This window comes from Cygnus olor, chromosome 4 (genome assembly GCF_009769625.2).
Source record: "Cygnus olor isolate bCygOlo1 chromosome 4, bCygOlo1.pri.v2, whole genome shotgun sequence".
Taxonomy (NCBI): Eukaryota; Metazoa; Chordata; class Aves; order Anseriformes; family Anatidae; genus Cygnus; species Cygnus olor.
This window is the reverse complement of record NC_049172.1, coordinates 75,911,962-76,028,952: the sequence shown is the minus strand read 5'-3', so window position 1 is coordinate 76,028,952 and position 116,991 is coordinate 75,911,962. Positions and strand designations below refer to the sequence as shown.

At 59.6% G+C, this 116,991-nt stretch overlaps 8 protein-coding genes across 14 annotated transcripts; 4 read left to right on the top strand and 4 right to left on the bottom strand.

Annotated features, from left to right (window-relative positions):
- Nucleotides 1–4,126: 4,126 nt before the first annotated feature.
- RAB11FIP5 (RAB11 family interacting protein 5) lies at nt 4,127–36,223 on the bottom strand. Of its 4 annotated transcripts, XM_040555311.1 has the most exons (7): nt 30,384–30,774; nt 26,841–27,277; nt 24,899–25,610; nt 14,834–16,627; nt 9,228–9,305; nt 8,879–9,068; nt 4,127–7,888 (listed from the first exon to the last, which is right to left on the bottom strand). In XM_040555311.1, exons 2-7 carry the CDS (start codon nt 27,178–27,180, stop codon nt 7,679–7,681), a joined length of 3,324 nt encoding a protein of 1,107 aa, XP_040411245.1. In that variant the 5' UTR covers nt 27,181–27,277; nt 30,384–30,774; the 3' UTR covers nt 4,127–7,678. The 4 variants fall into 4 exon arrangements, with proteins under 4 accessions (XP_040411245.1, XP_040411247.1, XP_040411244.1 ...); XM_040555313.1 differs by lacking the exons at nt 9,228–9,305; nt 14,834–16,627; nt 30,384–30,774 and adding exons at nt 34,519–34,554; nt 35,847–36,223; XM_040555310.1 differs by lacking the exon at nt 9,228–9,305 and having other exon boundaries at nt 14,174–16,627; nt 30,384–30,905.
- Nucleotides 36,224–46,303: 10,080 nt separating this feature from the next.
- Nucleotides 46,304–48,220, top strand: LOC121069897 (homeobox protein not2-like). Its single transcript, XM_040556417.1, is given in 4 exon segments — nt 46,304–46,541; nt 46,948–47,132; nt 47,790–47,873; nt 47,876–48,220. Coding segments are annotated over 4 exon segments (774 nt in total). The 3' UTR covers nt 48,143–48,220.
- A 9,198-nt stretch (nt 48,221–57,418) lies between these two features.
- Nucleotides 57,419–62,659, top strand: LOC121070006 (homeobox protein not2-like). Its single transcript, XM_040556606.1, has 3 exons — nt 57,419–57,438; nt 60,312–60,520; nt 60,773–62,659. The coding sequence occupies exons 2-3, from the start codon at nt 60,389–60,391 to the stop codon at nt 60,929–60,931; spliced, it is 291 nt and encodes a 96-aa protein (XP_040412540.1). The 5' UTR covers nt 57,419–57,438; nt 60,312–60,388; the 3' UTR covers nt 60,932–62,659.
- Nucleotides 62,660–63,738: 1,079 nt separating this feature from the next.
- SMYD5 (SMYD family member 5) lies at nt 63,739–70,546 on the top strand. The gene is made up of 13 exons (XM_040554717.1): nt 63,739–63,897; nt 64,184–64,292; nt 64,957–65,096; nt 65,325–65,446; nt 66,159–66,228; nt 66,673–66,777; nt 67,260–67,322; nt 67,527–67,597; nt 67,889–67,995; nt 69,008–69,064; nt 69,449–69,543; nt 69,820–69,890; nt 70,037–70,546. Exons 1-13 carry the CDS (start codon nt 63,808–63,810, stop codon nt 70,173–70,175), a joined length of 1,239 nt encoding a protein of 412 aa, XP_040410651.1. The 5' UTR covers nt 63,739–63,807; the 3' UTR covers nt 70,176–70,546.
- Nucleotides 70,547–71,587: 1,041 nt separating this feature from the next.
- PRADC1 (protease associated domain containing 1) lies at nt 71,588–74,253 on the bottom strand. 2 transcript variants are annotated; one of them, XM_040554718.1, is made up of 5 exons: nt 74,117–74,253; nt 73,516–73,619; nt 73,046–73,155; nt 72,339–72,506; nt 71,588–72,114 (listed from the first exon to the last, which is right to left on the bottom strand). In XM_040554718.1, exons 1-5 carry the CDS (start codon nt 74,244–74,246, stop codon nt 71,994–71,996), a joined length of 633 nt encoding a protein of 210 aa, XP_040410652.1. In that variant the 5' UTR covers nt 74,247–74,253; the 3' UTR covers nt 71,588–71,993. The 2 variants fall into 2 exon arrangements, with proteins under 2 accessions (XP_040410652.1, XP_040410653.1); XM_040554719.1 differs by having other exon boundaries at nt 73,516–73,616.
- A 161-nt stretch (nt 74,254–74,414) lies between these two features.
- CCT7 (chaperonin containing TCP1 subunit 7) lies at nt 74,415–86,919 on the top strand. Its single transcript, XM_040554716.1, has 12 exons — nt 74,415–74,576; nt 76,169–76,322; nt 77,626–77,732; nt 78,177–78,302; nt 79,175–79,227; nt 80,163–80,334; nt 81,375–81,539; nt 82,575–82,763; nt 83,375–83,472; nt 84,097–84,229; nt 85,323–85,529; nt 86,316–86,919. Exons 1-12 carry the CDS (start codon nt 74,415–74,417, stop codon nt 86,538–86,540), a joined length of 1,791 nt encoding a protein of 596 aa, XP_040410650.1. The 3' UTR covers nt 86,541–86,919.
- A 1,844-nt stretch (nt 86,920–88,763) lies between these two features.
- On the bottom strand, nt 88,764–106,717 carry FBXO41 (F-box protein 41). Of its 3 annotated transcripts, none has more exons than XM_040554713.1 (13): nt 106,474–106,715; nt 102,647–103,575; nt 99,411–99,639; nt 98,998–99,077; nt 98,567–98,877; nt 98,145–98,386; nt 97,808–97,923; nt 97,431–97,583; nt 95,806–95,901; nt 94,667–94,785; nt 94,289–94,447; nt 93,859–93,974; nt 88,764–92,884 (listed from the first exon to the last, which is right to left on the bottom strand). In XM_040554713.1, exons 2-13 carry the CDS (start codon nt 103,366–103,368, stop codon nt 92,822–92,824), a joined length of 2,406 nt encoding a protein of 801 aa, XP_040410647.1. In that variant the 5' UTR covers nt 103,369–103,575; nt 106,474–106,715; the 3' UTR covers nt 88,764–92,821. The 3 variants fall into 3 exon arrangements, 2 of the variants coding, with proteins under 2 accessions (XP_040410647.1, XP_040410648.1); XM_040554714.1 differs by having other exon boundaries at nt 99,429–99,639; XR_005819212.1 differs by lacking the exons at nt 88,764–92,884; nt 93,859–93,974 and having other exon boundaries at nt 94,667–94,781; nt 106,474–106,717.
- A 2,624-nt stretch (nt 106,718–109,341) lies between these two features.
- Nucleotides 109,342–112,100, bottom strand: EGR4 (early growth response 4). The gene is made up of 2 exons (XM_040555901.1): nt 111,508–112,100; nt 109,342–111,192 (listed from the first exon to the last, which is right to left on the bottom strand). Exons 1-2 carry the CDS (start codon nt 111,644–111,646, stop codon nt 109,862–109,864), a joined length of 1,470 nt encoding a protein of 489 aa, XP_040411835.1. The 5' UTR covers nt 111,647–112,100; the 3' UTR covers nt 109,342–109,861.
- Between the last annotated feature and the right edge of the window lie 4,891 nt (nt 112,101–116,991).

Here is a 116,991-nt window from a genome sequence, read left to right as displayed (position 1 = left end):
TTCTCATTTCCGAGGAAGAACTGTTGAATTTAGCAACCACCAAAAACCAGTCTGAGGCAACACACCACGCCCGGGTGACAGAATTACATTCTTCCTTCCCCAAAAGCACGTACACCTCACAGCGCACATCTCAGCCCAGTTCTGAAGGAACACACTCCAAAGTGTTATTTACATTCGAATGCCAGGGACACGGCAGCCACAATATGCACAATATGATAGAGGATGCACAGGAACGTGACATGGATAGCAGACACCTGCCTTAACTCCAAAATTGAGAAAATAATTGCACATAGCAAGGTGAAAGCTCAAAAGCCTCTGAAAAAGAAAAAAAAAAAAACCCTCAGGTTTCATCGTATCCTTGTGAAAATAATATTCTTGCTTTGATGGGAGCCTAACAATTGCTATTGACCTCTAAAATATATGATTAAAAATAAAGAATGGGAAACCTGGGAGTAATAAGTTTACTTTGATGCAGGCTTACTTATCGGCTTCATCAGTATTATGATTTGTGGAGATAAAGGCAAGGTTCGTGTGGGGCTGGGAGCAGAAGGGGTGCGTATGAAGCAATCTCTGGAATCCTCTTCTCTAGATTAGTGGAATAAGAAATGCCCGGCCCTTCAAATGCCGCTGAAATTGTTTAGAGGATTAGAATCAATTCTCCGAGGAAGAGCAGAGAGCCGGTGACGACCCTGAAGATGCAGATGAAGCAGGGAATGCGGTCGGGGTATAAGAGGAAGGCTTGGTGCAGCAGCAGATTATAGAGCAGGTCAGAACCAGAATTTCCAGCTAAAGAGAAATTAAACCATATACCTGATTTTATTTATTTATTTATTTGCTGTACAGGGAAAAAAACAGCAGAACATTTTGCTCTGGGGATGCTGCTGCTCTGCTTCATGGTTGTGGCTGCTGATGTTTGGTGCTCTCTTCTCACGTGCAAAACCAGTTTCATTCTTCATTTTTTAGGCTAATTCGGCACTGATCCCTTTCACTGAATCTCAAATCTCTCTTGCAGCTCCAGGCAGAAAAGGGACCCAGCACCATGCCTGTCACAAGGGCGATACTTCACGGCATTACCACAGCATACAAACCATCAGAGCTGGTCGTACAGTGGGTCAGAGGCTCTGCTGAAGCTCGTGCTGGCCCTGAGGCCCCGTGCTGTCTCATCACCACTCTGTCTGGTCTCACTTTGTGCCCACAGCCCCTTGGCCATGTTTGTTTGAGGGAGTCCCGTGGTGTCACGCAGGTTATGTGGGAAGGGAAGGGGTGAACCTGGCTTTACGTGAGCCTTAATCCACAGTGGGAGCAGAAACTGGGATACACAGCCCAAAACAGCACGCCAAAGTGCACGTACCCTTTGTACCAGCACGAGAAAGGATCAGACTGGAACAGAGAAAGGGCATTTTCTCATTTCTTGTTCCTTTTCCATTAGAGATACTGTCGAACCCATTCCTTCACAGAACCCCAGACTGGCTGAGGTTGGAAGGGACCTCTGGAGGTCATTGGGTCCAACCCGTTGCTCACGCAGGGTCCCCTAGAGCAGTACCCAGGACTGTGTCCAAGTAGCTTTTGAATATCTCCAGGGAAGGAGACTCCACAACCTCTTTGGGCACCCTGCTCTGCACCAACCTGCCCCCACAACAAGCCTGATGCAGTTGCAGGCTGCCGGCCTCCCACATCGCTTCCCTTTTAGCCCTTTCTCTGCATAGCTGTGTGAAAGCACAAAAACGTGACCCCCCCCCCCCCCCCCCCCCCAGGAATGGACAGATGATGAGCAAAGACCTGGTCCCACAACAAATTCTGCTTACTGCTGCGTGCCCAGTGCTGCCCTTGTACCTTGTCCTCAGAGTTAATGGTTTGCTTCCTCTAATTAAACCCCGCTGCAGTGAGCACTCGCTGCCTGCTGGCCCAGCTGTGCGACCGGGACAGGGTTTTGCGTGGCTTAAACCTCATTTTGACCCCACAGGCCCCTACTGCCCTTCTTACCCACTCCTCGTGGTGCGGTATCAGTCCTAATCCCAAAGAATGGTGTGTAATTAGGGTTTGCTTTCTTCTAGGCAGGGTCTAACACTGCTTGGAGCCCTAATGCTGTCTTAAAAGGGAAAAAAAAAAATCCTGTTGCTATGACTGATATTTTATAACACAAGTCTTCTTTTTCTAAAGGTTTTATTCTGTATTTCACAGAAGTTAACCGAGGAAAATCATTAGGGCTCTGCAATAAATATGGATTATAACCCAAATCTCTCAGCCTCTATACCAGGGAAATCCCCCTCCCTCCTATCGCAGGGAGAGCCAGATAATTGATACAATCCCTAATGTTGACACACTAAATGTTTTATAACAACAGAGGGGAGAGAATCTGTTTATCTAAAACCACATTTGGAGTGACATAAGACTATCACTTTTTTGGTTAAATACCAGAAAGAATATCAATTCTTTGGCTGATATCAATCTAACCAGATCCATTTAGACTGACAACTCGCGTTTCACTGGTTTGGGGAAGGAGGCGGGGGGGAGGATTTGCTTCCCTAGATCAGGGACTGTTAAGTCAACATTGACATTGCTTCCCGTTTTGGCGGGGGGACACGCACACACGACAAAGCCCCCAGCCACTGAGCAAACTTGTCTGGAAAGCAAAAAGAGAGATTTGGGGGGCTCAGACAGCCACCCCGCCCGTGACAGCTGGGTGCAGAGCCGGGCTGCCTGCTGGCTCTGGGAGAAAGTCGCAGGAACATTTCTTGTCGGCTTCCATCTGTAAAGCCAGATTTTGAAGAAAACTTGCGGCGGGCTGCAAAACTCAGGCTTCGAACAACAAACGCCGCCAGCTCTTCCTGCAGGGACAGGAACCATTTGCCTTAGTCCCGAGTCAGTGTGTGGAAGCTTCCAAGCCGCCAGAGCGGTTCAGAGCCATCCTGTCAGCTTTAGCAGGACTAACGTCTTAAAATCCTTCCTTTCTTTTCTTCCTCGACAGACGCCCAGCGATCCTGCCTTCTAATTACTGCCGCTCTGCTCCACCCCGTGCGCCCCTGCCACCGGCGGACAGCCCGACCAGCCCCGTCATTTCGGGCTGCCTTTATTTAGGATAGGCTTTCAGAGGGTCACGGGTCAGCAGCGCCCTGATCCCGCTCGGCGGCGTGCTGAACAGTTCCCCCAGCCGATCCCGGCTCTCGGGGCTAACATGATCCCCCCCGGGCAGGTGCCGGGCCCGCGGTCCAGCTGGGTGAAAAACAAACCGGGATTAGAGCTAACGAAACTCTTCTGCCTCTTATAGCAAAGTCATTTACTGAAGCTTAATGGAGGCTTTTTTTTTTTTTTTTTTAAAGGAAAGGGCATGAATGAAGGAAAAAAGCAGGCCTTGGAGAAGGAAAACAGCTGAGAGGTAAAACAGGTGTGTGGGATTAGGGCACAGAAGCTGAAGGCAAAGGTCTGGGCTGCAGATCAGCCCTCTGCCGAGCCAATGTCTGCTGCACAGAGGGGAGAAACAAGCACTTCGTGCCCAGGAGGAGCAGGTAAAAACCGTGTGCTCCCGTGAGCAGTGGCACAAACAGAGCCGGGTGTCCTCACCAAGCGCCCCGAGGCTGAACTCTGGTGTCTGTGCTGCAACACGAGCTCTTTCTGAGCTCTTTCTCCCTCCAGCACCGTGCTGTTAGGGTCTCCCTCCCCTCCTCAGCTGCCGTTTTTCCACAAACCCTCAGGAATGCAGCAACCGCCTCTACGCTCCCGCAGCATTTTGGCCAAGTCAGCAGCCAGGGAGCCGCAGATCCGAGCCCCCAGGGCAGCGTGGCCGCCCGAGCCGAGCTCCTGCAGTCTCTCAGCACAAGACACAGCAGCAAAGCACACGGAAGAAAGGTAACGGGGGGCTTACACCCCTCTGGGTGCAGCCATCAAGCCACGCAGGGGCAATATTTGGAGAGGAACTCAAGGTAACCCTGCAGCAACAACACCCCCTCCCAGCCACACGGCAGCGGGTGCTTTGGGACTGCTAATGATGCTCATCGGAGTGGAAAAGCTGCCGGAGAAGTTGGGCACCAGCCTCCTCCTTCAGAAAATAAACAGATAAATGTCACTCACTGTCCAAGTGCTATCAGCACAGACGCTGTTGTCAATAAATCAGAAGTATCTAGGAACAGCTTGAACAACTTTTATTTATTTTTTTTTTTAAAGTGCTTAAAACGTAAATAACAAGCTCTTTATAAACATTAGTTGCAACTATTAAAACATGAAACACACAGAACCCACTTCCCACGTACGCGAAGTACAGGGAAATCAACAACTCCCCGAACCCCAACACTTCTCTCTCCCGTTTTGGGGATGTTTCTCCACCCCACGTTTACAACACACGACACGCGCGGCTCTTTCTTCACAGACAAGTCGTAAGGCTGGGTCTACGTCACACTTCGGTACCCACGTCCCTTCAGGTTTCTTCCAGTTTAAGGATATACCTCGGCTGGTCTTCCGTCCCGTAACTCCGGGCCGGAAGGGGCAGCAAACACAAAAATTAATCACTCGGCCAGAGTTCTTTAAAAGCAAGAAGCCCAGTTGTGGGCTGACAACAGAACAGAGCAGACGAGAGCAAACCCTGCGGAAAACCTGTGAAACAGCTTGAATGTGGGAAAAAAGAAGGACAGACCAGGATGCAAAAGGCAAAATACGGAGTTATTGCTACGGCTGTGGTTGAAACCAAACCAGTGAAACGCTGCAGCTGGCCCAGGCGACTGCGTTAAAATCCTTTTGTCTGCTCCTTTCAGCAACGGGCGACAGAGCCCCGGGTGTCATCCTGCACGCCGCGCAGCACTGCTCGCCTCCCTGTCTTCAGATAACCACTGAATATGGATCTGGGACGTGAGCAACCTGAGAACATCTCCGCCAGTTATTTCTCTCACCCCCCGCATCTAAGAGAAAACATCGAGGTCCCCACAACCGGTCCCTCGGGTGGCTTGGAGGTTTTACTTCGAGGTTTTAGCGACAAAGTCACACAGACTCTGCCTTTAGCGTTGGCGCGCGGTGTAGTCAAGCTTGCTTGCTCTTATGCAGAGAAGAAAAACTGCGGGGAGGGAACGTTCTCGGGGTGGTGGGGTGGAGAAACAGAAGACGAGCACCTGTCAGATGCCTCCTAAACACAAGCATGCGGCGCGCAGCGGGCAGGTGGCAGAAGGAAGCACGTGTTGCTGCAGAGGCCGCGCACCTGAGACGGCGCTCCGTAGCTCTGAGATCGACTTGAAGATCTAAAGTGCAAAACAGCGGAGCTTCGGAAGAAAAGGCAGAGCTGACTAAGGCAGAGCGGGGCGTACGGAGGCGGTTAGACGCGGCGAAGAGGAGGAGAGAGGCAGGGAGGAGGCGCAGCAAGCTCCTTAAAAACATCGGCACTTGTGTGTGGGGAGCGCCTGTGGCGGGGAGAAGTCCAAGGAAGCAGCGGAGCCAGCGTGGACACTGCAGGACTTCCGCCCTGTGTAATTTTCTGTCCCCTAGTAACGTCCCTTTGACGTGAGCTTTTACTGCTCGACATCCCTGCCCCCTCTCCCTGCCCTCCTCCCCACGCTGCGCAGCTCTCCTGACGCCGTTCCAGCTGTCCACAACTCCCTGCCCGGTTCCAGGTGAAAGGGAAGGCTTTTCTACAGGACACGGGCACCCAGAAAGGGAACCCTGCTCGCAGGCCATGGGAGATTTTGATTATATAGGCAAAGAGAAGTTTCTTTTTTCTCTCTCTCTATATAAAGAGTGAAACATCTTCCCTCAGACCCTCACACCTTACACCAGAAATGCAAGTCCCCGCATCTGAGACACACGGAGGGAGGAGGAACAGAAAGACGCAGGTAGAGAGGTGCAAAACCCCAGATTACCTCCCTGTTAGGGACAAGGGCAGGTCCAGGCTCACAAATCCTCCTTTTATTACGGTGGCGTGCAAGCTAGATATGACCAAATACCGTCGCCGCCATCAATGCCAGATCCCCTTTTAAGCTGATACCTCCTACTTCCTACAGCCTCAGGCTGCGAGCGCGACCCACTCCTGTCTTCACGCAGCTGAATTTTGTCTTGTAATATCTGCCATGCCCTACGCTCAGCATCATCCCGTAGTATCTGCATCGCCCCTGTCACAGAGCTGTCCACGCAGCCTGCCTGCCGAAGACCAAAGCAAACAGCCCGCAGGGACGGGAAGGCTCTGCTGATTGCTTTTAGAAATAAACTCACCTAGTTCGAATTAGCAGGCAAAAGCTGGCCAAGCCACGTTACACTGCGCTGGAAATTGGATTTCAGAGCCTTTTTTTGGTAGGAAACTGCCACTGTTCTTTTGCGAAAGGCACAATTTTTCAGTCACGGTATACACGGAAACAAGTAAGGAAAAAAAAAAAAAAAGAGTATGAAGTTTAAAAAAATCCAGGAACTTTTTAAGATCTACAGAAAAGATGCCCTGCACGTTGAGACAGCTCATGTCCCACACGCACTGATCCTCCGCCTGCACGGGCACCTTGTAGCCAAAACACCGGCACAAGAAGAGAGGGAGCAACACCTCTTACGTGCCCTTCCCCAGCATCTCCAAACCAAAAGCTGCGCCGTACTCCAGGGGCCAGGAGCGTTGCTCACCAGCCTCAGACTGTCACCACCTACAGCTACTCCACCAAGCGTTCAGGGAGCCTTTACACGCTCACTCCAAGTTAGCAAGAAGCATTCACAACTCCCGAGAGAGCTCGCCTAGGACGTCTAAGGGTGGGCCCAAGCTGCCCGAGACCCGACACGGGCGCGTAGATGTGATAGAACTCTAGCTGCTTTGGGACTAATACTGGCTCGAAGGGGATCTGCGTTGATTGCCGGGTCGCTAGCCGTCACAGCATGTGCTTGCGTGTGTCGGGCGGCTGCCTGACCTGCGGGGATGTCATGCATAGAGGTGGCAGGGCAGCCAGGCAGCCTTTGCACACTAGCTTCGGTCCCTATGGCATCTTCCTGTTGCGTTGAGAACGACAACACGAAGTCGGTGGTGGGGGGGGGGCAGCCGGTGGAAAGCAATTCCTGCAGACGCAAGGCCGGGGGGGGGTTAATACTGATCCGAAATTTCACCTGTGGTTTGTACGCACGGGTGGAGGGCCGGGCGGCGTGCGAGGAGCTCTCCCCCAGCACCGACGGTGCACAACAGCATCCGACAGCGGCCCCTTGCCCTAGCTGCCCTGCTGAGCACACTCAGGGGACAGTGACGGGCTGGTAGACCCTCACCCAGTTCAAGCATCCCCAATTTCTTCACCCAATTTAGCCCTGCCCATCGGCCAGGGCACAGCAGTTCAGAGAAGAGACCGCGGAAGACTGTAGGCAGGAGAGCAGCAGCAGCATGACGAAGACGAGGGCGAGGTGGCCGCTTTCCAGCTCTCAGAATGTCCACGGACCACTTGAAGCATCGGCAGGATGAGTGCCTGAGAAGGTGCCACTTGCACAGGAACCTCAGGAGGCATCTGCCTCCCGCGGAGGGCTCTGCTCCTCCCCATAGGGCGGAGGAGGACAGCCTCCCACCCTATAGTTCCCAGGAGCTGGGTGAAGCTGGGGCTGGGGAGGAGCAGACCACCTTTCCTGCTAAACTCTGCGAACAGAAGCCACTGGAGCCCTCTTGCAAGAGGAGGGGGGGAGTGCAGGGATGTTTGCAGCGCGGTTATTGGAGAAGTGCTCTAGGCAAGTGCTGCTGGGCTCCGCGAGGAGGTTACTTGGTCTTGGCTTCCCCCCGTGGGATCTGGAGGAGCGTGGGGGACTGCTCCATGATGCGCACCAGCAGCTGGTCGATGTAATTCTCCAGTTCCTGGATGTGCTCCTCCTTCTTGCTCAGCTCCTTCTCCCTCTGCAGCAGGAGCTGGATGAGTTCGTCGTGGGTCAGGTGGTAATACTTGGCGGACTGGTCCAGCACGGTGGGATCCTGCGGCAGAAACCAAGAGGAACATTCAGCGAGTCAAAACCACCGCCCCCTTTAGCGTTTGCAAGGTCTAGCAGCACCCAAAGCAGTTAGTTTTTCCTGCGTCTGTCTCGTTTCCAAATCCGACCTGATGAGCATGGGACGTCCTGCAGCTACCACGTCTCACCTTCCCAGAGCAGCTCGCCCACATGCCATCGGTTGTGCAAAAACACAGGAGGTGGAACAACCGCCTGGACATCCAGGCCCGTACAGCCTGGATGCACCTCCCAAACGGCTAAAAGCTAAAGGCATGGGCACAACGGAGCCCATTAGCCTGGCAAAATGAGACACGGCATTAGCTGCTCTGGGGCTTCCTCCTCTTTCCCCAGTCCCCCAGCAGCAGGGCTGGGTGATGGCCCGAGAAGAGAATTAAGGGCTGAAAGAGCCCCCAGGAGCTCCCATGGGATGAAAGCCCCCGGGCGGTCGGATCTCTCAGCAGAAGCAGCGCAGGGCAGCAGGACCCAGCCAGAGCTCATCCCAGAGGAGCTGAGACGCTCCTAACTCACAGCGTGCACTCCCCACAGCACCACGAAGGGCTTTCTGGGTACAGCAGGGATGCACTTCTCTTTCCACCCACGTGAACCCCAGCAGCAGCATTTTACTCGTTGAGCTGGGGAGGCAAACGGAGCAGCAGCAGACAAAGGGAAAGGGAAGGCACCCCCGTGAGATACAGATTTTGCTTGCCTCAACACACCACCATCTGAAACACAGCCAGGCAAGCAGCATCTGAACGAGGCTCCAGGAAGCATCCTCCCTCTGCCGGGAGAAAAAAACCTTCATGCCCTCAGTCAGGCAGCTGCCGGGACATCCTCCACCTTCCACGGCTTGCAGATGACCAGGATTTGCTCACGTATGGTACAATAAAAACCCAGACCAAAGCCGACGGGAGAACTACGCAACACCACGAGCAAAGCAGGTGGCAACGCAGCTCGGACCTTCACAATCGGTTCCTACCTTCAACTTCTTGGAGTCCGCTTTCTCCGGGTGAGACGACGGGGCCACGGGCTGGACGCTGCCCGTGGTGACCGTCTTCAGCTTCTCCAGGCCGTTGCTCAGAGCCGCCGTCAGGCTGGACTTGTGCTGCTGCTTCTTCTCGCCGGGGGCCTCCTGCACCGCAGCGCTGATGGGCTTCACCGGGTGAGGGCTGAGGGGAACAAGGAGGTCGGGAATTTAGCATCCTGACAAGCTGGGGAGCGACGCCGCTGGCTGTCCCTAGGGGTTTTAAGGAGGACGGGACCCACTTAGCAGATTTGGTCACCTCCACGCAGCTAAATCATCTGCGTACGTGTTGCTCAAAGCTCACCTGCTCCAAGGAGAGAAGAGCCAGCGCCCTGCAGAGCCCACAGCACTCTCCAGCGCTGCTTCCACCCCGAGATGGGACCTGCACAGACAAGGAGCCCCAGGGTGAAACTCCTGGCGGCCAGGTGTTGGCCCGGCCGCGGGAAGCTTAACCCAGGTCCCACGTAACCAGGGGCTGCTACACTGCCCGGGGATGGGCCTTTGGTCACCCAGGAGCCCCCAGACGAGTGCCTGGAGTCACTACTAACGTGTCAGCATGATCCTGAACCACGGTGCGTCAGTTCCTGCCCTGTCCCAGCCCAACAGCCAGGCTCCACCACAAAGTTTGCCCCCTTCCACTGGCCACAAGGGAGGGCAAGGAGAGTGGGTCTGAACGCACCTTCTATGTCAGCTCTAGACAAACTACATTTTCTTTCATTTTTCCTTCACCCTTTACCCAGAAGATTGAACGAAGTGCGTTGCTTTTCAGCACGATGGAAAGAGAAGTGACCTGACAGCACCTTCCTGCAAGGAACGGACAGACCTGTGCGATGTACTTGGGATGAAAAGATCTTAAAAAGATCTTAAAACCTACCCAGGACCTCCAGGAAGCCTCTGCACTCCTCAGGAGCAGCAGGCACCCTACAAAGGGTTATAATCCGAACAATTCTGCAGGGGAAGGGGGATGTTGCGTTCACAGGGCCTCAGCTCTCGAGCGAGGCAGGCAAAGCACAGCCTGTCTTCACAAACAGGGACCTCAGGCGTCGGTGGGACGAGGTGTGGGAGGCAGAAGAACACCCACAGTTACCGTGCGAGCTGCCAGCCAGGCTGACAGACGCCTCTCTTGTGCTGTCAGTGCCTGGCTGTGCTTGATTTCAGCTTCCAAAGCAGAGCAGGCGGCTTTCAGCCCCGCTGCGGGTCAGAGCTGGCAGGCGAGGCTGTGACGGAGGTGGCATCACATCAGGCGTCTGCCCCAAGTCCCCAGGGCTGGTGTCCTTGTGCCTTGTCAGCAGTGGCGGATCAGGACGTGCCACGCAACGTCCCCATCGTGCTGACAGGGAGAAGTTCTCTTCGTATCTAACGTGCTCTCCAACCACGCCGCCGCCTCCTGTCTCCCATTTTCTAGGAGAGGACAGCGGCGGTAACACCGCCCGGCTCCGACAAGCCATTAACACCCCTTGTCAGAGCTGTCCAGCTGCACGGACAGGTCCCACGCAGCTTGGAAAGACAGAGAGGGATCCTACAAACCTGGGTGGGAGCCCACTGAAACGTCAGGGCTGGGGAAATCACCGTTCTGCACGCCGGCCTCGAGCACTCAGTGCCCTGCCTTAACTCCTTTCACCCGTAACGGTAAGCAGCACGATGCCTCCCAGCAGCTGGCTGCATCCTTTTGTTGCTACATAAGATGTGTGAGGATGAACCAGAGCGGACCAGAGGCCACGAACAAATCCTGAAAGATGTTCCTTCCCAGTCCTTTTAAAAAAAAAAAAAAAAACAGAAGTAACGATTTTGCTTGCCCGAACCACGGAGCAGGGCTGCAGAAGCAGGAGACACACGTGTAACAAAAAGCCTGCCGGCAGTCAGACACTTGAACCATTTCAAACACCTAAAGGCATTTTTTTCCTGCGCCAAACTCAAAGGCCGCTCGGCAAAAAGGAAACCAGCACCAGCCCTGGGATGGCAGTGGGATAACCGGGATGTGCTTCGGTAGCAGGGGGACGTTTCCCACTGCAGGGCTGATCTCGAGCAGCTCTCGCTCCTGTTGCCAGTGGGAACACACGAACTTCTGCAGAGCTGGAAAACACTAAAAAAAAAAAAAAAAAAAAAATCGTTATCCCATTCTTTGCCATTGCTTCCTGGCAGCAGGAGAAGCCTGATCCACAGGGTCGGGTAGCAGGGCACTGCCAGCAGCACCCAGGTCGTTTCACGGCCCCATCCGAAGTCCCGCTGGGTCTGCTGAGATGTGGGACCCGTTTCCATCTGCGAATCCACCGCTGTGTCTCCAGGTGACCGTAAATAAGATGAGAACTAACGCCTTTGAGGTGAAACATCTCAAGATGAAGGCAGCACGACCCTGGCCCCTCTCCCTGCTCTTGAGCAAGCCTCGCTGGGTCGCGGCACAGCTTCCAGCGCTGCTCCCAAGGTCGCTGCTGAGTGCAGTCGAAGTCTGGGGGGATTTCCCCGCAGCAGCTTAGGAATTAAGTCCTTTATCTTCCCATTAAAATGCTCCTCACAGAGAACAAGGCAACAAAGGACAAATCCGAGGAAACCGGCCTGACTCTCCTTGCTGTGCCTGCAGCACACCGCACCCGAGGGCCAGACCTCCCTGCAGAGAGGGGTTACAGAAGGAAAGGGGTAGAAAAAAAAACTCGGGAGAAGCAACTCTTCTCCTGAATCTACATGTGGATGTGGCAAACCACTCTCCGAGCACCAAGCGCTCCACGGGAATTGCATTCAGATCACCAAGGCTGGGACGTGAGTGGACCTGAAGCCTCATTTTGAAACAACAACAATTCTGCTGCGCCCTCAGCACGGGTGGCAGAACAACCTCAGCACCCGTGACACTCCCAGTCCTGCCACCTGCAAGAGCCGTCACTTGCCACCGTCACACATCCCCTGATCAGTGAGGAGCTGCCGGGCTCCTCCGAGGCAGGGGAACCCCCCCGTCACCACGGGCTGGCCTTCAGGTCCCACCTGCACCAGGGGACGTGACCGCAGCCACCTTCCCGGCAGCGAAGGCGCCCTCCTGCCCTTCCCCAAAGGGCCAAGAGGGGAAGCCCCTGCACACCCCAGTGCTGCCGCTGATGTTCCAAGCACCTGCCTTACCTCAGCTGCTCTGGATTTGCGGCAAGAGCCCTCCCGTGCTGCAGAAGGGCTGGGGAAGAGCACGTGCTCCTCTGGACTCCCCGTTCCCCAGCTGTGTCTTCAAGGCTGGCCCCCAAGAAGCCGTTGAGAGGAGGCAGAACCGCAATGGGACCAGGCAGGACGCTGTCACTCGCAGACACACACGTCTACCCGCTGCCTTCACGAGACGACCAGCAGAGAGCTGCGCCGGCCACCAGGAGGGGGACGTCACCCCATCACACCAGACTCAATCGTCCACACCACGCACCGCTGCGTCCTCTCGCCGGTGGAAGAAGAGGCTGTGTCCCAGCTGAGCCCTTCTGCCTGCGCTAGGTTTGAAGCCTTTCCTTTGTCCTTCCACCTCTTTTGTACCATACCTTTTTTCTGCACGCCTCGACTGTGCTCATAGATGCTTCTGGGAAAGGCAGGTGCCACCACGGGGACCTCACCTCTCCCCCACAAGAGTTAGTCACGTCTCCCCAGCCCTGTAACGCACTCAGAGCCTCCCCCAGAGACCCTGGTAACTCTTCCAAGGTCCTTGAACCATAACACCAAAGATCCAAGCCATCCCTGCCTTCACAGGCAGAGGAACCGGATCTGAGATGCCCAAGGACTTCTGAGACACGTAAGGTGACAGAAGCCAGCACCGACACGATGAGATCCAAGCCCCCTTCCTTCCCACGAGCCAGTCAGGCCTCGAGCGGCTGCACAGGGTGTCCAAAGGTGTCTGTGAGCACACGCTATTGGCAAAGAGGTCCTGGCCCTGCGCTTCTCTCCCTGCCCGAGTTCAGCCTTTGGGATGGCAGGACACTTCTCTTTCCATGAAACATTAACACGACTCTGGACACCTGCTGCCTGCACGTTTTGAACAAGGTGATCTGATAGAGAATGAGTAATCCAGTTAAGAAGTATTTAAGGAACTGGCCTCGATAAAGAAAAAAAATCACTTAACAGACCCACCTCTTGCTGGTCTGTGCTCCCAGCACCATTCTGCACACCAGCCTCATGCCAAGGAGGGATCCTTGTGCAGGAGGACTGGAGCTCAGGTAATTGCTACCATCCCCATCCTCCTGTCCTCTCTCTCCCCAGGAACATTACCCACGTTATTCTTGGGCCGGAAGGGATTTTATCATTTCAGCACCCCCACAAAGCTCCATTTGCCTTCTGTTGCAGGCTGTTCAAATCACTGCTAGGAGAACCAGGTCCCCGTGTAAACCGTGAGAGTTTCCAAACACAGGAACCTGACCCTTGGTGCTCTGGGAAGCCGGAGCCTGGGACAACCTTCTCCTGCCCAGAAGGACCCGAGGAAGGGCTACCACCACAGGAAGGGCTACCAGGGAAGCCAGAAGAAATATAGAAGGACACAGAGCAAAGACTCCATGCCCTAAACTCAGCACCTTTCTCCACTTCACAGCATTTCCACCAGCACGAGACCTGGGAGGAGGAAGAGAGCTTTCTTTCCTCCACCACGGTACCCCCCTCCCAGTAGCCCCATGGCTAAGCCCTGCTTGGTTCCTTACCGATGGACACCTTGGCAGAAGGGAGTGGGAGATGGCATTTTGCCACCACCCCGGTGAAGCTAATTTTTATTTTGGCTATGGAGAGAAGTTTTTAGTACCTGGAGGTTGCTTTAAAAGGAAAGAAACCAAAGCTGAATTAATGGAAGGGGCAATAGCTGTGCACATGCCATGAAGGAGCTCACGAGAGCTCTAACAGCTGGAAGCTCTCCTGGCAGCCACGGGAAAGGCACCCGGTTTGCAAGCAGGGGGAAGATGATGGAGCCAAAATCAGCACCGAGCGAAATGCGGATGCAATTTGTGGCTGCATTTTCAGCTGGGGCAGATCTCGGGCGTGTCAAACCTTTCGCCCCGGATTAGAGCAAAGAGGGGACACCAGTGGCCGTTCCCCACCGAGATCCAAGAGAGCTGAGGGCTTGGGCTGCCCAGGCAGGGCTCTCGAGGACCACCGGTACTGATCAGGAGGGGAAGGAGACGGAGGGCACCTCCGTGGCGTCAGCACGGCCGGGAGCTGCCGACACCGAGCCGGGGGGTCCCCGATAGGAGCAGAAGGGAGACGGGGTTACGCCTCTACCAGATACACACCCTTCGCCTTCCCCGGAGTGCTCACCTGGTCGTCTGCTGGCAAAAGGGCTTCTCAGCTGGCTGTGTCTCCCTGGGCAAAACCACGAGCGCTGAAGCTTGTGTGTCACCGGACTGCAGCAAAGGGCAGGGCTGGGCTGCTGCTGCGCGGCTGGTGGCGGCAGGGACCCCGCCGCTGGCGGGGCACGCGACAGGGGAGGGGAAATCAAACTGCTCGGGGTTAGTCGCAGCCACGAGGAAAGGGGTGGAGAAGGCCAAGGGCTGGCTGGCATGCAGGGAAGGAGGCTTGCCTAGCGGCTCCCTGGGGAGGTTAGTGGGCTGGAAGCCTTGCTGAAGGGCTTCCTCGGGGAGCTGGGGGAACCTGAAGCCCCGACCGAGCCTTTCGGGCAGCACGGCTTGCGCGGGGAGGCTGTCTGGTGGCTTCTCCACAAAGGGGTTGCTCGGGGCAATGGGGCTGACTGCCGGAACAAAGGGATTGCCCGGCACCGAAGCATCCTGCTCGCTCCTCTCCTCCGCTTCTGGCTTCCAGAAGTCAGCCTTCTTGAAGTCTATCTTGCCGTCGGCCGAGCACCGGCGCCGCGGCCCCTCGGGCTCGCCAGCGGATGGCCGGCCCTGAGCCTGCCCGCGCCGCCCCGCACCGTGCCCCCACGCCGGCTCCGGCCGGGGTGGGCTGTGCCCACGCGCTAACCTTTGGGGACAGCCCGCCGCCTCCTGCTCTTCCAGAGCCGTCCAGAAGGCTTCAGGCTGGCCCGAGTCTAGCCTGGAAGACGGGGTTAGTCCTGAAACACTCAGCTCCTCGGGGAACTGCTCCTGCTCCGCGGCCGTCTCCAACTCAGCACCGCCTGCCGGCCCCGGGGATAGAGGGGGTAAAGCTGGCTGGCTCCAGCTCTCCGGGGAGAGCTTCGACAGGCAAGTCTCAAACTGCTCGGCCACATCCTCCCCACTCATCTCCGACGGGTCTGTCCCCAGAGAGGTGTCCCCTTTGGCCAGCTCCGCAGCTTTTGCCCCCACGTCAGGCTCTGAGTCTGTGGCAGCACCCTCGGCATCCCCAGAGGCCGGGATCTCAGGCGCAGCTTCGGCGGTGGCGGCCCCGGGTGCAGTTGGGCTGGGAGGAGCTGGGACGGCCGTCTCGCCGCGCAGGTGTCTCCTCGGCAGCTCCACGTCCCCCTTCGGACCCTCCACACCTTCCCGCCGCTCCTCGCCGCCCTGCTGCCTCACCTTCGGGTCGCACACCTCCTCCTCGCCGTCCCCTCCGCCACCCGCGGCCGCGAACCACCTCGGAGGTTTGGGGGGCGGCGCAGACGCCGACGCATCCGAGCCGGGCGCCGCGTCCTCCTCCTGCTCCCCTCGCACACCCGTCCACGGGGAGAGGACGACGTGCCTCTCGCGAACGTCGGAGCTGAGCCTCACGCGGCCCTCGCCAGCCTCCAGCCGCATGCTCGCCTGCAGCCGGTACACCGAGGTCCTGATGTCGAACGTCTCCTCCTGGCCACCGGCGCCCTGGGGGTCCCGTCCCGGCTCGGGGGCCGCGGGGAACCGTCTCACCGCCGCCTCCGGGAGCACCCGCGGGGGCACGGCGGCGACGTTGCCCCCCGGCAGCGTTTCGGAGGCGGTCTCGGGGGGGAATTTGCTTCTGGGCAGGACGCAAGCGGCGGCGCGAGGACCGCTTTTCGCTTCGAAGGTGCCTTCGCTGAGGAACGGCCGCTGCCCGAACGCGCTCTCCTGGCCTATGCTTTGGGTGCTCTCCGACGGATCAGGAGCGGTTTCGGTGGCGATGGTCATCCACCCGTTCTCCCCCGCACTAGAGGTTTCCTCCTCGTTACTGTCCCTGTCCTCCCCGCCGCGTTTTTCAGCAGTTCGTGCCGCCGAAGCCTCCTTTTCCCCCGGGTTTCCCGACGAGAACGCAGGCGCCCAAACCATCGGCGTGCTGCTTTTCCTCCTCCTCCCCCCCGACCCCGCGGACACGGGGCTCAGCACGTCCTCTATCACGGTCGCTTCCTGCGTTGTGCTCACCAAGTTCGCCCCCACGTCCAAACCGGAGAAATTCGTCCAAGACCGTAGAGCCGGGGGCATTTCGCTGCCGGTCTGCGGCTCGGCCTTTTCGAAAGCCTTCGCCCCCTTCTCGGCCGCTCCGTCCGTGGGGCTCGCCGCGTCGGGATCGTCGATGAAGGCCATGCCCTCCGCCGCCACCGAAGCCAACAAGTTTTCCTTCTTCGGCTCCGGGTTGAGCCTGCTGGTGGCAAAGGCGTCGAAGGTGGCGTCCCACTCCGAGAGGGGAGGAGGACCGGCGGCGGCTTGCTCGTCCGGAGGAGGAAGGTCTCCGTGCGACGGGGGAGTGGTTTCTGGGACGGGGACGCCAACGTTTTGGGCTGGAGGATCCCTCTCCGGGTCCGTGAGCCTGAGGGAGGCAGAGGGACTGCAATCCGCAGAGGAACACAAGCTCCCAGCGACCTCTGTTGAAGCATGCGGCCCAGGCGGGAAACTAGAGAAAAAGTGAGTAGGTGAAGGAGAATTTAGTACCTGGTCAGCGAGGAGGTCCTCAAAGAAGGGATTGCTCTGCAGGGAGCTGAGGAAGGGGTTGGTAGGGGACAAGCAGCCAGGCTGGCTGGCTCCAGCAGCGGGAGGGAGGTTAGCGTTCAGCATGCTAGCGGCGGCGGGAGGAAACCGGGCAGGGGAGCGGGGAGGAAAAGGAGCAGGAGCAGCCGAGCTGGTTTCTACCTGAGGAGACACTTCCAGGCTGTGGAGGGAAGACAAAAGAGTCCTCCTGGTTAATGCCGTGACAGGGCTGCAAGCACACACACCACACACACGACAGACGCTCCGGCTCAAAGCAACGCAACGCTCGGACACACGCTCGTCTCTCTGGTTAGGCAGAGCGATGGCGATGGAGTCAGTGCGTGGACAGGGCATGCACTACGACAAGGAAAGGGCGGCCCTTCTCGAACAGTCCTCCAAGCTTCCCCCTCCTGCCTCAGCGAGCCCTACGACTCGGGAGCCGGGGAGGTTTCCCCACCTCCTGCGGCCCAAGAACTCGTTTCGTTTTCTGTCCCCTGCCGGTGCACACGGGGAGCCGGGCTGGGGTAAGAGCACACGAGCAAGTCTCTCCCAGCCTACCCAGAGCGTTGTCCGAATGCTCCTTCAACGGCAGGCTCGGTGCCGTGACCGCGTCCCTGGGGAGCCCGTCCCAGTGCCCGACCACCTCTGGGTGCAGAACCTCTCCCTAACACCCAGCCTGACCCTCCCCTGTCCCAGCCCCGCGCCGTTCCCTCGGGTCCTGAAGGTTTTCACGTTGTGCTGGGCACGGCGCGGACACCCCGCGACCGCAGCGCTCCCTGCCCCTCGACTTACCCGTGCTGGGACGGGGCCGGGCACTACGTGGGGCTGCGCCGACCCGTAACCGAGCGGTGCCACCTCGGGCCGCATCGGCCACGGCACAGCCAGGCCTGGCTGGGAGGTGAGGGGAGTCCTCACGGGAGGATCGTTGGAGGGGGATAAACACAATTTTCTTCTCTACTTTTCAGCCACCAGTCCTCGTGGAAAGGGGGAGCGCAGTCCGGGGGCTCTAGAAAGGTTCCTCTGGCCAAAAGCCCACGGGCAGGTGGAAGTGACCCTAACCCCAGCCCTCCCAAGGCTCTGCTGCAACGACCCAGCCAGCGAGGGACAGCGCAGGGACGAGACAACAGGACGCGGGCACCGGCTGCTCGTGCAGACGGGACGGGCGGGCACCAGCCCTGTGATGCTCAGCACCACGAGCTGGGGGAGCTGGTGCAGGTCTTGGTCTGCCCCCTCGGAACCAGCTCCTTTTCCCCGTGGAGCTTCAGCGACCCTGCTCTCGGCTTGGGAGAAACGCGGACATCGATCAGCCAGCACCGGGCGCATCAAATTTTAATCGAGGATGAATAAAGAAGTTTTATAAAGGAATTGTTCTGCCAATACGCACGGGGCACGTGCAGCCCGGACCCATCGCGGCATCAGCCCGCCTCACTGTCAGCGCCCTGCTCAACGGCAAGGTGGCTTGGACAAGTATTTTCACCTGTTATTACGGATGGTTTTGACACGAAAAAAACTAGGAATATTTAAAAGCACCAAAATGCCACCTTGAGGCAAACGCTAACGATTCGTGAAGGTGTCCTGGAAGCAGAGGGCTACGTGCCGGCAGCACGCCTCTGCCCGCAAGCGGTGCACGGTGCATCAGGACCTGCTCCCACTGCAGCAGGGCGAGGGACCCCCTGCTCCTCTTCTGGCAGCTTCAAAGCCCCGCTGCAAGCCCAAAAATACCCCACCAACTCCTCCTTCCTGCCCTCGTTTAAGGTAGGTCGCGCACACAGCGAGCGGCCAGGCTCTCTTAGAGCAGTTCCTGCGCCTCCTGCTCCTCCTTCCCACCACGGGCAGGTTTTACCCGGAATTTTCATCCTGCCTCAGCTCCCTCGTTGCCCAGCTGGGAAGCGTTGGGCACGCGAGGTGCCATCCCTCACCACCCACCGAAATTGGTGTCAGTTCTGAGCTCGGAGATGGCATTTGAAGGGCATCTGCCCGCATGCACGCAACCAAACCAACTCCGGCACGCACCAGACACTCTGCCAGCTGCTGCTTAGCAGAACTAATCATTCAGGCACCAAAAAGCCCCCCCAAAAACCCTTCTTTTCCGCTCAAATCAGCATCTCCCTCAGCGCTGCGGGCACAGACAGCTCGTGGGTGCCCTCTCCTGCTGTCACAGCAGCAGTGGTGGTCGTGGCACGGGTGCCCATCCCCGTCCATCCATCGTGTCTCCGCGTCTCCCCCCGGCACGTAACGGGGAGGACAACCCACCGGGGGCAGCCAGGCGTGCACCACTGCAGAGGACAAGTCTCTGAGCCGCCCAGCTCCTCCTGGGTGCTTTAAGCTCACGGGGAACACAGCAAACCTCCAGGAGAAGCGATGGGAGAAGGGGATGCAGCCTTGGATGCAGACCGGCAGCCCCTCCGCTGGCGCTGCACGCAGCGTCCTCGCCGCTCTGTGCTCTTCCAAAAAAACAAAAACAAACAAACAAAAAAAAAAAAACAAACCAAAAACCCACAACAATGGCCACGAGGCAGCAGAAGGCAGCGTGTCAGGGGCTGCACGGGGAGACGGGGCCACCGAGCTGTCCCAAACTCTCTCTGTTTGTTGCTTGCCGTCCCAAAGACCGCCAGGCTGCTGCTGGCGCTGAGCGGTGCCTCCACTCTCACGCCTTCCCGAACGCCGGAGGTGTGCCGGGCACAGAAACGTCCCCGGGCAGGAAGCAAACCCGTGCAAACGCTGCGTGGCTCCCAGCCCCTCGGCTGGGCGCACGTTAGCCGCGGGCTCTCCTTCACCACTTGCTGCAGGCTGACCTTTTCCTCCGATCTCCCTCGAACTGAGGCTCTCCAGAGGAGCGCGGTACCCGCGAACAGCCTTCATCTGCGGCAGGAGCCCGGGTGGAACCGAAGGAAACGCAGCGAAGTTCCCCTTCCGCACCCAGGGACGGGGCACAGCACCACAACACCCGCTTGCAGCTTCCCTGGGATGCTCACAGCGATTTTGGCAGCCCAGGGGCTTAACTCGAGCAGAGACCCCCCCAGGGGGCTGCGAACGGAGGCAGCAAGGGCTAAGCCAAGAGACGAGACCTCGGAGAGACTCCGCACGCCACCGGCCCACCTCTGCTCCTTGTTCACACTCGTACCCTTCAGTGATGTGCTCCAGACCAAGCTCCCTCATCCACGATTCTGCCCAAGCAGCGTTTGGTGCGCAGGAAGAGCGACCAAAGCCCGACCCAGCCAGCTCCGCCAGGCCCCAGCATTAAACGGCTTCAGGGCATTGACCAGGCCACGCCAAGCTGAATGTGTAAAACCAGAGCTCAAGCCCATCTTTTATTTATTTTTTTTTTTCCTGGTGAACATCCCTCCTCCAAAACCCCCTGCCAAAGGGGGATTTTCACCGCCCGTCCCCGTTCCTGCTGGTGCCCGCCGGGGCTCGCTCAGGGGCTGCACGAGCTGCTCTCGGGTACAACCTCCCAGCAGCATCCACCCCCTGGCTCTCCAACGCACCACTTACACCAGTAACCAGCATTAACCTCCCTGCTCCGGTTACCGGCCCGGTGCTGGCAGCAGACCCGCGCTCCCCGGGAGCAGAAATCCTGCAGAAACCCTGCTTCTCTCGGAGGAAGGACGCTGGAAGCGCGGCGCTGAGGACGGCACGCTCCTCTAGAGGGAAACCTCCGCTTGCAGCAGCCCGACGGAAGATCTCTGCTGACTCACCCACCTCCTCCCATCCCCAGCACGCCGCTCCGCCAGCCAAAATAAATAGCGGGTACCTTTCTGCCCTCGTTTATTTGTTTGGCAGCGCTTCCCAGGCGCATTTTAGCCTCCCAGCAGAAAAAAAAAAATAAAAAGAGAAAAAGAAAATATTGCTGAGCAACCGCCGGATGGAAAGTCTATTGGAAACAGCTCGTTCGGTGCAGGATCTGCCCCCCCCGGCTCGCAGCCTGGGTTTGAGGCTCGGTGCAGCCACCCCAGCCCTGCGGTTGCAGAGCTCCGGCCCAGCCCATGGGCAGGAGGGGGTGGGGGGGGGGTAACTGCGCTCTGCAGATAAAGAAAACCACACTTGGGCTGAAAAAAGCAGGGTTTTGGAGAGGGCAGGGCTCGAATCCAGCTGTAATGCACCGAGGTTAAGAGCTGTGCTGAAGGGGGGATGGAAAATCCCTCTGTGGGCCCTAGGAGAGCCGTGCCCCCATCACCTGGGGCCAGGATTTCCATGGACAGCCTGGGAACCCAATGCATGCCCCTGCCCGGGGAGGGGGCGGAAGCCCCTGAGGCACACAGGTCCCCCCCAGCACCTGCAGACGGGGTTTTGGTGGCTGGGCACCGCTCCCAGCGCCACGAACCTCCCATCCTTGCCCCAGGACGGACGGACGTGCTCTCGGGAACGCGGCACCGCGCTGCCCCTCGTCCCGACGAAAACAGAGACACAACCTCGAGATTTGCCCCCCCCCCCCCTCCCAAAACCACAGGCATAAAATAGCAGCAAAAAGCAGAAGTAGCGTCGGAGTGCAAGCAGATGCGAGCTGCTAACGGCTCGCGGGGGGGGGGGGCAGCGGGGCTGTGCCTTGCCCGGACGGCTCCAAGGCAGATGGGTCTCACCAGGGCTGAGCTGGCGCAGGCTTAGGGCCTGATTCACCATCCTGCCTCACGTCCGTTCCCGGAAAACACACACCCAGCAGGGAACGGGCAGGCACAGGCGTTTAAGAGTCACTCTTCACCCTTGAAGGCTCCTGGCAAGGGAGCAGCGCCAGCGTGTCGCACGTGGACTCGGGAGATACGGCGATGGGGTGAGGCGAGGGAGCAGCAGCACCCCCAGGGGCGCACCCAAAGCACCCTTGGGCCAGAAGGGAAGACATCCAGCTCTTTCCCTGGTCCTTTTTACCCCGTGCTTGATCCAAGGCAGATGCGAAGTTTTGCAGCTTGTGCGGACGCAGAACAGCGGAGGTGCAACCCTGGTGGCTCCTGCGATGGACTCGCCTGCAGCGCCGCCGTGATCCGCGGTGCCCTGGTTCTGGGGGCACGGAGCTCCCCCGAAACCTTCTTCCGATTTCCAGCATTTCAGAAATGAAGCTTTTTATGAGCGCGTGATGAAGAGCGAAGAAGTCGGGTCAATATTTGGCCTCTGCTGACTACGGAAAGAGGAGTGACAACCCAGGTGGGGAAAGGTTTTACGTTTTCCTCCCATGAAAGCAGAAGGAAAGGGCTTTAATCCACAAACGGTGACGATTTGCAAAAAAAGAGGGCGCAACTTCTCTTTTTGCCTGTCGCCAGGCACAAGATGCAGCCCCGTTTTATCATCCCGATTCACGCCGCAGGAAGCAGGACCTGCGGAGCTCTGATAACGTTGTGGGAAAGGCTGAAAATACTCAAACCGATTGTTTTAGCCCCAGGCCTTGCCTCAAATAAACCTGCTGAGCTTCTTCCTCACATACAACTCTCAACCACCGCAACCCTAAACACAGCAAACACCAAACTGCCTTTTTTTATTCAGGCCTCCCTCTCTCCTCCCACTTCCATTCAAGCTGATATCAAAGCCCCGCAGACACCAGGGGTTAGCAGAGCCTGGGTGAAGGCACGGTGGACAAAGGCACGTAAAGAAGGGCTGAGGACAGAAACACCCCGGGTAAAGCACGGGAGGTTTGCAGCGATGGGTCAGCAAGAACAACCCACAACAGAAAACTTCCCCGAAGTTCAAAGCAGCCTCGAGCCAGCCGCTTCCTCGCTCTACAAAGGGAGGGGTTTTGCAGAGCAGGCAGCTCGAGCCGAGCTGTGCCGGGCCTGTCTTCGCTGCAGGCTGATTTAAACCTGAACTGTAAGGCATCTTTCTAATTACAGACCTTTTGACTAATTACAGGGTGAGACTGCCGGTCTTGCAAACACGACGGCTTTTGATGCTCTCTTCCCCACGGCCCGCTGCAGGTGAAACTTGACCGAGCCACGACGGGCACCGAGGAGGCCCCGAGGCTGCTTGCTTAGCTACAGGAGCTGCAGAGCTGAAGTTTCCAGATCAGGAGAGTGGGAGGGGAAAAAAAAAAAAATCCTTGCTGCAGCTAAGTCAAAGTTGCAGCATAAAACTGCTCGATTCAGAGGACGGTTCCCTCTACGAAGCAAAGGTTAATCCGTCTCCAGATCCAGAAGTTACCCTGGTAAATGAGTAGCAGGCTTGCTTCTCCTCCGGATGCAAATGGACGCCTACAAAACACCCACAGACGAGCCCTGCTAGCGCTTCGATCGCACGCCTGAGAGAGAACACGCGTTTGATTATTGAAATGCAGACGGCATCGGCCCCTGTGTTCACCCCGGCACCGCCAGGACCTAATAAACCTTCCAACAGCTTCGGCTCCAACCGGCGGCCCGGCCTGCGAGGTCACCCAGTGTAAGGAAGAAAATGAGAAAAGCGAGAGTTCTTCATAACAGAAGAAGTAACGATGCTGTAATTAGTGGCTTGAGGAAGAGGAAGATCCGGGGAAGCAGGACTAAGCCTCTCCGTCTCCCTGTGATGATGGGAAGGACGTTTTTGCACCCGAGACTCGGTCGCTGGCTCCCACCACCCAGCCCGGGCCACATCAAGGACAAATGCTTCTTACCGGGCTGCCCAAAAGGTGCTCAGCCACTCTGTCCCCGAACCGAAACGCTGGGGCTCCTCGCTCCCAGCCCAGCACTTCGCCATTCTCCATCAGAGACTTCGCCAAACGTTTCGTTTAAGCCTCCCCTGCTGCACTTTAAGCTCGTTACTCCCCATCTGAAAATTGCCAAGCGCAATTAGAGCCCGTTCGGATGCTGGGGAACGTCCCAGGAGGGGCCCCTGTGAATCTGTTCCCTCCAGCCCGTGCTGCTTCAGAGGGATTCCTATTTTGGGGAGCAAAACCTGCAGCCGGAGGAGTTTCTCCTTATAAGACAGCCGCTTGTGGACGGGGTCCTCATCACGCCCGAAAAGAGGCGCCTGCAAAGCTGAGCTTGGGCACGCCACAGCAAACCGAGCCTAAGCAAAGCTTCGGCTCAGCTGGAAATTAAAAAATAAAATAAAGCAATCCTGAACGGTGATATTCTGTCCTTCCCCAGAGACCAGCTTCGTTTGGCCTCATGCAGAAGCAAACCCGCAGCAGGCAGCGCTCCTGGTAGCTGCAGCCTCCTGGGAAGAGGACGACGAGGATGCGCGGGAGGGAAGGGGCTGGCACCAAGCTCCTGCCACCCCTTGGCCTTAAAGGCTACGACGGCTACGAAACCCTCCTGCGGGTGGAGAAGGTGACAATTTTGGGGGCTGCCCCTGTCCCGGAGCTGCTCAGAGCCCCGTGCGCACCGGAGCAGCTGAAGTCGCGTGGAGCTGGCTAGGTGGAGGAAACCTCCTCGTTAGAAGCTCGGCCCGAACGAAAACCCCTCCGCTTAACAAATTAGGTTAAAGTCAGCCCAGATCAGAAAAATCCCGATAACGAATCGGCCCTCTGGATTCGACCAGCTGGTTATTTCCTCCAGCTGCTTTTAACCCCACCGAGCAATGATAACACGGCACCGTGCCCTCGGTCAGGCCCCGGACCCCCAGCTCAGCCGCTGGGGACTCTGGGGACAGACGTGGGCATTTCTGTGACAAACCCAGCACCAAAAGGGCACGGGCACCACGTCGTCTGCGCCACGAGCAGGGGCCGAGGACCTGGGGGGATGAATCGCCACGTGGAGGGAGAACAGTCGGAGATTTGTAGTCGGGAGCAGGGAAGGCTGGGGCGGGATAGGAAGAGGAGAGAGCAGGGCTGGGTTAGTTACTTCAGAAATACTAATTAATACCTCCGATTAACAAAGGACCGCACCCCGGGCCAGAGCAGCGATGCAGAGGGTGTGGAACGTCAATAAAAAAGCGATTGCATGTCGCTGCGTCCCCCGTCCTGCTCGGGATGCTAGGGAGCTAATTAAAAGGGAACAGATTTCTGCGTTGCCTTCGAGGCCACGGAAAGCCCGGGCACGACCACGCCGCAGGGGAATTCACCTCCCCTTCCCCAACCAGGGCACAAGGGTGGGGGGGGAGCACAAGAGAGGCGAGGTTCGGGGGAAAATATCCCCCCTTTTGAGGTGTACAACGCCAAGGGAGCATTCCCCCCAACTACGATCCCATCTGAGCGAGGGGGGCTGGTCCTCCAGCGGTGCCGGAGAGCATTTCCCAGCACAGCCGCGAGGTTGGGGCAGGCGGATCCCAGCCCGGGCACCGACACCCGCGTGTCACTGACCTGGGTTTCTGGGGGCTCTCTTTGGGCTCCTTGGACGCGAACCAGCCGCCGGCCCTGCTCCTCTCGTCGCCTGCCGCGGGCGAGCCTCCCGTTTTCTCTCCCTGGCCTCTGCCCCCGGCGTCGCTCTTGGTGCCCCCGTGGTGGAAGAAGCCGCCTTTGGGTTTCTTCTCTTCCTTCCTCGATTCTTCCGCCTGCTTCTCCTGCCGCGCCTCCGCGGAGACCACCAAGGGCGCCGCAGCTTGGGTGGGCTTGCTCTCCGAGCGGCCGCTCTCCTCCATCCTGGCTCTGCCCAGGTGGTTGCTGAGGGTCACGGCTTTGGTGGACACCTTCAGCTCTTCCTGCAGGACTAAGCTGGGAGGAGACGGGATGAACCTGGGCTCGTCTCTCTGCTGCGTCCTCTCGAAGCCCCCCCAGGGTGCTTCGGGGGGCTCCGGGTGCAGGGGGGCGAAGCCGAAGCCCTCCTCCGGCCTCCTGGGGCCGCCGGGCACGGGCAGCGGCGCGGAGCTCCGCGGGGCGGGCGTGGGGCTCTGCAATGCAGGCTCGTCGCCGTAAACGTGGCTGCCGTTGATGCAGAGGGAGGACCGGGACACGGGGTCGCTCTTTGGCTTCAGGCTTTGGATGGCTTTCGGCTCCAGGACCGGGCTGACCTGGGAGACGTCGTCGCTGAACGCTCTCTTGTGGGTCAGCCTCGGGGACGGCAAGAAGTCCCTCACTGCAGGGACAAAACACAAAGCAGGTGAGGCCCCGCGTGAAGGGCACGAGCAGCCTTATCTGCTACTTGCAAACGCCGAGGAGATCTGCAAAATTACACCGTTTTTCTCCCTCCCAGGCTCTGCCAGTTACTGGAAACACAAAGCACCGGTCCCGAGCACGAGGCTGCACAAGCTACACAACACACACGCACAGCACCTCCCGCTGCGGGATCCAGACACGGGTCTTTGCGAGACAAAACCCTCGTCTGAGAGGATCCGAGATCTATAATAAATGCGAGAAGCCATCCAAAAGCTCCTTAAAGGGCTCATGCTTCGGTGTGGCTTAAGAGTTCGCATTGAACAAAAGCCACCGAGCCCCTGAGCTCCGCTCCGACCGCCAGGTTTGCGTGGCACAAGCCAGGACGGCGCAGCGCCTGCTTCTCCCTCCGGCAGCTGCTGCCAAATGCTCAGCAGGCTTCAGAAACTCCCCGAGGAATCGCATTAGGTGATGCAGAGCTGCTCTGCCCTCCCCGTCTCCCTCACCACGGCACCAGCCCGGTGCCTCCGCTGGCTCCGGCCGTGCCCAGGACGTCACCCAGCAGCGCGTACCCCGGGACTCCCACCCCATCCGGGAACCGGCCTGTCTCCAGCCCATTAAGCCACTTAATCATATATTTTGTTTTCAAGGGACAGCAAGAATTAATTCACTACAAGGGCCTTTTTTGTTTGCCAATCGCCGCCCTCCCAGCGCCAAGAGCTGGGATTGCTTTAATCACCAGGACCCGGTCACTGCTTCGCCCCCCCGGCCGGCAGCACCTCGTTAGGCAGCACCTCGTTAGGCAGCACCGCGCTGCTTCCCTCCTCGAGGGCCTCCGCCACGAGCCGGTGTTTGCGACCTGTTTTGGGGTGGCAGGGGAGAAACGGCCCCACGCCACCCCTGCACCCTACTGCCCATAGGGTTGGTGGCGCGCGGGCTCGTGGCGCGCAAGGTGTGCGTGCAGCAGCGCGAACCAGCCCCGCCGCGCAAGGCTGTCTGCCCACAGGCTTGGCGTTAAAAGCAAAATTTTGGATCTTTTCCCCCATTCTGGCAGGCAGGGAGAAGGTCTCGGAGGGCTCGTGCAGGACGCTGCTCCTTAGGTAAGCAATTAGTTAACAGATTTGCAGGAAAGCCGCAACAGCAACAAAGAAAAGAAGGGAAAAAAAGGCTGGGGGTGGGGGGGGGAGGAGAATGAAACCCGTGATCCTCTTACCAGAGCGCTCCGTGGACAGGCTGCTGTGTCTGCTGGGGGATTTGGTTACCTCGGCAGCGTTTGCAGCCAGGCCCAGGCTGGCCGAAGAGACGGTGCTGTCGGAGCCCAGCGAGGTGTTGGACTGCGTCAGGGACGACTTGCGCAGCTTGCTCTTCAAGAAGCCCTTGATTTTGGACTTCTTGCCCCCGATATCGAAGTCATCCTCCCCGTCGAGGGCGCCCACGCTGCTGGGGATGATGGCAGAGGCCGACTCCAAGTCGTATTTCTTCTTGCCCTTCACCTTGTCCTTCAGCTTGCCGAAGGGCGAGCGCGGCTTGTCCTTCACGGACAGGTCGAACATGCTGGCCGTCAGGTTGTTGCGCACGAACTGGACGCTCACTTCGACCTCGCCCCGCTCCTTCTCCTTCTTCCCAGCCTTGGAGTGCAGCTTGTGCCACCTGGAGACACGGAGAAAAGAAAAGGAAAGGCGTCTCCGTCACCTCCCAGCGCTGCAAACCCCAGCGCAGGGGTGTTGTAGGGCAGCAGAGCTCTGCCACCGTCCCCGCGTGTGCGACCGGGCACACACCGACATCGGGCACCCCCGTGCATCTCAGGGGCATGTTACCAGTGGCCAAGCTCTCCTCTGCCATCTGGAAGGTTGCTGCGAGCCCACGTTTTTAAAAAAAGAGAAAAAAAAGACAGCTTTGTGCCTGCTTTTTGGTGCTTAGAGGCAGTGACTCAGAACAAATCCTTCCGTTCGGGGTCGGTGCTGCCGTGGCACAGGAGCTCAGGGGCACCAACACGACGTTATTCCCGTGGTTAGAGATGGAGGACGCAACACGCCTACACGCCTGTTGGTTTATATACATTATACTCTCTATATTTATATAATACCACCCCCAATACCCCAGTTCTGCAGAAACGTCACCAGAAACGAAGCAGCCAGAAGCCCAAAGCGGAGGCAAAAGGCTTGTACCTATCTCACGGCCCTAAACGCAGACTTTGGTCGGCAGCTCTGCGCACGGAGATGGGGCAGCACGGGACACGGGGGAAGCAGTTCTTCCTAAAACTGCCGTCCCGCACCCACCAGCCCAGCATCCTTCCCCGCCTCCTCCCGCAGCGCTGCCGGGGCAGGACGGGCTGATCTCCGCACCCAGGGCAACCCCCGGGTGCCCCGAGGGCACGATAGGGCTGTGCCACGGGACAGGGACCCGGTAACGCCTCCGCCACTTATCACACGGCTGCGGGAAGGCAACGAGACCCGGTCGGTCCCGGGTTTGTCCCCGCAAAGATTTCCTCCCAAACCCCCGAGGCAGAGGAAGGAGAGACGGCCGTGGCTTTGCTGGCCCCAAAACCCAGCCCGGGGATTTGCAGGGTCCTCCAGGAGCTGGAAGAAATCTCTAAGAGGTGCGTTAACCCCGTCCCAGTGACTTCCCAGCAGCTGAAAATCCCCGCCGAGTTTCCCATCCTTAGCGTTGACTGGAAAGGAAAAGAGAGGGCAGGAAAATGTGAAGCGACGGGGGACGGGCGTGACCCTGCTGAAATCACCGGGGCGAGGAGGAAATTCGAACCACGTCCCCGAGCGGTTCCTGAGTTCCCAAATCAGGAGCCAGCGAGAAGCAGGAGCAGCAGCACTTCACGGGGTGAAATCCTCCCCGAGCCCAAAGCCCTGTCCCAAAGCTCATCCTCTCCACCCCCACAAGATGCCAAATTTAAAGTACTCAGCACCAAACCCTGAGGCTTGAGAACACCCGGGGCTGCAGGAAGACGCACCGAGCCCGCAGCCGGACCTGGGAGAGGTTCGGAGCGGGGGACGAGCGACGTGCGGCTGACTCATGGGACGGGAAAGATCCCGAGAGGCATTTTTATACCTTGCCTCACCCCGTGGAAAAAAAAAAAAAAAAATCAAGAGCGAGAGAGAAAATCTGGGTGGGTGAACGCGAGGAAAGGCGAGGATGAGGAGATGAAACAGCCCGTAAAGCCCTGCACCGCATCCCCCGTCCGTCCCTTCTAACGCCGCAGTCATTAAACCTCATTTGGTTGCTCGCCGGCGACGCCTTTAAAAGAACAAGCCTTAAACCTGCCTCAGAAAAATACCAGCTCAAGGAAAACCTCTGCTTACACTGGCACAGGACCACGGAGCTATTTTGGGCTCCCGAGAGCCAACCGGCAGCCGGTCGGAAACACACCTCGGCGAGGGCGAAGCGGCGTTTTTGGGCAGGGCTCCCAGCGGCTGGCACACGCTGAGCCTTTCCACGTCGGGGCTGTTTGGGGGGTTTTGTCGTCTGTTTTTTTGTGTTTTTTTTTTTTTAATCCTCCCAGAGGCCTGCCCGTACCTGAAGGGGGCTGCAGGAAAGCTGGAGAGGCGCGCTCAGCACCCCATCCTGCTCCTTCCCTCGCGCCCTGCGGCTGGGCACGAGCCCCCCAAAGACGCGGAGCGCGTTTGCCCCCTCGGGCACCGCGTTGGGTGGCGCAGGGGAAGGGCGCAGCGAGCCGCCCGCCAGAGGAAACCACGACCGGAGAACTGGCTCCCTGCAGGCGCCCCGGTAAAGGGGAAGCAGCTGGGGCCCCGTCGAGCTCTCCGGATGCAAAACGTTCCCTCCTCCTGCTTCGGGATCACCGCGCGTCGGCACCGATGCGCGCTCGTCTAGGTCAGCGCCCTTCTGCGGCACATCCGGACGCCTTCCCCGTGCCGAGGCTCCTCTCTCCTCCCGCTCGCCTCCTCCAAGGAGAGCGGCGAGAGGCAAAAGGCAGATCGGGGAGGAGAGCCCAGCAGCTATTTTCTGCCGCCGCTGCCGCTGGGATCGATCGGGAGGCGCGGAGAGCAGCGCGCTGCCCCCATCCTCCCTCCAGCAGCGGCCTGGGTCGGAAAGTGCTGAGCGAAGAGGAAAAATAGAAAATAAAAAAACAAACCTCCTGGCGTGGAAAGGGAGCGGAGGAGCCGGTGGTGAAGGAGGGCAGGGGGCCACACCGAGGAAGCCGCGCTCGGGGTCAGCGCCTGGCCCGTGCCCTCCCCGCTCCTGCGCGCGAGTGACCTGGATGAGGGAGGCTGGGAGCCGGCAGGGCACGGACCGGCATTTCCCTCCTCGCAGCCAGCAGACAAATGTCACACGAAGCCTGCTGTCCCCACGCGGCTGGGGAAGCTCCCAGCCCTCCGTCAGGCCACGGGTGACCGCTTACAGGCGGCACGGGGAGCGCCCCGCGAAGGCGGCGCTCCTGAAAACGCCGCGTTGGGCATCCAAACCCGAGGGCGAAGGCGCCCGGGTGCTCCCAAATCCATCAGGGAGAAAATGCGCTTGGGTTTGAGAGACACCTGGCTGCCTCGGGCTGTCCCCCAGCTGCCGAGATGGCTCGGGGGGCACGGAGCCAAGCCTTAACGGAAATAACCGTGCAGAGGGGACACCCCAGGGGGAGACCGAGCCCAGGCTTCCCGTCCCTCGCCCCTTCCACGGCCCCCCACGACTCCTTCAGCATCACATCACGCACCGGCAGCTCGGCGGGCGGGCGTCCCAAATTCCTGCAGAGGTCTGATCCCGAGAGCCCTCCCACGCGCCCCGGGGGCACCTTCGGCGGTGGTGTCCCAGTCTCACTGCCGGACCGGTCCCAGCGCTTCGCCAGCGGCAGGGTTCCTGAGAGCCTCCTTGGGCGGCCAGGTCACTCGGGGACCCTCACGTTCGGGGATGCAGGCAGGGAAGGACGCACGGACAAGGGGGTTCCTGCAGCTCTCCGGCAGCCAGCCTCCTCCCCAAAGCTCATTCGGTGTGGACGGGGCGGCCTGAGCTGCAGGACGGAGCCAGACAGCCCAGCACGGAGCCAGAGCCTCGTCCCCGGCCGCACCAGCCCGTCATTTACTGCTGAATCATCCCTGCACCAAGGTCAGCCCCGCTGCCAGAGGAGCCCCACGTCTTTAATTAGCGACAGAGACAGGGCTGGGGGCAGCCCAGGGCCCCGGAGGGGGGGGAGCAGGAGAGCGCAGAAGAGGAGACCCAGGGGAAAACCCCAAACCTCTGCAGACGGGGCACGGCTCCTTCTCCTGAGGGACCGCGGGGAGGAAGCTCACCGAGCCCAGAGGGGAAGCAGAGGGTGGCAAACGGCCCAGCCGGCCCCGGGGAGTTTGGGCTCCCCATCTGGGGTCTGCGTTTTCGATGCAGCTTCCCCCGCCGGCGCGGGGAAACTTTTCTGCCGGGTAGGTTTGTTTCGTGGTGGTTTTGGACGGCCTGGTTCGCAAGGCGATCCCCGCGAGCCGCCCGGAGCACAGACGGAAAACAAACCCAGGCTGATCCCCCCCCCCCCCGCGGACGGGGAAGGAAGGGGAAGTCCATCTCTCCAGGCGTTGTTCCTCCGAGAGCTCGGAAACAAGCCCCAACGAACCGCTCGTCAGGTAATGGGGCGTGCTACCGAGGCGACCCTGCCCTGCTCATCCCGTGGGTCCAGCTCCGACAAGACCAGCCCGGCACGTATCCTCGGCGCTGAGGGCACGAGGTCTGTCCCAGCAAGGTCCTGAGCATCCCTCACCACCTCGCCTTGGTTTTGGGGGCCTAGGGGTGGCCCCAAATCCGCGCCTGCCACGTTCGGGAGCTGGAGGAGGGAGCAGGACAGAGAGCAGGGATGGGCAGGAGCTATCGGCAGCAGCAGCACGGGAGCAGCCACGCGCAACTCCACTGCGCGTCAATTTGTGCTGAAAAGCCTGGAGAATTTCTCCAGCCCGGCACAGGACGGGCAGGGAGGAAGACGAGGGGAGGGAAGATGGAAGGAGCTGTAAAAAGGAGCATGAAACTTTTATGAACGGAGAGGAGAGAGTAATAGCTGGAGACAGCGACCGGGCTCCGCAGCCGTATTCATCTGCTTACGCTCCGGGGCTTCCAAGGTTTGCATCCTCCGTGCCCGTGGATGCCCCGACCCGCCAGGCAGGGGGGATTAGGACCGCTCTGCTGGCCCCAAAAGCACCAAGAAGAGGAAGAAGCGAGCCCTGAGCCATCTCCGCGGGATCCCAAAGCGAGGAGCTGCTGGGTGGGCTCCCCCGGCGCACCTGCAGATGCTGGGGCACTGAGCAGGAGGTGAAAATGAAGGCAGGGGTGGGCAGGAGCAGCACGTTTTTCCTGTGAAGCCTTCTCCAACAAGCAGGGCTCGCACAGAGAACCAAGCGCCTAGAGGCACGAGGCTCAGAGCAGCCCGGAGGAGCACAGAGGCTGGGAGAACACCCAAACCCTGTGCCCCCGCCAAGCCCCGAGCTGCAAAGCCCTGGCCAAGGAAGCCGATCCTCACAGACACGGGCAGCAGGCAGAGCACCCCCCGACCTGCGTTTCGGCAGGACCGGCCTCTCCTGCCCCTGCCTCTGCCCGCGGGGTTTCGACACAGCACAGCATTTCCTGGCTCGGCCCCGCCGAGGGGATGCAATGACCCCTCGGGGCTGCCTTTCCAGCCCCAAAACGAGGATTTCGTCACAGCCCACAGCGTCCGAGGCCCTCGCCGTCGGCCTCAGCCACCCCCAAGAACCCGCTTTAACATTTTTCACCTCCCAGACCCGCTCCAAGGGCACGACCAACAGCTGCGGAAGGACCAAAAGACAGCCAGGGAGCCCCGGCAGGGATTTGGGGACCATCCCTTCACCCCAAGGATGCTCCTCACCCCTCCGAGGTCCCTGTCATGACCATGGGCAGGGGTGATGGGACCTCCTGGGGGTCTTCCCCAGCACCCCGGGGCCACACCGAGCTCAGGGCAGTGTCCCCCAGGGTGCCCCAAGGGCTTTAGCTAGGAAGGGTCGGCACCCAGAGGAAAGGCATCGCAGGAAGGATTTGTGCCCCTGGCCTCAGGCTGCTTCCACGAGGGACATTTCCACGGGTGACTTTGCACCAGGGCTCCGGGCAGGGATGGAGAAAGGATGCCAACGGGACCTGGTGCTGTAAAACCCAGAATTTTGCTCTTTGATGCCCCAGCTCCAGCACCCACGTGTTTCCACACGAGCAGGGCTCCATCCTTCCCACCAACACAAGAAGCCGCCACCACAATCAACGCAGAAAAAGCTCCGGGCAGAGCCCTTTGACCAACAGGGTTAAAGCCAGGGGTTAAAAATAAAACCACAAGTCAGAAGTGAGGAACGATGCTCTGCACCGCGGCTGTCGCCAGCCCTGAGCCGTAGAGCCTGGTTTAAGCGCTGGGATACCCAAAAAGGCCACGGGAGCCCTCGGGCTGCTCCTGGGCGGCTCCAGGAGCGGATTTTCCCCCAGACAAAACAGAGACGTTCAGAGCTGAACGAGGCAGCTCATAAATGCCACCGGACGCCGGCCCACGGCCCCGCTCCGAGCCACGGGTCCAAGTTTGACGGCACTTTTTCCATCGGGCTGAAAACAAGGAGAAAAATCACCACCGGGAAAGTTTCCGCCCAGCAAAACTCAGCAGTAAAACGAGAGCAAGGTCAACATGCTGACAAGCAAGGCCTGTTTTGGTTTGTTGTTGTTTTTTGTGGGTTTTTTTTTCTCCTCTTTTTTGGGCCCTTTTCAAGCCCGCAGCAGTTTCATGCCTCGGAGCAAGGGCTGCAGATGGGGACCTAAAACCAAAAGGGCACCGAGGGAGTTCCCCGTGCCCCGAACGCTGCAGAAAAAGGGAAATGTGCGGGGGATGAGGGGCAGGAGCAGGGCTCAGCCCCACGGCATTCACCAGCACGGTAACACCAGCTCCCTCCCTGCCACTGCCCCACCTTGTCCCCACCAGGGTTATCTGCATGGCACAGCCCGTGCCTGGAGGTGGGGAGTCTGGGCTTATTTTGCCATTTATTCTTTTTTTTTTTTAAAGCTGAAAACTTCCTCCTAAACAAAGCTGTTGGTGACGGGGCCGGGTGAGGTGCCAGAAATTGGTTCCCCCTGTGAAAAACGCGCAGCCCCGGCGGCGTGCAACGCTGCGAGGCGGACAGCGAGGAGATTTTTTTTGTAATATTTGCCAAAAAACAAATGGTTTTGACTTGCAAGCTCCGCTTTGGGGGTTAACGTGAATGTAGATGCTCAGGGTGCAGCCGGAGATGCCCCCCCATGTTTTCTATGCTTGCTCCCATCCCGGAGGCCCCGGGTGAAGATAAAAAGCCTCGAGAGCTCCAGCGAGGGGAAGTCGGTTCTCCTTATGCAAGCAGAGCTACAGGAAGGGAGGGAGACAAACAGCAAAAAACAAAAAACAGGGCACCCCCAGCCCTGAGCCCCAGGGCCTCGCACCCCAAGGCCTCACACCCCAAATCCCACTGGGGCCGCGGGCACGCATGGCCCAGCTGGGGCGGACCTTGCCCCACAGAGCAGCGATCCCTGATGCCCAGACCTTTGCCACGAGCCCGTTAAACCTTCCTGGGATCACCACAGGCCCCTTAAACCCTCCTGGGATCACCACAGGCCCCTCTCTTCACAGGGCCGTGACGCTGGTTTGAATTAGGGCCGAGCTGAGGGAGCCAGGCCCGGCTTCTCCCCGGCGCCGCCCGCTAATAAAAGCGAAATAAACGCCGGGGGGGGGAGCACTCAGACAGCAGCTTCGGGGTTTGTCCCTTTTTCTCCCAGTTTAGGGCTAGCAGGAGTGGCTTGCAGACACAAATGAGCCACAGGAAAGCGCTCGTGACCCCTTTGCACGCTCGTTGCACTCCCGTCAGCAAGGCCGTGCCCGGGTAGGGGGGCGAGGGATTCGTGGGCCAGCCGAATTCCTCGGGTCTGGGGCACGGAGGAGCTGGGTGTGCGTGGAGCCAGGCTCAGAAAGTTCTTCCCTGAAGGAATTTCATCCGCATTCCTGCCTCTCTGCTGCCTGGCAGAACGCTGGGAAGCGTCAGGCTGTTTTTAAACCCTTCTGGGAGGAGGAGGAAGGACGGCAAGTCCTCCGCCCGCAGGGGGATCCCTGCTGGAGGCAGCGCCTCATGGGGCTGGGAGCAGGACCCCGGGATGGGGAACAAGACTGGGACAAACTGGGACATGGCAGCGAGACGTCCCCGGGGGCTGCAAAGCCACCAGACCCCGCATGGATCCATGCCACAGTCTCCTGGGGGGGCCTTGTGGCAACCCAGTTCCCGGAGGAGGAGGGATGCTGGGGTATTTCCAGCCCCGTGACTACGTTTGGGGTGATGGGGAGCCCTGTGACTCCTTGCCCCCTGTGACACCTTTCTTGGTGCTCCCACGGACCCCGCAACACCTCATTGCCTTCAATCCCCTTTGGGGTACACAGGGATCCCATAGCACCCTATGCCCTGTGATGCCCTTTGGGGGCTCAGATGGACCCTGTGACACCCCGTCTCCTGCAATCCCCTTTTTGGGGCATGCACAAACCCCACAACACCCTACTCCCTGTGACACCTTTCTGGGGCCATGCACGGACCCTGCGATACCTCATTGCCTGCAATCCCGTTTTGGGGGCACATGTTGACCCTGTGACATGCTGTTGCTTTCGATCCTGTTTTTGGGGCACGCATGGACCTGGTGACACCTCGTTACCTGCAGTCGCCTTTTGGGGGCACCCAGGGACCCTGCAAACTGTTGTTACCCGCAAACCACTTTTTGGGGCGCGCACAAGACCCCATGACACCCCATTGCCTCTGGCTCCCCTGTTGGGGCCCACATGGACCCGGTGACCCCTCCTTACCTCCCACCCCCATTTTGGGGTCCACACGGACCTGGTGACCCCTCCTTACCTCCCACCCCCGTTTTGGGATCCACACGGACCCGGTGACCCCTCCTTACCTCCCACCCCCATTTTGGGGTCCACACGGACCTGGTGACCCCTCCTTACCTCCCACCCCCTTTTTGGGACCCACGCAGCCCTCACCCCCCCCCCCCCCCCCCCCACCTCCCACCCCCATTTTGGGACCCACAGCCCCCCCGCCCCCACACAGGATGCTCCCAGGGACCCTACAACACCGCCCCCCACACAACCCCCTGGGGGGGACCACACACAGACCCTACGACACCCCAACCCCCCCCACCCCGGGATGCCCCCCCCTCCCCCACCCCCCGTCCCCTCCCCCACTCACCCCAGCTCCGCGGCTCGGCCGGGGGGGCCGGGCAGGGCAGGGCCAGGCTGCAGCGCCCCAGGAAGCGGTCGGCCCCGAGCAGCGCCCGCTGCAGCACGGTGACGGTGAGGACGGGCGGGGAGCCGGGCCCGGGGGGCAGCTCCAGGGCGCAGCCGTCCTGCCACTCGGCGCTGCCGCCGCTCCGCTCCGCCACGGCCGTGCGGTGCCGCTGCCGGCCCAGCTCCAGCACGGCGTACACGTCGCCGGGACCCGCTGCTGCCGGGGCGCTGCCCCCGGGGCCGCCGCCGCCGCCGCCCTTGCAGCGCAGCCCGCGGGCCCGCACCGCCGTCACCTGGACGTGGGTGGGCAGCCAGCACGGAGCCGGCTCGGCGGGCAGAGGGGCGGCCCACAGCAGCGCCATGGCCGGCACGGCTCGGCTCGGCTCGGCTCGGCTCGGCCGGGCACGGAGCGGCGCGGCCGGGCTCGGTACAACGCAACCGGGCTCGGCCGGGCCGGGCCCCGAGCCCCCGCTGCCGCTGCCGCAGCCGGGCCGCAGCGGGAGCCGCCCTAAGCCCCGCCCCCGAGCCACGCCCGTGCCAATAAGCCACGCCCGCCCGCCCTAGGCCACGCCCACATCGCCAAACCCACGTCCGTTCACCCCCAAACCACGCCCGTTCATGCCCGAAGCCACGCCCACATCATCAAAGCCACGCCCGCGGCCCCACCCATATATCCAAGCCACGCCCCCTTGTCCGTAAGCCGCGCCCACATCGCCGAACCCACGTCCGTTCACCCCCAAACCACGCCCGTTCTTGTCCAAAGCCACGCCCACAACACCCAAACCACGCCCCCTACCCCACCCATACACCCAAACCACGCCCGCTCACCCCCAGGCCACGCCCACACACCCCTAAGCCACGCCCGTACACCCATAGGCCACACCCACATCGCCAAAACCACGCCCATTCACCCACAAACCACGCCCATTCTTGCCCAAAGCCACGCCCACCTCGCCAAAGCCACGCCCACCCGCCCCCAAGCCACGCTCCAGTCTCGCCCCAAAGCCCCGCCCCAACGCGCGGCCCCGCCCCCTAAAGCCCCTCCCCCGCGCACAAAGCCACGCCCCTGCAGCCCCACGCCGGTTGCAGAAGCCCCGCCCCCTCTCGGTGGCCACGCCCCTCCTCGGGTGGGAGGGGGCTGCAAGGGGCGGGGCCCAGGGGCTGGGAGCAGGGGGACGGGGGCGCTGCAAGGGCGGGTGTCGGCTGTCGGCTGTCTGTCGCGACAGGGCGGGGGCCTGCCGTGTGTCCCCACGTCCTGCGGCGCCCCTCTGCGCACCCCGGGGCTGCTGCTGGCAGCGTTCCCCGTGCTCGTGCCTGCTGCACCGTGTGCGTGGGTGTGCACGTGTGTGCGTGCACGGGCATAGGTGGGCATGTGTGAGCATGCACCTCCTTGTGTGAGCACGCACCTGCTTGTGTGTGCACGTCTGTGCATGCACGGCCATGGGTGTGCATATGTGGGCATGTGTGAGCATGCACCTCCTTGTGCGTGCATGCATGGGCATGGGTGTGCATGTGTATGCATGCACATGTATGTGCACGTGTGTGCATGCATAGACATGTGTGCATGTGTGGGCACGCACGGGTATGTGTGTGAACGTACAGCATGTGTGTGCATGCACATGTGCGCATATGCGTGCATGCATGGATGTGTGTGCGCATTTGTATGCGTGTGTGTGTGAATGCACAGGCATGTGTGCTTGTGTGTGCATGCACGGGCATGTGTAAGCATGTACCTGCTTCTGTGTGCACGTGTGGGCTTGCACAGGAACGGGTGTGCATGCACAGCCATGTGTGAGCATGCACCTGCTTGTGTGTGCGTGCACATGCCTGTGTGCATGTGTTGGCATGAATAGGCATGTGTGTTCATGCACTTTCTTGTGTGAGCATGCATCTCCTTGTGTGTATGCACATGCACATTTGTGCATGCACGGGCATGTGCGAGCATGTACTTTCTTGTGTGAGCATGCACTTGCTTGTGTGTGCGTGCACATGCATGTGTGTGCATGCATGGGCATGAATAGGCAAGTGTATTGATACGCTTGCCTGTGTGAGCATGCATCTGCTTGTCTGTGTGTGCACATGCATATTAGTGCATGCACAGGCATGTGTGAGCATGCACCTGCTTGTGTGTGCATACACGTCCATGTGTGTGCATGCATGTACAAGTGTGTGCATGCACAGGCATGCCCATTAATGCTTGTGCATGCACTTGCTTGTGTGAGCATGCACCTGTTTGTCTGTGCGTGCACGTGCTTGTGCGAGCGTGCACCGTTTGCAGCAGGAGCACCCCGCGACCCTCCACCCAGCAGACCGAGCGGTGCAAAGCCTCCGCAGTGCCTTGCACAGCGCCGTGCCCTTGGACACAGCCCCGGTGGCAGCAGCACCCGGTGGCCCCGCGGGGCTGTTCCGCAGCCGGGGTGCCACCGGGCCCTGCACCACTTCCCCCTTCCTCTAAACACCCGGAGCCATTTCCCACGCAGCAAACGGGAGAGCGCACCCGGCCCCGCTCCTAATAAGCAATTAAAAACCTCCCCGGCGAGCCTAATAACCTCACCGCACGGCAAAAATCCGCCTCTCCCCGGCCCCTCAAGCAAGGTCACGCCGAGAAACCGTGCCGGGGCTGTTGCACCGTGCTGGTCGGGGTGTTCGGGGCGCTATCGCGGGGCGATCGCAGCCCCCCGGGGCCAGGGCCCCGATGCCACCGAGATAAGGCTGGCGGCGGTGGCACGGGTCAGCGGGACGGGGCCGGGGCCCTGCTCTATCGGCCCCATCGCCGTTCCGCTCGGCCAGCGGTGGGGCACGGGGCCGACCCCCCCCTCCCCCCCCCCCTTGCGCTTATTTTTCTCTCTGCCCTGGCCCCATGCAAATTTCCCACTAAAATGCGCCTGCGACGGGGACAACAACAACAAAAAAAAACGATTTTTTTTTTCCAGCGAATTTCTTATCGCCGCCGAGACGAACCGAAATCCAATTATACCTCCGGTGCCGGTGCCCGGCCCCGCTCCGCCGCCGCCTCTTATCCCTGCGCAGCATCTGCCTTTTATTTTTCCTTCCTTTGATTGTTTTTCCCCTCTTTTTTTCCCCCGCTGATTATCTTCCCCCTCGCTACACCCCCTCCGCTGTCATTGCCCCGTAATTGTGCTTGTGCCCCCCCAAACCCTTGCCCTGCCCGGTTTGCAGCTCTCGTTTATTCATCTTTAAATAATAATAATAATAAAATCCTGCCAGCTTCATATTTTGGGCATAAAGAGGTTTTTAATTACCCCTGAATCAGTGTTTTTTATTATTATTCCATCCCCTGGGCTGGGAAAGCTGCTGGGAAAAGCAGGGTGACGGGTGCTGCTCGCCCCACGGGGACACCGGGGTCACCAGGGGGGTGTCCCCTCTGAGGGGGGCAAAGAAATTGCATTTAGGTTAATTAAATTAATTAATCCATCCTGGGATTAATGGGGGCAAGGGATGTGCCGGGGAGGACCCCAAATCTCCGTCCAGAGATGGGGAGCACCCCAAATCCCCTGCCCACGGCTGCACATCCCTCCCATAGCCCTGCTGCCCTGGAAATCGCACCCAAACCGCCCCAAATTTCGGGGACAGATGGCCAGGGCACTCTGCAGACCCCCACAGGGACGAATTTTGGGAAGGCTGCGAAGTGCCCCCCGCTATAGGGCTGCGCCGGCGAGTCCCCGCTTGCAAAACCCGGCTGCAAAAAGCCGGCTGCCCCCCGGGGTAGGGGTGGGGGGGCTGGAGCTAAGACAAATAAAGAGTTCAAATGCGGAACGATTAAAAATAAAATAAAATAAAATAAATCGAAAGCGGGGGAGATAAGGCGCGGGCGCCCTCGCTCCCTATTTAACATTCATTGGATTGAATAATCAGGCCTCATTATCTCAAATTGTCTGCATATTTGCCCTCAAAATGCTAATTTGAAAGTTGGCTGCGAGCGCCGTCTGCCTATTTTGACTAAAATATTATTTTGCTTTATTGTGCATTGTTTGTAGCTCCAGGGGCATTTCCAGTTTCGAACCGAAAGGGGAAAAAATTCAAAAAAAAAAAAAAAAAAAGGCCGAGAAAAAAAAAAAAAAAAAAAAGAAAGAGAGAAAAAAACTATCAAAGGCTGGCAGGGAGGGGACCCGGCGGGCCCCGCGCCGCCTGGAAATGGCATTTCCAGGCCTGCGAGGGAAATTCGAGGCGTTATCGGGGCCGGGAGGGGATGGACGGTTTATCGTTAATCTGGGGAAGGGAAATAGGAGAAATAATTCTGTTTTATTATTCCGGTTTTGCAGCGTGGCACGGCTCGGGTTGACCTTTCCGGAGACGCTGCTGCCTCCGCGTCCTTGTCCCCGCCGGGGTGAGGCACGGCACAGTGGGGGTCCTCCGCCGCACCCCAGCAGGCGAGACCCAAAAACCGCGGGGCCGACCCCAAAATCCTTCAGCGGTCCCAAAATCTCCCGAAGGACCCCGAACCATTACAGCTGCTCCCGGGGGGGGAAGCGGCGACGCGGAGTGAGAGCAGAAATCTCTTGCCATCGTTCCCCTTCCTACAAGCCAATCAATAGCTCATAATGCCGGAACGACGTCCCGAGCTGAAAACCCCATTCACGGCCGAGGATTAGGGTGAGCGAAGGGCAATCGCCTCGAAACCGCCTCAATCCGCCGTTAGCGATGCCGCCCTTCGCCCGCCGGCTTACCCACCGCGCTGCCGCCCGTCCCCGGGGACGCGCCGCCGGCGCTGCCCCCGCCGCGGCGAGCTGCGAGCGCAGCGGGGATTAGCGGGGGGCCGCGGGGCCGGGGCTCTCGGTCGCCCTTGTGTTGACAAAGCACGGCGGCAATCCCCCGCCATCAATTCTACTTGCGCCTCCGGGGCCGGCAATGACACAGTTTTTGACTTTCCGGGCAGATGGATGGGGTGGGAACCGGCCCTTCTTCTTTTGGGGTGCAGCACGGGGGGACCCCAAGGCGCAGAGGCCCCGCACCGTGCCCAGCAAGGAATAAATAACGGGATCCCGGGTGTCTCGCGCCACTTTTTGCCCCATTACCCCATAGCCCACAGGTGGAGGAAGGCGCCCCTCCACCAGCCCGTGGTCCCGAATTGATGCCACCCCATAGGCAGCAAAGATGTGCCCCTTTTTAGGGCTGGTTGGGGGGTTTTTTGGAGCTGGCTGCAGCCCCGATGCTGTCCCGGCTAGTGATGGGCTGAATTTGGCCACCGTGGGGGCTGCCAACGCGTGGGGTGCTGTGGTCACCGTCCCCACGAGGTTTGTGCAGCTTTGGAAGCCACACAGCTTGGGATGGGCTCTGGGGCAGGTTCCAGCCCCAGGCTGGGGTCAGAGTCCCCATCTGTGCCCCTAAAGCAGCCGCGCTGGGGGACAGCACCCCTGGGTGCCACAGCCACCCTCCTTGGGTCACCCTTGGGTTGCTGTGGTGTGTGGTGGGACCGCACCCAGCTTCCTCCCGGAGGTGGTCCTCACCCTCCTGGTGCCACCTGGGGCTCAGCCGGGGGGGCGCGGGGCTGATGGTGGCACCCGTGCATGGAGAGGAGGCTGGGTGTCACCCGCCACTGGGACCCCCTCTAGCCATGCAGTGTCTTGGGAGAAAATGCATGGCCTGGGGGTGTCCCATCAGTAGGGTAGGGTGTCCCATCCCATTGTGTCCCATCCCATTGTGTCCCATCCTGGTGTGTCCCATCCCATTGTGTCCCATCCCATTGTGTCTCATCCCACTGCGTCCTATCCTGGTGTGTCCCATCCTGACATGTCCCATCCTAACATGTCCCATGCCACTGTGTCCTATCCTGGTGTGTGCCACCCTGGTGTGTCCCATCCCATTGTGTCTCATCCCATTGTGTCCCATCCCATTGCATCCTGTCCTGGTGTGTCCCATCCAGGTTTATCCCATCCTGGTGTGTCCCATTCTGGCATGTCCCATCCTAACATGTCCCATGTCACTGTGTCCCATCCTGGTGTGTCCCATCCTGGTGTGTCCCATCCCATTGTGCCCCATCCCATTGTGCCCCATCCCATTGTGTCCTATCCCGGTGTGTCCCATCCTGGTGTGTCCCATCCCATTGTGCCCCATCCCATTGTGTCCTATCCTGGTGTGTCCCATCCTGGTGTGTCCCATCCCATTGTGCCCCATCCCATTGCGCCCCATCCCATTGCATCCCACCCTGGTGCGTCCCATCCCACTGTGTCCCATTCTGGCATGTCCCATCTTGGCGCGTCCCACCCCAGGATGCCCCATCCCTGCAGTGTCCCACCCCGCCGTCCCTTCCCGGGATGTCCCCTCCCGGGATGTCCCACCCCAGGGTGTCCCAGCCCCGCTGGGTGCCACCGCAGTGTCCCCCCCGTGTCGCCCCGTGTCGCAGCCCGGTGTCGCAGCGCGGTGGCGCAGTGGCCTCTGGCGGACAGCGGGGGAACGGCCCCGGCCCGCCGGGACCCGGCCGCTGGCACCCAGCGGGACCCCGCTCCTGGGGTCCTCCTGCGAACTGGGACCCTGCGAACTGGCACCCTTACTAACTGGGACCCCGCTAACTGGGATGCTCACCAACCAGGATCCCCTCTAACTGGGATCCCCAGTAACTAAGATCCCCACTAACTGGGATGCTCACCAACCAGGATCCCCTCTAATTGGGATCCCCAGTAACTAAGATCCCCACTAACTGGGACGCTCACCAACCAGGATCCCAACTAACTGGGATCCCCAGTAACTAAGATCCCCACTAACTGGGATGCTCACCAACCAGGATCCCCTCTAATTGGGATCCCCAGTAACTAAGATCCCCACTAACTGGGACGCTCACCAACCAGGATCCCAACTAACTGGGATCCCCAGTAACTAAGATCCCCACTAACTGGGATGCTCACCAACCAGGACCCCCTCTAATTGGGATCCCCAGTAACTAAGATCCCCACTAACTGGGATGCTCACCAACCAGGATCCCCTCTAATTGGGATCCCCAGTAACTAAGATCCCCACTAACTGGGATGCTCGCCAACCAGGATCCCAACTAACTGGGATCCCCAGTAACTAAGATCCCCACTAACTGGGATGCTCGCCAACCAGGATCCCAACTAACTGGGATCCCCAGTAACTAAGATCCCCACTAACTGGGATGCTCGCCAACCAGGATCCCCTCTAACTGGGATCCCCAGTAACTAAGATCCCCACTAACTGGGATGCTCACCAACCAGGATCCCCTCTAACTGGGATCCCCAGTAACTAAGATCCCCACTAACTGGGATGCTCACCAACCAGGATCCCAACTAACTGGGATCCCCAGTAACTAAGATCCCCACTAACTGGGATGCTCACCAACCAGGATCCCAACTAACTGGGATCCCCAGTAACTAAGATCCCCACTAACTGGGATGCTCGCCAACCAGGATCCCAACTAACTGGGATCCCCAGTAACTAAGATCCCCACTAACTGGAATGCTCGCCAACCAGGATCCCAACTAACTGGGATCCCCAGTAACTAAGATCCCCACTAACTGGGATGCTCACCAACCAGGATCCCAACTAACTGGGATCCCCAGTAACTAAGATCCCCACTAACTGGGATGCTCACTAACCAGGATGTACACTAACTGGAACCCCACTAACTGGGATATTCACTGGTTGGGACCCCACTAATTTATATGCTCTCTAGCTGGGATGCTCACTAACTGGGATGCCCACTAACTGGGAGGCAACTAACTGGGGTGCCCACTAACTGGGGTGACCAATAACTGGGACCCCACTAATTGGCATCCTGCAAATTAAGGGGTCTGCTAACTGGGATGCTTTCTAACTGGGATCCTGATAAATAGGAAGCTGCAAACTGGGATCCCGATAAATAGGAAGCTGCAAACTGGGATCCCCAGTAACTGGGATCCCCACTTACTGACTGATGCTAACTGGGATCCCTGCTAACCAAGATCCTCACTAACTGCGATCCTACTGATTGGGATTGTGCTAACTGGGACTGCACTAACTGGGATGGCTCTTAACTGGGATGCTTGCTAGCTGGAATGCTCACTAACTGGGATGCTCATCAACACGTCTCCCCACTCAGGGGGACCCTGCTAATTGGGATGCTTGCCATCCGGAAAGCTGAGTAACTGGGATGCCCCCCAACTGGGATCCCTGCTAACTGGAATGCCCGCTAACTGGGAAGCTCACTAACTGGGATGCTCAGTAACTGGGATATCCACTAACTGGGATGCCCACTAACTTATCCCGAGCCACCAACCCCACAAAAGCCCTGAAACAGAAATTGAGGGAGATTATGGAAAAATGACCCGGGCAGGCACATCGCTGTGGGTGTCTCTAACCACCCTGCACCAAACCCCCAGCCCCTGATGCCGAGGACCCCGACACCATGCTCTGAGCAAGATTCGTTTCCCCCATTAATTTCCCCTTAAATTTTAGTCCGCCTCGTAGCTCCGGATGATTTCATTTGCAGGAACACCTCCGTCTGCTGAGGTTCTTAACCTCCCAGGGCTCCTGGGCGAGGAGACCCCCTTGAAACTGGCAGGGTATATATATATATATACATATATATATATATAAAGGTTTTCCTTCCGACTTTTAAAACATCCTGGCTTGTCACCGCAAGCAGAGCTCCTCGGGCACCTGATGGCAGCGGGCACCCCGGCTCTCCTCTGCTTTGTATGGGAATTTCAGCTGCACTGGTTAAAACACTGATTTCCCCTAAAAAATGGGGTGTCCCTGGCCCCCAGCAGGGCCACTCCTGATGTCCCCTGGCTTGGGGGGGGGGGGGGTGAGGTTGGAGGCCCCATCCCGGTGGGCAGACGGGGCAATCCACACCGTGCCCAGACAGCCGGGCCTGGGCTAATGACCAGCAATTGATATTAATTAGCTCAGGAGCTTCCCCCCTCCGACAGCAGGGCCTTGGGGCTCAGGATCAGGCGGGAGCCAGCCAGGTGCAATGCCCGGGTCCTGCTCGCATTCCTGGGTCCAGACCCGGCTGAAGGAGGCAGTGACCCCCAAAAAAGCCCTAAAAACCTCCCCCCTCCTCTCCGGGGCAGGATTTTCCCACCTGCCCGCCCCAAAGCACCACAGGGTCCCATCCCGGTGCATCCCATCCAGTGTCCCCATTTTGGTCCCGTGCCACCCACATCCCACCCCCCCGGACGCTCTGAGCCCTGTAGGCAAAGAAACCCCCCGGGGGGGGGGGGGGCGGGGACCCCCACTTTTGGGGCCGGGGGTGTTTGCTCAGTGCCATCACACAGCTCCGCCAGGAGAGAGAGGAAAAAGGGAATTAAAAAAAAAGGGAAAGCACCTCCTAACCAAACACGCACCTCGCCGCGGCGGGGGCCTCCTGCCTTTTTATCTCGGCCCTTTCAAGGCCGTAATTAAGAACTAATAACGCCAAATCTGCCACCCTTTCATCTCTGCCCCCCTCCCCAGGGCCTTTATTTGCCCCTGGCCGCAGGAGCTGCGGGGTGGTGTCCATGGGGCAAGCCGGGGATGGTGGCCTCGCGGTGGGTTTTGGGGTTTTTTGCTATAAAACACCCAGGGAGCCTTCAGCAGCCAGCCCCGTAGGGAGCCGTGATCTCGTCCCCATGGTCCCCAGCCCCATACGGAGCCGTGATCCCATCCCCACGGTCCCCAGCCCATGCAGCTGCTGATCCAAGGATGCTCCGCGATGCTCAGAGCCCCCAAAATGTTTTTTCCTCCGTGCCACAGCGATGCCCCCGTTATTCCCAGCGCAGGATCCTGGCCCCCTTGGGAACACCGAGCAAGGGGGGCGGCTCAAAATGCCCCACAGATGTGGGTCCTGGCCCCCCAGCTCCCCCCGCACCCCATTTCCTCCCCAATAAACCCGGTGGCGTCCTTTGACCGGGACCCGCTCCCCCGCCGGGCTGGGCCCGAGGTGTGACTTTTCCCAGCTCATTAGGAAAAGCCGCTCGGTTTTAAGCATCTCAGGCCCTAATGACCATCTGAATCCCATCAGCGGGGCCCTGCCGGGGGGGGGGGACCCGGTGAAGGGGGGGTGCCCACCTCTGCCACCGCATCCCCGGGTGTCCTCAGTCGTGTCCCTTCACCTGGAGGGCCCGGGCATGGCTGTGCCCCCCCAAACGCAGGGGGTGCAGCCAGCTGAGGATGACGGGGGGGGGGGTCCAAGATCTGCCCCCACACACACCTCGAGCGTCCCGGGGGGGGCAGCTCTGGTGGCTTCGGGGTGTCCCCCCCCCCCCCAAACCCCGGGGGGCCGCATCCTGAAGCGGAGAAGGGGGGGGGGGGGGCACAAACACGGTGGGGGCGGCCGCAGGGGGGGGTGTCCTGGGGCGGTCCCCGCCCGCCCCATCCCATCCCATTGCATCCCACCCATCCCGTCCCACCCCATCCCATCCCATCCCATCCCATCCCATCCCATCCCATCCCATCCCATCCCCTACCCCCCCCCCCCCGGCCCTATAAAGCCTGGCTGTGCAGCCCCAGCAGCCCCCGCCATGCCGCCCCCGGCCCCGTCGCCCCCCTCCCGGCCCGGCCAGGCCTTCACCATCGCAGCCCTGCTGGGACGAGCCTCGCCCCCCCCGACCCCAACCCCGACTCCGACCCCAGCCCCGCTTTTGCCCCCCTGGGGACCCCTCCGGGACCCCCCTCCCGGTCCCACAACCCCTCCCCGGCCGCTCTGCGCCGCCTGCTGCGGACCCCCCCCAGCCTGGGCAGCTCGCCTGGGAGCCACAGGTAGGGTCCGACCCTCCCCGGGGGGCTGGGGGGGAGGCTGTGGGGGGGGTCCCCAAACGGCCACCTCCGTCCTTATCCCCCTGGGGACCCCTGCCTGCTTCCCCCTTGGGGACGTTTCTGGGTGGGGGAGCTCCTTCCACCTCTTCCAGGGGACCCCCCCCCACCACACACCAGGTCTTCAGGAGGGACCAGGGTGTGAGGAGATCCTCTCAAAATGGGGAGGGGGGGGGGGGGACATATGGAGAGACCTCTTCTGCTACCAAGAGGGGACGGCTCCCCACAGGGAGGTCCCCTCTGCCTCCCAAGGGAGCCCCTCTGCCCCCAAAGGGAGCCCCTCGCTCCACGGGGGGACCCTCGAGGAGATCCTACCCCCACCCCAACCCACCCCTCTCCTTGCCCCCCCCAGGCTTCCTCCTCTCCAAGTGCTGCTTCCCCATCCTCAAGGCCAAGGCCGGCAAGGCCAAGCGGGTGCGGACCATCTTCACCAGCGAGCAGCTGGCCCGGCTGGAGAAGGAGTTTGCGCGGCAGCAGTACCTGGTGGGCGCCGAGCGGGGCCTCCTCGCCTCCGCCCTGCACCTCACCGAGGAGCAGGTAAGGGCCCGGGCACCACCGAGCTCCAGCAGCCCCCAAAATTTCCCTCGGCAGGCTCAGGGGGATCCCAAACCACCAGGCTTTCATCCACGGGGGGTGGGGTTTTGGGGACGTTCCCAAAAATTTCCGTTAAAAGGGTGGGGAAACTGAGTCACAAAGCGGCCACCTGCTGGAGGGGTTGAATTTACGTCAAGTCTAAGGATTTGGATCTTATCCCCCGCTGGCAGGCTCCGGCTCGTCGGGGTGGGATCAGCTGCTGGGGGGACAGCTTTTTGTCACCTCGGGGACAGACGGTGGCAGGGGACAGCAGTCGTGGACAGCCGGGGCTTGTGTAGGGTCCGGGCACTTGGGGGGAGCCATATAGGGCTTGGGTGAAGGCCTTGTAGGGCCCGGGAGCTTGGGGGAAGCCGTGTAGGGCCCAGGCACTTGGGGGGCGCTGTATAGGGCTCAGGGGGAGGCCATGTAGGGCCCAGGCACTTGGGGGGAGCCGTACAGGGGCCCAGGCACTCAGGGGGAGCCATATAGGGCTCAGGGGGAGGCCGTGTAGGGCCCAGGAACTCTGGGGAAGCCTTGTAGGGCCCGGGGGCACTGCCTTTGGCTGCTGGTCCGTGGCAAAGCCAGGTTCGAGCACCAAGCTCCGTCTCGTCTCTTCCTAAGGTGAAAGTCTGGTTCCAGAACCGGAGGATCAAGTGGAGGAAGCAAAGCCTGGAGCAGCAGCAAGCCAAACTGGCCAAGATGGGCCTGGCCACCCCGCAGAGGAGCCCCGACTCGCAGAGCCGCCGCGGCGAGGAGGAGCAGGACTTCCCGGCGGGGGCAGAGGACCTCCAGGAGGCCGCGGCCCCCCCTGCACAGACTGTGGCAGAGTGCTGCTGAGCCGCCCCGTCGGGAGGTTTTGTTCCGTGTATTATATGTTGTTGTATCATAGCTGGCAGGGAGCGTATCTAATATATACCGGGCACCGGTTATTTTTGCAGTGCGAAAATAAATTATTTATGCGAGGCTGGGTTTAGAGGATAAAGTGGTTGTGGCTGTTCCTGGGTTCCCCCGTGGGGCTGGGAGTCCTGCCCTGCTGTGGGGTGGATGGTTAACCCTTGCAGGCCATAGGGTCTGTGTCTGGGATCATCATCGTTGGAATAGGGGGGATGTGGAAGGGGTTTGTCCATGGAACCAAGTCCTGGAGCTCCGGGGGCATCCCACACACCCCACCCACTGTCAGCCCCCTTACCTGGGCTCATCCCAAAGGCAGCGGGGTGCTCAGATGCCTCCTTTGGCTCTAAAATCGCTCAGGACCTTTGCAGACCCCCTCTGTCCCGCAGTCCATCCACCTGCCTGTCTTTCCTGCCAGCAGAGTTCCCTTGTAATGCCCTGCTCTGCCTACAGCTCGCATCGAGCGGGGACTCGGGGCTGCAGCGATGGCATCCTGCTCTCTGCAGGAGCCAGGAAAACTGGGGAAAAACGGGGAAAATGCTGGCCTGGGGATGAGCCAAGGCTGGATTCCCTGGGGTGCCCCCTGCAAGGGTGCAAAGCAAGAGACTTATCAGGAGCCCTGGACTTTGTAGAGAAGGGAAATAGGGAATCCCAGTCCCTGCTAACCCTGCCTGGGGATGGGAAGGATGGGAGCCGGGTAGAGAGTTTCTGCTGGCAGGTGAGAAACAGGGAGAGGACAACGCAGGGAGAGGAGCAACGCAGGGAGAAGGGGATGGTGCAGGGAGAAGGGGACGACGTGACGGAAGCTGCCCTTTGTTCCGGCTGTTTTTAGAGCCGGGATTAGCCGGCGTGTCTCAAAGAGCCCAAACCGTGCTAATGTCTTCACATGTCTGATGGGAGCCGAGGGCGCGCCGGCGGGTTTGACCCGCTAATCTGGCGTGCTGGTGGGTTTATTGCAATCATCCCCGAGACAACAGGGCTTACGGGGGTGTTTTAATATCGCCCGGCCGGGGGCCGAGCTGATTGAGAGAGTTAAGTTGTTCTCAGGACACATTTAATCCCCTGGGAGCTGGCAGTGCTCTGCATCGGGCAGGATCGGGCCCTTTGGACCCGTCCCTGTGCCAGGCGATGCCCCTGCAGCTCAGGCAGCATCCAACGGGGGAAACGGCTTTAATTAAAACTGATGGGCTTGATTGACTTTTTCAAATGCTCCGAGAGCTTGGCAAGGTTTTGGGCTGGATAAAATCACCTGGGACAGAGTCTTTGCTCCTTGTGTCCCCTGAGGGTCCTTCCGCCCTGCAGCCCACCAGTCCCTTCCCAAGACTGTGCACAGTACTGCTGTTCTTTCACCCATCTGGAAAAAAAAAAATGAAAAAAGGGTTGGTTAGTTGGTTTTCAGTGGCAGGCAATTATGAGGACGTGAGAACTGAGCAGCCTTATTAAGAGGATAAAGGCTATCTGCTCAGGACTGCAGTGCTGAGCCCGCCCTAGCGAGCCCAGCTCGGTGCCTGCAGGTAGACGAGCCGGAGGCAGCTTGCAGGACGGTCGCTGGCTGTGCCTGGGTGGATTTATTTGCCCAGAGGAGCACGGTCTGCACACGGACGGACGGACGGAGGGATGTCGGGGATGGATGGAGGGGCTGGATGCTGGCCTGCTGGCGTGGATGAATAGGTGCGAATGGGTGGCTGGGTCAATGAGACGGGGTGGGAGATGGAGGGAGAGATAGCAGAAGGGATCATCGGGCGGAGCTGCAGCCCTGCGGCTCCCCCGTGCCCCCCGCTGCCCTTCCTGCCGGGATTATTCCTGCTGAGCACACGGCGACGGCCGCGATCTGTTTGCAGGGCCAGGTTTGCTCAGGGCAGTAGGAATTAGCAGGGTGCTGGAGCAGCCACCAGCCACGGGGTCCCTGTGTCCCGGGCACTTTCCCAGGCACATTTGTGTCCCTTCCCCAAGCTGGCAGCCCCGTTCTCCTCCTCCGGCTGTCCCCTCACCCTCTCTTTTTGCTAAATGGGATTACCGCGTGCTGTGGAGGGGTCAGGGTGCTGGGGCCAGCAGCCTGCCGGCAGCAGAGGCTCAAGTCACGGGGCACCGGGGTCGGCCGTGCACGTTTCCCGGCTCCGTCTCGTCGTGTAATCTTGTTAAATGGTCAGGGAGCATTTCCCCCACTTCTCCCTCCCCTTTAATTCCCGATTGAAACATCAAATAAAGCTTCCCGAGGCTGCCAGCAGCTCCACCTGCTCGGGGGAGAGGAAGCACCACCGTGTCCCACCTTCTGCAGCCTTATGGGGTGAATCCACCCCGTGCTCGTTTTGGGACACCTTGGATCGCCTGGCCCTGCTGGAGTGGCACTGACCGAGGGGCTCTCGGCATCACGCTCCCAGCTGGCAAGCAGCGCCTGGCTGGTGCATGAAAACCGGGTGAAAATGGGGCGACCTGCCTGGAAACACAGCTGCAGTGTCCCAGATCTCTGAGTTTAGAGGTCACAAACCTAAGGGAACTATCTGGGTTTGCCATGGGGCCCTGCCGCAGCCGCTGGTGCTCCTGGCCCTGCTCCTTCCCTCCTGGCCCAGCACCGGAGCAGCTCCCTCCCCTGCTTTGCTCTGCTCCATGCCACAGGGCTCCGAGGAACCTGTCTGGTTCGTTTCGGTGAGATGAGCAGCTGGGGAAAAGAGAAAAATGAAGAAAAAAATCAAAGAAAACTGCACCATTGGTCATGGGGGTGGGTACAGAGGCCAGAGCCCGAATTCCCCTGCAAGGGAGATCCCGGGATGGTTTGTGGGGACGTTCCCAGGAGGGTTCTGGTGTGGGCAAGCCCTCTCCGACTTTCAGGAGAACAACTTTTTATCCTGCTTGTCTTAACCCCTCATTTTTCCTTCTGCAGACCAGAGCTCAGTGGAGGGACCACTCAAGCAGCCCCTGGGGGCTCCCGGGTGCCAACCCCTGGGCCCTTCTCCCCTTCCCACCCCCTGCTGGGGCAAGGTGACATCGGCTCAGCCCTCGATGCACGGCAACATCCCCACCCTCTGCAAATGGTTGACTGGGAATGGGCTTTTATTTTTTTTTTTTGCGGGGGGGCTGATTTTATTATAAAACTCGGTTGCATTCAATCAAGTCCGTCCTGATGGGGTGGGACGGATGAAATAAGGGAAATGTGGGAGGTGCGGGACTGGCGGTGGGATAAAGCGTCCCCTGAGTGCCGAAACACCCCGGGGCTTGGGCTGCCGTGCCCCTTGTGCCTCAGTTTCCCCAGCCGCAGAGGCTGGGAAATGCAGCCTCAAACTCTCGGACCATCCCCTCGACACCCCGCACCCCTGCCGGGAGCCCAGCAGGATGCGACCCCCGCGCTGCCCCACCTTCCCCCCCCCCGCTCCCTCTCTATTGATTTAATAAGATGGAGGGGAATTAACGGGGCCGGAGCGTCGGAATAATGAAAGATGAACAAAGGGGCAGCGCTAGCAAAGATGCTGCCAGCTTTTAATGATGAGGCCGGGCAGATCCCCTGCTAGCTGTCCCTTTGGAGTGGCGATTAAGAACATACTGTTGTTGTTAAGGCAGGGAGATAAATCCCTGCACCGTTTCTGATGTGATCAGCCGGGGCTTCTCCCTACAATTTGTGATCCTATTGTGGACGGGTGTTTGCCCTGGGCAAGGAGAGTCTGGGAACCACTTATGAACCATCCTTTGGTCATTAGCCTCCTCATTAGGAGAGAACAATGTCGGGGAGAGAAGATAATTGAAGGGAGCAGCGGGCTGATGGCGCACTCAGGACTGTCCCAGGGCTGCCTCGGTGCCGAGCTGGTTTTCTAATTCCCAATTAATTTGGAATGCGGGGCTTCGGGATGCTCCTCGTCCTCGCAGCTTCGTGGCGAGCTGGTGGCGAGTTGCGGCGAGCATTTTGGGGTCCCCCCGGACACTCAGCAGCCAGCTTGCTGCAGCCCCCCAGGGCTCCATCCCGCAGTTTTGGGGCAGGACCGGCTGTATCCCGCAGTTTTTGAGGCAAGACCTGCTGTATCCTACAGTTTTTGGGGCAGGACCTGCTCTATCCCGCGTTTTTTTGGGGCAGGACCTGCTGTACCCTGCAGTTTTGGTGCAGGACCTGCTGTACTCTGCAATTCTGGGGGCAGAACCGGCTCCATCCCGCAGTTTTTTGGGGCAGGACCTGCTGTACCCCGCAGTTTTTGGGGTGGGGCCGGCTGTACCCCACATTTTTTGGGGGGCGGGACCGGCTGCAGCCCGGTGCCGGAGCACGGAAAGCCCCCGGGGACCGGCTCGGGGAGAAGCAATTCCTCAGGATGCCTGACATTATCGAGTGCTAATGAGAGCTGGATGGGGCCGAGGTGCTTTGCAGCCCATTACCCCAAATTAACCTGACAATGCAGCCGGGGCCAGCGTCTGCGGGCCGGCTGGGTTGTGTATTGCCTGTCTGGGGCCGGGGGCCAGGAGGACGCTGCCCTCTGCCTTCCCCCAGCAAGCGGGGGCCCCCGTAAAGGAGCGTCCCCTTCGGCAGGCTCCGTTTCGGGGGCCTGCACCCAGCGGCCGGGGCGCTGGCAAGCAGAGGAGCTGCAGCGAGGCGATGGGAATGGCGAGGACAGGGCGAGAGGAAAATCCCCTTTGCAGGACGGTGCCCGGCACCTCTTCCTCGGAGGAAACACCCTCCCAGCTCCTCCCGTCCATCCTTCCCTCCCCGCGCTGCCGCTTGCACGGGGCTCTCACAGCCCGGCCGGTGGCCAGTGGAGCAAACCGGGGGCGAGCAGCATTTTCCCCGCAGCCAGCAGCCACCCCTGGCGGTGCTGGGCGATGCAGGGAGCTGGCCGTGCCCCTGCTGCCTGCGAAGGGGGCTCCCGCTGCTGTGCCACGCTCCCAGATGCCGTCGCTCCCGTCCTCTCCCCGGTTTGGGTCTGTTAATGGCACCTCGCAAGGTGCTGAGGGTCCCGAAGGCAAAGCGTTCGGTGGCCGGATCCCTGCGGCAAGCGGGGCTTGCCAAGGGCAACCAGCACCGTGCTCTGGACCCCGGGGCCTTGGTCGAGGTGGCAAAGCCACCCCCGTGTCACGGCCCAGCACCGGCACAGCTTCCCCGAGGAGAAAGCACGCGCGGAAATGACACCCGGCCCGAGGAACTTCTCTTCTCCAGATTTATGTGATGAGGGGATGGACGCCTTGGTTAGCCCCCAAGGGAGAGGGCCCCGCGTCGCTTTGCGCAGCGGGCACGAAGCCCAGCTCCCCTCTCCCCATTGGGGGGGATCCGTTTTGGGAAGGGGGAGCCACCAGCTCCAGGACCCACACGTGGGACCCAGCTTGGGGAGGGGGAGCCAGCAGCTCCAGGAGTCCCCCGTTTGGGGACGTTCCCCGCCGCCTTTCCGCGGGCACCATCGCGTCCCCGCTTGGGACGTTGGCTTGTTGGGATCCTGGGGGGGACGGTTTGGAGAAGAGGCTGCAAAAATCCGGCACGGGGGTAAAGCCGGCGCCCAGCACCCCGTTTCTAAGCCAAGTTTTGTCGCTTTAAAGCAAAAGGCCCAGAGCTCATCTTCTCCCCGCTAGGCCCTGCTCCAGAGGATGCTGAGCGCCGGGACGATTTTCTGCCCCTCGCAGGACTCCTCGCGGCCCGGGTTACGAACGCGCCGAGCCCCGCTCGCGCAAGTGGGGTTTGCTAAGTGGGGTTTGGGGGAAATTTCCGCCCCATCCTTTCGCCCACCGGGAAGGCCTCGAGGCTCGAGCCGGGTGGCGGCCGGAGCCCGACGGAGGCTGGGTGTGAAATTTCTCATGGGCGAACGAGCCAGGGCGGCGGGGCGCCCAGGACGGGGCGGGGGGGGGACAGAAAAGACGAGGGGGGAGCGGAGGAGGAGAGAAAGCAGCGGCCGGGGAGAGACAAAAATCCCCGAAGCAGCGACCCGGTTTGAAGAGTGGGGCGTTTTCTATGGGGGGATTGTAAAATGCGCTCTCTCTTTCCCCTTTGCAGGGGGGAACGAGGGCCCCCACTCTATCTGATAGTCATTAGCATCAATTAGCCCCGTTTGAAGTAGGCAACATCTTTGTCTCCGTGCAAAAAAGAAATAAAAAAACCTTTCAGGGAGCCCATAATAACATCTGGAGCGAGGAGAGGCTGAGCTCAAGTTCCCCACTTTCATCTCTTGCCGAGGTACTTGGAATGTTAATGCAGCCTCATTCTTTAATGGAGTTATCAGGAAATGCTTTTCACCCCCTTCCCTTTGCTCAGGGGGGATGTTTACAAAGGGCTGGGGGCTTTTTTTGGTGTTTTGTTGTTGGGATTTTTCCCCCCCCCCACCCCCTCCCCTCCCCTCAGAAGCTTCCCCCTCCCCTTTTATTTTCTGCGCTCTTGAAAAACAAAACTGGGGGGGGGGGGGGGGAAGAAAAAAAAAAAGAAAAGAAAACACCCCCCCCAAAATAAAATAAAAATAAAAATAAATAAAAATAAAAATAAAAATAAAAATAAAAATAAAAATAAAAATAAAAAAATAAAAATAAAAATAAAAATAAAAATAAAAATAAAAATAAAAAAATAAAAATAAAAATAAAAATAAAAAAATAAAAATAAAAAGTAAAAAATAAAAAATAAAAGAGGATCAGGGTCCGTCCTTTCATCTCCCCCTCGCAGCCCCTGCAGAAGCTCCTGCGGACGGGGTGGGCCGGAGCGGCTCAACCTCCCCTGCTCGGCCTGGCTGCCGGGTGCTACATTTCCCAGGTCGTTACCAGCGGGTGAAAATTTCCAGCTTTTTAACCGAAATGCATTAGCTGAGCACACAGCACTAATGGGCAACAGGGCGCCCCGTTAGGCGGCTCGAGCGGGAGAGGCCTTTTGCCGCCTGTCCACCCCTCCGCCTCGTCCGCCCGTCCGTCCGTCCTCCCCACCACCACCGCCCTTCTGCCCATCCCAGCGCCCGCAGGGTAGAAACGCCGATGGGCAGAGCATCTCTCCCGTCTCTTCCCACGGGGAGCGAAATAGTGGCATTTCTGGCTTCCTAGAAGGAGGAAAAAAAAAATAATAATTAATGTTTCCACAGCCCCCTAACGTAAAAAAAAAAAAAAAAAGTCGTCCAGGAGAAGTCACGTGTAACCGTGTTTTAATCCGCGTTTTAATCTGGGCAAAGCGGAGCCAGGAGCTGTGAATCCCTCGCACCTTTTCCTCGGTGGAGCTTTTTTTTTTTTTCTTTTCTTCTTTTTTTTTTTTTGGGGGGGTGGAGGGGGGAGAGGTTTCGGCGCTCGCCCAGCTTTGAACGTGTGATTTCAATTAGGCGCACGGTTACCCGCCGGCAGGGCCGGGGCTGCGTGTTTGGATAGGGGGCAATAAAGCGGCAGCTGTATTTATTCACCGATTTTGAAGCCGCCGTGGAAGGCAGGATGCTAAGAGGGGAGGAAAAAAAAAAAAAAGCGTTTCAAAGGCCAACGTGAGGATTTCCTTTGTCCCTCCCGGAGGCTCCCGTAGCCATCGCCAGGGTGCTGCCACGCCAGCGGGGGAATCGCCGCCGAAAAGGGGCCAGCCCTTCAAAAAGGAATCAGCCCCAAAATTTCCTCGAAATGCTCCTATCGCTTAAAACCCCCGAGCTGCTCCTTCACGGGGAGGCCTATTTCTCTGGCTCGGGCAGCGAAAAGGAACTCCGGAGCGCAAGCCACCTGCGCGGATCCCCCGTTTAGGGCAGGGTTTGCTGCGGACGGGCCTGCGCGCGCAGGGACGCCCAGCGCTGGGTTATCAAAGCCGCGGGGGATTTTGGCTCCGTGTTCATAACCCGATCGCTCCGCTCTGGGGATTCCTCTGCGCTCGCGCAGAGCAAAGCGAATTTTGGGTGTGAATTCTGTGCTCGCGGAGGCACCCGCGCCGGCTCCGGGGGGTGTCACACGGGGGGCGGGGGGGGGGTTGCCACCCACGCCAGACCCCAAAGCACGGTCACGCGCCTGTGCGAGGATGGTGGTCCCGCGTCCCCAATGTGTGTGTGTGTGTGTGTGGGGGGGGGTGCACAGCCCCAAACACACCCACCGCCACGTGCACCCCGCGCGCGGGGGGCGATGCTCCGCCGGCACGCGTGGGGGCGGGTTTGGGGTGCCGCGGGGAGAGGTGTGGGACGCCCATGGGGTGTCCGTGGGGGAAGGGGTGGGTGGCAGTGGACAGAGGGGTGCTGGAGGGTGCTGGCGGAGAGGAAGGGGAGTCGGGGGGCGAGGAGGGGATTCGGGGGGCGAGGAGGGGAGTCGGGGGGCGAGGAGGGGATTCGGGGGGCGAGGAGGGGAGTCGGGGAGGGTTTGGGCAGGGAGGGGCGGTTTGGAAGGAGGAGGGTTGGGGTACGCGTGGGTGGGGAGGGTGGGGTGTCCCTGGGGGCGCTGGTTTGGAACGGGGGGGGGGGGGGGGGGTGTCGGGGGGTGATATGATGGAAGGCGGGGTGTTGGGGCGGGGTGATTTCGGAGAGAGGTTTTTTTTTTTTGGGGGGGGGGATGATATTTTGGAACGAGGGGTGTCAGGGGGTGTTGTTATGGAAGGAGGGATTTGGGGGGTGTTGTTTCGGTCAGAGGGCGGTCGGAGGGCTGTCATTTCGGGAGGAGGGGTTTGGGGGGGTGTTATTTTAGAAGGAGGGGTTTTGGGGGGCCGTTATTTCGTAAGGAGGGGTGTCAGTGGCTGTTATTTTGGGAGGAGGGGCGTTGGGGAGTGTTATTTCAGAAGCAGGTGGTTGGGGGAGCTGTTCTTTTGGGAGGAGGGGTTTTAGGGGGGTTGTTATTTCGGGAGGAGGAGTTTTGGGGGGTGTTATTTCGGGAGGAGGGGTTTTGGGGGGTGATTATTTGGGGAGAAGGGGTGTCGGGGGGGTGTTATTTCAAAAGGAGAGGTTGGGGGGGTGTTATTTCGGAAGGAGGAGTTTTGGGGGGCTGTTATTTCAGGAGGAGGGGTTTTGGGGGGCTGTTATTTTGGGATCAGGGTTGTTGGGGGGGCTGTTATTTCGGGAGGAGGGGTTTTGGGGGGTGTTATTTAGGGATCAGGGCTGTTGGGGGGGCTGTTATTTCGGGAGGAGGGGTTTTGGGGGCTGTTATTTCGAGAGGAGGGCTCTGGGGGGCGTTGGCCCGGCCGGGGGGGGTGTCCGTGCGGCCCGGAGGTGTGGGGCAGGCCCCCGCCAGCCCCCTGCCCCCGTTTTGCATACGGGAGCGCGCCCCTTCCCCGCCGCCCCATATAAACCCCTCGGGCCGGCTGCCGGCAGCAACTTCAGGCCATGCCGCCCCCCAGGACCCCCAGGACCCCCTTCCACATCGAGGCGATCCTGGCCGCCCCCCCCCGGCCCGGCCCCGCCGCCCCCTGCCCGCAGCCCCCGAGCTGGCCGGGGCCGGGGGCGCTGCCGGGGGGCCTGGGGCTGGGGCTGGGGCTGGGGCTGGGGAGGCAGCGGCGCAGGTGAGAGGGGATCCGGGGGGGGGGCCGGGGGGCTCCCTGCTCCCCAGCCCCGTGTCGGGTGTGTGGGGGGGTGGCAGGCCCCCCCAAAATGCCTTTTTTCCACCCTTGCGGCCGCGGTTTCATCTCCTGCAGCCTCTCGGCCGACCCCCGGGTTAAAAGGGCTGGGCTGGAGGAAGGGAAGGGGGGAGAGGAAAAAATCCCTAATAATTATTTTTCCCCCTTCTCGCTCAGCAATTATCAGCCACGTAAGCCCCGACAATAATTGGCTGGGGCGAAGCCAGCCCCTGGTGGGATTTAATCCCTCCCGGTCGCTTTGGGGCACGGGAGAGCCCCCTTGGCTACGCCTAGCCCCGATCGAGGGCTGCTTCAGTTGAGGGAACTGATTTTTTTTTCTTTCCGCCCCCGAAAAAAAGGTAGGTCAGAGGTTGGACTAGGTGATCTCGGAGGTCTCTTCCAGCCTAGGTGAGTCTGTGATTCCGCAACGCGCGGTGGTGCCCTGCGGTGTTCCCCAAAGCTTCTCCCGCAGCCGCCCTGGGCTTTGGGACCGCTTTGGGACCACTGGCAGCAGTTTCGCAGCACCTGGCCCCCACAAGTGGTCGTGTTCCTAAGTGAGCACCCGAAGAAAATGTGGGTAAAATTTATGCTGTGGTTATGGACGATGCTAACACAGCACGCTCTGCGTTCTCAGGGAGGGACACGGTAAGGTTCTGCTCAGAATCATTAATTTACTTTAAGGCAGTGCCTCTCTGCAGGATAGCTGCCCCCTTCTTTTTCTCGAAATTGTCTGTATTCAGAGCGTGTTGCACAGGGAAAACCTGCAGCCAAGCACAGAGTTCTACCTGTACTGGGACCTCTAGCCCGATCCTGACAGCTACAATATTCAGACACCAAAAATACGTGCTATCTGGATCTTTTTTTAACTAGTTAGTATAACTATTTAACCTATTAATTCTTCTGCCAGGCAGCATCTTTATAACTATGTATGTTACCGGATGTGTTATATCAAATATACAGATATGAAAATATAGTTAATTGTATTACATATACAGATACGAAAATATAGTTGAACAGCTTGCGAGACTATTTCCACAAAGTATTTCATTTGAAATCACACACGCTATTATCCCAAGTACCAAAATAGGGAAAGAATTTCACCGGTCAGCCTATCTGAATGCTGAAAATAGTGTAAGTGCAGTTAGGGTTGTTAAGCTGGCATAAATCCTTGCACACACGCAGAACTTACGCACAGTTAATGAGACGAGGTAGGTCAAGGTGCCCGTTTGTGCCTGGAGAATGTCTCAGTCATTACAGGATAGGAATCAGCGTCGTTCTTTACAGCGTGTCCCTGAAAGACAAAGGAGTTGTTGGTTTTCCAAGACCCGTTACACCGCCGAACGGCCGGTAGCTGTCCTTGCTGCACCCTGGTGACGCCGTGCGGTGACACCGGCTGCACGGGGCCCCCACGGGCTGCCCCAAATCCAGCTCCTGCTCAAAGCTGAGCCGATATCCCCCCGCCAGGTCGCGTTGCCTGGGGGCTGAGATTTCAGAACGGCGCTGGTTGTGTTACTGCCCTGCTCCTGCGCACGCAGGCTGCATGGTTTTCTTTCCATCCAGGGAAGCCCCATTGGCTTTGAAAGCGGGTTCTCATCCTTAAAGCGTGTCTGAGTGTTGGCAGGACAGAGGCTGCTGTAGCATCAGACGTGTCTTGCCAGGTTCCTAACACCTTCACCAAGTGTATTTTGATACCTGGGGGTGTTCTCCTGGCACCAGTTACCACCAGTGACCGGGGTTCTCAACTGTGTGCGCAGGTCCCACTGCCTGGAGCCTTTCTGGGGCTCAGAAGAGGGGCAGAGGTCCCCGATCCAGCAGCCTGGGGACTCGACCGTCCCTCAGTGCTTTACACCCAGCGGTGCAAAGCCCCCACTAATGTACCTATGTGTGCCGTAACTCCAGCACCAGCATCTTGGACGCGGAGTTTCCTACCTTGACAGCTGCTGTCCCCTTTGCTCGGTCCTTGACTGAGGTCTCTGCAGTCCTGGCGGTGACACTGGGGACATCTGGCTCGTGGGCAGGTCCTTGGGGGGACAGGGCTGGCTGCAGGCAGAGACCTGGGGGTCACAGCCTCACTCCTGTTCATGGAGATATGTTCAACTCAGGATCCGTGCGGGCAGGATGAGAGATTTAGGACCAAGACGCAGCACTGCTCTTAGGCTGGTGCCAGCAGATCCTGTGATGGTGGTGCTGTTTTGCGTGTTAATTAGGCCATTATTGTTATCATCAGGCCACAACTAGGCAGGGGGCTGTGCTGGACGCAGAGAGCAGATCCCGCTGATGATGTTCTGGCCCCTTCACCCTGCTGAGGGACTGGGTTGAGGAGGTGAGGACCTGCTCTGGGAGCAGCTCTCCTGCATCGGGCCAGCTTCAGTATCTTCCCCCTGCTTCTGGCTGGCTGCAGGTGCCGAGGGAAGGGTAGGAGCAGGGGGCTGACGTTGGCAAAACCTCCCCATGAGGCACTTGTGATTAGGGACTTCTGGGGTGGAGGTGGCATTTTTGCATTCAACAGCTCCTGATGGACTTTATAATGTTACAAGGATCCTGTAAAAGGGCTAAACCCTGCTCATATCGAGTGCTGCCTGATTTCTTTGGGTCTGGCTGAGTGTCCAGGACTGTTCTAGGTTGTACCTGTCTGTAGGGACGTCCCTGCTTTGCTTTTTGTGCTACTTCCTCGCAACCCCCTTCAGTGCAGTGTGCTGCAGGGCAGCTAGCTGAGTTTGGATTTCAGCTAGAGCAGAAGCAAGCAGGGCATGGCACTTGCACGGGGCTGGAGGAATGGCCTCGACCATGCAGACCGCTTCAATCCCCGTTTCTTGCAGGTCTGGAGTTGTCTCACTGCGTAGGGACCGATCCCCTGGGCCCCGCTGGGCCCTGGAGGTCCGGGGGGCCCTGCAAGATGAAGAGGGTCCGCACGGTCTTCAAACCAGAGCAGCTGGAGCGGCTGGAGCAGGAGTTCCTCAAGCAGCAGTACATGGTGGGCACGGAGCGAGTCGACCTGGCTGCAACTCTGCATCTCACGGAGACTCAGGTAAGAGACGGGGCAGCTGGGGACGATCCTTTTTATTATTTATTTTTTTAAGGAGAGCAAAAAACATTTAAGTGCACAAAGCTGTTTGCATGGGAGTTCGAGCTGGGTAGGACTAATGTAGAGTATTAAGATCCTCTGGAGACAATTTATGCACTATAGATCCTTGCATGACACTGGATCTAAAGTTTTTCTGCTCCTCCCAGTATGTTTCTGAAGACCTCGGGCTAAGCTGTTGTGCCGTTTTCCTGCTAGGTGAAGGTCTGGTTCCAGAACCGGAGGATCAAATGGAGGAAGCAGAGCATGGAGCAGAAGAAGGCAAAGCTGGCGCAGTTTGGGGTGATGCAGCCTGCCTCCGCAGACTCGACGGACGTCAAGGACAATGAGGAGGACACAGTGGACGTTGAGCTTTGAGCAGCTGATGGGATTCCGCTGCCACTCTTGTTTTTGCAGATGTGCCTGCATGATGGAGGTGTACTGGGGGTGCAAGCACTTCAGTGCTTGCTTGGTCCAAGGTAGACTTAAACCTCTCAATCTGAGAGAACTGCAGCTGGCTGGGAGGAGCCCCCCAAGTGCAGAGACCCCTCTTTGGTAGCCACGTACCATCGTTCCTGGGGTTCATCACCAGGCCAGCTGCAATGATGGTGCCATCGTTGTGGCAAGGTGTGTGATCTCGTTTGCTGTTGAAGTGCCAGGGAGCACAAACATTTTTCTGTAGAGAGGCTGGGTGAAAATCAGGTGGTGTCTGTGAAGGCTGTGAGCGTGAGGGCATTTGAACACAGGGTGTTGCAGGTGACCGTGTGCTCCTAAGAGGGAAACCTGTGCTGGGAGGAGAATCAGCCCTGGTTGTTTCTCCTGGACATCTTGATTCCCATGTTTGATACTGAGATCACAACAAAAAAAAAGTGAAAGTTGTAAAGTCCTTTGCTCCCACCCGTAGTATCTTTATTCTTGTCATAATCGTATTTATGCTCATATATTATCCTTGCAGTATGATGAACAGGGTCTGGGCCTGCCCCTGGAGCAGAGGTGCCTCCTGTCCTGTGCCTTGCTGTATTTTGCCTTCGTTTTGCCTTCCAAACCCCTGTGGGTCTCTCAGCCTTCCGACACTGCCTTACTCTCCACAGTGTGTGCATGCTGCCGCAGCAGGGAATAAGGGGCTCCTCCGGCTTGCTGAGGTGCGGGGATTGGGGCTGTTATAAAACAGCAGCTTTCCAACACCTCTGCTGGTTCAGACGGCCCCCTGCCCCTCGGCCAGATGTGCTGATCCCGGCCCAGACGGCAGCTGCTCTCTTCTCTCCTCGTTATACACCACGGTGCTGCGGGAAGCAGCACCTGGAGCGCTTGGCGAGCACATCTGTAACCACACGCTGTTCTATGGTGGGTGGAAGGGCTCTGAGGGGCTGGGACTAAATAATTGTTTGGGCTTTCCCGTCTGTTTTAGTAATTCTTTGGGGCTGGTGTCCACACCAGCAGCAGCTAAGCACGCTGGCTGTCACCTTGCAGTCCCAGGGTGCTGCGAGCTCAGGATAATTCATTGTGCCTCCTCCTGACCCACAACACTGTATATCACTTTACTCTTATATTGTTATTTATAGAAATAAGGTTTTTTTTTCTTGGTGTTATTTATTTGATTTGTTTCTTAATAAAAATAGCGTATTTTAAAAAAGAAACGGGACTGGGTGGGGTTGGCAGGGTTTGGCATCACCTTGGTTTCTAGGTGGGCAACGATGCCTTGGTGGCTTCTTGCCCCACAGCTGCCGAGGATGGGCTATCCATCCTTTTTGTTGTGCTTGGTTTTCTGTGTTTCCCAGGAAATTGATTTAAAAAAAAAAATAAAAATGAAAACCTCCTAATAAGACTCCTGTTGTCAAAAAGTAACAGCTGCTTTCAAACAGCAGAAGACATCAAAATGTGCTTTCTTCTGACCCATTCTCATTCTCATGACATGCCAATACAAACACAAGCATTTCCCCCTCACACGCTTGTGTGTTTGCTGGTAAACCTGTGCACTGACATCGGCTTGAATACTTGGAGTTGAGCAAGGGCAGCTTTTAAACTGATGAGCTGAAATTTAACCTGTGAGTAAGCGTCAGAAAGCAGGGCGGAAACATATTTCCAACCACTTGAATTTTCATGTGGTATTTATTCAAACAAAAAAAGCACATGTATTTCCATCCCCCCCTCCTTTTTTAATGGAAATTGATAGCCCATGTTAAGGTTGAAAGTAGATATTTTTTGTCCAATTCCTGCGGAATTGGGACTGTATTTATAGTAAATGCCACATTGGGTTAGCATGGGCAGAAAGGGTTGGGTCATGGCTCAAGCTGATACTCCTACACTATGACTTCCCACTGAAACCTTACAAAAAGAGGACGCACAGCGCTATTATTACATTAATGGCTACTCTTGCTGCTGTTAGCGTGAATATGCTATTAAAATAGTAGTCAAAAGGTAGCATTTATTCACCTGTGCACGCGTCCTTGTCTGCAGGACTGCGGGCATGGCTTAGCAGAGCAGCGCTCCCAACTGCGGCTCACAGGAAAAAAAAAGCTAAAACGATTTTAACCACTTGGAGCAGAACCACAAGCCGACAGTGACACCTAGTGACACCGAAAAAAACCCCAAAGCTCCCCAAAGAAACCGTCCCACGTTCCCAAACCCGCGATCAGGGTGCGGGGCTGAGTGCAAGCGGGCTCTGGCAGCGCCGGCATGAATTAAAGTACGATTAGATACAACTAAACTCTCTGTTTTCATGGATTTTAGGTTTTTGCAGACGGCCAAGCAAGGGAAAGCAAGGGCGCATGTTAACGTGTGTAAATTTTGTGTTTATTTTGCAGAAGGCTGGGCCAGCTTTGAGGGCAGCTGGACATGTCTCCTCACACCGTGAGGGGCACAGCGCCTTCTCGCCTGAGAGGGGCTGTCCCTCCCCGTCAGGGTGGTTAAAATAAAACAGAAATTTATAGTGGAGAGCCAGTCGCGCTCCCGGCTGACAGTGGAGGCTCCCCGGCCCCGTTTGGAGGATTTTTTGAGGTGTTTTTTTTTGTTTTGTTTTTGGAGGGGACCAGGGTGGCGGCGAGGTGAGGGGAGGGCTAAGATGGCGGCTGGCCCCCGCCCGCCCTCCGGCCGCGGGGCTGAAGGGGTAAGGGCGGCCGCGGCCCCGGGCCGGTGAGGAGAAGGAAAAAGAGGAGGAGAAGGAGGGAGAGGAGGAGGAGAAAGAGAAAGAGGAGGAGGAGGAGGAAGCGCTTCCCGCCCCCGGCGGGTCAGAGCGGGGAAGTCGCCGCCCGAAGATGGCCGCCGCGGCGGGGGACGTGTGCGGCTCCGCGGCGGGAGCCCAGCCCGGGGCCGCGGCCGAGGCTCGGTTCATCAGCAGCGCCAAGGTGAGCCCGGCCCGAGGGGCGTCCTGCCCTCCCGCTGTCCCTCAGCTCTCCTCCTTCCTTCCCTTAGCCCCTCGGTGCCACCACAGCCCTGATGGATCCCAGCGGATCCAGTTGGTAGAGGGGGAAAAGCCTCGGCGCCGCCTCGGTGGGGTCGCACCCCGCCTCGCCTCAGCCAGCGCCGTGCCCGGGTGGGCTCGGTTTTGGGGTGAAAACCTCCCCGGTGGGGTTCGGTTTGGGGTGCATGGCCCCTTCCCGGCTCCCGTGAACCACGTTTCATCCCTCGCAGGGGAAAGGCTTGTTCGCCACCAGGAGCATCCGCAAAGGGGAGACCGTCTTCGTGGAGCGGCCGGTGGTGGCCTCCCAGTTCCTCTGGAACGCCCTGTACAACTACCGAGGTGAGGCGATGGCAGCCGCCGGCTTCATCGACAACTTGCCTTTTTTTTTTTTTTTTTTTTCCAAAGGAAGGGGTTTTGGGTTGGTTTCGGCACCGGCAGGCGTGCGGCACTACTGGCATTTTGCTTTGCGCTGAGCTGTCGACAAGCTGAAGGAGCAGGCGTGGTTTGAGGGGATAACCACCCAGCCATTGAGCTGGAAAAAAGCACCACGTGCCACTGGGAGGGTGAAGACCCCGATTTTTGGGTGGTTTGGGTGCCGATCCCGATTACCCCAGCACAGGGTACAGCCCACAAGGATGCCAGTGTTCTCTGGAGGTGTGAAAATGCAGAGCACTGGTTGGAAGAGCAAGGATTTAAACTTTTTTAGTGTATGTGGCTTAAACTGCTCTGCTGGGCTGGTGCTTTTGGGTCTAGGGCAGAAGGAGAAGATGTGGTGTGACTTTGAGAAAAGAAATGCAAAAGTGGGGTTTGTACACAAGCCGAGCCATGCCCTGCGTAGACCCTGCTGTCTGCTGAGCTGTACCAGAGATCAGCGAAATGAGGATGCCTGTCACGTGTATCATAAGTCCCTTAAACACCGGGCTGTGAGCATGCTTGTCTTGTGTATCATATGGCCCTTAAACACACGTCTCACTGGGTGTCTGGTTGTGTTTTCTCCCCACAGCCTGCGATCACTGCCTGCGGGCTTTGGAGACGGCGGAGGAAAACGCCCAGCGGCTGCTGGGGAAGAGCTCCCTGGTGCTGCCTCACCCGGAGCAGTGCAGCATCCGGAAAGACCTGCACCAGCAGTGTCCCCGCTGCCAGGTATGGGGCTACCGGGAGGGATCGTGGCCTGGCTGGGGTCGCTGACTCCTTTATAGCATCTGGCCGGGCCCTCAGTCCAGCCTTTTTCCCCAAGATGGGTGTCTGCCTTTCCCTTTCTGCATTGCTAAAGAGCTGGGGCTCAGACGGTCAGGGAGGGGACACAGCGGGGCCCAGGAGCCCTTTTCCTGCCGCTGTAGCCAACGCTGGGCGCTGTGCCCCTCGCTCTAGGTGACGTACTGCAGTGCCGAATGCAGGCAGGCCGCTTTGGAGCAGTACCACCAGGTCCTCTGCCTCGGCCCGTCCCGTGATGACCCCACGCACCCCCTCAACAAGCTGCAGGAGGCATGGAGGTAGGGGATCGACCTGCCTGTTGCTCCACGGGCAGAGGCGGTGGCTCTAGTGTCACAGGCTGGGTGACACTAACTTGGGACCAGGGCTGAAGACCGTTCTTACTTTGCATCCCTGCATGGGGTGGCTGGAGGGACCTGGTGGCTGTGGGACGCTGCTCTGCTCTGCAGCCCTGCCTGAATTTGTGTCGGCGGTGCTGGGGTTTGGACACGGGCTGAGCAGTTCTTATTTTTTATCCAGTAAAGGGCTACAGAGTCCTGAGCTGCACATTGCTCACTCCTGCAATTTTATAGCATGCCTGCGCTTCTCCATCTGCTTGGAGATCCGCCTCACAGAACTCCTGCACGTACATAAATTGCTGTCCCTGCTTGCAAATGACAAAATGGGCACAGAGGGGAGAAGTGACATCCTTGCCCCAAACCTGGTCACAAACCCCAGCTCTTGTTGCGGTCTTTGGCTTTGTGTGGGACCAGGACTATTCCCTGGGCTCTGGTTTAGCAGAGTTGTAGGGGATTATATTTATCCTCTGAGCTGCCAGGAGGGTGCAGGCTTCTTTCCCTGAGCAGCGCTGGGTGCCCATGCAGTGGCACTGGGCTGGCTGCTTTGGTGACGAGTTCAGGCCTGACCACAAAGATAGCAGCTGCCCCTGCCTCCCTCCAGATTTTTCTTTCCATACCAGCACTGATCTCATCTTTCTTCTCTGTTATTCTCCAGGAACATGCATTATCCGCCGGAGACTTCCAGCATCATGCTGATGGCCCGGATGGTTGCCACTGTCAAACAGGTACGGCTGTAGTTCGAGTCCACGGCTGCTGGTGTGAGGTTTCTTCCTCGTGCTGTGGCTGTTATTCCCAGGGACCGATCTCTTTTCCAGCAGCTGGCAGAGCGCTTTCCTTCTCGAAGAGATTTCAATGTCTAGCGATCCCTGGTTGTAGAGGCAGCAGGCAGCAGAGGAGGCTTCGGTGTCCTGAGCCAAGCAGATCTTTTTTTTTTCCATACCAAATTAATTAGGCAGGATGGAACCCTTCCTTTGGCTCTGGTTCTTTGGCCTGGCTTTCTTGATGCTTTCGCTGGCGGTAAACTACTGCCGTGCAACTGCTTCTGGTGGCTGGACAGAAAAGCAGGCTGGACACCTCTGAGCTCAGCGGGGCTCGTCCTCTCCTCCCGCTCTCCTGGCAGGGGAAGAAAGCGGTGTCGGTGCAGTGTGTTTGCTTGATTCCTGTTTCAGGCTAAGGACAAGGACTGGTGGATCAAGGCCTTCTCCCAGTTCTGCAGTAAGACAGCAAACGAGGAAGAGGAGATTGCGCACAAACTGCTGGGGGACAAATTTAAGGTAAGAGCTTGGCAGCGCTTGGGTATGTTGAATGTTGGGAGTTCTCCAACCTGCCCTCTTCTTGCCTGCGTCAGGGGCCCTGTTGAGGCTGGGATGGGAGACACTGGAAGTCCTCGGCACAGAGTAGGGCGCAGAGCTCTGTTTGGGGCTGGCTGAGCTGGCAGAGAGGAAGCGGATTGCTTAGAGGGCTTTGGGGTTACGATGCTGCAGCAGAACCTGCCGTTCCTTCTGTTGTGGGGGTGCTTCAGCTCTGGGAACGGGACAGGGTGATATTTAGCTGCTGAATATCACCTCAGCGGGTGGCTTTTGCTGCTAAAATGAGTGGCTTTCTGCTGCTCTAAGGACATCAAGCTCCAGCCTTGCAGGGAAGGACGAGGAACCTGACTCCTGAGCCTCCTGCGCTGTGCTGGGCTCGGCTGTCAGCCTGGGTCTGACTCCCCGTGGTGGCGATCCGCCCTGATGGTGTTCCCATGTTCCGCCAGGGCCAGCTGGAGCTGCTGCGTTTGCTCTTCACCGAAGCCCTTTACGATGAGCATCTCAGCAGGGTGAGTTGAGTTACCTGCCAGCTAGCTCAGGAGCATGGCAGGGCCTTCTTTTGGGTGCCAGTTCCCCTGGGTCACGCCTGCCCTGGGACTCTGCCCCTTTTCTTGCTTCCCCCAAAGCTCCCGGTGGGGTTTGAGGCGCACGCAGGGTGAGGTGCTGCTGCGGACTGGCCTGGCCTCAGCTGATTTCTCGTCTCCCTTCTGCAGTGGTTCACTCCAGAAGGCTTTCGGTCTCTCTTTGCCCTCGTCGGGACCAACGGCCAAGGCATAGGAACCAGGTAACGGGGCTTCCTGGGTGCTTGCTGCAGGGCTGTGCAAATGGGGCGTGGAGAGGGTGCGCAGCCTGCAAATCTGCATTGGCCCGGGTAACGTCTGGGTTTGGACACGAGAGGTGGGAGCAAACGTAAAAGCAGTCCTTCATTTCAGCTCTGTCCAACCCTCTGGTGTCCCTCTGCCAGACCGTGGCCACTCGAAGCCCCTGAGTTTAACCCTTAGATCCCCCACGTGAGGTCCCACCGTGCCCCAGCGGCGCTGCGGGGCTGTAACGGCGTTTGTCCGCTTCCCGGCAGCTCTCTGAGCCAGTGGGTGCACGCTTGTGACGCGCTGGATCTCCCCGTGCTGCAGCGGGAGGAGCTGGACGCCTTCATCGACCAACTCTACAAGGACGTCGAGAAGGGTGAGGGCCTGCTGCGGCCGCGGGCAGCCTCTGACTCGCGCGGCTCCGCCGAGGTCGGCGCGGTCAGAAGGCTGACCTGAGGGATCCCGTTCGGAAAAATACGCTCAGCGCTCAGAGACCCGCCCGTGCCGTTTATTTGGCTGAGGACAGGGACAGGCAGGGAGCGCGCGCTCGAACGGGGGGCGCAAATCTTCGCGTCCCTGTGGTGGTTTTACCGTGCCGGGCAGCTGAAACTCCACCGCAACCGCTCTCTCGCTCCCCCTCAGAAGAGGAGGGGAGGAAGGAAAGGAAAGAAACAACTCACGGGTTGAGATAAGGGTAATTTAATTAATGGGAGCAAATAATTATTAGGGAGAGATTATTACTAATTAAACAATTTAACTAAAGGGGAAGAGGGAGGGGGAAAGGGGGGAAAAAAAACCAGGGCTGCGTGGAAGTGCAGAGGAAAGAAATTACTCTCTACTTGCCACAAACGAGCGATGCTTGGCCACCTCCTGGAAGCAGGGCCTCAACGCCCGTAGCCGGTGTTGGGGAGGACGGACGTTTTCACCAGAGCCCACCCCTCCCCTCTTCTTCCTTTTCCCACCGTTTACTGCTGAGCGTGGCACCGTGTGGCGTGGGACGTCCCTTGGGCTGCTTTAGGTCAGCTGCCCTGGGGATGTCCCTTCCTCGCTTCCTTGCCCGCCCCCTAGGAGGGTTAGGGAGAGTCCCGATGCTGCGCCAGCCCCGCTCAGCAGCGGGCGCGACGCCGGCGCGATACCAGCGCTGTTCGAGCTGCCAGTGCAGAGCACGGCACCGCGTGGGCTGCCGCAGGGAAAGTGAACGGCCCGGCCAGACCCGGTCCTCCGTTTCTCCCGGCGGGAAGGGAGCGGGGCTTTGGAAACCACCCCGAAAAGCAGCGCTGGCTGGGGGCGTTCTCTTCGTGCTGCGCGCGTGTGGCAGAGCCAGGACAGCCCCCACAAAGCCTTCCCTTACCTCCCCCCCCCCCCCCCCCCCCACCTCTCTGCTGCAGAGTCGGGGGAGTTCCTCAACTGCGAGGGATCGGGTCTCTACGTGCTGCAGAGCTGCTGTGAGTAACGCGAGGGCTGCGAGAGGAACTGGCAGCCCGGGGAGGGTCGTGCCGTGCCGGTCGTGCCGTGCCGGCCTGATCCACCTTTTCCTAGTCCCCAGTGTGAGCGGACAGTGCAGCGCTGGCGTCCCCAGCGCAGGTGGGGTGGCTGCAGCGTTGCGCTGCCATACCCTTCGCCCGGCTGCGGCCCCTCCCGGTTGGAGGCACCGCTTCCCCCGTGCCCCTGGCCACCGGTAGCCGAAGGAGCGGGGTTTGGCCGGCGAAACCGGCCCGGTCCTGGGCCACGTGGGACGGCTGGCACAAGCCCCGCCGGCTGTTTTGGGTCCCCGGACGTTCCCTTTGTCTGGAGAAGCGCTGGCAGCGGTGGTTGGTGTCCCCCCGCAGGTAACCACAGCTGCATCCCCAACGCCGAGACGTCCTTCCCGGACAACAACTTCCTCCTGCATCTGACGGCTCTGGAGGACATCGAAGCAGGAGAGGTGAGACGGGTGCGCGTGGGCGAAACCTGGGGCGGGGGCGCACCTCGGCGGAGACCTCCGCGTCCCCTACGTTCACCGCAAACCCCAGTCCTGTACCTCTTGCGTTGTCCTGGCGCAGGGCGGTTCCCTGGCTGTGGTGAATTGGAGCCTTATTCCGCGTGGGCGGCCGCCTGACCCCACGTTCCCACGTGGCTTTTGGGGTGACCGGTACGACCTGTGCTGCCTTGGGTTCCTAGGAAGCGGCTCTCAGCCCGGCCCTTTTCTCTTTGCTCGCAGGAGATCTGCATCAGTTACCTGGACTGCTGTCAGCGGGAGCGGAGCAGACACAGCCGCAACAAGATACTCAGGTAGGGGCTGCCTGAAGGGGCAGACGCCCCCCACCACAGCCGAGCGTCATCGTTTTAGCCCCCTGCGGGCCGCCCTGACCCTCCGCCTCGTTAGACCTGTGCCCGTCTCACCTCCCTCCCTCTTTTCTCCCGCCCCCCTCTCCCAGGGAGAACTACTTGTTCGCCTGCTCGTGTCCCAAGTGCCTGGCGCAAGCCGACGACCCCGACGTGACGTCGGACGAGGAGGAGGAGGGCGAAGGGGAGACGGACGACGCCGAGCTGGAGGACGAGATGACCGACGTGTGATCCTGGCCCCGGGGCGAGAGGAGAGGGACGGGAGAGAGGAAAGGGTCCTCCCCGAGGCAGCAGCTTTAATATTAAAACAGGGTTGTGTTGTGGGGTCGGGGGGTGGCGGGGGGGGGGAGAGGCTCTGTCGGCGTGGGGCAGCGCGGGGGGAGCCGGAGGCGGGCCCCGCTTCCACCTGCCCTCGTGCTCTGTGCGCGCGCGCGTGCGAGGCCACCCCCACCCTCCCTGCGAGGACCGGGCGTGAGCCAGCAGCCCCCTGCCTCGTCCCGGTGTCCCAAGGGGCCGGCTGGTGGTCGCAGGGGAAGCCGGAGAGGCCCCGGGGTAGGGCACAGCGCGGTGCTCCCGCTGCGGCCACCCCCGAGGCTGCTCCCGGGTCCGTGCCGGCCGCGGGCGCGGAGGAGCGCGTCCTTTCCTACCCCGCAGGGACGAGGGGAGCGCGCGCGCGTGTGCGCGTGAGGGGTACTATTTAATCTCTGTATTAGCACTGTCTACGCACCGAGGAGCCGGGGGCCTTGTCTGTGCTCTCCGTTCCACGCCTTGAGCTCGGCGAGCAGCGAGCAAAGGGCGAAACGGGCGTGAAGGTGGGGCAAAAATGCCTCGGGGCGGCTCAGGCACGGCGTGGGCCATCAGTCCTCCCTGCCTCAGCCCCAGCCTTCGGCCGATGCGGCCTTGCTGGGCTCTTCGGGGCACAGGCTGGGTCGCGCAAGCAAAATCCGGCCCCAAACCCCAGAAAACGTTTGGGGCTTTCGCGGCGAGCCGTCCCCCAGGCTGGCGGGAGGAGGGTGAGCGCGAGGGGCGGCCTCCTGCTCCCACGGGGGGGAGAAGGACGCTCGCTACCGGGGCCCCGCACCGAGACGTCGCCCATCCCGTGCTGGGTGCTGGGGCATGCGGCGTCCACGCGGCTGTAGGGGGAAGGAAACGGCTCCCCGTGAGGGGCTGGGAAGCACCCGGGGGTATTTTTTTTTTCTTTTTTTCCCCCCCCACCCTGTGTGTTTTGGTTTTTTTTGGTTTTTTTTTTTTTTTGAGCTGTTTTCCAGCCCGTTTCCTCCGGGCCGGCGGCGGTTTGTGGGACCGAGGGCGACGCTGCAGCTGGGCGCCTCCGCCACGACCGTCACTGCCAGCCCCGCGCCCTTGGGTGTCGGTAATAAACTGAGCCTGGTGAGACCCAGGGCTGTGTCGTCTGTGCGGTTACGTGGTGGTGGTGGGGGGGGCGAGAGCAGGTACAAAAAAAGGCCGCGGTTTAGGATGGTTTGGGGGCGCGGGGAGGGCTGAGGGCAGACATAAGCCCTGCCGCAGTCGCACGAGGCAGCTTGGGAAGCATACTTGGGGGGAAAAAAAAAAGGGGATGGAATTGTTCTTTTATGCACAGCTGCTGAAAAAAAAAAAAAAAGAGGAAACCCCCCCCCACCCCCTTCCTCTAAAACTTCATTAGCTCAGACAAAAAGACACAGGGGCCGGGCGAGCCCTGCTAGTACAGACCGAGCCCGTATCAGCCGCCCCCTCCCCTCCCCTGCGGGCTGCCTCCGTGTAATACCGCGTCCCTCGGAATCAGCGGCGCACCGTTGGCATCGTTAAAACGTTCCTCGGGGAAGCGCCGGGCCGTCCCCTCCCTCCCAAAAAGTCTCTGCGAAGGTTGCTCGAGGTCCCACCTTGGGCGCTGGGGTTTTGCCCAGCTCCACGCCGGCACGAGGATCTTCCCGTGGGGCCGGGAGGTGGGATTTCGGGAGCACAGCGGGGTCCTGTCCTCACAGCCGGTCCCCGGGGCGAGCTCCAGGGGTCCCCCCCCCAAAGTCCTCGCTCCGCTGCGGCCTCCCGCCGCTACCAGAAGGTCCAGGGGGGCTGCATCATCTCGTACGTCGGGATGCTGGTGACGTTGACGGGGATGGAGATGACGGCCCACGGGAGCCCGTGCTGCTCCAGCGAGCGCCTGATCATGTACCTGCAAGGATAAAGGCAAGGTGGGAGGGAGAGCGGAGCCCCAGCGCGAGCACAGACCGCCAGCCAGCTCCGAAACTGGATGAAACGTGACAAAACCCACCAAAAATCTGGCCCAAAGCTTGGGTGGGAGACGGGGGGACCTCCCCCGTTCAGCGGGAACGGGACTTACTCAGCCCTTCCCGTGAGGCTCGGGCCAACCAAAAGCCCCTCGGCCGAGGCACCTACCCGTCCCTGCCCAGGAGGAAGAGCGCGGGGATGTCGGCCGTCCTCCTGGTGCTGTCCTGGATCATCTCGATGTAGAAGCTGTCGTTATCGTAGGCGTTGTCCGCGATGATCACCGCCCGCCCTCCGTGCTCCTGGATCACGCGCGTCTTCGACAGGAACGAGCAGCCCCTGGGGCACGGAAGCGTAAATCTCGCGTCAGCAGCCGCAGGGCTGATGGCGTTGGGGGGAGCGAAGCCGGGAGGCGGGTGGGTATCTGCCTCCGGTTCAGCCTCTGCAGCCGGCAGGGCAGCGGGAGGCGGCACCCCTGAGACAAGCAAGTGCTGGAGGCGCCCAGGGCAGGGACTGCCTCCCTGTCACCGTGCCACTCCCAACGCCTCTTTGCGTAAATCGGACTCAGATAAATAAAAATAGACCTCTCTGCGTCTATTTTTAAGGACGTGACTGCCCACGTTTTGCTCGCTGGGCCACTTTCTCCTAAGGGAGAAAAAAAAAAAATACAGCTTTTTCCAACTGTCTTCTAAGAGCTGCCACGCGAAATGCTCAGGGCTGAAAGCATCCCCCCCCCCCCCACCCCGTTTTCCACACGTGGATAAGGTCACAGGAAGAAGCCGGGGGTGACGGCAGCACGTGTCTGGGCCCTGGCACTGCCACCCACTGCCCCACGGGCAGCTCCCTCCTGCCCCGCAGCTCCCGCAGCGCAGACCTACCCCCGCTCCACCAAGGCGATCTGGTCCTGGATGAAGACGCCATTGTTCAGCTCTCCGCAGGCTTCGGGGGGATCCGCTGGGACCAGGTGGATCTGGTCGTACCTTGTGTTCTCCGAGAACAAGACAGGCAGGGCTGAGCAGGGCGGGGGGGGAGCAGGACCGCTGCTGCCCCCACCCCTCCGTCCCGCTGCCCCCTGCCCCGCTCGTCCCCCTGTGGGATGTGTCCTGGGGAGCTTCAGGGCTGCCAGCTGCCTCTCCAGCACCTCCCTCCTTCCGTGGGAAGGCTTGCGGAAAAGCGATTAGCTCCTTTTCCGTAAAAACCTTCACGTCAGCGGGCCCTGAAGTGGTGAAATGTCAAGGTGGGGGCCCCGCAGTGAAATGTCAGGAGGGGACCCGCATTTATTCCCATACTTACAAACACCCCCGTGGTGAAATGTCGGGATGGGACCCGCGTTCATCGCCGTACTTACAAACACCCCACCGAAATCCTTGGCCGGCGTGGCCGTGAAGATGTAGCGGATGTCTCCAGGGCTCAGCACTTGGAAGTACAGGTACTCGTGGATGCGCAGACCTGCTGGGGGGGAGGGGGGGGGGAAGAGAGCGGTGAGAGGCCGAGGCAACACAAAACTCCTGAAAAATTAAAAAAGAAAAAAAGAAAAAAACAAAAACACAAAAAACAGAACCCGGGCAGGTGCTGAGGGAAGCTGAGGGGCGCTGAGGGGAGATGAGGGGGGCTGAGGGGCTCTGAAGGGGGTTGAGGGGGGCTGAGGGAAGGGCCCTGAGGGGGGCTGAGGGGCTCTGAAGGGGGTTGAAGGGGGCTGAGGGGATCTGAGGGGCGCTGGGGGGCCCTGTGGGGGGCTTAGGGGAGATGGGGGGCGCTGACGGGAGCTGAGGGGGCTGAAGGGGGCTGAGGGGATCTGAGGGGCGCTGGGGGGCCCTGAGAGGGGCTGGGCCGGGCGGGCCCCGCACCCTCCGGCAGCGCCTGGCCCCGGCCCCGAGGGTGCCCGGGGGTCTCCGGTGTTCTCCGGGGGGGGTTCCCGGGGGTCCCCGGGGGTGCCGGGGGCCGCTCACCGCGGGCCGGGCAGGAGCAGAGGCAGAGGCAGAGCCACAGCGAGCGGCGGAGCATGGCTGCGCCCGGCCCCGCCCCGCTCGCCCCCGCGCCGCTCCCATTGGCCGCGCTGCCCCCATCTCGCCTTCCCATTGGGCGGCGTCGCTGTCAATCTCCTGAGAGGCCGAGGGGGGCGTTGTCAGTGCCGGCCGCCTCGGTCCTCCGGCGGGCCTGCCAAATAAAGAGCCACCCGCCTGCGCTGCTCGTCGCAGGCCGCGCCCCCTGCAAAATAGTGAGCCTTCTTCCCGTCGCTGCCTCTCTATGGTCATCGGGGGACAGAAGGGCGCCCCCGGCGGAGCCCGCTCTGGCCTCCCCGCACCACCGAGCGCGGCCGGAAGTGGTTGCCTAGCAACGCGCGGGGCATTGTGGGCGCGGGGCCTGCCGCAGCCGGGAGCCGCCGCGAGGAGCGCCGCCGGGATGATGGTGAGCGCCATCCGTCTCCATCCGCCGCCATCCGCCCCGCTGCCGCCCCGCCCGGCCTCCGCCGCCCTCCGGGGGCCATCGCAGGCGGGGATGCGGCGGGTTCCGCCGCGCTTTGGGCCCGCTGATGGCGGCGCGGCCGGGCCCGCGGGGGCCGGGCGGCGGGCGGGGGGCTAGGCCCGGGCTTGGGGGGCGGCCGCGGGGCCTGCCGGGAGTTGTAGTCCGGGGACGGGGGGTGCGGGGTTTGCTCCCCCGTTGGGATCCGTCCCCCGGGGGGTGCGGGAGGGCGCCGTGCGGTTCCCTTCGCGTGGGGCTTCGAGGACGGGGCTGGCTGTGGCACTCCCAGCCCTCGGCTCGTCACCAGGCCCTCGGCGGTGGTCGTGTCGCTCTTCAGCGCGGTGGTTGTCCTGTGGTTCTGCTCTCGGCCTGGTTAAAGCTGGGGGTAACAAACTGGGGCTGTGGCTGGACTTGGGGCCGTGCCTGCCCGGCACGTCTGGTTCCCTTTGTGAAACCTGGCAATGGGTTCGTGGAGCACGGAGAGGAGCCTGCTGGGGGCTTTGATGCCCTCTAGGCCCTGCCTGTATTTCTGAGACCTCTCTCCCTGTTTGGCATCAGGCAGGTGTGGTCACTTAGTTTGCGTTCGTCTGCCGCGTCCTCTCTGAACGCATTATTCTCCAGTTGTTCTCCTTGGGGTCGCATGGGCTGTGGCTTGAGATGTGGCAGGGAAAGGGCCGTTAGTACCAGAAGGACATCGAGGCCCTGGAGCCTGCCCAGAGAAGGGCTATGAAGCTGGAGCACAAGTCCTGTGAGGAGCGGCTGAGGGAACTGGGGGAGTTTGGTCTGGGGAAGGGGAGGCTCAGGGGAGACCTCATTGCTCTCTGCAACTGCCTGAAAGGGAGGTGTGGGGAGCTGGGGGTCGGCCTCTTCTCACAGGTAACCAGTGATAGGACCAGAGGGAATGGCCTCAGGTTGTGCCAGGGGAGGTTGAGGTGGGCAATGAGGAGACATTTCTGCTCAGAAAGAGCGGTCAGGTGCAGGGATGGGGTGACAGGGAGGTGGTGGCGTCACCGTCCCTGGGGGTGTTCAAGGAGAGGTTGGACGTGGTGCTTGGGGACGTGGTTCGGTGGGTGACAGCGGTGGTGGTAGGGGGTGGTTGGACCAGATGAGCTCGGAGGGCTTTTCCAGCCTTAATTATTCTGTGATTCTGTTGTGCCGAACATCCTGCCGGCTTAGCGATTACTGCATGTGCTGTCCTCTCCAATCTGGCATCAAAATCAACCTCAGGGAGCTGCGCTGCAGGGAGGGAAGCCCAGAAGTCTTGTGGACAGTTACAGGCTGCTCCCAGGGAGGGTGCGTGCTGGAGGCATCTGGGTGAATTCCAGTTATCCCGCGGAAGGGCTTGGAGCCCCGCTTTGGAGCAGTGGGGTCAAAAGCGGTGTGACTGGTGCCCTCTGGGCAGAGGGGTTTGAGGGGTCTGTAGGTTTTGGCCTTGGCCTCGTGCGGTGGGATCGTGCTGGGCTGCGCCAGAGGCAGCTCTGGGCTGAACGCAGACCACTCAGATCGGGGTACCAGCCCTGCCGTGTGTTCTCCTCCAGCCGACACCGGTTATCCTGCTGAAGGAGGGCACCGACACCTCGCAGGGGATCCCCCAGCTCGTCAGCAACATCAATGCCTGCCAGGTGATCGCCGAGGCCGTGCGCACCACGCTGGGGCCGCGGGGCATGGACAAGCTCATCGTGGATGACCGGGGTAAGCAGCCCTCCTCAGCCAGGCGCCTCTTGCCGCTGACGGGCGTTCTGTAACGCGATTCAGTTCGCACCTTCACGTCTGTTAAACCAACGTAAGCGTTTGTACGGGATTCAACTTCCCTGCCCCGTACTGATCTCGGCTCCCAAGGCAGAGGGGCAGCCCCTGGCTCAGGGCTCGGTTCAACGCCTTGGTTCTGGCCCCAGCTGTCGCAGGTGTCCCACCTGCCTGCTGCCCCGGGGTTCAGGCGGCTCTGCTTTCGTTGGGAGGCTGCTGAGATCCAAGGTTAGGGTGACTCGACGCACATCCGTGGCGGGAAGGAGGAGCTGGGTGTCCTGAGCGTGATCCTCGGGTATCCCTGACTCTCTCTCTCGCTCTCTGCCCCCCATCCCGTCGTTTTTATAACGAGGCTCATAATTTGCGTGGGGTTACTCAGCTCTTGGTTTGGCTGAGCGAGCGTGGGGTCAGCGAATGTTACTGGGCTTATTTTTTGTGTGATGAGGGATGAGACTCACCCCTCTGAAAAGACTTGCTTCGAGCCACTAAAAGTGGGTTTTTTTAATCCCTGTTACTGTAAGGTCTTAGAACTCTTTTAATATTTTTTACAAACGCAAACTATGATAATTGCATTTAAAAATGCCACTTGAAACTTCAATATTATTTAAATTGAATTTAAATTTTAAAATTACTCTATGGATAATGTGCGTTCTAGCCTCTTTCTTTAGGTGAGTATCAGACTAGAGTATAAGTTTTTGTTTTTTGTTTTTTTTTTAACTTGAAGAAGACTATTCAGAAGTAGAGGGAGATGAATTTAAAGCCCCTCCCTTAACTGATGCGGAGACTTGTTCTGCACTTTGACAAGCTACACTTAATTTGCGCCAGAACTGGGCTAAAAGGACACTGTCAATGTGGGATTTTTCCTGCTGACGCTCCGTGCAGCGGCCGTGCTGGGCTCTCCCCCTCTGTCGTGCCGTCCGTGTCAGCCAGCTTACAGCTCCGTGTCTGGCTGCGTTAAAATATCGCGGTGACCGCATTGCAGGTCACACGGAAGAGAAAAAACAATGCAGTAGTTCGGCTGAAAATAAATAATTTTAAACGGAAGTTTGGGGTTACAGCCTGTGGTGGTTTCAACTCGACGAAATTCACAGTGGTGGAGCCCAGCGGGGCTGGCCGGTTGGTGTTACTCTTGTATTCAAGTCCCTTGAGGTCTGCAAAGCTCCCCAGCACGCTGACGCGTCCCTTTTGTGGTGCTGAGGGCTGTGTTTGGGGCAGCCGAGCTTGATTTCCTCGTCTAAATCCGTTGCAGGCAAAGCCACCATCTCGAACGACGGCGCCACCATCCTGAAGCTCCTGGACGTTGTCCACCCGGCCGCGAAGACGTTGGTGGACATCGCCAAGTCTCAGGATGCCGAGGTAGGAGGGCGGCCTGGCTGTGTGCGGAGGCACGAAAGGCAGCAGCGGGCTTGCTCCTGCTGGCACCGGTGTGCGCTGGGGGGGGATCGATCACGCAGTGCTGACGTTTAGCTTGGCTTCTTTACTGCCGCTTTTGTTCCCGTGGTAACTTTGCAATCCCGTGTGCTGTTTCCGCCGGAGGTGGGAAGGGGGTTGGGAATTTCAAAGCGCCGAGTTCCCATCTGATGAGCACGGGGAAGTGGGAAGTGGGAGATGTCACCGCGCCCTCAAACGGGACGGAGTCTGAACCCAGTGGTTCCCAATAACCAAAGAATCCAGCTGCGGATGCGTGAGCAGAGAAGGTTGCGCCACCTGCGCTCCTCAGGAAACCCTTGCGTGTGGTTTTGAAGCCGTTACCCCGGCAGCTCTGCGGGCGGTGACACAAAACCTTCCCTGTCCGCGCAGGTCGGCGATGGCACCACGTCCGTCACTCTGCTCGCTGCCGAGTTCCTGAAGCAGGTGAAGCCCTACGTGGAGGAAGGCCTCCATCCTCAGATCATCATCCGTGCCTTCCGCACGGCGACGCAGCTGGTGAGGCGGCGCCGCGTGCTCTGCCAGAGCGTCTGGGGGGGGCGCAGCCTGTGCCAGGGGAGGAGGAGGATAAAATAAAACCGTTCTTCCGGGCCAGAGCCAGCGGTGAAGCCGAGTGGGGGTGACAGTAGCGATCTCCTGGTGTCCTGCTGCAAGCGTCAGCTGTTCTGCGGTATCACCCAGCTGTTATTGCCAGCCCGTGCCTCTGGGGCGCTGTTCCCTTCTTTGTTTTTTCCTCCAAGGAAGAACGAATAAGCGGGAAAATTCGCTCCCTGGTCTCTGCTGCTCCTTGTACACCTTACGTCTCGCGGAGCAAATCAGTCAGGCTGAATCTTCTCTGGGGGTTAACTCCCTTGGTTGTAATGCCTTGGTGGATTGGAGAACTGGGTTGGGAGGCTCTTAAATGCGCAGAGATAACGGTTCGAAATCCCACCGGAGTTTTTCAAAGTCGTTATTTTTATGGGTTGAAAAGGAAGAAGCCTCTTAACGAGCGCATTAAGCTTCTGGTAATTAAAACAGGAAATAGTACAGCGGGTGGGATCTGGGAGTTCTGCTCAGAGCGTGGGGTGAGGTTGTGTATAAACGTTCTTAGCTGTCCGTGCTGCTGCTGGTTGTCTGGTGTGTGTGTGGGGGGGGTTTCCCAGATCTCCGCTGAAAGCAGCAGCGCAGCTTTGAGCCTCTCCCCTTTCTCTTAAACTTGCTGGATTTCTTACAGCAGCTCTACCGGAAGGGTTGGAATAGTGAAGTGCTTGAAACTTCGGTTATGTTGGGGGAGGGAATCAAAGACGGCGTCAAATACAAAGGGAAGTTGGAGATCTGCTCAGCTCACAGGCACGAGTCGTTAACCCAGCTGTTGGCTTGTGTTTTGGCAGGCTGTGAACAAGATCAAAGACATCGCTGTTTCCGTGAAGAAGGAAGATAAAGAGTAAGATCTCCCTCGTGGATGGCCTGGTTGTGTAGCTGGGCTTCGCTTGGTGGCTGCGAGGCGTTTCTGCCTCCTGCTGGGGCTCTGGCTGAGCTCTTGAGGTCGGGATGAGCAGCTGGGGCCCCCCACCGGGGTTTTTCTTGGGCTCTTGGGATTTCCTGCTCCCCCAGGGAAGGGGCCGTGCTCGCACTTGGGTTGCGGCTGCAGCGAAGTGGGGCAGCGTTTTCCTGAGCGCTTGGAGGAGGCTAGGTACCAAAATAAGCGGCCTCGTTTCTTCTGTCGAGTGACAGCGGAGACTTGCAGCGTTTGGTGCAATCGCCGGCAGCGTTGAATGCTCGGTGCTTCCCTTAAAACCAAATCCGTCCTTAGCTGCCGAGTACCTGAAGGGAAATGGCTAAGAACATTAATGAAATAATTACTGAAATGAGGTGATAATGCTAGAGATGATTTTCTCCCTGCATTTTATGCTCTCGTCTATGTGATTAGACCTTCCGAGCACCTCGAGTAGAACTTCACGTTGAGCTGTGTGGCCCTGTTAAATACGCCAGAACAATTCTTGCTCTTTCTGCTCTCCTGTTTCCCTGGTGTCCCTTCCATCACCCGCTCTGCCACGACTTGTGTTACCCGAGGGAACGCTCGGAGAACCTAAATCCCTCTAAAGTTGTCCCAAACTTCACACCGCCTTTGGATGAAGATGAGGGTGCCCGAGCCCCCCTGTTCTGGTCAGGCGTGTGGTATCTAAAAGCCAACCAGCCCCATTGGTACGGGTCTGATGTTCAGGCGTTACAAGTCTGTTTCGGCTTCCACGTGCCCTGCTTTCCCCGTCCGTGGCCAGGAGCTGATCCTTGCCTCCTCGTGCGGGTCTGTCATACACGCGGTTTTGGGGTTTCGTGAAAGGAATCAGCAGCAAGGCTTTGTCTTTTCCTCCCCTGCAGCGAGCAGAGAAGCCTGCTGGAGAAGTGCGCAGCCACAGCCCTGAGCTCCAAGCTGATCTCCCAGAGCAAGGACTTTTTTTCCAAGATGGTGGTGGATGCTGTCATGATGTTAGACGACTTGCTGCAGCTCAAAATGATTGGGATAAAGAAGGTGCAAGGAGGTGCTCTGGAAGTAGGTGCTCTTGGAACCTGTCTTGAGGGGTAGGGGACAGTGGCTGCAGCCCCTTTGAAGTTTGGCCTGCTGCTTGGCCCGCCCCTGCTGGAGGGGAAAGCCTGCCACAGTCTCTGAATCGTTATTCTGTGGCTGTTACTGTCTGTAAAAGCTTCTCACGAGCGTTTTCATTGAGAGGAGTCGTTACCGTTACCCCATTATCTTGCCCGGACACCTGATTTAGTGAATTAGGAATGTTTCAGCATCTGTTCTCCCTGTGTCTGGGCCTAGCGGTATTCTGGGGCTTGCAGAAATCGGCCCCCTGGGCAGGGGGGAGTCTCAGTTTTGCCCTTGTATTCTCCTCTCAGGCTCCTCGGAGGCGTGTCTGTGGCTGGGGCAGATAACTTAGCGCGCTGCTTTTTGGGGCTGGCTTGTTTTGGATCCTGGTCGCCCTGCCCTGTCAGCTAGCACAGAAAATCTGGGCTTTCCCTGGCTGAGGAGGGTGAAAGGACGGATGCTCCCTGGGCAGAGCTGAGTGCGCAGTGAGGTTTGATGCCCGTGGGGCAGGAGATTGAGGTGCCGATTTCTCTCCTAGCCACGAAGTCGAGAAGTTCGCTGAAGGGGGCAGTGTTGGGCAGGGTAGTCCTGCTGAGGAGCAGTCGTAGGGATGGTGGTGGAGCTTGTAGAAGCAAACCGGGGGGGGGGGGGGAAAAAAAGGTGTGGGGCTGTGGATGAGAAGTATCTGTCTTCAAAGGGCAGAAATGGGAAAGACATCAGAGGGAGAACAGATTGCTCCATCCCTTGATCTTAAGATTGTGTATAGCGTCTTCGGCTGCAGCGTCTTGAGGGATAGGAAGGAAATGACAGAAGCTGGTTCTGTGAACAGAGGGAAGAAAATATTTGCCGCTTATTTGCTTTAAAAGTGGGTTAATCAAAGGAGGCAGCTGTTGGTGAGCGCTTTGTAAATGAGGACTGAGAAGCAGGGAGTCTCCCGTGGGAGTTGTTAACCCCGCTGAGAAAACCTTGGGAGGCTGAGCCTAACAAAATTCCCTCTCCTCAAGGACTCGCAGCTGGTGGCCGGAGTTGCCTTTAAGAAGACGTTTTCGTACGCCGGGTTTGAAATGCAGCCCAAGAAGTACCAGTCTCCCAAGATCGCCTTGCTGAACGTGGAGCTGGAGCTCAAAGCGGAGAAGGACAACGCTGAAGTCAGAGTGAACACGGTGGAGGTAAGAGCTGAAAGGGGAGCCTCTCCTTCCTCGTGCCTGCCAGCTGGGAGCAAATGTCAGGGAGCTGGGCGCTCTGACTGCATCTGTCCCCCCTGAGAGTCCCTGCTGCGCTGCGGGAAGTGTAACAGACCTTGAGTTACAGAGGCTTTAGGGCGTGTTTCTGCTCTCAGTTACAGCCGGCAGCTGGGTGGTGACTTTTTTATGCCTAACGAGTGGCCTCCCAGGGAAGTCTTCATTAAGCGGCACTCGAAATGTGGGAAAAAACGCGTGTATTTAAGCCAACGAGGTAGCAGTTCAGGCAGTGGATCTCTTTCCGTCTTGTGGACGTAACCTTAAGAAACGAGGTGTCAGAGGGTGACCCCGTTGGAAAGTGCTGCGTGTGCTTGGCTCCTGCATGGCCGCGGTGTCTAAAACTCCGCGGGCTTTGCTTTTTGGGTCTTGGCCCCGCTGTGATGTCGGTAATTGTTTCCTTGAGGTTCTCCTCGCTGCCTTGGCCAATGCGACTTCCCGTCGCGTTCAGCGGCTGCGTGTGGCGTTGCTGCGTGCTGTCAGCAGCTCTCCTAGCTGCCTGTGGCCGTGCTTCACTGAGCTGGAACGCGGCGGGCTCGTGTGTAAGGCTTGTCAAGCACGGGCACGCTGCTAAAGCACGGGGTTTCTCCCTGTCTTTTTCCTTTCTGAGAGAACGCCGAATTCCTTCGCCCCGGTGTCTGTGCACGGCTCTGTAAACACCTCTGACATCAGTACAATCCCTTCCTCCTTCCTGTGTTCCCTCCCTCAAGCTGTTGCTACCTTTTTCCCGGGTCACGCAGCCCCTTTTTCTACTCGGCTCTGCTGCCGGCAGCATTTTAACAAACGTGCTTCTCCGTCGTAAGATGGAGTGACCCAAAACGGCCTCTGAGTCTCGGGAAGCCGTCGGCTGCCGCGGCCACGCGGAGCAGTGTCAGTGCTGCCTTTCCTTTAGAAGAGCCCGGGCGCAGTGGGGTGCGTTTAATCCTCTGTAACGCCAGTGCTGGCCGTTTCTCCCCTCCCTGCCAGGACTACCAGGCCATCGTGGATGCCGAATGGAACATCTTGTACGACAAGCTAGACAAAATCCACAAGTCGGGAGCCAAAGTCGTCCTGTCCAAGCTTCCTATCGGTGACGTGGCTACTCAGTACTTCGCGGACAGAGACATGTTTTGTGCTGGCCGTGTCCCGGAGGAAGATCTCAAGAGAACTATGATGGTGAGCTGCCTTGCTCTTGGGGTAAAGACTTGAAATTCAGCTCGAATGGTGCCAGGCTGGTCATGCCATCCCCAAAACAGGGCGCAGTCAGCGACTGAACGTGCAGATTTGAAACAAAAATCACGTGGTTTCTTTGAGGAAACGGTCGTTGCGTGAAGTTGTAGCATCCTGAGTAAGCTGTTCCTTGGTGGAGTGACCGACCACAAACTGGCTGCAGCTTCGCTGCTTTTTAGTTTCCCTGGTGTTACCCCATATTAGGTTCTGCACGCTGCGTTGGTAGAAGTTTCTTTTCCCTACTTCTTGCCCGTTCTGCTGCGAGTGGGTTTCTCTGAGCTGCCTTTGTGTTGCTGCTGGACTCCAGAGCCCGTGAGTCAGCACTTAAAAGAAGCGTAATCTCATTTTGCTGTCGAGGGTCGCTTCTGTTGCTGGTGGCCTGCCTAGATACTCGAGATGGGGGGGAAGTAGATTATTTTTTTTGCCTGAATCTGACCCGCGGCGTGGTTCTGCATCAGCTAAAAGGCTGGGCTGTCGCAGAAGAGCAGTAGCCTGCTGGGCGAATTTGTCTTGTTTGTCAGTGCTGGTAACGCCACGCTTATCTTCCTCCCCTGCAGGCCTGCGGCGGTTCCATTCAGACCAGCGTGAATGCCCTGTCAGACGACGTGCTGGGCCGATGCGAGCTCTTCGAGGAGACTCAGATCGGAGGAGATAGGTAAACGTGCCGGCTGCGAGCCTGGAGTCCTGTGCAAACACTCCGATATTCGCTGGAAAAGTTAGGGTGTGAGTGTTAGCAGGTGTGAGCGTCTCTCTAGGCGATGCTGAAAGCAAGACTGCATCGTTACTTCTTTGTGTGAGGCTGAGGAGCAGCAGTCAACTCTCATTCAAGTCTTACCTTACCTCTCTTACATGCTTTTTAACGATCTTTTCCCTGGTGCAGCGTAGAAGGCCTGGTGGTATTTCATTCAAACTTAAAAGCAGCGCCTTCCGGGCCTGGTGGCGGCATCGTCTGGTGTCCCGCGGCGCCGCTTCACGCGGTGTAAATGAAGCTGGGTACCGCGCGGTGGGGTTCTTCCTGTTGCTAGAGGAGAAATCCTCTTTTGGGGCTGTCTCCGAACGTCTGCTGTGCTCCCGCCAAGTGAAAATGAGAGCGCCGGCTTAGTGCAAAGCCTTTAGCAGCAGAGAGCAGGTTTCCCTGGGTCAGCTGGCGTTCCGCTCGTGAATCTCGCTTGGAAAGAGCTGCTCTGTCCTCGTGCTGCGCTGTGTCGCTGCTGAGCCTGCTGAGGAGCGGCGCTGCCTTTTGGTCGCCTCAACCGTTGCTGTGTTGTGCCCTTGGCAGGTATAACTTCTTCACAGGCTGCCCGAAGGCAAAGACGTGCACGATAATCCTGCGAGGAGGCGCAGAGCAGTTCATGGAGGAGACGGAACGGTCCCTGCACGATGCCATCATGATAGTGCGGAGAGCCATCAAGGTAGGGACCCGCGGAGGTGCCTCCCTGCTGGCTTGGACAGGCCCTGGGGCTGGAGATCAGCCCTGGCACAGCCGTAACGCCTTCCAGCAGCCCTCTCACGCACCCCTGCGCCGGCTGAGGTCTCTCCTACTGGAATTCTGCTGAAGCAGGGAGCCGCAGCCCGTAGACCGAGCGTGCAGACAAGCAGCGCCTGACTGATTAACTCGATTGCTGTCTTCTCTGCAGCACTGCCAGCTGCTTTCCAGGCACGCCTGGCTTTGTCTTCTCTTTAGTTTTTAACTAAATTGCCCTGGCTGGGTTGCTGCGTGTTCTGTCAGCACCTTCACCCTGACAGGGAGCAGTCTTTGGGGTGTGCTGGGTAGGTCTGCGGTGGATGTGAGTAGCCAGGTTGATTTTGTGCCTGAATTTCATCTGTTACAAGCCCATTCCTCCCTCTCTCGGTGACTTCTCGGAGGGATAAGCGTTGGTGACCGCCCCCTTGTGTGAAGGTGGGCTGGTGGCACCGAGAGGGGGGTCTGAGGTGTTGGGGACTGTGCCGTGCTCGCAGGGTTGCTGGTCCCGTGTTCCCTGACTGCAGGCGTTTCTGGGTTGTGCATGATAATGTGTCGATGTGTGGTGGTTTGTTTTTTTTTTTTTTTTCCTGTGAGGCTGAGCGCCCGTGGAAGGAAGCATGTCAACATTTTTGGAACTGTTCTGGCTTCAGAAAGAACATCCTGATCTCTCTACTGAAGCAGACAGGGAAGGGGAAAAAATAGCTAGTAGGAGAACTCGGCTGCGAGGCGCTGCTGCAAATACCTTCAGTTCTGAACGCTTTACAAAAGTGAGGGACGCTTGTGCGGCGCAAGGGAGGCCGTGGTCTGCCGTGCCCTCGCTGGCACAGCGTCGCCCAACCACGGGACGGAGCTGCCGGCAGGGGCCACCTGAGGGTCTCGACCTGTTTCTGAAGTGTGATGGCCCAGGCCGGGGGCTTCCCCTGGGACTGCAGTGCCTGCGTTGCCCCGCCGCAGGACGCTCCTGGGAGAGGGGCTTTCCTGCTCTCCCCATTCCCGGGACAGGAGCGCGAGCGTCACCTCTTTTCCCTGTCTTTTTCCAGAACGACTCGGTGGTTGCCGGCGGTGGCGCGATAGAGATGGAGCTCTCCAAATACCTCCGGGACTACTCCAGGACCATTCCGGGCAAGCAGCAGCTGCTGATAGGAGCTTACGCTAAAGCCCTTGAGATCATTCCCCGCCAGCTCTGTGACAACGCGGGCTTCGATGCCACCAACATCCTGAACAAGCTGCGAGCCAGGCACGCGCAGGTGGGTGCCTGCCCTTGGCAGAGCCGCTGTAATTCCTCCACGTTTCTGCTGGGCTCGTGTCCCCTTTGATGAAATGCTGGGGTTTTGTTTTCAGATGCAGTGTGGGCTTGCGGCAGGTTGCTGTGAAGGGAAGTGATGTGTTTTCCCTTTGATCGCAGCTGCCGGGTGACTTTTTTTAGAGCTGGGAGTTCTGATTTGCTTGTTAAAAATGCCTCGTTTGTCAGGAGGGAGGCTTCTGTATTAAACGTGAAAGTAATTAGTGGAAAAGTTGGCTCCGCGGTGTGTCTTCCAGGGGAGCTGCAGACTGGAGGTCCCCGATTACTTGCGATCACTTCAGATGTTGCGGAGCGTGTGCACGTGAGGCCCTAATTCAGGCAGTTAGGTCTCGGTTTGCTGCTCGTGCCCTTTAGCAGCAGTTGTGTCGCCGTGGCACCACCTGTGTCGCGTGTCACGCCGCAGATGACTGCGGTGTTGGGGGGACTGCTCTGAAACGAGCGGCTGTGGGTGAGGGGATGAGACGACAGCGAGGTGGAAGGCGGTTGTGAAGCGTTCGACAGCTTCTTTGTGAAATGGAGCAAGTTTCCTGTCCTGTGAGGCTTCGCTGCCACTGTTGGCTGACAGCTGAGCCTTTTTTCCTCGTGTTCTCCTCAAATTTCCCCCCCCCCTTCGTACAGCAAGGTCCAGTCTTCATCTCCTCGAGTGTTTGCATGCCCTTGCTTCTCGGGACATCATCCCTGAACTGCTCCGCCCTGTAACCAGAGCTTCTCCCCTTCTCTCTCCTGCCAGGGAGGCATGTGGTACGGCGTGGACGTCAACAACGAGGACATCGCCGACAACTTCGAGGCCTGCGTGTGGGAGCCGGCCGTCGTGCGCATCAACGCGCTGACGGCCGCCTCGGAGGCCGCCTGCCTCATCGTGTCCGTCGACGAGACCATCAAGAACCCCCGCTCCACCGTGGACGCCCCTCCCGGCGGCCGGGGCCGGGGCCGAGGCAGGCCCCACAACCACTGAACCCCCCTCTCCCTTTCGGCGTCCCGACGCGGCTGGGGCTCTCCTCCAGCGTGCGGATGGGAAACGATTCCTAGCTTAATTAACAGGCCCTTTACCAGATGGTCACTTCGAGGGTTCACAGGCAACCACTGGCCTCGTTTAATTAGAGTCGAATCTTGGCAGGGGCAGCGGCAGCCTCCTGCGAGGTGCCCAGCCCCAACATTTCCTACACAGCGCTGATCCCCGGAGGCTCGCCCCGCGGAAGCCGCGCTGGGCAGAGCCCTCCTCGATGCTGGCAGGCAGCGCGGCGAGCACGCCTGGGGTTTCTTTGTATTTATACGTCTTTCTGCTGGGGGTTTGAACCCGGGCTCAATAAACGAATGGCAGTGTTTCCGTGGCACGCTTTGGTGGCTTTCTTCTCTTTGCTGCTTGCTTTATTCTACAGGGTGGTAGCTTGAGGTTGTTGTACCTTTTAACCATTTTTTTTCCCCCATTTTCCCTCTCGATACTGCTCAGGGACTTGCGTTTGCCTAACGGGCTGCTTGCGTCCTGCCTTTTCTTCGATGGAAGCTGGTGCTGGGGCGCCAGGGGAGTGCTCCAACAGCTCCAGCCTTGGCTGGGGGCTGTGGGGAGGAGACGTGGGGCTGGTGGGGCTTCAGCGATGGTCCTGGGGCTGGGGCTTCCCCACCAGGGAGCAGGGGGACACGGGCTGGGGCTCTGGAGGTGGGGCAGGTCGCTTGAAAACGTAAATGGAAGGCAGGGGGAGAAATTTATGTCTGTTATCAGCCCTTTGAGATCTGATACGCCTTCGAGATCTCACTTAATTAGCCGAGCTGATGCTCCGTTACACCACCAAATGCGTTACTGCTCATAAAGCGCTGCCATGCACTTGGACGTGATCTCTGTGGGTCGCTTCCGCTCGAGCTGTCCCTGTTACCTGCTCTGCGCAGCACGTTGTACTTCAAAAGCGGGGGCAGTTGCAGCCCTTGTGTAAAAACCCTCCTGCCGTTTCTTAGCCTGGCTGTTAAAACACCAACGCTCCGGAGAGAAAACACCTCTGCTCTCGGGCTGGGAGGCGTGAAAGCAGGAGTTGGGCGTCGAGTGGGTTTGGGGGCGGTTGGCAACATCCCTGCAAGCTGCCCCGCGCGTGGCGGCGCAGCCTTGGCCGTGCCCTTGGCTCTTGGCCCCGGCTCCTGCCCTACGGCTGGCTGCTGCTGGGTCCTGTGCGAGGAGCTCGGCTCTTCTCAGCCCCTGGCAGTTGGGCTTGGGTTCGAGCTCTCCCTGTGCTCCTCGCTGACTCTGGGCTCTGGCAGCATCTTGCAGCTGGGCGCTGCCAAACGCTCCTGAATGCCCTGTGCCCGCAGGGAGAGGGAAGTAACAGCGGGAGGGCTGCCTCCAGTAAGCCTGGAGCAGCAACTGGTCGCACTGGTTTGGTGCTGGACTCAGGGGTACATGCGCTGGCCTGGGTTCCTGGTAGCCCCGGGGTGAGCAAAAACCCCACCTCGGTCTCAAGAGTCTTTATTCAACGCCGAATCATAAAATAGCTCTTTACACGCTTTTTTTTTTTTTTCTTTTTTTCTTTTTTTTGTAATTCTTTAAATACACATTGTTTACACTCGGCAAAGTTTCAAAGCAACAACATCAAAGTGCGTCTACAGGTGATAGTACCGACCAAAGTGCTAAAACCACGGGGGCCCGCGGCCGAGGGGCAGCAGCCTCGGGGACACCCCGCTGCCACCCCTGGAGCCACCGCGGCCACCCCCCTCCTTCGGCACCTCCAGCGTCGGGGACGCATTTTAGCATCGGGGGCGGCGCGGCCGTGGGATGTGTGGGGGGGAAAGGGACGTTTGGTTCTCCAGACACTGGCACATCGCTGCGAAAGACTAAAATAGACCTAGATTTATAGAGAGTTAAAAAAATAACTCAGGAGGCAAAATCGCTAACTTTTGGGGGGGGGGACGGGGACACTGTACAGAGCGCCTCGGGCATCGCTCGCCGGGGCTGAGCTTCGGCTGGAGCAGCCACCAAGGGAAGTGCTGTAGGGCAACGATTGCGATGCGGGACGTGTGTCTGTCCCTCGGGGAGCCCCTCCGCTGATTATCTCGAAGCAAGTGTGCGTTGCCCTCGCTGCCCCACAGCGATCCCGCCCGCCCCCAACCATTGCACCCGCTTGGCCCCGGCCCCAGCCCGGATCCTGCCCCCTCGGGGCTCGGTCCTGAGGCTGGATCAGAAAATCCCATTCGATTTTCCTGCTTTCAGGCAGTTTTCCCCTCGCTGCTGTGCGGCAGGGAGGGGTTTGCAGCAGCTTTTCCTCCCGCTGGTGGGGACGGCCTGCGCCACCGCCCCGCCACACTTTGGTTGCGACAAACCATTTCCAGCTGCTAAAATCACCCTGCTCCCCGTTTTTTATTTTATTTTTTTTTTAAAGCATGTTGTCATTTGGCACCGATTCCCAAACGCTGTTGCTCCACCCGAACCTGCAGGTTTTCAACCCAAAACGAGAGGCTGGAGCCATGTGCCAGCTCCCAGCAGGGGCTGGCTTCGTCGCGGCTCCTCTTAGAGCTGAGGGAAATCACTCGTTGCCTGCTTTGAGATGAGCCTAAGAGCCTTTATCAACATTTTTCATATATTTTGTTTGTTTTTTTGTTTGTTTCAACCTAATTCAGAGCCTTTCGGCTGCGTAAGACCTGGCCTTGCCCGTGCCTTGGGCAGCAGCCAGGGCTGTGACCCGTGGCGACATTTGGGATATTTTTCCCTTGCCATCCGCCTTGCTTGTCTTATCAAATTTAAATCCTCCTCGGACGGAGCCGACGCGGGGCTTTTCTCCTCTCCTGGAGCCACGAGCCCTGAGCCCAGCTTCAGGGGAGCAGCCGCTGCCCTGGGTGCGAGCGATGGATGCAGAGCAAAACCCAATGGATGAGGGAGGGAGGCAGAAAAAACATGGATTTGGGGTGAATTTGGCCCCCGAGCTGGCTTTTGCTGGTGTTATTCCTCTTGATGCCCCTGCCCAGCACCGAGGTTCAAGAGAAGGGGAATGCGGCTAACGTTGGCCATGGGACAACTTTGGGCAAGCTCGCTAGAAAAGAAAGAAATCCCCCAAAACTGGTCCTGTGGGAAGCCACCACAACCCCAAAAGAAAGCTGCTCGCCCTGGACCCCCTGGATTGTGCTGGGGATTGTCATCGCAGAGCCCCAGTGGGGCTTCTCTAGGGTCTGGTATGGGGTTGAGCTCACGCTACAGCAGTGCCTTCCCTCCCGGCACCCTAAAGCGCTGCATGATTTCAGGGTGCTCCTGGGGGATTTGGGATTTTTGGTCTTCATCGTTTCCAGAGGGAACAGGGCTGAAGCCCCATGACCGAGCGGAGAAGCCTGCGGCCACGGGCAGCGTTGCTGAGCACCCATGGGGGGGGGGGAAGAGGGTGGGCGATGGGGGCTGTGGGGCACCCAGTGGCACCGTGCCCATGGGACTGGGAGCCAGCAGGGAAACCAACACTGAGACACCGTTAATGAGCTCGTTGCCATTAACAACCTCGGCAATTAAGAGCCCCCGGGAAGGCTGGGGAGATGCAGGGCTCTCATTACCACCAAGCCCACGTCACCGTGTCAGATGCCTTCATCCCTGGCTGAGGAAGAGGAGGAAGAGGAGGGGATGTGTCCAAGCCCAGGCAGTGAGAAAAATGGGGGGAAAAAACCCTCATGTTCCATCTTCAGAGCCTTGAACCCGCTCAAGGCCTTGTGTCGTCACGGGTTTTTGTAAAAACGGGGCTTTGCCAAGCCAGAAGTTGGACTTTTTGGGAATGCCCCAGGGGGAGGCAGTTGGTTTGGTCTGGTCTTGGCGACGCACCGAAACACCGATTTGGGATGAGGCTGTCCTATGTGACAAAACCCTCATGGGGCTGGGGGACGGGGACGTCACACAAAGCCGAACCACCCACCGATGCCCCACACCACCATGTCCACAAGCCAAAATGTGCACCGACAACACCAGCAGCCACTCTGGTGGGCACCGAAGGTTTCTCCAAGTCCTCAACACCTCCCCAGCCTCTCCCCAACCCCATCCTCGCCTTCCTCGCAGCCTCCAGGAGCCAGCAGGGACCAGCAGCACACCCGGGGCAGCCACCTTCAGCCTTGGGCCACGACTCTCCGACACGATAGTCTTTAAGCATAGAGTGTATAAACATGCTGAGTATATAATTTTCCTTTAAAATCTCTTTTTTTTTTTTTTCCTTCTTTGTTTTTTTTTATAGAAATAAATACTTACTTTGTTTCTTTGAAGGGAATTTCACAAGTCTCTGCGCTGTTTCCAATGGGGACGTCCCCACCAGGGCCACCACGCTCGTGGGATGGTGACAACAGCGGTGCATGGGGCCGGGGGCTGTAGCCTTGCTGGGTGTTTTTTTTTGCTGGTGGGGGCACCCCTTGCTCCTTGTGCCCCCGTTTCTGCATGTCCCAGCCTCCCCGGGGTGGAGGTAACCCGTGGTGGGAGCTTGTCCCCAGGACGTGGTTGTTTCTCGCAGGCAATTTTTGGGGATCCCATACTTGGTGTGCACAGGGAGTCAGCGGGGGGCGGAGGTGCTTCACGTCGGGGGTTACGGCCAAAAAAAAGGCACGCGACCCTACCCTGCTTTGGAGGAGAGAACGGAGATGGGATGAGGAGGGGACGAAATGGTCTTCTGGGGTCGGAGAGCCAGGAGCTGCCTCCACCCCACTGTCGGCCTCGGCAATTTGGGTGTTTTCTATTGGGGTCCCCGTGGGTTGCCAGCATGGTCGGAACTCCTCGCTGAGGTCAGTGATGTGGGTGGGGAAGGTGTACAGGGACGGGCCTGCGGTCTCCTCCATCCCAAGGGGACGCTTGGTGGCAGCCCAGCACCCTGGCAGGGCTGGAGGAAGGGGAGATGCTCCGGGAAGAGCCGACTCTTCTCAGCCCCGCACGCACCACAGGTGGCCCCATTGACCAACAGGCACCAAAACCTTCAAAGATGGCCCAGAAGAAGACAAATCCCTCCCCAAATCTGCTCTTCCCAGTCGGCTCCTCTCGGCATAAGGCGTGGGGTCCAAGCACGCCTGGTTGGGGCCGTGGATAAGGGCACCAGGTCCCTGCTGCGGGCAGTGCTGTGATGGGGGTCCCCTGGGGTCTTCTCTCCAGGGCTGAGGACGGAGATGCCTGACCCTGCTGGAAGCCTTTCAAGAACCTTCTCCTTTGGAAAAAGAAGGGTGTTTGGTGGCTGACGAGGTCGCAGGAAGGAGATAGCCAGAGGAGCAAAAGCAGAATTATAAAAGAAGCAGTGGACAGAGATATGGGCTCTACCAGGGTGGTTGGGCTGGTGCTTCCTCCAGCTGCTTTGGATTTCAGGATGATTTGGCCTGGGTTTCTCCTTCGGGCTGCTGGGGATGGCGAGGAGACGACAGATGTGGGTGTCCCGTGCCAGTCCCTCTCTCCACACAGGACAACTGGCTCCAGAAGGAGCCTGAGCGGGTGGTCAGCACCGGTGGGGATGGGAGCATGACCCGTGTTTCCTGGTGGGCGAGGACCTTGGGGCTGGTTTATTGCCTTGGCAGGGAGGGATGGGTGTGTGTGTGTGAGGTGGGGCGAGGCTGGAGGCCTCTGGACGAGCGGCCTTCTCCTGGTGTCCTCTGGCTCCTGCAGCCCCCAGACGCAGCTGTGCTGTGCTTGTGCTGTCGTGGCTGCTGGATTCTGGGCAGCTTTTACCCACCTTCGGGCTTTCTGTCACAGAAATGTGATGAAAGTGAGCAGAAACCCCGCAGGAAGGCTGGGCACTGCTTCCTGAGGAGGAAAGGCCCTTCCCAGCCCTCCTCCACCAGCCCACGGAGGGGACAGGACAGTCTGGTGGTGACACACTGGGCCCAGTGCTCTGCAAAGAGCCCACGGGGGTGGCCTGAGCCATCCTCAGCTCCCACACCAGCAAGTGGCCAAAAACCAAACTGAAAAAACAACCCCCAAAGAAAGAGAGTTCAAAGAAAAAGACATCCCCCAAACAAGGATCCTTGGCGATGAGCAGCCGTGGGGTTCGAAGCCGTCTTCCCTTCAGGGAAACAGCACGGGCCTGCCCCTTTGGGCAGCTGAAAAATTCCCCTAAGTAGCACCTTCTGGCCCGCCACACGTCTGTGGAGCTGGCCCCAGGGCGAGCACGGGCTGCTCACTAAGGCCTGGAGAGTTTTGGGTTTTTGTGCATGGGCCAGCGTCTCCGGGCTCCAGGAGCGCGGTGGGCTTGGGTTCGGTTGTGCGGGGCCTCTGGCTCCGCCGGGCAGGAGAGGGAATGTGCTTGGTGGTTCCCTGAAGGTCTAGCAGCCTCCTTCCACCTTGATGTGTAAGATCTTGGAGAAGCCGGGTCTTTTCCTCAGGGCCTGGAGGAGGAGCAGAGAGTGGGGTTGGTGTGGGATGTGACAGGCCCTGCTGCCCCACGGGGCCGGTGAGGGAGAGGGGAGAAGATCTCGTGTCCTACCCATGGGAAGGGGTCTGCCCTGGTCCCACCCCACCACCCACACCCCGTGGGGACTTGGGTCCCTTATGGGACTGCCTCAGTGCCCCTGAAACCAGCTCTGGGGTTGGTTTCTGTTTGGTTTAAGGCACCTTTTCCAGGCGGCAGTGATACTTGGGGGCAGACAACATCGACACGCAGGCAGCATTTGCGTGGCGTGGTGGTGGGCAAGAAGGGGGCCTCCAAAACTCCTCTGCAGGTGCCCGCGAGCCCAGGGGTGGATGTGGGTCTGGGTCTCTGCCCCCCAGTGCTCCTGCGCCAGGGCTCAGCAGTGCAGGAACCACACAGGACGTGTGGCCCCCATCTGGGTGTGCTGGTGGGCCTCCATCCCCACCTCCTGCCCTGCATCTCACAAGCGTTTCACCTTGTGCCCAGCCCTCTGTGGGATGAAGGCAACCAGAGGATGAAGAGAAGTGGAAGAACCTCTCTTTTTCCTCTTTTTTTCCCTTGGGCATGGGTGGAGACGTCTGCTTTGGGGACCTTGCCCAGACCCAGGACAGCCCAGACCCTGCCGAGCATCAAAAACCAAGTTCTGCAGCTCTGTGTAGCCAGCACTGTGTAACTAAAATTACCCCTATTTCTCCTTTCATGGGTGGATTTTAAGTGACTTTACAGAGATAAGCATGTAAGTTGTGCTGGGAGGGAAGTAACAGCCCTTTTCTGCCCTCGAGGAACAAACCTGCAGCGCAGCAGAAGGATTAAGGCAGTGGGAAGGAATCGCAGCACTCTAGATCTTGTTTTGGTCTTAGGGATTTGGGTCTGAACCAGAGCAAGTCTTCACGATGTCCCCCAGAGAGCCAAATGTTCTCTACTGGGTGACCCGGGACCAGCACCCCTTACCTGAAGCTTGTTCACCATTTCTTCAAACATCTTCTTGGCCTCAGGGCTGTGGGGTTCCTTGAAGTAGTCCACAATGCCCACCTGCACGACGATGGACTTCAGGTTCCGGCACACACCTGGGGGCAGAGACACCCCATAACTGGTGGGGACAGCCTCCCTACAGCTGGGTTTAACCCTACAACCCATCCCGTGCTCCTCAACGCATCAATATTCGGGGCAACCTCATCCTGATGATGGAGGAGACCTACTCTTGGTGACCAAGCCCTCTGCAGGGAGGATGCTGGTCTACGAGAGGTCCCAGCACCTCGTGGTGTCAGCAGCATGTTCCTGCTGGTGGGGCTGGATGGAACGGTCTGCTTTGTGGATCTGCGGTGGCATTTTGGTCAGCAGATGATGTTACGAACCCTGCTCCACGAGCATGGCTACTCACTGTTGAAGTGCAGCAGGGCTTTGGGGGTGACCGGCGTGGAGGTCAGCACCAGCATCTCCAGCCCCTTCAGCCCCTCGCGACACATCTCAGCTGCGACCTCCTGGTTGATCTCTGCCACGTGGTCCAGCTCCAGGACCTGCAGCCGCATGCAGTTTCGGGCTGGAAGGACAGAGAGCCCACGTCAACAGCCCCGGGAAGGGATGGGGACAGCCAGCGCCAGCGGGGTGGTGGGAGGAAGGGTGGCAGCAAGGAGAAGCAGCATCCACCCGTGGTCCTCAGGGGTCCGTGTGGTGGATTCATGCCCTGAGATCACCCTGGGGTGCACCATGCCCTTGGCCAGGGCCCTTCTCCCTGTCCCTTGGGAGGAGAACCACCTACCTAAGGAGGCCAGTCCCTGGACACCACAGCCTGCCCCTCCGATGCCCAGCGCCCGCAGGTGCGGCCAGCACCGGCCGATCATCTGAAGGCAGCGGTTGCTGAAACGTGTTGGCTGCTGGCTGGGGAGAAGAAGAAGAAGAAGGAAGAGCTGGGGAGGGCTGGCAGAAAAGCTCACCTCCCACCATGAGCGTCCCTGTGGGTGGCATGGCCACGCTGGCAGGAGGTGGCCCCAGGGCAGATGTCTCCATCGGAGCAGCTACCCCAGGCTGAGCTGCAACCAGGACAGAGCAGGAAACAGGAGATCCTACAACCAGGGCAGAGCAGGGACCAGGAGTTCCTGCAACCAGGACAGAGCACAAACATGCATGCAGCGGAGTCCTTCTGCCCCAGATCCTTCACCTTTGGAGGTCCGAGCTCTGTTGCCTGCAGTGATTGAACTAGCAGCAGGTGGAGAAGCCTACATGTCACTTGAGGTGCCCCCCAGGGAAGAAATAAGTCATCAGGGACTCGAAATCGAGCTTCTCCTGCTGAGAGATCCCCCTCTGTACACCTTGATCCAGGCATTGCCTTGATGGAGGGCACGCCATCACAGCAAACCTCTCGGGACAAGAAGAGATGCCCAGGAGGTGTGCCCGGCCCCATGGCACAGAGCTGAGTGACCTGCCTGATTTCTCAGCTAGCCCTGTTTGTGGTGTTTCCTAAGCCATGAATTCCTGAGCACCCAGGTGTCACAGAGTGGGGAGCCCCTAGCATCTTCATGACCCAAAAAAAGAGAGGAGCTGCAGTCAGTGACTCCGCAGTGACTCGACACCCTTCTGAAATCATCCGGGCCCTTCAGGCCTGCTGCTCTACAAGCAGTGAAGAGCTCAGACAAGCATTTGATGTTCAGTGTCACCACCAGAGTGATCACGGCCCGTTTCATCTCTGTTGCTGGCAGTCTCCCCAGAGACATTCCTGGCTGGCAGGGAGGTTCCCACACCCAGCATCTCTCGGTCTTTGCAGCCAGGGATGGGGCTGAGCTCCTGATCCCCCAGGATCCAACTCCCAGGGATCTCACAAGCAAACGTGGACCTGGGACCCGACTTCTCTCCAGCCTCCATACTCAGCCCAGCCCCTGCCAGCCTCAGCAGGACCCTTACCACGGGTGCAGAGGTGCGACCTGGAGAGAGATGATGTCCCTGCAGCCTGCTCCGAGGGCCCAGATGACTTCGTGACCCACGGGGTCCGTAGAGCTCCTGGAATGACACAGAGGACACATGGGGGGCTGCCCAGGGGGCTGTGCCTGCAGCCTCCACTGCATACAGCCCACAGCCCGCCCGGGAACCACCACCCGCACACGCAGGAAGGCTGAAGGCATTTCCATCTGGAATTGGGCTTACGGACACGTAATATCTAGAAAAATAGAAGGTGAGGAGAAGCTGAAGTTGGGTTTGGAGGTGAGGCTGAAGGTGAGGCTGATTGTGGAAGATGAGGTTGAAGGTGGAGGCTGAAGTCTTCCAAAAGAAAGGTGGCACATCAGCCGTGCGGTGCTCAGGTGCTTGGATGAACGCAGGAGGTTGAACTGGGACTGCCCAGGCCATGTATCCTTGCAGAGCAAATATTACGCCCCTGCAGATCCCGCTGGGATGGTTTCACAAATACCTCCCCACCCGGCGTTTGTGCCATGCCATGGGCTCAGGGGAGCTCCCACTGACACCCGTGGCTCCCTGAACCGAGGCAGTGCAGCAGCGATGTCAGGGATCACTGTCCCGAGGCCACCAGCCCGGGCTGAGGTCTCCGGCCACGTCCCCACACTGATCCCTACTGAGGACTGAGGCTTCCTAACTCTGAACGACCTACTTCGAAACTTCAGGCGAGCCTAAAAATAAGCAAGAGGTGTTATCGTGACCGTTTCACACATCTGCACCGAAGGCGCCTGCCGAGAGCCCCCTGGGCGTGCGGTGGGTTAATTGGGCGTGAGTCAGAGTCACAGGTTAGCGATGTGCCCTCGAAGGGCTGGTGGCCGAGTCCTTGGGTTACAACACCTGGTGGCACCCTCCTGCCTCGCAGTGTGGGGTCCCTGTAGCACCCAAGCACCTGGTCCAACCCTTGGGGTGCCCTGGGCACACCTGCCCACCTGAAGGACTCTCCATCCTGGGGGGGACGAGGAGACCCGCTGCCTGCAGGCGACATGGGGTGCTGAGCCTGAATGGTTGCTTGCAGGGGGCAGTGGAGCAAGGATTGTCCTCCCTAGGGGAGGAGGAAAATTAAATCTTGCCTCCACAGGAGGCAGAGCCTCCTCGGGAGGTGGCCAAGGTGCAGGAGCAGCCCCTGAGCTCCTCCAGGACCTGGGCACTGCCATGGGCCTCGTGTCCTTGCTCTTGGGCAAGGTATCCACGGTGGGTTTTGGTGGTTCCATAGCACACCAGTCCTTGTATCCAGGATGGAGGGACCCCAAGGGCTCTGCTCCCGACTGGGAGCCTTCAGCACGCAGGCAGAACCTCACTGGGACCCCATTTTGGTGCCCCTCTCCTCCTTTGTCCGTCTCTAACATAAAGCAGCATCCCTGTACCGAGACCCCAGACACACTTCCAGCTGGGAACGGGGTGGTGGGAACGGACCAGCAAGGGAAATGTCTACCTGGGAACATGCCAGAAGAGGATGAGGGTTGCAAGAACAGCTCTTGAATTGCTCCTTAGGGACACTGGGGGTGGCGATGGGCATCAGAGGGGTCCCAGCACATCCCATGGATGTTCCCTGCCTGCTCCCCTCGGGCTGCCCTTACCGGTAGGTGACGGCCTGCAGGGCCCGGCAGTAGCAGCTGGCCAGCCAGAGCGAGCGGTCGGTCAGCACGTTGGGGCAGTGCGAGATGCGGAGGATGAGCAGGTTGCTGCCCGTGGCCTTCAGCAGGGACTCCAGCCCGGCTTCCAGGCAGCCCCTGCGGGGACGGAGGCGGGATCAGGCACGGGGACTCCTGCTCACGCTCCCTCCGGCCACCCTGGGTGGGTGAGGTCCCGTGGGGGTTGGATGCTGGGGCCCAAAACCCACAGCAGGAGCCAGGGGGTGATGAAAGGCCACCAGTGGAAACAGGTCATTGGTGCTCGTGGAGCATCACCATCCCTGGAAGGGTGCTGGGGGGTGCCCGTGGCCGCGGGGACTCACCGCGTGCTCTTCATGTAGTCCTCCTTGCTCTCCTTCTTCCCCCGCTGGCGTGGCTTGAGGTTTTGGAGGGTGAGGGAGTGCATCTGGGTGCACCACTGGGACAGCATGGCCAGGAACTGGGGGACAGGGGTGGCTGTCACGGGGGGGCATTTTCAGTGATGTCCCGTGCCACCCATCCTTGGCTATCTGGGGCAGGTCTGTGCACACCCCACCGCGCGCACAAACAATCGTTTCTGCATGCACAAACATACGCATGCCATAACTCTGTGAAAATGCACGTGCAAGAGTGTATGCATGTATGCCCTCACCCCGGGCCGTGCCACCCCTGTCCCCGTACCTTGGAGGAGACCCTGGCATTCTCCAGCAGCACCCGTGTCCACACGGCCGGGTGCCGGGCCACGAACTTCCAGTCCTTGCACACCTCGGCCGCCCGCAGCAGGGTCTTGGTGTCCAGGTAGGTGAAGATGCAGAAGAGCGCTGCCCTCATCTTGAGGATCTCGGGGCTGATCACCTCGCTGGAGTGGACAGGGCTGCCCCTCTCCAGCCGGCCCCCCTTGCACATGGCCCCCTCGGACCTGGCTGTGGGACACGTGCCATCAGTGCCACCGGCGAGCCGGGGAAGGGATGCTCCTTGTGGAGACAGGCAAGAGGAGAGAGGCGACCCAAAACCTCCACGCACCATGATGTTGCCCAGCATGGTCGCATCCCTGTCCCCAACCTCGCACCCTCCCATTCGCAAGCCCCCCAGCGCAGTCTCACCGGTCAGCCGGCAGCTGCCGGGGGGCCGGGATGCGGCGATGCCGGGCACCTCCGGGTCCCAGCCCTCAGCCTCCGACTCGGTGGTGCGGGACCCCACGTCGGAGACGTCGCCCTCCTCGCCCTCGGTGCTGTTGCGGTAGGGCCGGCGGTGCCAATTTTGGATGGCCTGGCGCCGCAGCCCTGAGCCCCGGCCGCCGTCCCGTGCAGCGTAGGGGTGCCCGTCGGCGGTGTCGTCGGTGGGGCACGGCTCCGCGCTGTCGCTGTCGTAGCAGCCCGAGCTCTGCGACACCGCTTTCGCCCTGCTCGAGGCCCTGGGGGTTGGAGGTGTCCAACCTCAGTGCCCGCCACCAGCCCCAAGAGCACCCCAGGGAGGGAGTCCCCTTCCCATGAGCACCTCCCATCCCATTAAAATCCCAAATGGGCGCACTCACCCGGTGCTGGAGGAGGAGCGCTGGTTGGGAATGGCGTAGGGGCCGTGCACGGCCGTCCCCGGCCCTGGGTGCCTCTCTCTCTGTGGGGAGAGGGGAGGTGAGGAGCCAACACGGAGAAACCCATTGGATGCAGGGAATGCGGGTGGACTCATCCCCCATCACCCACCCAGCACCACGGTTGTGTTGGTCCATGCCCACATGGGATGCAGAAGAACATCCCCAGCATCATCCCTGCACCTTACCAACCCTCACCCCATGTGGCACCCAGACACCAACCAAAACCCTTTGGGAATCCCCCCGCCAGGGTTACCCGCATACCCACGGGGGGTCCCCGTGTGTCCCTGCTCAACCCTTTTGCAGCCACCCGAGAAGCCACGCGAGCGCTCGTGCCCGGATGCGCGGGGTGCCCGTGCCTGTGCCCGCGCCGGTACCGGTCGGCCGATGGCCTTGGCGCCCGGCGTGCCGCAGCGCCCCAGGCTGCCGTTCGGGGTGGTGCCGCAGCTGCTGCTGATGATCTGGAGCTGCTTCTCGGCGCGGTCCGCACGGTCCAGCAGCTCCTCGATGAAGTGCTGGAGGCGCACCTTGGCGTTGGCCTCGCGGGCGGCCGTCTCCTTCAGGAACTGGTCGATCTGCAGCACCTCCCTGCGCGGAGGGGACAGGGGGTGGCGGTGGCACCCGGGTCCTTCCCCACCCATCCCTGCTGAGCACCTCCACCCAGCCCAGCAGCTGGGCAGGGATGGTCCTGTGCATCCACATCAGCCTCATTTGGGGCTCTCCCAGCCCGGATGGTTCCACATCTGGACATGCTGGGGACCAGGGGATGCTCCTGCATGCAGGATGGATGCAGCCACCTTGATTAGGTGGGGATGGTGTCTCCAGCACCATCTCTGGGATGTACACCCCAGCCCAAGCCCTCGCTGCCAGGACTGGGGTCAGGCCCCTGGGCACGGCAGAGCAGAGGGAGGAGGATGAAGTTGATGCAGGATGGCAGAGGGTGGCAGTGGTGGCCTGCCTCATTTGGGAAGGGCAGATTTAAGGGAATGAACTCAAGGGCAGCCTGAACACTTAAACCCCACTCAGCCCCATATCCCTGGCTGCACCTTCAGCTCCTTCATTAACGTATTAATTGACAGGAGCTCAGAGCCTTGAGCCTCTGGATGGGTCCTGGCAAGGCATTTGCTGTACTGAGGCACTGCAATGTTGTCCCCAACACGCAGCGTGCACAGTGACCTGCTCTCACCCCACACATGCGTGAGCCCAGGCACGCACCCTGCTGCTGACTTCATCCGATTCCCAAAAATATGTGTGTATACGCACAGGCACACTCAGCCATCACAGCCCCACGAGCACGTGTGTCCCATAAACACGTGCATCAGACACACTGCTATCGCATCGCTGCAAATATGCCTGTCACACGAACGCACGCTTGCACACCCAGGCACACACACATGCACAGCCATCTCGCACACCCACCAGTGCATCACACCCACGTGCAGAGCCACTCTTACGTGCCGAAGCACCACGGAAACACACAAACCCCCCCCCCCACACACACACACAGCGTGCACACCCATGAGCGCACTCACCCAGACACACCCAGCTGCGTGCACACCCAGCACCAATCACTCCCCGTAATCTTCCTGCCACAACTGCGCAGGTGATGTACACATGGATATACACACACACAACAGCTCTCACACCTTTGCTCAGACTGACAGATGCACAACCACAGCTCTGTGCTCCTGCCTTGTGCACACCCAGCCTTGCACACCTGGCTGCATGCATGCCCTGGAGTATGAAGGAGAAGGAGAGGAGGAGGCAGCCCACAGCGATGCAATTCATGTTGTTGGTTATTGCCCTTTAATTACCAACTAATTGCCCTCAAACCTGCCATTTGCAGGGAGAGCTCACCGGCAATAATTTGGGAACGCTCCTGGCGAGGGGTCCCTGAGATTTGGAAGGCAAATGGGGTGCTGGCACGCGGCTGGCAGTGTAAGGAGATGCTGATGGTTATCTCCCGCGTCTCTCATTCCCATGGACCGAGTGGAAAAACACCCCTGGCAAAGCCAACGGAGCCGAGGTGCAAAAAGCCTCCCCGTGCCAATGGCTGCAGGGAACAAACGTCACCGGCCACTGCCAAGGGCTCTTGGGTGTCATTGGGCGCATGGGCTGGGTGTAGGTTAGCCTGCAACCTCCCCACCTTGTGGCTGATGAAGCCTTACTGGAAATATTAATTTAAGCTTGGGGGGGGGGGTCGGACAGATGTATAAATGGCAACACAGATTAATTTTTTTGCTCTGGATTCCCTTATTTTCCTGCTTTTCACAGGGGCTACCATGAGCCCCAGCCTGATGCCAGCTTGTGGTCTGTCCCTGGTCTGCCTGGAGGAGGTGGGGGACCTATGGGGATGGTTGATGGGTAGGAGGGTTTCTCTAAAGAGATTTAGATCCAGAAGGTATTTTTGGGGTATAAAACTAGGTTCCTAGGTGGCAACAATGTCCATGGACTGAACAAGCCATGCTTGATCCACTGGTCAGCCTCTGTCTTCCCCAATTCACATCTCTCCAGACTCCACTCCAGAGCTGTCCACCCTGTTGGCCCTCATCCTGCCACTGCACATGCTTGAGATGCCCCTGGAAAACACCCCATGGGGCAGTGATGGCAGCCCCCAAACCTCCTGTTCCATACACGTGCACCTTCCAAAGAAGAGGTGTCCCCTTATCCAGCGTCATCCTGCTCTGCACCCCAGGACCACCCCCAACACCAGCAAATCCCATGAACGCACACATTGCTTCCCAGCCCCAGTCATTATTTTGGGGGCAAAGTCATTAACGGACGTGTGGAAGATGGTGGGCATCGAGACAGCTCTTTGAGGAACCTCCCAGGCCAGCACAACTGTGACTGTCCCCCTTCACCTGCTCCTTGCTGACTTTATGGACACTACCACGACCTCCAGCTTGGCCAAGAAACTCAAGAGGAACAAGGTTTGGTTGAGTGACACAGATGGGCAAGGACCCAACACTTGACTGGGGGAAACTCTAGAGCAGCCCTGGGGGTGGGAAGAGGGGTGTCTGAATGGGGAACATGGGATGAAAATGGAGAGGGCAGTGCCACAGCCCTAACAGCGAGTGGAGGTCACACTGCTCGGGCTACACCACCCTCCTTCTGGGAGAATAACCCTGAATTTGGCATGGCCAAGCTGGCCCTTTTCATGTTTATGACCATGGGGTGGGTCAATGGGTCACTCCATGAGCACTTCAGCTGTGGGGTTAGTGGGGATGACCCAGTCCTGATGCTGGGGGACTCCAGTTGGCACCAGAGGTGGGCTGGAGCAACGTGGCCACCACTGTGTTCCTCAGCCTGATGGCCACGTGCATCCCCAGTTTGGACATGCCCTGGGGCACTGGTGGCTCTGGGGCAGTCTGACATGATGTGACAGCTTGGTCACAGACATGGAGGAGCTCAGGTGTAAGTGGACACTGCCCACATGGGATAAGAAACAAACCATGATGAGTGATGATGCCAATGGGCATTGCCAAGGGGCTCGCACGCAAGCACTGCTCAGAGGGTTTGGTGACAGTGTTTGGGGCTCATTCCCGGGGCTGATGTCCCCTCACCCCACCACAAGGAGGAGGAACGAAGGACTCACTGCTGCTTGCGGGTGAGCTCCTGCTCCTTCTGCACCAGGTCCTGCTTGAGCGAGGCCAGCATCTCCACGCTGACGTCTACCTGGCGGGACAGCTCGGACGCCCGGTCCTCCAGCTCCTGCTTCTCCCGGCTGAGCCGCAGGCTCTCCTGCTTGGCTTTCTCCAGCTCCGAGCTCTTGCGGTCCAGCTCCACCTGGAGCCGGCCGACCTGCGAGGCGATCTTCTGCTCCACCTCCTCCGTCAGCTTCTCCAGCCGCTTGTCCACCTCCAGCTTCTCGAAGGCACGGATCTTCAGGCGGGCCAGGCCTTCCTCGTAGGCAGCGTCCATAGCGGCCGGCGGCGTGGGGGCCGGCGCCACGGCTTTGCCCCGGGTGAAGATCTCGGTCAGCGGGATCTCGATCTCATGGACATAGCGGGGCGAGGGGGAGGAGGACGGGGCCGGCTCCAGCTCCTCGGCAGGGACGAGGTCGCAGGAGAAGCGCTGCTCCTTGCCTTGGAAGGAGGTGCTCTCAAAGTAGTCCCGCCGGGCGGCCGGCGTCAGCAGGGCCCCGTCGGCGGCCAGGGGGAAGACGGCGGCATCGCAGATGCTGTTGGTCTTGGAGAGGACGTAGAGGGTCTCATAGGTGTGGTTGTACTCCAGGTGCGCCCGCAGCGAGGAGAGGCTGCGGAAACGCTTGTGCTCCCCGCACCGCGGACACCGGTAGGGCAGGTCCAGCGAGGCCATCCCTCAGCTACGCACCCCGACGCAGGGGAACTGTGCGGCCCCGCTCATGGTGTGGGACAGATGGACGGGTGGCACGTGGGATGGATCGGGGAAGCCCGGATGGTGGGGCCACGGCTCCGCTGGGGCATGGTGGGGTGGGAGCCCTGGGATGGGAGAGGGGGTCCGGCAAAGTCCTGGGGGGGCATCAGCATCGGATGGTGCTGGGCGCTGGAAGAGAGAGGAGGGTTAGTGACGCAGGGACGGCGAGGCCCCAAAAGTCCTTCCCTGGTCCTTCTTCTTGGCACAACCTTTGGGAAGGCCCACAAACCTTGGGGACATGATCAACCTCTTCTTGGGAAAGGTCTGAAACCCTTGGGAAGGTCCACAACCCTTGGGAAGGTCCATAAACCTTGGGAAGGTCCACAAACGTTGGGAAGGTCCACAGCCCTTGGGAAGGTCTACAACCATTGGGAAGATCCACAACTGTTGTTGGGAAGATCCACAACTGTTTTTGGGAAGGTCCACACCCCTTGGGAAGGTCCACAACCCTTGGGAAGGTCTACAACCCCTGGGAAGATCCACAGCCCTTGGGAAGGTCCATAAACCTTGCGAAGGGCCACACCCCTTGGGAAGGTCTACTACCATTGGGAAGATCCACAACTGTTGTTGGAAAGATCCATGACCCTTGGGATGGTCCACACCCCTTGGGAAGGTGCACAATCCTTCGAAGGCTCACAGCCATTGGGAAGGTGGATAACCCATGGGGAATCTTTGTCCATCAGCCCTGGGCTTGCCACAGAGGGGTGTCCCGTGTGCCTTCCTGCACAATCACCATGTGAGCGGCCTCTGCGGTGCCAGGGATCTCCAGCCCAAGGAGCATCCCCGTGGTTGGATCCCACCTCCTCCAAGCAAAGGGTGACCCAGTGCTGATAGCCCATGTCATAGAGTCACAGAATCATAAAGGTTGGAAAAGCCCTCCAGGATCATCTGGTCCAACCATCCCCCTACCACCACTGTCACCCACTGAACCACGTCCCCAAGCACCACGTCCAACCTTCCCTTGAACACCCCCAGGGACGGTGACGCCACCACCTCCCTGGGCACCCCATCCCTGCACCTGACTACTCTATTTGAGAAGAAATTCCTCCTAATTTCCAACCCGAAATGTCACCCCACAGCATGATTTCTCTCCCACAATCACTTCTCCAGCCCCTCACCACAACCATTAGGTTTCACTGCTGCCCACGGGGATGTTCCCGTTGGGACTGTGGTGGGACTGATCACAGCCCGTGGTTGTGATGGGATCACCCCGCGGGTGCTGGGCTGTCCATCTCCCCTTCCCCCTGCTACAGGCACAGGTGATGCTCCTCAATCCCAGACCAACCCAGACCCATGGGGATTTGTCCCGTTTGTTGCTTGGCCACAAAGCCCCAAGATGTCCCCAGGGAGGTGGTGTAGGGATGAGACAAGCCCAGGGGCCAGATGGGGTCACCTCGTGGCTCCACACACCTCAGGATCCTGCTCCCCATGAGGTTTTTTGGCCCCAGGGCTGTGGGATCCCCGAGCTGTGGAGCTGCAGAGGACAAGCTGGCTTCCCATGCCGAGTGTTTCCATGGGGACCTGTTTTATCCCCTGCTCACAAACCCTTCAAGGTATCGGGGGGAAAAAAAATACCCTTGGGGAACGGGACAAACCAGATGAAACCCAGCCGTCAGAACCGCGCCGTTTCCCGCGCAGGGCCGGGAGCACCCAGCTATCGCCTCCTCCTCTCTCGAGGAATTTGGTTTAATTATTTTAGGTTGTCTCCATGCACGAAGCTGCTGGCCTGGCATGGGATTCCAGCTTGAAAAAAACACAACCATGTTTCTGCCCCAAAGAGATGCCGTGGCTGTTCCCCTCCCCGAAGCACTGAGGAGACCCATGGGTGGGAGCATCCTTGGCTCACCCCTCTGCAATAGCCTGCAAAGGGCAATTCCCTGCACCCTAAAACCCCTCTGAGCCTCTTTGCACCCCAAAACCACGGACCTTCAAGAGGGCTAAATCACCACCGAACCCTCCTCCACCCAGGAGGGTGGCTGTCCTGCTGGCTCAGAGCCACCAATATCCCCCGGGGCTCAGCACACACCTCAAAACAATTTTTTTTTAAGGGAAAAATTAGTAAGGGAAAGAAATCCATGCAAAGAATAATAATAAGAAGAGAACACAGATGTGCAGGGTGGATTTATGGAGCTGCCTGGCTGCTCCCGAAGCCGTCTGCTGGCCGGGTTTGTATTTTGGGGTAGTTACAAAACGCATCCATCCTCTCCCCTTAACCCCTCCTGGCTCAGCGCTGGCCAGAGCCCAGCAGCACAAAGCACGGCCGGGAACTCTGGGTTTCCATCGGTTGCCTCTGGTGCCGGGGGGATGATAAAGCGCTTTTCTGCTGTAGGGCCGGGGCCACGGCATCGTGCCGCCGGTATTTCAGGCCTGGATCCCTGCCCGCATCTCCCGGGGTACCCGATCCGCTTCACTTGGGATTTTCCAGCCCTAAGCCAGGGCAGGATCCGACCCAGGCGGGTGCGATGCCCACACCGCCTCGCCCCTCGTCCTGGGCAGAGCCCCGGCTCCATGAAAACCTCTCCTGCCTCCTTCCCCTCAATGGTGACCAGGATTTGGGGTTTGATGCCGCCGTGGCCGCCCCACAAACCCGCAGCATCCCGAGCCGGGCAGCGCTCGTGGCCACCGAGAGATTGCAGCAGCAGCAGCAGCAGCAAAACCCATCCCTGGGCTGCCTCAGTGCCGCTACCTCCGATCCATCATGGATCCTTTCTTCGCATTGTTTAGCTTTTTTTTTTTTTTTTATTTCCTACCCCCCAGTAAAATAAAATAAAATAAAATACAGAATTACCAGCAGGCTCCAGCTGCTGGGCTGGAGGGGGGCGACAGGGAAGGAGGTGGCGGGTGCTGGTCCCCATCCTTCCCCAGCTGAGGCTGCAGTGACAGCAGCGGGGGGGTGCAGGGCGGCCGGGCCCCCCCGGATCAGGGCACAGCGGGTCCCCCATCGCCCCCCCCCCCGGCATCAGCTTTGTCCCCAAGGCCAGCGGCAGCCCGGGACCAAGCTACCCCCCGGCTCAGCATCCCTCCTACCTGCTCCTCGCTCCTGCGGCCAGGGCAGCATCTCTGCCGCTTCCCCGTCCCCGCCGAGCCGCGGGGGGGAGCAGAGGAAGGGAAGGGGGGGCCCCGAGAGCTCCCACCCGCCCCGGTGCACAAAGGAGGCGGCTTCAGGGCTTGGTCGGGGCGGAGGGAGGAGGGCTGCGGGCTCCCAGCCCCGCGGGCAGCAGCCGGCTCCCTGCGGCCGGCAGCTCCATGGAGGGCCCTGGGGAAGGGAAGGGAAGGGGGGGGGCTGCGGGAGGAGGGGGAGGACGGAGGGAGGAGGAGGAGGAGGAGGGTAGAGGCTGAAGGCCCCCGCCGGGGTGGGGAGCGGGGGTGCTGGGCACCCCGGGGCGCTGCGGGGCTCAGGGGGGGCTGCGCATGGCGAAGGATGGAGGGATGGAGGGAGAGGGACGGAGGGAGGGGGAAGGATGGAGGAATGGAGGGAGGGATGGAGGGATGGAGGGAGAGGGAAGGAGGGAGGGCGAGCGCTGGCAGCCGCCTCCTCCTCCTTTGCAGCCTGAGCCCGGACTGTTCCTCGCTGCCGCTTTCCTCCCGCACAGCTCCCTCTGCCTGTCTCCCCACGAACCTCCGCCGGGCCTTGCTGCTGCCATGCGGCCTCATCCTGCACCCCCCCCGCCTGCCGTTCCCCCCCCTGTGCCCTCCGATGCCATGCCCCAGCCCCTGGCAGCTCCTGCCTGGCATCACACCAGAGCATCCCCACCAGGCGTTGGCACCTGCACGGCTCCTTCCCTGGTCCTGGTTTGGTCCCCGAGCTCCAAGGCTTGGTCCCTGGCTCGGTTCTGATCCAGAACCTGAGCGCCTCGGCTTGGTGCTGAGCCTGGTTCCCAAACACCGTGGCGTGGTCCCCAGCTTGGTATTGGCCTCACCTCTGAGCGCCCCGGCTCGGTCCTTGGCTTCATCCTGACCCAGGCCCCAAACACCCTTGTCCAGTCCCCAGCTGGTCCCCGAGCACCTCAGCTTGGTCCTGATCCAGAGCCTGAGAACCTCGGCATGGTCGTGCTCTGGTCCCTGACCACCCTGGCTTGATCACGATCCAGTCCCCAAACATCTCGGTTTGGCCCCCAGCGGGGTCCTGATGTGTCCCCTGAGCACCTCAGCTTGGTCCTGGTCCGGTCCCCAAGCAGCCCTGCGTGGTTCCTGGTGCTGAAGCTGCCCAGCACCAATATATTTCATCGTCTCTGACGGGGACGTGGCTTTGGATGCAGGTGGAGATGGCAGCGTGGGACCAGGGTGCTGCCAGCCGGGGGGAAAAGTGGATGTCCCCATCCCCGGGAAGCCCTGGGGTTTGGGGTGCTCCGGCCAGAGAGCAGAGGGTGAGGCTGGAGCTCTGCCCTCTCAGAGCTTTTGGGGCCGGCATCAACAACAGACGCACTTTTGGGTTGACCAAGGCCTTGCGCACCATGCATGGTAAGTGGCACGGAAGGCTTCTTGCTGCAGGGTGAGAGCCACCGGCACCCAAAAAATGGCCTTTTCCCAAAGAAAAACGGGTGCTGAGGTCCCTATTAACCATATCTTGTATATCCCCCAATAAAAAGAGTGTTTTTTTTTTCGTGGTGCCCAGGGCCATCCGCATCCCATGGGGCTTGCAGGCTCGATGGCAGCAGAGAAGGGAGGGCACCGGTGGGATTTCTCACAGCAGGTTTGGTGTGACTTTGGGGGAGATTGGGGGTGCTGAGCGTTGTTAAAGTAAAGCCGGCAGGTGGGGGGACGTGGTGTGTGTCCCCCTGGTGTGGCACCGCTGTTGGTGCCAGCAGTGCTCGGGGCCAGCAGGATCCCACCCGCTGGGTGTGAGCACCCTTGGGTGCCATCAGAGCTCCGAGCCTACAGTGACAACACTCTCAGGGACAGGTCCGAGGGGACATTTAGGAACTCCCCCTCCGCCCGGTTTCCCTCTGGCCCCTTCCAGCAGGGCTGACCCCATCCCATCCCCGGAGGCAGCCCCGGGGGACCCGCAGCCCCGTCCCTCCCCATCTCCCACCCGCGGTGTGGGGCAGCAGGTTCTGTGGGGCAGAGACGTGGGACAACGGTGTCACTTGGGTTTAGCTCTTGGATGCTCAGCAAAGGGCTGGGGGACACGGGGGCTGGAGAAGGAGATCTCTCTCCTCCCCAGGGCGGTCTGGGGACAGATCCCTGCTTTTCTGGGCTGGGAGAGGGCAGGAAAACAACCTCAAGCCCTGAGGTCCAAAGAGGGGAGCGGGGCTGCATTTTTCCCAGTTTCTTCTGGGGTTTCTCTTTGTTCCCCCTTTGCCCAAGCCTTGCTGGAACCGGGGGGACGCTTCCACCCCGCTGCTCACATCGACACCCCCACGATGTCCGTGCCTCCTTCCCTCCATCCCACCCCAGCTGCGGGGACCTGGCGGGCTGGGGACCTGAGGCTGAGCTGGCTCCGGGGCTCCAAGTAGGACAAATCCCTCCAGGAGCAGGATTTGGCCGCTGCCCAGGGCCGCCCAGCATCCGTGGCCCCGGCACTCCTTGCGAAACAAGCCCAGAGCCACAGCCCTGTTTTCGGGGCCCCTTTCCCATTCCATCTGGGGACAGGACCCTTTTCCCGGGACGAGCTGCCCGCCTTGGGATGAGGGATGAGGACCGCAGGCTCCCCCGCTGATGGATTTTCCCTCCCTGCTAATTATTTGGGCACCTTTCTCCGCGACGTGGCAGCTAAAGGTGAAAAACGCAGCAGAAATCCCGCTGCCGTTGGCCGCCGCGCAGTTTCGGCAGGCAGAGAGCGAGCCCAGCGAGGCCTCAGATCAGAACAAACGTTTAATTATAAAAATAGACGCGATTCTCTAATATTCCCCATAGAATCTCTTTACAAACGGGAAAATATTCATAATACCAACATCACCGCTACCAAAGGGACCGCTGCCGCGAAAGGCAGGCGGTGGCCGCGCCATCCCCACCGCGTGGCGCCGAGGGCACCGCGTCCCCGCAGGGGAGGTGCTGGTTTACACCATTTACTCCGCGCCAGGAGCGGGGTAACTCACGGCCCGGGCGCTGCAAAGGCAGCCCCAGCCGGGCTGTCCGTGGGTGTATAAAAAAATCGGCGGCGATTCCTTTCTGTACATCTTTTGTTCTGTTCCTCCTCGGCGCAGGAGCTGTAGGAACGGCTCGGTCCTTGCGCTTTGGAGGCGGCTCCGGTGGCCGGAGCTGCTCCGAGCCACGGGTGCAGAGCGCGGCTCAGCACCGCCTCGGCCCTCTCCGCCGCGCTGCTCTCCTCCTGGCACAGCCGGGCACGGCTCGCCCGCGGCTGGCGTCCTCTCCGGGGCCACCCCAGGGTGTTCCCAGCCCAGCTCTTCCTCCAGATGCTCGGGGGGGCCCCGTTTCGGGCAAACGCCGTCTCGCAGCGCTCAGCGCGGGGGCTTCACAGCGTCCCGAAGGAGAGACCCACCGAGAAGAAGCCCAAGCCTTTGAGCTTCTCCTCCGTCCGCGCTTTCTGCTTCAGGTGGACTTTGCTGTGCCGCTTCTTCTCGTCGCTCCTGGCGAAGCGGCGGCCGCAGGTGTCGCAGGAGAAGGGCTTCTCGCCCGTGTGGGTGCGGATGTGGGTGGTGAGGTGGTCGCTGCGGCTGAAGTTCCTCAGGCAGATGCGGCACTGGAAGGGCTTGTGGCCCGTGTGGATGCGGAGGTGCCTGTTGAGCTCGTCGGAGCGGGCGAAGCTCCGCACGCAGTTCTCGACGGGGCAGGCGAAGGCTTTCTCGTGGGGCTTGGGGCAGAAGCATTTGGAAGAGCACTTGGTGCGGCGAGGCTTCTTCTTGGGCTCGGCCAGGGCCGGCGGGGCGGCAGGCAGCAGCGAGGGGATGGAGGCCGGGGCCGGGTGGCCCAAAAAGTCCGCGGGAGGGACGGAGGGCGAGGGGTGGGGATGGAGGAGCTCGCCGGAGCTCAGCAGAGCCGGCAGGACTTCGGGCTGGGCCAAGGAGGAGTCGAAGTCCGGCAGGAGCTGGGGGGCGAGGCTGTGCAGCTTGGCGTCCCCAAAGTCGCCGCGGGCCGGGAAGTTTTCGGGCTCGCAGCCGAATCCCAAAGCGGCTCCGGGGAAGCAGCCGGGGTCCTCCGCGAGGCTGCTGAGCTCCGACTGGCAGCTGACGGACAGCACGTTTTCCATCTTGGAGCCCAGCGGGTGGAACATGGCCTGGCCGCTCTCCCCGGCCGGGAAGGCCTCGGGGGAATGGTAGCCAGCGGGCAAGTAGGCTTGGTGCTGGGCCACGGGCTCCCACTGGGCGCAGGAGGCTTTGAACTTGTCCAGGGACGGCGAGCCGGGGGGCAGCTTGATGTCCTGCTTGGTGTCCAGGAGCTTGGGCTCGAAGAAGCACTGCGAGGGGCTCCCCAAGGAGGGCTGGGGCTGCAGGGGGTGCGTGGCCTCGGCGGTGGGGAAGGTGCCGTAGCCCTGCTCGCCGAAGGGGGCCGGCACGGGGACGTTCATGTCGGGCTGGCAGCCGGCGTAGAGCTCCAGCTGGCTCGGGGGCACCTCGGGGCAGGGGTAGAGAGCGTCCAGGTGCCTTTGGTGGCCCTCGGAGGGGGCGAAGGGGGAGATGCCCAGGATCCCCGACATCAGGTTGAAGAGGGATTCCTGGTCCTGGGGGTGCTCCGGCACCGCCTTGATGAAGAAGCTGCCGGTGTAGCTGAGCGAGGGGGAGGGCTGGCTGCCCGGGGGGGGGTAATCCGCCGCCCCGCCGCTCACCGGGGCGCCCAGCAGCTCACCTGGGGACGCAGAGGGGACGATTGTTAGAGGGGATGGAGGGATAGAGGGATGCTGGGATGGGGAGGGGGGAGATGCGGGGGAACGGCGGGATGCTGGAGCTGCGTCACCGCGTGGTCCCCATCCCAGCCGGGTCCCCTGTGCCCCCCCCCCCCATGGCAGGACCCCCATCACCCCCACCCTGGGCTGGCCGGGCACTGCTGGACCCGCAGCCAGGGGCTGGGGGGGCAGAGTTGGGGACGGTGCCCGGCTCCTAGCTGGAGATGTCGCCCCCAGCGGGGTCCCGCATCCCTGCCCGGCTCCCCCCCCGCCCTTACCTCCGAGGAATTCGGCCTCCGCCAGAAGTTGCTGCTCGGTCTGCCCCAAGCCCTGCAGCTCCCCGGCTTTCATCTCGCAGCTCTCCTCGTACTTGGAGTAGAGCGGGTCCGGGCAGGAGAAATCCATGACGTTGAGCATCTCCCTGGGAGGCACGGTCGGAGGAGAGCAGCTGGGGGGTGCTCGGGGGGGCTTGGGCCGAGCCCGAGGATGCTCCGGGGGCTGCGTGGGGTGAGCCGGGAGGTGCTGTGGGGTAGCCGGTGTGGTCCAGGGGATGCTCGGGGCGATCCGGGGGACGCTCAGGATGATCCAGGGGATGCTCACAGTGATCCCGAGGATGCTGCGGGGTGATCCGGAGGATGATGCAGGGTACCCGGCGTTGTGCAAGGGCTGCTCACGGCGATCCAGGGAATTCTCGGGGTGATCCAGGGGATGCTGCGGGGTACCCGGTGTGACGCAGAGGATGCTCAGGGTGATCCGGGGGATGCTTGGGGTGATCCGGGGGATGCCGCGGGGTACCCGGCGTGGTGCAAGGGATGCTCGGGGTGATCCGGGGGATGCTTGGGGGGATCCGGGGGATGCTCAGGGTGGTCCGGGGGATGCTCAGGGCGATCCCGGGGATGCTCGGGGTGATCCAGGGGATGCTCGGGGCGAGCCGGGGGATGCTCGGGGGGATCCGGGGGGTGCTCGGGGTGCCTCGGGGGGTGCCCGGGGTGCCGGGGGCGGTGTGTGCGGGGGGGGGGGGGGGGCTGCGGGCTGGGGCAGCCGTGCCCGGGGCCGTGGGGCGGCAGGGGCCGGCGGAGCAGCGCAGCCCGTGCGGACGCCCGGCTCGCCCTCCCCGCCGCCCCCTTTATAGCTGCCGCGGGGCCGCTCCGACCCTTCCGCCGCAGCCATTTCTGGAGTCCCCAGCGAGGCTGCCGTGACGTAAATGCCCAAATATGGACTCAGGATGTAGGCTAGGGAGCCCCAATAAGGAAATCTCTCCCGTGACGCTGCTGCCCCCTCCCTCCCCCCCACCCCTCCCTCCGCCTTTTCTCCAGCTTATTTTTTTTTATCTTTTTTTTTTCCCCCTTTTCCTTCCTCCTTCTCTCCCCCCCCCCCTTTTTTTTTTTTTTTTTTTTTTTGCCCTAATAATCGCGATATTTTTAACAAATCGCTGCAGGCCCCACGGTGCCGCCGGGCTTGGGGTGCATTGCTGGGTGCGTGGCTGCGTGCATGGCTGCACCTGGTTGTGCATCTGTTTGCGTGTGTATTTCAGTCGTGTGCGTGTGTTTGCGCGTGTGTTTCATTTGTGTGTGTGTGTTTTTGTGTGTATTTGTGCCCGGACTCTCTCCGTGTGCATGCACATCTCCCCCCCCCGTCCCACCCGCACCCCCCACCACACCTTTCTCACCCCCACGCCCGTGCACACACACACAGGTGCAAGCACACACACACACACGTACACACATCCCTCGCCTCCCTCCGGGCTCAGGTCACCATCCCCACGGCCGGGGGATGCTCAGGATCCGGCCCTCGCACCGCAGCAACGCACTCCCCGAGCGCTCGGGCTCTGGCTCCCCTCCCAACGTGGGCTGCTGTTATTCCAGATTTACATCTCCCCAGGCTCTTATTCGCCTTATGCTATTTTTTCCCCGTGAATGCCTTTTGTTGCTCTTGTTCCTTCTAGAAGCGTGAAAGGTGCTGGGCTTGCGATTCCCACCCCCCCCCCCCCGCCCCGTTCCTCCTTCCCAAGGAGGATTTTGCAATGCTTTCCCATTTCTGCTGGCATTCTGCGTTCGGAGCCGCGAGGCAGATCCTGGCTGCGCCGGCTTCTCCTGCGATGGGGCGAGCTGCCAAAACGAGAAGGCAAACGCTGCGGCCAGCTCCCTCACCGTGTCCCCGTCCTCCTGGTTCTTGGCTCCTGGCCACACCGGTGCGATCGGCGTGGGTTCAGGCTGGGAGAGGGCAGATCCACACCGCAAACCCCACCGGCGCATCCAAGGGGGACGTTGAGAGGGTGGAGCTGGTAGGAGCAGCTCTTCGGGAGGCTCCTTCCACTGCTGCCACGGTGCCCTGAGCATCCTGAAGCATCCACTGAAGGAAGTGTGGAGGCTGCTGCTTGTCCTGCTTTGATTTTGGAGATTTCCAAATTTCCAAGGGCAACTTTGAGCCGGAGCCGAGCCCGGCAGAGCGGCGATGCTTTGGGGAACCGGCATCGAGCATGGGTGGTTTAGCCAAGGAGGGGAAGTTTTTCTCCAGGCAATTCAGACCCCACCACAAAACACACGTGGAACAACAATTACAGGTGGTTTTGGAACAAACCCACCACTTTTGAGCAGAATGAAGCCGGTGAGGAGGTCGGCGTGGTCCATGAGCATCACCTACCGCATCCGCGGCACCAAGCGGGGCGCCGGCAAGGGCGCAGCGCTATTCCTGGCTGGGGCCGTGACTCAGCGCCTCACCTCGGGCAGAGCACTTCCAGATGTGTCTAGCAGTGCTTCCCCACGCGGGGGGCAGGCTGCTAAGCGCTGCCTCTGTAAAATGCGCCGAGATCTCCAGAGAAGAGGTGCAAAGAGGCGTTAAGCCTGGCTGGTGATTCAGGGAGTGTCAGGGGATGAGCTGCGAGGTTCAGGCTGGAAACAAAAGAGGGGATGGAGAGAGGTACAGGACATTGTCACTGGTGGAAATGGTGAGCAGGACAGAGTTATTCGTCGCTTCCCAGCTCTCAGGAGCTGGGGGAGTCCAGTGCCACGGCCACAACGCAGGTTTGGGGCAGGCCAAAGGCAACGCTTAGCCCTGCAGGGCTCGATGAAACCGAAACTCACGGCTCCAGGATGTCACGGAGACCAGAGCGACAAATGGGTTCAAACAGTCTGCCTGTGGCTGCTGGCCACAACCACAGCCTCCTGTTCATGAGATCTGCTGCTCGCTGGCGGGACCCAACCCGGGGATGGACCTTGGGGTCCTTGCTCTCCTCCTCCCCCTGCCCCGGGCATCTCTCCGGGGATGTGTCGGACAGCCCCAGTCCCTTTTCTCCTGGAGGTGGAAAACCCTGTCCCACCTTTATGGGATGCCAGGCAGCAAGGGCTGACGTGCCCCACATGTCCCCCGCCACCGCCACGGGGCAAGGGCAGCCCTAGGAAACCTCTCTCCATCCGGAGAGCTGATCCTAAAATCGTGGTGGTCTGAGTCCGGAAAACAACGGTGTGTTGTTTATGTAAGCCTTGTCTGCCTGGGGGAGCACTGCTAATCCTCCAGGGGCGGCTCTGGTGGTTTGGGTATGGTCCCACGTACCCTCTCCTTTTTTTTCCTGCTTAGCTTGAGAGAAATAAAACCCCACTTGCATTTGTAAATCGGTCTCTAAATGACCCTCTCTGAAGGCAGCTCCTGTTGGGGAGCGTGGCCGTGTTAGCGAGGGGAGCATCAGCTCCGGCCGGGGAGGTGATGCTGCCAGCAAGGGCTCCAGCGAAGCGCATGAGGTAATAGAAAACGTGACCGGGAGCGGAGCCAGCCTCCGGGGCCAGCTGCTGGCACAGCGCCTTGGTGCCCAGGAGGGTCCTTGGCCGGGAGGACGCGGGATAGCCTTCCCGTGGCGCACCGTGTCGTCACACGGGGACAGGAGGGAATCCATGCGCCGCCGCCAGCTCCCCTCCTGCCTTGCGGAGGCACCCGGGCAGATAACAGATTTCACCCCCGATTTTCAGGTCCTCGCTGTCTCTGCTCCTTGCAGGAGCCTCTGCTGAAGCTCTCCAGGAGTGGAAGCGATTTGGAAAGCTGTTGTGTGAGCTCCAAGCGTGTACCTTGCCGTGGCGATCGCCCCAAGGAGAAAGGGTTCGGCTGCTGTCCGGGCATCCCTCCCCGCCTGCACCCCCATGGGAGCACCCTCGGGGCAGCCGCTGATGACCCCAAAGGGAGCAGAGCTTTTGCTCTGGCATTGCCAGGAACCCAAAGACAGGACGCAATTTGCTCAGTGCCCTCTGACCCCTGCTGTGTGCGCACCCCCTTATCTTGTCCCCAGCTCGCCCAGGAGCGCAGCCCTCCCGGGGGACACGGTGCCAGCCCGGGGGCTCCCCGGCCACCTGCAGCCGGCTGGCACAAGCCACCAGCCCTGGCTCCAGCCTGGGTGAGTGTTCACTTGGCGAGCTCCTCTCCGGTGCCTGCTGGTCCGCCCAGGCATTTCCTCCAAGCTGGACCCCAATGTTTTTTTTGGCCTCCCCCCCACGACACACAGATCATCACGACAAGCTGCCTCCCCCCCAGCGGGGCTATAGCATGGAAATCAAGTGCAAATTCTTGGCTTTGTCTCATTTCTCCCCCAGCTTTCACCTTTGGGGGCTTGGTCTGGGCTCTCCCTTATGCTCCAGGGGGACTCTAGCAAGGGGCTGGATGCTCCTGGGACTCCCAGCCCTCTTTGAGGGAGAAGGTGCTGTGGAAAGGAGGCAAAGTGTCCTCCTGCTCTTGCCCTGCCTTGCCTTGCCATGGCCAGAAAGGAGCTGGGGGAGGCCTGGGGAGATCCCTCCCCACCGCAGCCTCCCAGAGGTGGAGTTGGGCAGCACGGAGCTGAGGCTGGAAGTCGTTTTTCCAAAGGGATGGACTGAATGTGGGTCATGGTGATGCCACACGTAGGGAAAAGGGATAATTTCCGTGTGTCTTCTTCCACATCACAGGTATTTATGTCTCCTGCTTCCTCTGCACTAGACCTATATTTAAGAACCCTTTGTAGTTTTTTTTCCGTTGTCTAATTACGTTTTGAACCCTTGGCACCCTGTGCTCATCCCTGTGGGTTGAGGAGCCTCCAGGCACACCGGGGTGTGTGCGATGAACCTGCCGGCTGCCCACCAGAGACCGTGGCTCCATCAGCTGAGCCGCTGGTCCTGAATATGCATCAAGATGTTTCTGTGATTCCTTAAACCACCCCCACCAAAACAAAAGAAAACAGCAGAAGACAATGCCATTTCTTTACAAACAAAAAAAAAATTTCCCTCAGCTGGGCCTTGGAGAAAGAAAAGGGAGCAGAAGCCTGCCCTGAAGCTGGTGATGGACTTCACGGGGGGATGGATGGTGAGATGGGATGGGGCAGTGACCCATCTTGGGGTGGCTGCTGGAGGTGGCACACCGATGGGTCGCTGCCCCACTGCCGGATTTCTCCTCTTCGCTCTGTGCCACCCCTCCAGGGAGGGGTACATCGCCCCTTTCAGGAAAACTAGACTGCATTGCTCCGCATTTCCATGGCAACTGGCACACCACCAGCCCTGCTGCCAGTCCCTTCCCTGCTCGGCAGAGGGGATGCTCGTGTGACGGAGGGGACACCGAGAGGTCGGAGGGGATGCTCGTGTGATGGAGGGGACACCAAGAAGTCACAAGGATTGCCTCTACCTCCCACCCATGCCACCACCGAGGACTTTTGCCCAAGCGCATCTTTCCCCTGGTGGCTTCAGCAGATTTGAGCAGCATGTGAGGCTCTGTAAGATGTCTGCCAACAGGGCTTTTTTTTTTTTTTTTTT

Excerpts from the sequence above, each read along its gene's own strand:
- RAB11FIP5 (XM_040555310.1), bottom strand. The coding sequence starts at position 27,180 with ATGTTCGACCTGTCCGTGAAGGACAAGCCGCGCTCGCCCTTCGGCAAG. Across the intron at positions 25,611-26,840 it reads CCTGTCCACGGAGCGCTCTG|TGAGGGACTTCTTGCCGTCC; the intron begins GTAAGAGGATCA and ends TTGTCCCTGCAG. Across the intron at positions 7,889-8,878 it reads CGGACTCCAAGAAGTTGAAG|GATCCCACCGTGCTGGACCA; the intron begins GTAGGAACCGAT and ends TTTCTGCCGCAG.
- LOC121070006 (XM_040556606.1), top strand. The coding sequence starts at position 60,389 with ATGAAGAGGGTCCGCACGGTCTTCAAACCAGAGCAGCTGGAGCGGCTG. Across the intron at positions 60,521-60,772 it reads TGCATCTCACGGAGACTCAG|GTGAAGGTCTGGTTCCAGAA; the intron begins GTAAGAGACGGG and ends TTTTCCTGCTAG.
- SMYD5 (XM_040554717.1), top strand. The coding sequence starts at position 63,808 with ATGGCCGCCGCGGCGGGGGACGTGTGCGGCTCCGCGGCGGGAGCCCAG. Across the intron at positions 63,898-64,183 it reads GGTTCATCAGCAGCGCCAAG|GGGAAAGGCTTGTTCGCCAC; the intron begins GTGAGCCCGGCC and ends CATCCCTCGCAG. Across the intron at positions 65,097-65,324 it reads AGCAGTGTCCCCGCTGCCAG|GTGACGTACTGCAGTGCCGA; the intron begins GTATGGGGCTAC and ends CCCTCGCTCTAG.
- PRADC1 (XM_040554718.1), bottom strand. The coding sequence starts at position 74,246 with ATGGGAAGGCGAGATGGGGGCAGCGCGGCCAATGGGAGCGGCGCGGGG. Across the intron at positions 73,620-74,116 it reads CTGCTCCTGCCCGGCCCGCG|CAGGTCTGCGCATCCACGAG; the intron begins GTGAGCGGCCCC and ends CCTCCCCCCCAG. Across the intron at positions 73,156-73,515 it reads AGGATTTCGGTGGGGTGTTT|AACACAAGGTACGACCAGAT; the intron begins GTAAGTACGGCG and ends TTGTTCTCGGAG.
- CCT7 (XM_040554716.1), top strand. The coding sequence starts at position 74,415 with ATGGTCATCGGGGGACAGAAGGGCGCCCCCGGCGGAGCCCGCTCTGGC. Across the intron at positions 77,733-78,176 it reads CCAAGTCTCAGGATGCCGAG|GTCGGCGATGGCACCACGTC; the intron begins GTAGGAGGGCGG and ends CTGTCCGCGCAG. Across the intron at positions 78,303-79,174 it reads TCCGCACGGCGACGCAGCTG|GCTGTGAACAAGATCAAAGA; the intron begins GTGAGGCGGCGC and ends GTGTTTTGGCAG.
- FBXO41 (XM_040554713.1), bottom strand. The coding sequence starts at position 103,368 with ATGGCCTCGCTGGACCTGCCCTACCGGTGTCCGCGGTGCGGGGAGCAC. Across the intron at positions 99,078-99,410 it reads CGGTACCGGCGCGGGCACAG|AGAGAGAGGCACCCAGGGCC; the intron begins GCACGGGCACCC and ends CTCTCCCCACAG. Across the intron at positions 92,885-93,858 it reads AAATGGTGAACAAGCTTCAG|GCCCTGAGGAAAAGACCCGG; the intron begins GTAAGGGGTGCT and ends CTCCTCCTCCAG.
- EGR4 (XM_040555901.1), bottom strand. The coding sequence starts at position 111,646 with ATGCTCAACGTCATGGATTTCTCCTGCCCGGACCCGCTCTACTCCAAG. Across the intron at positions 111,193-111,507 it reads GGAGGCCGAATTCCTCGGAG|GTGAGCTGCTGGGCGCCCCG; the intron begins GTAAGGGCGGGG and ends CTGCGTCCCCAG.